At 50.0% G+C, this 142,389-nt stretch overlaps 5 protein-coding genes across 8 annotated transcripts; 3 read left to right on the top strand and 2 right to left on the bottom strand.

Annotated features, from left to right (window-relative positions):
- Positions 1-4,537: 4,537 nt before the first annotated feature.
- TUB (TUB bipartite transcription factor) lies at positions 4,538-80,304 on the bottom strand. Of its 3 annotated transcripts, none has more exons than XM_070425370.1 (12): positions 80,156-80,304; positions 24,642-24,693; positions 24,050-24,212; positions 20,761-20,892; positions 13,318-13,485; positions 11,375-11,496; positions 10,762-10,959; positions 10,318-10,430; positions 9,397-9,514; positions 7,766-7,864; positions 7,374-7,545; positions 4,538-6,959 (listed from the first exon to the last, which is right to left on the bottom strand). In XM_070425370.1, exons 1-12 carry the CDS (start codon positions 80,302-80,304, stop codon positions 6,826-6,828), a joined length of 1,620 nt encoding a protein of 539 aa, XP_070281471.1. In that variant the 3' UTR covers positions 4,538-6,825. The 3 variants fall into 3 exon arrangements, with proteins under 3 accessions (XP_070281471.1, XP_070281472.1, XP_070281474.1); XM_070425371.1 differs by lacking the exon at positions 80,156-80,304 and adding an exon at positions 33,946-34,098; XM_070425373.1 differs by lacking the exons at positions 13,318-13,485; positions 80,156-80,304 and adding an exon at positions 33,946-34,097.
- Positions 80,305-89,905: 9,601 nt separating this feature from the next.
- Positions 89,906-97,292, bottom strand: EIF3F (eukaryotic translation initiation factor 3 subunit F). The gene is made up of 8 exons (XM_070425381.1): positions 96,881-97,292; positions 93,517-93,587; positions 93,201-93,280; positions 92,668-92,805; positions 91,365-91,456; positions 90,812-90,948; positions 90,575-90,688; positions 89,906-90,106 (listed from the first exon to the last, which is right to left on the bottom strand). The coding sequence occupies exons 1-8, from the start codon at positions 97,266-97,268 to the stop codon at positions 90,029-90,031; spliced, it is 1,098 nt and encodes a 365-aa protein (XP_070281482.1). The 5' UTR covers positions 97,269-97,292; the 3' UTR covers positions 89,906-90,028.
- Positions 97,293-101,660: 4,368 nt separating this feature from the next.
- NLRP10 (NLR family pyrin domain containing 10) lies at positions 101,661-108,825 on the top strand. Of its 2 annotated transcripts, XM_070425379.1 has the most exons (3): positions 101,661-101,744; positions 104,996-105,318; positions 106,713-108,825. In XM_070425379.1, exons 2-3 carry the CDS (start codon positions 105,033-105,035, stop codon positions 108,335-108,337), a joined length of 1,911 nt encoding a protein of 636 aa, XP_070281480.1. In that variant the 5' UTR covers positions 101,661-101,744; positions 104,996-105,032; the 3' UTR covers positions 108,338-108,825. The 2 variants fall into 2 exon arrangements, with proteins under 2 accessions (XP_070281480.1, XP_070281481.1); XM_070425380.1 differs by lacking the exon at positions 101,661-101,744 and having other exon boundaries at positions 104,814-105,318.
- A 7,987-nt stretch (positions 108,826-116,812) lies between these two features.
- On the top strand, positions 116,813-117,757 carry LOC139018045 (olfactory receptor 10A3). Its single transcript, XM_070426681.1, has one exon. It carries the CDS (start codon positions 116,813-116,815, stop codon positions 117,755-117,757), a length of 945 nt encoding a protein of 314 aa, XP_070282782.1.
- Positions 117,758-127,753: 9,996 nt separating this feature from the next.
- On the top strand, positions 127,754-128,824 carry LOC139017239 (olfactory receptor 10A3-like). Its single transcript, XM_070425386.1, has one exon. It carries the CDS (start codon positions 127,769-127,771, stop codon positions 128,711-128,713), a length of 945 nt encoding a protein of 314 aa, XP_070281487.1. The 5' UTR covers positions 127,754-127,768; the 3' UTR covers positions 128,714-128,824.
- The last annotated feature ends 13,565 nt before the right edge of the window (positions 128,825-142,389 follow it).

Below are 142,389 nucleotides of genomic sequence, written 5' to 3' on the forward strand. Positions count from 1 at the left end.
ACAAGATGCCAGGAACATATTTAATCACACAGCCTGCTGTCAGAAGGTATGGGGTCATATTAAGATTAAGTTCAGCTACTATTAGACACTTATTGTTAGTTAATGAAGTGCAGTCATTGAAGATTGAGTTTATAGAAAGCATATTGCATCTGTCTTTGGGACATTTGACTCACTTGTAACAGATGCAGTTTAAAATGTACTGAAAACCATCTAGATGTAATGCTCAAGGTAAAAAATAATGTAGGTGCTCTACTGTTTCGATAAATTGTTTTCCATGTTATGTCCCTTCATTCACAGGGGTTGATTTATGACAGTGCTGGGTCCGTTTCAAATTTCTTTTTCTGCCTTAGGCTATGATTCCTGTGTTAGAGATGCATATGTTTCCTTCTAGCTTTCAACTCATTTATTCATCTGGCAGACACTGCTCAGAGGCAGGCAGTGGGAATGGAAGGCTCAATTCCTACATTTTAAAAACTCAGTTTAATGGGGGAAGCCTTATCCAATTTATTTTAATGAACTAACTATAATAATAAAAGGGTAACATGCTAATTAGACTGGACATCCTTCCGGACGAAGCCGGGGTCCCAGGTGCCTGCTAGCGGCTGGAGGGAAGCAGGTGCTGGCAGCCAGGGGAAGGAAGGCCTACTCTTGCGTGAATTTTCGTGCATCGGGCAACTAATACACTATAAAAGGGCTCAAGCTCGTGAATTCTGCAGGCAGAGCAAGGGCAGTCGTGAATCCATCCCCATCTGTTCTGACTGGAATCTTGTCGGCTCCTTAAGCCTTCTGTCTGGGCTCTTGGCTCTAAAGCAAGAGTCTAGGTCTCCCAGGTGGTTCTGAGTATTAAATGGCACCATCAGTGCCTGTAAAACAGCCTCAGTCCTACATGACCACCACTCAGTAAATGGTAGCTGTGGTTTTATGCTGGAACTTAGATATGGGCCCAAATCTATAGGAAAACAGATCGTATTTGCCAAAGTACTTCCAAGAAACTTCACAGAGGGGGCATAGGAAGCACTTCTCCAGTGAACAAGGAAGAGAAGGCATCCTCGGAGAAAGTATGTGGATGTTCAGTACGTGGATGGGGCTGCTGTGGAAGGTGTTACATAACCAAGTCTTTATGTGAATGTTAATCTTTGGGGGAAACTGGCTATGGAAGCAGGTCCTGCCAGGTGTGCGATGACCTCCTGATGCCTCCTGCTTGGTTTATTAGCAGGAATATATTTATAGTCCAGAAATTTTTTGTACTTTCAGTCATTTCAGATTAGGCGGCCGTGGCAGGAGGCATGTTCAGCCTCTAGAAAGGGTGGTGGGGTACTCAAACAAGGTGTGGTCCACATTGGGACACTTAGGAACGGGAGCTCTAATAAAAACTACGCCAGGAAAATAGGTCTCAACCAGGACTGTCCTGACCACTAAACAATAAAAACCTCTTTCCTTTTCCACAGTTCCCCACGTGTGCCGTTTCCTAGAGGCAGAACTAAGGAGACAGGCCCCCGGTTCATACAGGAAATGCTTGTGGCTACAGAAAAACTCTGAGGGTAATAAACCAATCCTCCTCATGACTACATTCTTAAATTCCGTCTCAACCCAGACTATGCTCCAAATGAAAATCTAGTATTTCAGCTATTCAGCAATATTGAGAAAAAAACATGAAGTAGCCATGATGTTCCCTTGACTATACAGATCTTTCTAAAAGGCACCTAAACTTTCCTCATTTTTTTTTTTTTCACAAACAGGACAAACTTATTCTTTCCCTTAGATTATTCCTTCTCTGAGCATTTATGAGTTTGGAGTAATACCCACCTTGCAAGGCTGTCTGTCCCAGGTGTCGCCTGCTGTAGGTGCTCAGGACAGCATCCTCACTGCCATCCCTCGGGCTGTTACACAGGACGCCCTCCAGGGCTGTGGGTGACTTTAGTTTTGACCTCCCTCAGGAGCAGAGCATTACCTTCCTTGTCTGCTTCCAGCCGCCACTGCAGCCTCCCTCGTGCTTGGCTTCAGGCCTGCCACAGGCTGAGGGAAGGCTCCCAAGTATGTCTGCATCCTGTTTAAATAGGGGAGGCACTAGGTAGGGCCAGGCCCTCACAGGTACTCCGGGACCAACAGCCTTCTTCGGCTGGCACAGCTGCCCTGTGGAGGATTGTTCTAATGCACGTACTTCTGTCCTTGCCATTCTTCCAGCCCTTCCCGGCCTCTGCGTGTGGTTCTGCCAGCCAGAACTTGAAGATCCCAGGCCAGAGGAAGGACCGTTTACCAGTGGTTCTCAACCTTCTGGCCCTTTAAATACAGTTCCTCATGCTGTGACTCAACCATAAAATTATTTTCGTTGCTACTTCCTAACTGTAATGTTGCTACTGTTATGAATCGTAATGTAAATATCTGATATGCAGGATGATCTTAGGCGACCCCTGTGAAAGGGTCGTTTGACCACCAAAGGGGTCGCGACCCACAGGTTGAGAACCTCTGGCTTAGACCCACCTGTCGTTGTTAGCACCATCCTCCTCCTCCTCCCTGAGGCTCGTAAGGATTGAATGCTGTAGAAAAAAACTTCTAGGTAAAAAACATGGTTTTTTTCTCCTTTTATAGGAAAAAAATTACAGAGTAGTGTTGAAATAGTTCAAGTTTAATTTGATGATATATGGTCTGTACTTAGACAAACACAAGTTATACAACATAGATAACGTGGGAAAATACCAACTTTGTCATTGCACATACCAATAAATAAATACATTTGCTCCAGAATACCAAAGAGTTTATTCAAAAAGTCAATAAAAGCACAGTTTTGTAAGTTCATCTAAAACTCCAGATAATCTTGAACAAAAATAAATGTCTGACCACTCCAGAATAGGAAAAGACGGTCTTGTGCAAATAGACATACACATTCTAAGCGTTATGAAAACTGGCTAACTGTGTTCTCAGCAAGAGAAGCGTCACCCATCCTGACCAAGACCCCTTCACCACCAAACACAGGAAAGGGCCAGAGTCGGGCTCCCTTTCTGAGCCACTCCAAGTCACTCTAGGACTCTCTCATCAGCCTTGTCTCAGCTCTGCCTGGACCTTGATTAGGGTGGGGGAAGAGGGCAATAGAACAGAAGAGGGAAAGGGGTGTGACATCTTAGGGCAGAACAAAGGCACAATGATGAGCTAGAAACGGTGGTGATGAAAGCAAAGGTCAACCCCCAGCCACCCTGATTCCCACTGCAAGCACTGACAGTCCAGCCTCCTGGTTTGCTCAAAATCACATACCAGTAGCCACAAAGTACAGGAATGCCTTCTGTAAGACCAACTTGCTTCTCAGCGTGGTTGGAAAATTAAAAAACCAAACCTGTCCCAGTACTCCTGCTTGCCTCTGCCCTGTATCCTGAGATGACAGAAAACTTGAAGTGGGAGGACAGGTGACCAATAAACTCAAGCCAGAGCCCATCCTTTGGCCTGTTCCTGGGGCTGCTACAAGTTCAACAAGCCAGAACCCAGGGAGTCAGGCCCAGGCATGCTGGGCACCAGGAGGAAGACTCCCTCCGCACTCCGGAGAGGTGTGCTGGTCACACCACATCCCGGCGCGGGGGAGGACTTCCTGAGGGGAACGCCAGTGTCGCTGCAGTCGGGGAAACCAGGACTCCGCCAGGGAGATGGGATTTGTGCTTGCGTAACAGCCACAGACGTGCAGCCCAGCATCTCCCGTCCCTGCAGACCCCACTGCGAGGGGTGCACGGAGCTTAGTGTGAAATCAGCGCTGTTGCTTGTTCAGTTTAGAGGCAAATGCCCTGCTCTTTATAGACAAAAACTTCTACAGTTTTCTTGCCCTTGTTGGGAGGCGGACTCCAAAGGCCCTCTTCACGCCTGCAGTTACCATACTCCCAACACGTGTCCGCAGCACGGCGGACCTTACGTGCTCCTTCTGAACTAGTGACCAGCCCTGCACTGCCGTCCACGTGTGTTTTCTAAGGCACAGTCACTAGAATATGCTCAGGTTCGTCCAAAAGTGCACACAACACACGGGTGTCCCCAGGTAACGCAGAATGGGAACTGACCACGTTCTCAGACCATGTTTTTCTAATCAGAACCTGGGAGACGCTGGCGCTTCCTAACAGCCTGAATGGCATGAACAGAATCCTTATCTCTTTCCTGCTCATCCTGAGAAACAAACCTCAGTTGATTCTTAGCAGATTGCCCTTTCCCCAAACACCACAGACACAGAGATGCAGACAGACACAGAGCACCTTGGAGCCGGAAAAAAAGAAAAGAGGCGGGAAGTGAATGTCGCCATTCTGCAGAACTGTTCTGGGCAGAGGGCCTGGAGGTTTGGGGTGTGGCCCCAAAAGGAGTCCCAGGAGCAGTCCCAGGAGGGCTGCCTATGGTCCCAGCTGCCCCACGCCCACAGGAACTGCCCATTCTATCCTCGAGTTCCCTGCCCAACCAAGGGCCATCTGGGTAGAGAACAAGAACTCTCACTACGGGAGAGGCTGGGCCCTGGCAGCTTCGAGTCTGTGGGCCCACAGCTCTTGGGCGGCGGGGGGGGGGGGGGGGGGGGGGGGGGGGGGGGGGTGTGGATCCTGGGGCCAGTGGTCAAGGACAGCCAGCGTCACCAGGAATAGGGCCGTAAGAACAGACCTGAGGCTGGGTCTCGAGCAGGTGACAACTGTTCTTGCTTGTCACTCAATGCCCAACAGAGGGTCTTGTTGCTAAGCTACCCTTCTGCACAACCAGCGAGCAGCTCAGCCCACATTCTGGGTCCCACCAAAACCCAGCCGGCCCGGCTCCCGTGCGCTGGAGGAGAAAGCGGGAGTTTGCCATTGTGCTTCTGGTTCCTCCACTCTGCCACCAGGGTCCCCTCTCCCTAGGATACAGCACCAGCTGTTCTGCCTTTAAATCCCATTCAGAGAAACAGCGAGACCAGACATTAGAGATCATCTAGTTTCCATCATCCCAATTGGCAGCCGGTCTCTTCCCCAGGTCAGAAAAGGAAGAGCCGAACGGGACCATGGGAAGGAGGAGGACACCGCAAGGTTCCCTGGGATGTGGACCAGCCCTCCACAGAAAGCCCCAGTGCCCTCAGAATGGTCCCCCTGGAGGGGCCTCTCGGAAACCCCCGGGGGTGGGCGATCGGCTGTGACAGATGACCCGGCTCTCAGTATCCCCGGGAAACCTGTGCTTCAGGGAAGCGAGAGCACACTACCTCCACTCAGGTCAGAACTGCTCCTCCACCTCACGGCAGACCTCGCTGACATGTTTTCAAAGCATCAGTTTCTACACAGCCTTTCCAAGCACATCTACTCTGAAGGGAGGAATTGCCTGCTTCCCACTGACGCCTGCTCTCCATCAGGGTGAACCAGGGAAAAGGACAGAAAGGCAAGAGAGGCGTTCCCATGTCCTCAGAAGAGGATATTGGGGGAGGGGGAGATCAGGCCCCCGCCCGGCACATGGACCGCCCATCACACCCACATGCAGAAATGGGCAGCAGCCTCCCTAGGCCTGCTCTCTGGGGGAGCCAGACACGGGTCAGTCCTGATCAGTCTGACAGGCAAAAAGCCAGACGGCTTTTAGCAGGGAACTGCCAATCTACTGAGATAGTTTCCACTTCAGTCTATAGCCGCACCACCCCGAACGCGCACCATCTCATCTGGGGCGAGGGCATCGGACTGGGCCCCGGGAAGGCCCGAAAGCCATAGATAATGGTTTTCTGGGGGGATGCTGGGAACACAGAAATCCAGGGAGCTGAAGCTCTGACCCTGCCACTCACCAGCCAGGTGACCCCAGGCAAGTACCATATGTTGAGTGATTTGCCTATGGTGGCTGTTGTACTAGTTGATCTCTAAGGGTCCTGCCACCTCTCATGTCTAGTGATTCTGCAGTACTCCCTGCCCTCCTCAGCCTGCCCCATCCTTCCGAGGACCACGCAGTGCAGCCCTCAGCAGCCACGACCTCCATTCACTGCAGCAGGAGCTGAAGCCCAGGCAGAGCACCTGCAGCTCACCAGCCCCAGCCCGGGCACGCCTACCTGTGTGGAGTCCGGGGCTGGTGACCTAGGCCCGTCCACGTTTCCTGCACCGAGGCTGCTGGGCAGAGAGCTGCTGGGGTAGCTGAGGGCTCCCAGGACAGCCTGGTCCAGGACGCCTGTTCCGTGCACCTCCCATATGCTGAGCCTGTGTCCTGCAGGCCATCCTCTAAGACAGCTGGCCTTGATGGCTGGCCTCCTGCTGCCTCTGTGCACAGAGAAAACCTAGAGAAACCAAATGAGCTAGAACCCGAGGCCACCAGGCAGCTCCCACAGCCAGGCCCCTGCAACCCTGACAGGGTCCTGCCGCTGACCCTTCCCCTACCTGCTGGCCTCTCCCAGGCCTGGCTGAGGCCTGAAGTCAGGGGGCTTCCTGCAGTTAAGGGCCAGGCTCGGCTACCAAGCCCTTTGCTGTGTGACGGTGACTGCCTTCCACACACACTCACTGTGCCCCTCCCTGTCGGGATCCGTGCTCATCGACTCCTGGGTTGAGTGGGTGGCTGGGCCACAGCAGCCCGGCATTGTGCTTCCCCTCCCTCTACACCTCTTGCTGCCTTCGCAGCTTGGCAGACACGACTGCAGCAGGATGCTAACCCAAGGTTGGGTGTGTGTGTGTGGATCCTGGGCACAGAAAGAATTCACTGTGGGCCCTTTACACACACCCCACTTCTCTGCCTCAACAGGGGGGCAGAGGAGCCAGTTCCTGGCTGGCTGGGCCAGGGGGCCCACCGAGAGCCACAGGTTCATCTGGCAGGAGGCCTATGTACAGAGGGCAGGCAGGCAGCCCCACTGTGGGCTGGGCCACCCCGACGGACGTGAGGAGGCCTCTATTCACAGGCCAGTTTGCTGTCGAAGCTGGACAGGGCGATGGAGAAGGCCTGCAGCGCACACAGCGGGTAGTTGTAGTCCATGGTGAACACGTCCTCTGCCACGCGGCCGAACTGCATCACGATGTAGTCCGCTGGAGCCGGGCACCGTGCAGACAGGAACAGTCAGGACGGGAGAGACGGGAAAGACAGACAGGCACCCAGATCACAAGAGGGAAGAGAAAGCGAGAGGCAGAGGTACCCAGGGAATCTCATGGGAAATGAAACAGACCAGTGGGGGAAGGGCAGGACAGAGGGGAGCATGCAAACACCAGGAGCTGGGGATGAAGAGAGAGACTCCCACCCCGGACTGCTGAGCACACAGAGCCCACGTCCAGGCTCCGCAGGGCCTTCCCGGCCTCCCAGGCACACGATCTCTACAGCGAATCTAAGCTGTGCGACCAGGTCCTCAGCACTGGCCGCACGGCAGGGCCGGCGAGCGGAGTCCTGAGCTGAGCCTGGCGAGCGTGCGGGCGTGCGGGCAGCCACGCGTCGGGGCAGACACTCACGGTCGTTGCCATGGATGATCTGGAAATTCTTCACGGAGGCCTGCGTGACGCGCCCGTGGAAGTTGAGTACGTAAGACTGCGTGTCATCGTTCCAGACAGGCGTCTTGTTTTGTAGCTCAATGATACTCTCCGTGTTCTTATTCTGCCAGCGTGCTAGCAGCGTCTCGTGCTCCTGAGAGAGCAACGTTGCTGAGCCCGGCCCGGCCTTGGCTCCGTGACCAACCCAGGGCCATGGGATCGGGCCCAGGGCTGGGGGTCCCCAGCTTTCACCAGACCCCCCAGGCTGCTCACACTTTGCCTCCCATGCAGACACACGAGCTGGCGCTCTGCCCTTAGGAGCTCATGCAGAGGCTGGGATGAGGGGGGCAGGGTGTGGTGGGGGAGGAACTCACGTTGCGGGGCCGGATACAGACTCTCTCGTGAACCATGTTCATGCCTGGGACAATCACAGTCATCTTCCGCGGCCCCTTAAAACCTAAGACGTTAGTCTCCTGTGAAACAGAGAACAGTGGCCACCTGAGGACTCGACTTACTGGGGAGGCTGGAGGGAGGGAAGAGAGATGATGAGCTAGTTCTCACCATCTCCACCTGAACATCTAACAGGTGTCTAAATTTTGCACGTCCAGACGCGAACTCCTGAGTCCCTGCCCTAACTAGCTCCCTGTAGAGTCCTCTCTGCTTCACTCAACAGCAAGTCAGCAAACTACCTGGGGTCATACCTGACTCCTCTCTCACACCCCACCTTCTAATCCATCAGCTAATGCTGCCAGCTCTACCTTCAAATTACATCAAGAATCTGGTCACTCTCACCACCGTCTCACTGAGCTCCCAGTAAAACCTCAGTGGACTCCTCCTTCCCACCCCTGGCCCCTCCCCCTCCGTCACCTGCTCTCCACACAGCAGCCAGTGGTCCTGTTAAGTCATATCATTTTCTTCCTTAGTTCAGAGTAAAAGCTGAAGACGGTTACCCCTCAGCACTTACTCTCCCTGCACTTGCCGCCCTCCTTGCTGTTCCCCATGTGCCAGGCGTCCAGGACTCTTACACTCTGTATGGTGCCCTCCCCAACACCCACATGGCTGGCCTCACTTCCTTCTGGGTTTTACCCCAGTGCTGCCTCGGTGAGGCCCTTCCTGCCGTCCCCCTAAAAGCTCTCTCTCACACACACACACACCTGGACACTTCACAGCCCTCCCCCTTTTATTTTTTCCATCTTAGCATTTATCAGGAACATATATATTTTGCTTTTGTCTATTTTATAGCTTATCTCCTTAAACTAAGGGTTTAAGTCCCATAAGGGTTTAAGGCCATGGATGATCTGGAAGGCATAGACATAGACATACGTTTATGTCTCTTGTTCATTACTATATCCTCAGTGCCTCAAACAGTACCCGGAACAGTATTTAAAGAGATTTGGTATTTGAAGAGATTCGGACTGCATCCCCAAAGCTGACCAGCAGGTGGCACCATAGGATCATACAAAACAGCCAAAGGACTATGGATTCCCAATTAGCCCAAGTTGACGGGGGTACCAAGCCCTCATTTTAAAATGAAGTAAAATCCCCTGTACTTATATTCCCGTTTGGTCTGAGTGTGACACTGGCTAGTGACCCACCCTAAGCTTCAGTTTTCTCATCAATAGTATTTAAAAAATAATAAGACTGAGCTCTTGGACTCTGAGCATCCAGTAAGATAACGTAAGGGCCTTTCGTCCATCAGGATGCTAGAGGGAGGAGGGAAGGGATGCACAGACAAGAACCCAGGCCTGCCTCTCCTTTCCAGGAGGCTCCAGGGCTGGACTGCATAGACCAGGCCTGGTTCCCAGAGCTCTCCCAGGCAGATGGCCCCCTGGGGGCTGCACTCAGAAGAGGAGAGGGCCTGGGCCCCTCTCCCAGGCAGGGCCCCTCCAAGGGGACAGCCCACCTCCCTGCAGCTTGTCTCCCACAGGGACAGCCCACAGATCAGGCCGCCAGTCCTGACCGTCACATCCTACTTGGAGACCAGAGACCAGGGACCAGGACTCACATAGCACACGGCGGCCAGCTCCTGACGCAGGGTCCCACCTTCCAACGTAGAGGAGGAAGCCTTCTGGGGGTTGACTCCATTGTCATAAACGGTGAACTTAGTGCCCATGAGGTTGGATCTGCAGGGCAGGCACCATCAGTACAGGGTCACCCACCCTCTGCCCAGGGCAGCAAACAGCTAACAGTCTGTCCTGTGAGGAGCCTGCAAAGCATTCTGGGCTAAGCCAGGAGCCAGTGTGGGGCACACTGCTCACTGAGTCCCCATCTAAAGGGCAAAAGGCCTGGACTTGCTCTGAACTGAATCAAAGAACATCTTGGTTCAGGGGTAAGTTCAGGGAGGGAAGTCAGGGTGCCACAGTCTTCCTGGAGGAACAGGCGTGAGCAAACTGAATGGCAGCTGGCAAGACCTCAGAGGGGACGCAGCACGCCATGCAGACCGGATAAGCTGACCTCTGTCCCATCCGGCCTGAGTCTTGGTCCAGCCCCATCTCCACAGCTTTGGCTCCTTACCTCTCAGCTTGACTTAACGCTCCCCAAATCTGGCCCTCCGTTCCTCAGCAAACCCTCCTCCCCCGGGGCTGGCTCCAAGCCTTCCTCTCTCCCCAAGGTGGTTCTCTCTCCCATCAAGGCCTCACTCTCAGCCCTGCCCCTCAGCCCTGACCATGGCCAAGGTGACTTGGTGGTGGCCGACATCATCAGTGACATCCTGGGGTTTGGTCCGTCACTCAGGGTGGGCCTGTGCCCACCTGGCTGGGAGCAGCCTAGGGTGGGTGTGTGAGGCCCACCTCCAAGCCTGGCTCTAGGCTGGCAGAGCCCATGGTAGGATCTGAGGGACAGAGGACCTGTGGAGAGGATCTGACTCCTGGCCTAGATCTCCTCCCTCTAGAGAGCCGGCCCACCCCGCCTGGGGGAGTGCTGGTACCGCAGTTTCCCGATGTAGCTGTCCCCGCCTCGAGACAAGTCTGTAGGGTCCACAGAGATGAGGTAATTGGATGTTTTACTCTTCTTTCTTTTCCTTCCCGCCAGGAGGAACACCTTGGGGAAGCAGAGGAAGTTACACTCCAGACCCAGCCTCTGATCCGCACACAATCACGGGTGCCACTCACACACTCACTCACACAAGGGACTCTCCCTCGCTTCAGTTCCAGAACACGGTGTGCTCACACAGATGCGCACAAACTGGCAGCACAAAGGTGTGCACACAGGTACACACACTGGCAGACACAAAGGTGCGCACTGACCAGGCACGAGGGCCTCAGTCTCTGGGGGAGCTGAGAGGTGGCTGTTGGATCTGAGGCTGCCGGTCACATCCCAGCCCCCAGGCCCTCAAGCCTGCAGGTGAAACGCACGTCCAGGCGTCCCTCACCTTCTTCCCGTCCTCTCGGTCCAGGTGCAGAAAGTAGGTGGGGTACATCCCCCGGTCCATCCCCTTCTTGTCCCTTGAGATGCGGCACTTGATGGTGATGCCCTGGGGAGCTGGCCTCTGTGCAAACTCCTCGAGATCCTGGACCTCAACTTCTGCCGAGGGCTCTGGGGCTGTTGGGCTGAGGGCTGAGGCTGCCTCCTACAGGGAAGAGTGGGACCCCGAGCAGCTGGAATTGGGGGCCTGGGGTCCAGAGCTGACCCTTCATGTGGTGGTGGTGGTGGTGGTGGGAGATGAGACACAGTCCCGGGATGCAGGCCGGCCAGCCTGGCCCTGGGGTCATCAGCTAGCTTCCCAGCCCTTCCCTCCCTCAGCCATCCCTGGGGGTAGGTTCTTAGGTCATCCTGTCCAACTCCAGTTCCCCCATCCTCCTGGCCTGGCAAAGAGACCTGACTGGGGGGAGGGGGGACAGGAGAGCCCAGGCCTGAGCAGCTCTCAATAGGTAGGCATCTGGGCCCAGCCCAGCGAGCCACTCACCATCATTTCTCCACACCATTTCCCCTGCAGCCTGGGTGAGTGACCAGCCCTGCACTGCCGTTCACCCTTCCCTACTCACCCTGATGGACTTCTTGCTAGTGGCGGAGCTGGGGCGGGTATTGCTGTTTAGCTGGGAGGAACTGGAGCTGTATTCGTCCTCATCCTCCTCTTCCTCCTCAAAGCTCATGCTACTGGAGATGCCTGGGCCAGGTAGGAGCAGGTGGGAGGCGTGGTCACATACACACACCCAGGCGGAGCAGGTGGGAGGCGTGGTCACATACACACACCCAGGCAGGAGCAGGTGGGAGGCGTGGTCACATACACACACCCAGGCAGGAGCAGGTGGGAGGCGTGGTCACATACACACACCCAGGCAGGAGCAGGTGGGAGGCGTGGTCACATACACACACCCAGGCAGGAGCAGGTGGGAGGCGTGGTCACATACACACACCCAGGCAGGAGCAGGTGGGAGGCGTGGTCACATACACACACCCAGGCAGGAGCAGATGGGAGGCGTGGTCACATACACACACCCAGGCAGGAGCAGGATGGGAGGCATGGTCACATACACACACCCAGGCAGGAGCAGGTGGGAGGTGTGGTCACATACACACCCAGGCAGGAGCAGGATGGGAGGCATGGTCACATACACACACCCAGGCAGGAGCAGGTGGGAGGCGTGGTCACATACACACACCCAGGCAGGAGCAGGATGGGAGGCGTGGTCACATACACACACCCAGGCAGGAGCAGGTGGGAGGCGTGGTCACATACACACACCCAGGCAGGAGCAGGTGGGAGGTGTGGTCACATACACACCCAGGCAGGAGCAGGATGGGAGGCATGGTCACATACACACACCCAGGCAGGAGCAGGTGGGAGGCGTGGTCACATACACACACCCAGGCAGGAGCAGGATGGGAGGCGTGGTCACATACACACACCCAGGCAGGAGCAGGTGGGAGGCGTGGTCACATACACACACCCAGGCGGAGCAGGTAGGAGGCGTGGTCACATACACACCCAGGCAGGAGCAGGTGGGAGGCGTGGTCACATACACACCCAGGCAGGAGCAGGTGGGAGGCGTGATCACACACACACCCACACACACCTGTTCACAGGCACCGAGTCATCATACTGCATGCACACACCCCAGGCCTTAGGTGCACACACAATCACACACATGCCCACAGATGTCCCGATATACACAAGGGCACACTCTCAGGTACATGCTGGGACTAGTCACGATCCTTGGGGTCTGTGCCCCCTACTCCAAGCTTCAGGTCAGTCCCTCTGACCCCCTCCTCTCCAGCACTCGCCATGCCTGCCTCCTGTGTAGCAAGGCCTGACGGGTTGATCCTGTGCTGGGAGCCTCCTGGCCTCAGGCTTCCCAGAGACCTTGGCAAACACAGACCATGGAATGTGCCTGGGAGAGGCCAGCTTCTTAGCCCGAAGTGCAGGGTTGACTCCTCCCCACCCAGCCTGCGGTAGGTCCTGTCTGTGTGCTTCTCCCCACTGAACGCCCTCTCCAGCCTCTGATTCCCTGAATGTGGGGTGCTGCTGGGCTTCCCTCGGCCGCCCCCCACCAGGGGCTCCCTGGGGCAGGGCTCCCAGTGGGGAAGCTATCCTAGCAGATTTCCTGGATCTGCCCTGCCTCTCAGCACCCTGGCCCTGCTCCTCTGGCTCAGTAGACGGGGGACATTTTACAAAAGCAGCTCTTTCAAAGGAACCAAAGGGAGCGGAAATCTGTCCCCAGAGCTAGGGCCTCCTTGGGGGCAGGTGATAGGAGTGGGGGAGACAGGGCTGGGCTACGGGCTGGCTGGTTACCCTGGCTCATACGTCTTTCCCTTGACTTGGCCTTATTAGGGCCCCTGCCCGCGTTTTCCACTGGTCTCCCGGGCCCCGCACCAGGGTTTGGAAGGGGCTGGAAGAGACACAGGAGGGTCGTGCTCCCCAAGAAGGGTGCATCTGAGAACCTGGGACTGAGCTTTGGGGGTGTCGCTGGACCCCTACGGGGCTCACCCTTCCTCTGCATCGCGGCATGGAGGTCCTGCCCGCTGGGCTGTGTGCCCCCACCAGCTGCCGTCTCCCCTGCGTCCTGGGCGTGGTCCAACCGGCCCACAGTCAGGATCTGCACTGGGCCTCGAGCCTCAGACTCGTCTTCTGCCAGAGCCGCTGGCCCGCCGGCGCCTGCAGGCCAGGGACACTTCTGAGTCCCGGAGGGCATGGGAAGGGGAGGAGAGCTGGATCCACAGACAGCCACGAAGTGGGTGAGGGCTGAGTGGGGGGGCCCTCTGCAGAACTTTACTTGCAAAACTGACTTTTAAAAAACGAATGATTTGCCGAAACTGGTTTGGCTCAGTGGATAGAGCATCGTCCTGTGGACTGAAGGGTCCCAGGTTCGATTCCGGTCAAGGGCATGTACCTGGGTTGCGGGCACATCCCCAGTGGGAGATGTGCAGGAGGCAGCTGATCGATGTTTCTCTATCATCGATGTTTCTAACTCTCTATCTCTCTCCCTTCCTCTCTGTAAAAAAATCAATAAAATATATTTTTTTAAAAAAACACACGAGGCGGTTGGAAGATGGCGGCGATATAGGCAGACGCGTCCCAGGTCTTGTCCCGGAGCAAACGGAGTAAGCAGCTGAAACTAATAACACCCACCCCGAATTGGCAAATTTACTCAGCTGGTGAGACGGCTTGCAGCCTGGAAGGGCAGACCTCCCCTGGAAAGGTTAAAAACCAGGGATCTGGGCAGGAAAGTTTGCCAGACCTGAGCCCAGAGGGTCGGAGGGAGACCGCATGGCAGACAGCCGCGTCTCTTGGGACAGACACAGACCCTGACCAGGGTAAGGAGTTCCGCGGGTTTGCTGGCGCCAGGAGATTTGAGATTTGGATTTTGTGATTGCGGAGAACTGAGACTAAAGGGGGCATCCTGAGGAACTGATCAGACCATGCAGTGCCCATAAGAGAGGAGCGTTTCCCAGACCGCAGATCCAAGCAACAGCAGCCCCCTGAGCACCGCAGCCTCCTGATCACCACAGCCTCCTGATCACCACACCCTCTGTCTGTGGAACAGCAACTGTACTTGAAGCCTCCCCCTACCAGCCAGAAGAGCCAACACAGCTGTGAACAACACCCACCAGAGGAGCTGCTGCCAACTGGAAAGCAGCTGCTACCGCAACCATCTGAGCAGCAACCACAACCCAAGGAGCCCCTGCCACCCAGGGAGCAGCCACTGAACATCTCAACATCTACATATGTCAGCGAGATCAAACATGGGTAGGCAAAGAAACCCCCAAAGGAAAGAAAAGGAGGACTCCCCAGAAAAGCAGCTAAGTGAGACAGAGATATGCAACATGACGGAAAAAGAATTCAGAATAAGGTTCCTAGAGTACATGCACCACATGTTCAAGAAGCAAGAAGAAACAGATGAAAAACTCAACTACTTATGCAAGAAGCTAGAAGAAACAGATGAAAAAATCAACAACTTAAGTAAGTCCCAAGAAGAAATGAAGAGTGACATAGCTTCAATAAAAAACTCCATTGAAAGTATCAACAGTAGACTGGGAGAAGCGGAGGACCGAATTAGTGAATTAGAAGACAAGGAAGCAAAACACACTCAAACTGTACGGCAAATGGAGAAAAAAATTAAAAGACAGGAGGAGAGCCTAAGGGAGCTTTGGGACAACATGAAACGAAACAACATACGAATAATAGGGGTGCCAGAGCAACAGAAAGACGAACATGGATTAGAAAACCTATTCGAAGAAATAATATCAGAAAACTTCCCTGAGGTGGGGAAGAAAAAAGTCACACAAGCCCAGAGAGTTCCAAACAAGGTGAACCCGAAAAGACCCACACCAAGACACATCATAATTACCATGGCAAATGTTCAGGATAAAGAGAGAATCTTACAGGCTGCAAGAGAGAGACGGAAAGTAACATACAAGGGATCTCCCATTAGATTATCAAATGATTTCTCAACAGAAACACATCAGGCCAGAAAAGAATGGACGGAAATCTACAAAGTGATGCAAAGCAAAGGACTGAATCCAAGAATACTCTATCCAGCAAGGCTATCATTCAAAATTGAAGGGGAAATAAGAAGCTTCACAGACAAAAAAGGGCTAAGGGAGTTTATCACCACCAAGCCAGCCATGCAAGAAATGCTAAAGGGACTGGTGTAAAAAGAAGAAATATCAAGCTCAGAAAGAAAACAGCCACATACACACACACAAAAAAGAAATGGCTACAAACAAATACCTTTCAATAATAACTTTAAATGTAAATGGACTAAATGCTCCAACCAAAAGACATCGAGTGGCTGAATGGATAAAAAAACATGACCCATACATCTGCTGTCTACAAGAGACCCACCTCATTAGAAGGGACTCACACAGACTGAAAGTGAAGGGATGGAAAAATATCTTTCACGCAAATGGAAAGGAAAAGAAAGCTGGGGTAGCAATACTTATATCTGACAAAATACATCTCAAAGTGAAGGCCATAACCAGAGATAAGGAAGGCCACTTCATAATACTAAAGGGATCAATACAACAAGAAGATATAACCCTGGTAAACATATATGCACCCAATGCAGGAGCACCCACATACATAAGAAAACTTCTGGAAGATATCAGGGGAGAGATCGACAACAATACAATCATAGTAGGGGACTTTAATACACCACTGACATCACTGGATAAATCCACTAGACAAAAACTCAGCAAAGAAACAGCAATCCTAAATGACTCACTAGATCAGATGGACTTAATTGACATCTTCAGAACACTTCACCCCACAGCTGCGGAATATACATTCCTCTCAGGTGCTCATGGGACATATTCAAAAATAGACCACATATTGGGTCACAAGCAAAGTCTCCACAAATTCAAGAAGATTGAAATCATAAAAAGCTTCTTCTCAGACCACGATGGCATAATGTTAGAAATAAACTACAATAAAAACAACCCAAAATACTCAAACACTTGGAAGCTGAATAGCATGTTATTAAATATTGATTGGGTTACCGATGACATCAAAGAAGAAATTAAAAACATCCTGGACACTAATGACAATGAAAACACAACAATCCAAAACCTCTGGGACACAATGAAAGCAGTCCTGAGAGGAAAGTTTATAGCTCTACAGGCCTATCTCAAAAAACAAGAAAAAATGGTAGTCAATCATCTAACTCTACAACTCAAAGAATTAGAAAGAGAGCAACAAGAAAACCCCAGAGTGAGCAGAAGGAAGGAGATAATAAAGATTAGAGCAGAAATCAATGAAATAGAGACCAAAAAAACAATACAGAAAATCAATGAAACCAAGAGCTGGTTCTTTGAAAGGATAAACAAGATTGACAAACCCCTAGCCAGGCTCACCAAGAAGCAAAGAGAGAGGTCCCAAATAAACCAAATCAGAAATGATAGAGGCGAAATAACAACAGACCCCACAGAAATACAAATGATTGTTAAACAATACTACGAGCAACTCTACTCCAACAAACTGGACAACCTGGAGGAAATGGACAAATTCCTAGAAAAATACAACATTCCAAAACTCAATCAGGAAGAATCTAAAAACCTCAATAGGCCAATAACTATGGAAGAAATTGAAGCAGTCATCAGAAAGCTTCCAGCAAACAAAAGCCCAGGGCCAGACGGCTTCACAGGGGAGTTCTACCAAACATTCAAGGAAGAACTAAAACCTACCCTCCTCAGACTACTACAAAAAATTCAAGAGGAAGGAACGCTTCCAAGCTCATTCTATGAAGCCAGCATCACCCTAATACCAAAACCAGGTAAAGACATCACAATGAAAGAGAATTACAGGCCAATATCCCTCATGAACATAGATGCCAAAATCCTCAACAAAATCTTAGCAAATCGGATCCAGCAGTACATCAGAAGGATCATACACCATGACCAAGTAGGATTCATCCCAGAGATGCAAGGATGGTACAACATCCGTAAATCAATAAATGTGATACATCACATAAACAAATTGAAAGAAAAAAACCACATGGTCATATCAATTGATGCAGAAAAAGCATTCGACAAAATCCAACACCCATTTTTGATAAAAACTCTCAGAAAGGTGGGAATAGAAGGATCATACCTCAACATAATAAAAGCCATATATGACAGGCCCACAGCCAACATCATACTCAATGGACAAAAACTAACACCATTTCCCCTAAGAACAGGAACAAGACAGGGATGCCCACTCTCACCACTCCTGTTCAACATAGTACTGGAAGTATTAGCCATTGCAATTCGGCAAGAAGAAGGAATAAAAGGCATCCAAATTGGAAAAGAGGAAGTAAAACTGTCCTTATTTGCAGATGACATGATATTATACATACAAAACCCTAGAGACTCCATCAAAAAGCTACTAGACTTAATACATGAATTTGGCAATGTAGCAGGATACAAAATTAACCCCAAGAAATCTGAGGCATTTCTATACACCAATAGTGAACTTTCAGAAAGGGAGATCAGAAAAACAATCCCATTTACCATCACACCAAAAAAATTAAGATACCTAGGAATAAACTTAACTAAAGAGGTTAAAAACCTCTACTCAGAAAACTACAGGACGTTGAAAAAAGAGATAGAGGAAGACATAAACAGATGGAAGAACATACCATGTTCTTGGATTGGTAGAATCAACATCATTAAAATGTCCATACTACCCAAAGCAATCTATACATTCAACGCACTTCCCATTAAAATACCAATGGCCTTCTTCACAGATCTAGAACGAACTCTCCAAAAATTCATCTGGAATAAAAAAAGACCCAGAATAGCTGCAACGATCCTGAGAAAGAACAAAGTAGGTGGGATCTCAATGCCAGATATCAAGCTGTATTACAAAGCCACTGTTCTCAAAACTGCCTGGTACTGGCACAAGAACAGGCATATAGATCAGTGGAATAGAATAGAGAGTCCAGAAATTAGCCCGAACCAATATGCTCAATTAATTTTTGACAAAGGAGGCATGAACATACAATGGAGCCAAGATAGTCTCTTCAATAAATGGTGTTGGGAAAATTGGACAGACATATGCAAGAAAATGAAACTAGACCACCAACTTACACCATACACAAGAATAAACTCAAAATGGATAAAGGACTTAAATGTACGACAGGAAACCATAAAAATTCTAGAAGAATACAAAGGCAGCAAAATCTCAGACATATGCCAAAACAATTTCTTCACTGATACAGCTCCTAGGGCAGTTGAAACTAAAGAGAAACTGAACAAATGGGACTACATCAAAATAAAAAGCTTCTGCACAGCAAAAGAAACCATCAACAAAACAACAAGAAAACCCACCTCGTGGGAAAACATATTTGCCAACGTCATATCTGATAAGGGCTTAATCTCCAAAATTTATAGGGAACTCATGCAACTTAACAAAAAGAAGATAAACAATCCAATCAAAAAATGGGCAAAGGATCTAAATAGACACCTTTCAAAAGAGGACATTCAGAAAGCCAAGAGACATATGAAAACATGCTCAAAGTCACTAATCATCCGAGAGATGCAAATCAAAACAACAATGAGGTACCATCTCACACCTGTCAGAATGGCCATCATCAACAAATCAACAAACGACAAGTGCTGGAGAGGATGTGGAGAAAAAGGAACACTTGTGCACTGCTGGTGGGAATGCAGACTGGTGCAGCCACTATGGAAGGCAGTATGGAGGTTCCTCAAAAAATTGGAAATGGAACTCCCATTTGACCCTGTGATCCCACTCCTAGGAATATATCCCAAGAAACCAGAAACACCAATCAGAAAGGATATATGCACCCAGATGTTCATAGCAGCACAATTCACCATAGCTAAGATCTGGAAACAGCCTAAGTGCCCATCAGTAGATGAATGGATTAGAAAGCTGTGGTACATCTACACGATGGAATACTATGCTGCTGTTAAAAAGAAGGAACTCCTACCATTTGCAACATCATGGATGGAACTGGAGAGCATTATGCTAAGTGAAACAAGCCAGTCAATGAAGGAAAAATACCACATGATCTCACTCATTCATGGATAATAAAGACCATTACAAACTTTTGAACAATAATAGATACAGAGGCAGAGCTGCCTCAAACTGATTGTCAAACTGCAGTGGGAAGGCCAGAGAGAGTTGGGGGACAGGAGGGAGGGGAGTAAGAGATCAACCGAAGGACTTGTATGCATGCATATAAGCATAACTAATGGACATAAGACACTGGGGGGTAAGGGAGGGTAGGGGTTTGTCAAGGGGGGGGGGGGGAAGGATACTTATGTAATACCCTTTGTAATACTTTAAGCGAAAAATTAAAAAAAAAAAATAAATAAAAAAATAAAAAAATAAAAAAAAAAAAAAAAAAAAAAAAAAAAAAAAAAAAAAAAAAAAAAACACACGAATGATTGCTGTCAGCCTCTTAATGATTGGTCAGCTCTGAAGGGGCATGGGTTCTGTCACTTCCGCTGTCCCCAGAATTAGTTGCCGAGGGTTGGTTTGAAACGCCTCACATCCCTAGGCAGACGGCAGCCACCTATAAAGCCAGCTCACAGTGAAAAGACTCAACGGAGAACCAGAACCATCCACACCACACGGGGCCACCACGCGCTCACGGAGGTGGCCGGCTGTGAGCCATCAGTGCTGACGTTCCTTCTCAGACACACACAGTCAACTCACACATTGTCAAAAACACACGGGCCCTTCGAAAAGGCCGAGGTTGGCACACGTGCGCCTTCCCACACGGAGGCTCTCCCATCCCATGTCCGCCTTCCTCCCCAGCTGCCACAACTTCGGTGACTGAATTGAGGAGGCCTGGCCCACACGGTGGCAGCCACCCTGTCCGGGTGGGCTATGTCCAAAAGACAGCCGTGAGCCCCGGAAGCCTGTGGCCAGCACCCCGCTCCCCCCCCCCCCCCCCCACGCCGTCCCAACACACCCGAGGCCTGGAAACCACTGGGCACACATGTGGACATGTGGTTGAGGAGACGAGGTGTCCAGCCCACAGAAACAGGACTCGGGGCAGGGGCCACTGTACCTGTCCCTGGGGACCTTTTGGGGAGAGAGGAGCAGGGAGACTGGTCTGCGGGCCGAGGGTGGCGCTGAGGCTAGGGAGTGGCGGAGGCCCCCAGGGTGACTGGAGGCTGCAAGCCCCACGGGACAGTGTCCTGGCTCAGGATGGAGGCAGAGGGCTCTCAGGCTGGGCAGGGGAGGGGCTTCGTGGGCCGTAGCTGCGCTGGACTTCCCTTCTTGGCAGTATGGAGGGCCTGCCCCTCACCCACAGGCCAGCCCAGGTGCCCGTGAGCTAGATGAGGCCTGTGAGCCAGCTGGGCGGGGCCCTGAGTGCCATTTGGTGCCTTCCCCCGGGGCCTCCCACCTGTCCCTGGCCTCCAGGTTGGGAAGATGAGCCTCCCAACCCTCCTGTGGGGGGTCAGGGGGCAAGCCAACCTTTGTGCTTCCCCTTCTTCCCCTTCTTCGAGGCCCCTGCGGCGGCCGCTGCCTTGCTTCTCTTGGCTGAGGCTGGTGCTGTTGGGCGGGCAGCTCCCAGCTGCACACTGGCAAGTGGGTCGGTCTCTTGAACTGCTTAGGAGAGAGCCCGAGACAGAGAGAGACAGACAGGCCCTGGGTGAGACCAGAGCGCCAGCTCACACCCTTCCCAGCACATTCTCCAGCCACCCCAACCCCAGCAGGGCCTCCCACCACCCATCTGTACCAGGCAGAGGTGCCCGGACAGGGAGGTGGCACCCAGCCTGCCCACACCATGACCAACCAAAGCTCCGGGCCAGCCAACTGTTTGAGCTGGGGCAGGGGGGAGGGGGGGAGGGAGCATGACTGGGATATGGTGGATGAAGACAGAAAAGGCTGCATCTCCTGGAAGAGACCACAACGAGGGCCACAATCCAGGGGCCCTGCACTGCCCTGGGGGGACGAGCCCATGGTGGCCGGGGGTGCAGAGCGCCCCGAGGGAGGAGAGACATCCGGACACCAGGAGCGGCACAGAGGCCTCGGGCGGGTCCCAGGTGGTGGCCTCCACGTCCTCCACATAGAACCCTAGTTGCTCCAAGTCCCAGAACCGCTTCTCACTGCTCTTCAGATGAAGACCGACATTGCCCTGCAAGTCTGGCTCCTCCCTCTCCCTCGCCTTGGCCTTGGCCGAACCGCACCTGCCTCACTTCCCAGGCCCAAGTCCCAGCCACACCGTGCTCGTTGTGCACACTGGACTCCCGCCGGCCACAGGGGCCTCGCTCTCACTGTCCCGCTGCCTCCCGATGCCACCCGTCCGCTAACTCCCACTCCTCCTGCAGATTCCAGCTCCTCGGAGGGGGGTCTGCCATTCACGCACAGAGCTTCCCACAAAGCACACCTGTGACCACCTGCTCAACTCTCCTCCCTCTCAGACCATCAGGTCCACGAGGGAACAGTGGCCACACCTGCTTGTGCTCACCCTGGATTGCCAGCCTCTAATCTGGAAGCTGACACACAGTAGGTCCTCAAAATAAATACTTAAGAACCGGATGAATACATCACAGCTCTAGGGACAGAGGCCCTGGGCATGGAGCAGCCAGGTCCAAGTGAAGCTGGGCCTGGGCCAGGAGGGCTGCAAGAGACCTGGGATCTGTAATCAGGTCCCGGGCCCTCATTTTGGTCAAATTCCCCTTGTATTTAACACCAAGAGCCAGCAGGGGGCAGAGCAGGAGAAAGCTAGTGCTGCGGGGAGGGCTGGGGTGCTCCAGGGAATACCAATCCCAGGCCAGCCAGCCCCTCTGGGGCTGCGTCTACCTCAGAGCCCAGCAGAAGCAGCAGGACCCAGCCTGGTCTGGACTCTCACGATGGACCTCGAAGCACGATGGCTGCTTCAATGTTCAAAGTCTGGAGAGAATTTTTCTCCCTTACAGGAGACAAACCCAGAGAGGGCCAGTGACGTGCTCAGTCACAGGTGAGCAGGTGGTGGCATGACCAGAAACTGCCTTCTGAGTTTGGTCCCTCCTGCGGGCCTGGCACACAGTTCAGAGCTCGAGAGGCACCTGCCAACATGCCTCGCATCGGTGACTTGTAAGACTCTCTCAAAGCCTCAAGGTGTTGGCCTGCGGCCCAAACTGGCAGGGCCTGAAGTCCCAGGAGCAGGCTCCCATCCCACGTGCAGCCTCGAACAGTCAGATGCCAGGCCTGGCAGAGCTGGGCTGGGATGCCCACCCAGCAGCAGGTGCCTTCCCTGCAGGGCACCACCGCCCCTCGGGACCATGCTCCCGGAGAAAGTGTGAGGAGGGGGATGCCAGGAGAGGGTGGGGCCGGGCCAGGTCTGCGTGGAGCCGCCGGAGCTGGCTGTCCAAGGCAGCAGCGTGGGGCTGAGGTCCCTGTCCCCGTCCTGTGCAGGGCCTCTCCGGTGGAGTACCGCCATACCAGCCTGGCCCTGGTGCTGAATGGCAGCCCACACAGGGAAATCACTGTGACACACCTCCCTGTCAGGGAGGCGACAAAACATGGTGGCAAGGCCATTTGGAGTCCGACAGGCCTGGGTGCAAAGCCTCGTCCCCATGCTCATTAGCAACGTACCACAGGCAAGTCAGTGACCCCCTGGGAGTCCAAATGCTTATCGATCCTGTGGGGATAACGAGTTACTGTCAAGAATAAAGGAGGTAACGCAGGTAGAGCGCCCAGCACCATGCTTAGCCACTGGCAGGTGCCTTTATTATCAGGTATGAATGGGTTTCCTCAGTGGGACGAGGGCAAACAGAGGGCACGGAGCTTGTCCAGGGTGCTGTGCCAAGACTGGGCACTAGGTGCTGTCCTCCAAGACACAGAGAAGGGGACCCCGTGTGCTCAGGGCTGCGTTAGCGGAACCTGAGACACTGTGCGCCGGGCTGTGGGGAGGGCCCGGCAGTCAGATGAGAAAGGTTAGCCCTGAGCTGAGGCAACTGCAGGAGCTGGAAGTGGCTGGTGCTACAGGACCTGAGGAAGCCACAGAGGAGGGGAGCGCCATGGTTGCTACGGTTCCTTCCAACTGCAAAAGCCAGATGCCACCTTCTTGGAGCCACCACCTGACAGAGAAGGCACTGGGATTACCTGCACCAGCAGGGGGCAGTGGGACTGCATCTGAGTCCCTCCTTAGCGATCAGAGAGACCAACCCTCTGTTCAGTCTGAGGTACTCTTCCCCTAACCTACAGGTGGGTCCTGAGCTCAGGGAGGCAACGGAGCCACCCCTCCTCAACCCCAGGACGAGCTCTGCTGACAAGCAGAGTGCAAAGATGGGAGAGCTGGAGGCTGCTGGTCACCATGGCCTTGTGCAAGGACCTGCGGTCAGAAGCCAGGAAGACGGAGGCGTGGGGAGCCAAGGGAGGGGAGGCAATAGGTGTCTCGCAGGAGACACTGGCTGGTGTGGGATGTTGAGGTGCATTCCTCCAGGAGGAAGAACACCAGCAGGGAGCAGACCCTTCTGCTCCTAGGAACTGCCTCCTCCTCTCGGTGAAACTCTCCTGATCAGAAACCTGGACATTTGAACTCCCAGATCAATAAAGTTTTAGCTTCTGGCTCCAGCACCCGACCCAGAAGCCCAAGGTTCCAGGTCCCAGCCTCCCTTCACCGGCCCCACTCAGCTGTCTGCTCCCGCTGGGAGCCACGCGCAGCCTGGACACACCCTGACAGAGGGCCCTTGCCTGCTCAGGTTAGCAGGAGTCCCTGAGGGGTGTGGAGCCTCCTGGGCTGGCTGTCCCAGGCTGTCCCAAGGGCAGGGTGTACCTTGGTAGCTGGTGCTGCCACTGCTGCTGAGGTAGGACTCTACCAGGGGGGCCTGCTCCTCCGACTGCCGGGCCCGCCGGCTTCGGGGCCGCCCGTCGGCATTGGCCTGCACCATCAGCGGCTCCTGGCGCTTCTTCTTCTGCTTCTGCTCCAGCAGGGCCCGCTGCAGAGGCACCGGACAGGCATGGGGGTCACCGGGCTGGAGGGGGCAGCCCGCCGCCTCCACCCGAGGGAGGGCTCCCAGCCTGGGAGCAGAGAGAAGGCCCTGCTAGCTCAGCTTGCTTCTAGAGACCCCAATGGGGGCCAACGTCCACTCTGGGCCAAGGCCTCATGTCCTTTGTGCCCCGAGACTTGGGGTCCAGGAAAAGGAGGCAAAACTCAGCCCAGGGAGCTGTCCTGGCAGGACCACGGCTCCTCAGTGGCCTGCGTGGCAGAAGCCCCGTGTACTGGTCAGTGCTGAGCTGGTAAAGGAGAGAGCTGCTCTGTGTCGGGGGGGAGGGGGGGCGCTCTCCCCCCCAGTCAGGATCACCCAGGAAGGGGGCAGCCAGGATGGCGAGTGCCCACCCTTCCACCCGGCCCCAGGCTCACTCACCTGCCGGTCAAGCTTCTGCTGCCTCAGGTTGCTGCCCTCATCATCTAAGACACTGCAGAGGGAGAGAGGGGCGTTCAGGGCCTGCCCACGAGGTGCCAGGGTTCGGCCCAGAGCCCACCCAGCACATCTGGGTTCTTTAAACCCCTCCCATCATGGCTGAGAGAGAGGAAGGGTGAGCTACTATCTGGAAACCAGCTCGAGACAAAAAGGCCTGCACTATATTCCTGTGGCTCTGGGAGCTTATCTCCTGCTGGGATCTGTGGACCCAGTAGCTACAGGAGGCTTCTCCTTTGGGCCCATGAGCAGGGCCTGACTGCATTCCAAGGGGACCTGTCCAGAGGCATCGGGCACAAGCCAGGCCCAAGGCCAGGCTTCCAACCAGGGACCTGCCCACTTGGGCTCCCTCTCAGATCTCCCCACCCCTCCCCCTGCCTCTTGGTCCTTTCTGGGGAAACCTGGGCCCTTGGGGCAGACCCTCTCCTCATCTGTTTTAAGCAAGTGTCTGGCTCTCCCGGTGGCAGAGTGGTGCTGACACTGCCCACTGAGGCCAAGGGAGAGTGCGGCCAAGTGGCCAACCAGTCCCTCAGGGTAGGGCTGGGGCTGGGTGGGCACATCAACACACGATCCACCAACCAGCCACTGGGCCCTTCCCTGGCCACAGACGTGGCGCCAGGCAGCACCAGGGCATCGAACCCTTGAGGTGTCAGGACAGGCAGCGTCATCTCACACAGACTGGCCCTGCCTCCCAGGAAGGCAGAGCACAGCAGCAAGCTGGTGATCCAAACCACTTAATTTTCTTTCTAGTCCAAGGCACATACCTGGGACCTAGGCCCCCAATTCTGTAAGGTCAGGCCAGCTGCATGGGGTGGGGTTGGAGCCTGAGGGGCTGAGCTCTGGGAAGCCCCTATGCCATCCTGGCCCAGTTATGTGCCCGAGTGCATGAGGTTTGCGTGTGTGTGGCTATAAGTATGTCTCGCGAATGTGCACAAACGTACGAGTGCATCTACCTGTGTAAGAGACGGGCGTGCTTGTGTGTGGGTGAGTGCAGTGTGCATGGACGGGGGAAAGATGAGGTCCAATCACCCCAAAGACAAGTGAAGCCATTTCCACTCCTCCTGACAGCAGTAGCAGCCCTTCTGGCGGAAATACTCATTCACCTGAACTGTCCCTTCCGCTCATCCAAACTATTTGTGTCTCTGCGGGCTGGGGAGCCCGCCAGAGAGCAGCAGGAAGTCCATGACCACAGCCAGCCCACCACCCTCCTCCCTGGCCACACTGATGAGGGCTCTGCATACCTTAACCGGCGGCATCCTACCTACTAGCCAATGGGAAGGCCTTTCCTGACACGCACGGCAGCTCTGCACTCGGCGGAGCCCTGACTGTGATCTGGGGCTGTGCACAGACCAGCCTTCTTCTCCGAAACCTCAGCTGCCACAGCCCAGGAGAAAACCCAACAGACGTGCTTCTAAGTCAGACCTGTCTTCCTGAAACTGCCCACCTGCCCAACAGCACACAGCTGCACAGGGACCGCCGAGAGCAGCGCCAGGACCGAGGACGGCGACCAGCTCCTAATCTCAAACGGGTGGGATGATGGGCGTCCCCTCGGAAAAGGCATGCACCACCGCGGAGGACAGCAGGGGTCCTGGAGAAAGGGGGCCAGGCCCTGCTGGGCCTGAGGTCCAGCTCTCTACCTGCCTCTCCACCTGCAGTCACCACCCTGTCTGAGGAACACCAGCGCCAGGCGCCTGTGTCCACACACTACTTCCCCATGTCTGCCGCAGGCACCATTTCTAGTGTACCAGGGAACTGCAGGCTGAGTCTGCATGACACCTGGCTGACAGGAGCCACGGGCCTGACAGCCAACTGGGCTCTGCTTGCCAAGCTCTGGGCCGGGCACGCCCCGGGCAGCCTGCAATCCCTGTCCCGTGCTAGCGGCCTGGCCACAGGAGCCCCGGTCACCTGCACACAGCGCTGGCTCTCTTCCTGTAGCAGGAGGGTCATGGCTTCCCGGATGACGCAAGCCACATGCCCTTTCACAGGGCAGGGCCAGGCGTATTCCCCCGGGACATTCCGGGCCCTGGGTTTGGCTGAGCAGGAAAAAGATGACTTCCATGGTGCTGGGCCATTTGGAGAAGGTGTGACGTCCAGCTGAGAGGTAAGCTCACGTTAGCAAAGCCACCTCCTGAACAGCTGGGTCACGACACGGGGCTGCCCGGCTGACAATAGAAGGTTCCAGCCCTTGTGCCCCCCTTGCCCAGTGCCCCCTCCCGTGTCCTTATCTGTGCCTGGGGGTGTTTTCCTACCACAGGTTGCTGCCCCACCGCCATGAACTTTCCACACGTTCCACTCAGGGAAGGGGGCTGCTTCCCATGAAAACTACTCCTCTTCCTCTGCCCCCACCCGATTCCCTGATGGGGGATGATGACAAAGAGCCGCAGCCACTAATAACACGGTCCCAGGTCGGGCTACAGACAAAACAGACTTAACCACCGGCCTTCAGAGAAAGATGGATGCATACAAGGGCTCGGCTTGTAAAGAATTCCAGAAACTCCGATGTCCTGGAAGTGCCAGAGAGCTGCCCGCCCGCCACTTTCCACCAGGCGGTGGGGCGGCGGGGAGGAGGGAGCGCAGGGTGGGCGGCAGCTGGGGGAGCAGCATGCGCTGGAGGATAAGAGTGAGCCTGGCTGAGCAAGGCCACCCAGGCCGAAGGACACACACCTGCATGAGGAGGCTCCGGGAGTGGGCACACGGGGGAGGGAAGTGGGCCCGGGTGCAGCAGTGATCCCAGGAGGGCCGAAAAGTCGCCCGGCAGGGACCAGCTTGTCCTGGCTGCCTTGCTGCCTGGCACCCATGTGTCTGGAGCACACACCTGCCCTGGTGCACAGCCATGTGTTGTTGGGAACAATGACAACAACGATGCTGTCTCCAGGGAGAGCGGAACCCCAGCTGCAGTCACCTCCTCCGCAGCCCAGCCTCCCCGCCCCCCCAACACACACATAGGGGGAGGCCCTGCCTGCTCATCGCCCACTGCAACACCTCTCCTAGGCACCTTCCTTTCCCACCAACACGCCCAGCCGCCCTTTTTCCGACAGGCGCTGCTCTAGGCCGCACTGAGAGATAACCATGAGAGGAGACGTAATGGCTTTTTAATGACTCAGGCTCCAATTATGGAATCACTGCCAAGCCCAGGCTGCCAGCTGCAGCCCCGCCAGGAGACTCTGACGGGAGGCGGGGCCCTGGTGGATGGTCTTCCAGCTGACCCTGGTGGCTCCCTCATTCCGGTCACCTCCTGCTGGGGGCCAGACCGGGGAGCCCAGGAAAGCACCAGCCGCTGAGGTGGCCCCTTCGCCACCGAGGGAGACAGCCTCTGTGCATCCCTTGCCTGCCCTGAGGTCAGACAGATATCTGAGGGTAAACCCGGCTGGACAACAAGTGAGTGCGGGGGCACGTCTCCTGTGGGCTGGAAAAGCCAGACAGGCCAACATAGTTAGGAAGCCGGTTCCCGCCCCTTCTTAGACTCACCCCACAGGCTCCAGCTAATCCACCTAAGCTGACAGGGGCCTGGGGGCCAGGCCAACCCAGGGACAGACCCACTCTCCATGCCCCCTTCACCCTCCCCTTCCTGTCCTCATTCTTCCCCCTTAGGCACAGTGGACTGGGAAAAGGTGAAGTGGGCTGTCAGGGAAGAAAAGACCACCCAGGTGCCCGGCTACAACCCCTGTGCCCAATGCTTGACACCCTCCCAGCCCCCCAGCACATCCAGGCATCCAGTGCCCAGGGGAGCGACTTTCAACCCTTTTCATCTCATGGCACACATAAGCTAATTACTAAAATTCTGTGACACAGCAAAAAATACATTTTTTGCCAATTTAACAAAAGAAATGGGCATAATTTTTATTCATTCACACCGATGGCTATTGTTGCGTTGGCTGTTGTCATTTTTTACTTGACAATCTAAGGCAGGGGTGGGGAACCTTTCTCTGCCAAGGGCCATTTGGATATTTATAGTATCATTCGAGGGCCATACAAAATTATCAACTTAAAAATTAGCCTGCTATATTTGGTCAAGCATTGATTTAACTCGCCCCATTAGCCTTGGCAGGGCCAGACCAAATGATTTCACCGGCCTTGTACTGTCAGCAGGCCAGACATTCCCCACCCCTGATCTAAGGGAAGAGAGGTCAGTGCCTCTGACTAAACAGTCAGGTATTGCATGTTTTAAAAATCCTTGTGGCACACCGACTGAAAATCACGGGCCTAGAGCTGCTTGGAACATTGTGGAAACAGTGGGGATGGGAACTGGGGGTGGATATGGAGGGGGGGGGTGGGCAGCTCAAGAAGGGAGAGAACCATGCTGCTCACAAGCCTTCCAGCCTCCAGCCATGAGGCACCTCCATTCCGGCCACTGGCGTCCTAACTTACCAGGTACATTAAAACTACTAGGGCATCGGCCCTGACTTGGTAATTTGGAACTGCTGGGGAAGATGCCCAGCCTCAATACCCCGCCTCACTCTCTTGTAAAGCAAGTCTCCCAGGTGGTTCCAGTGCTCGGCATGCAAATGAGGACCATCAGGAACCAACAAGAATGTGGGGAGCTGCTATGAGGCTGGAAGCCTTCGAATGCAGCCTGATGCTCGGCTGGGGTAAGAAACTGTAGTCTGCAGATCAGCGGCCAGCCCAGGCCTCAGGGAAGACTGTGGAAGGGATTAACTGAACAGCTGGACGGTGGTTTGAGTAGCAGAAGACAAGCGACCACTCAGAGCAAGCCCAAGTTCCCAAGTCAGGGCGCGGGTCCTCGGGGCTACTGGGAAAACGGGAAGACAGACAGCCAGGCATCCACATGGAATCGCAGGGACCAGCAACCGACGATAACTTGTGGGCGAGAAGAGGCAATGCAAGCGGCACGCTAGTCCCATTAGACAAACATTCAAAGGTTTCTGGGTCACAAGAGTCAGAGGAGGTTTCTAGCATCTTGCTTCTCTTGGTTAGCATGCTGACCAATGATGACAAGGCAGGCCTCACAGGTGACACTCACCAGGACGGTAGGAATTCAGAAGACTCCGATAAGCTAGCAGAGAGAAAGACAAGCAGACACCTAACAGGAGGAGGTCAAGTCGCAGATGTGGGTGCCAACACCCAGGCCTTGCCCACACAGGCAGCACGGGGCTTGACATCAGCCAGGAACAGACTTTGGGGTTCTGTTTACAGAGGCCTCGAGGTGACTGGTCAGGGAGTCAAGGCCATCCCATGGGGCAAGGAGGGCTCAAGGGCTGCAACAGAAGCAGGGGTCCAGAGGGAGGAATTAATGGCCTCACTGTGCCTGTGCTGACAGGCCACACCGGGAACCGCCTGCGGCTGAAGGTCCCGTACAGGAAGAGGGCAGAGACCAGGCTGAGGGGTCCACAGGGTCCCTGCCCCTTGGTCAGCTCCATCTGCCTTGTGTCTCCTCTGCTCCTTCCTCCCCAGGCGCAGCAAGAAGGCACCCCGACTGGGCCTGAGGAAGGAGTAGAGAGAGAATCACCGTGGACCCAAGAGCACGCGTCCTGCTCCTCCTGCCTCACCAGGGGAGGCCATGGGCCATAGCGTCTGGGGACTGGGGCTCCACCAGAGGCAGAAGCGCAAGAGCCAGGAGTCTGGCTTCACCAGGAGTCACTCTGCTCCCTGGAAAGCGGAGTGAGGAAGTAGTAGAGCAGCGGTTCTCAACCCTTTGGGGGTCGAACGACCCTTTCACAGGGGTCGCCTAAGACCATCAGAAAACACATATATAATTACATATTGTTTTTGTGATTAATCACTATGCTTTAATTATGTTCAACTTGTAACAATGAAAATACATCCTGCATATCAGATATTTACATTACGATTCATAACAGTAGCAAAATTACAGTTATGAAATAGCAACGAAAATAATTTTATGGTTGGGGGTCACCACAACATGAGGAACTGTATTAAAGGGTCACCACATTAGGAAGGTTGAGAACCACTGTAGTAGAGGATCCTAACAAGGGCACGTGGAGGGGAACCAGAGACACACGTAAGCTCACCCCCAGGAAGACCGTTCTGATGGTCACAGCCGGCCTCTGGTGGAAGGCGTCCCTGGGGAGGCACAGGGAGCACCCACACAGGACTCCATGGCCTGGAAGGACCCTGAGAGCCTCGTTCTGTGACCTAGAGACTCCGGGGAGCCCCACTGTGGAGGGAGAGTGCCGTGTCCCTCGGTGAGCAGAGAATCAGGTGGGGCCAGGAAAGTCCTAAAAGCTACCTGTGGGTGCCACTCTGATTCAAAGTCATGGGCATCTTGTCTGTGCTGGGTCATGCCAGGCATACAGCCAAGCACCAGCTGAGGTCCCTGCTCTCCAGGAGCTCACTGCCTGATGAGAGGAACACCAGGCAACAGCCGCGGGGCAGCACTGAGGACAGGCTCTCTCACTCCCACCCCTCAAGGTCCTTCCTGACTCTCACCCACAACTCACAGAAGGTCGTGAACTAGGAGCATTTAACTCCTCAAGAACAGAGATGAAGAGAATATGGCAGAAATAGAATTAGTTGTAATAGAAAAAAATGAAAGGCAAACCATTCCAATTGTTAAACTTGACCAACTAAATGGCTTCCTTCTAAGTCCGAATGTGAGATTAACTCGTGAGCATTATAAACCGAGCCACAATTGCCCTGAAGAAGATTACCAGCGATTATCATTGCTTCAGAGAAACTGAGCCAGACCAGGGAGCACAGGTGCGACCATCACCAGCAGCGTTAACAAGAAATCAATGGGCCTCTCGGCCCCAAACCCCATGACACATTCCAGCTGACATGCTGCGACGATAGGGAAACCTCACGCCAAAGCACAGCACACGCGCCCATCCCCCACACCTGCAAGTACACTGCCCTGCCTGTCTCCTGCCCCCGTTTTCTCTGTGACCACACAGGCACGTGGCTGTGACTGCAATCAGCAGCCCATTAAGGCAAGAGGCAAGGTGCATCTCCTCCTCTCGGCCCAGGTCTCCCGTTCCGGAAGCCTGCACCCCAAGGCCAACGCTTTCTCGGGCTCAGTGCATGCTCAAAAAGACCCCGGTGGGACAGACGAGATTCTGGCAGCTTCTAAGTACAGCCTGCCCCCAGCTCTACACCTACCCTCCCGGTTGCAGAGCAAAAAGGCAGGGGTGACAGAGCAATGGGACAGCAAGCAGGGCAAGGCCACGTGGGTGTCCAGTTGTTCTTCAGGGTTAGGTCCCCAGGGGGACAGGACTTTGTACTCAAGGTGGAGTGTGGGCCCAAGAAAGGAATGGGGGCAGGGGTTGGGCGTGGGCTGGGCAAGTGTCAAATCACTCCTTGCATGATGCCAGTGCCCTGGACACTCGATGGGCAGAGTCATTCCCAGAGACAACCCCACATTCCCAGGTCCCACTTTTCCAGAGGCAGGCTCTTTCTAAGACCCGTGCAACCACTTGCTTTGGTCCTTGGCTCCTGGGAGAGCTTCCTTAAACCTTGAGCAGGCCTGGTCCCATTTGCCAGATGCTAAACACATCACCATATCCACAGCCACAAGTGCTGCCCCTTGCCTCCCTCCTAAGTGCCTGTGGCCAACACCCCGCCACGTTCACTCCATACAGGTACGTCCACAACACCAGAGGCCACTCAGCTGTGGCAAGAAAAGGTTAATGGTTCTTTGTGGGGCTGCGCTGTCTTCTAAAAGGTCAGCCCATACATGTCAAGACAGCCAGGATGCTCCAGGAACTACCTGTGCCCCCAGCCTAGATGCCCTGTACGCAGTAGCCACTCTTTTGAATCAGCCCAGCCCCAGTCCCCTGATAGGACTATCTCCCTGGCCTATGAGACTCTGAGGTGTGATCACATGTGTCTGCAGGAAGCACTATGGGTGACTTGTGTGTGCACATGTGTGTTGGTGAGAGGGGCACCCACAAATTCTAACCTGGAAAGCCATGAAGCCCCCAAACGGGTCGAGATCAGAGACAACAGCAAGTTCTCAAAAGCAGCCCTGAGTCCCCAAACCAGTGACAGGTGCTCGTTTGCAGAAGGATCTGCTTTAACAAAACCCGGGGCGGTTTCAGCTGGTTTCCATGTTGCATGCGGTCTGGACAGACGCACAGAAGAGCTGTCAGAGTTCTTTTCTATCGGTTACTGGAATCAGGTCCCTTCCTGAGAGCAGGCTGTTACCAGGCGGACCCTGAAGGCCTGTTTCTACCACCCATTGGCATATGCACCTGAGTGGACAAGAACACAGTGGACCCTAGCAGTCTGGGACCCTTTTTACACGCATGCCTCTCTGGGAGGCCTAGAGACAGCCCTGTAGCCCTTGGCAACCGAGGAGCCAATGGGTGGCCAAGGATCTGGCGCTACCATGGCAATGAGCTGCTTTACAGTGGTAATGGAATTGGGTAGAGTGGATGGGAGAAAGGCCTGCACCTGTGCGAAGCCCCAGAGCCCTTCCCTTACCCCAACCTCCACACAGGTGGGAACGGCCAGCTGTTACTGGGCAGGCCCCGTGCCTGGCTGTGCTATCTGAGTGTGCCTGGACTCTCGAGTGCTCTTTCGCATGTAAACGCAGCTGTGTATTGTGAGTTGGTGTGTGTCCAGGAATAGACCTGTTAGCAAGTGGACTTGTGAGCCTCTGAAAGATATGAGTACTTGTGAGTGAGTAGTCGGTGTCAGGTACTCTCCAAATACAGCATATGTACGTGTGCAGGTATGTAGCACTGCACGTGTGTGTGTGTGTGTGTGTGTGTGTGTGTGTGGAGAGCTGCATGGTGCATGCGTATATGAGCCGCCTGTGCTCTTGGTTCAGAATAACTGTCTCCAGGAATTCACGCCTTGAGTGTGTGAATGGACCAGCAGGAGGGACCGTGACCCGGCGCGGACTCCCGCGGGGGCCATGCCTGCAGACGGCCGGCCGGGAGTGCGCGCAGGGCTCTGCGGGCTCTGCTGGCCTAGGAGGGGGCTCACAGCACCGCGCTCCCTCCCCAGGCGGCCACATGGACCAGTGAGGCCCACGCAGGCCCAGAGCACTGGCCCGTTCCAGCAACCCTGGAGGATAAGGGGCGGAGCAAGACAGGCGGGTTCGGTCCGCCGGGGCCCCCAAAGTTGGGGTGGGAAGGACCAGCACCTCCAACCCGCGCTCCTAGTTCTGGGCTAGATGGGGAGGGTGCCCGGTGCCCCGCGCCCCGCCCGGTGACCCCACCAGCCAGCCCCGGCCCGGCGCCCTCGACCCTGCCCGGTACCCTCAGGGGTGGAGGGTGGTGGGCCGCGCCCCCGAGTTAAAGAAAAGGTGGGACCGGCGCCCGCGTACCTGTAGGGAATCCAGTCGGAATGCGGCTTGGAAGTCATGTCTGTCGGGGGCGGGGCGGAGGCGGCGGCTCCGGAGGCCCGGGCCCCGGAGGGTCGGCGCGGGGGCCCTGCTCAGCTCCCGGGCCGCCCGGGGCCGCATCCTCCCGGGCCGGGGCGCTGGGCCCCGCCGAGGCCCGCGCCGCACGCCAGGGCCCCGGCCGCAGGCTCCGAGCGGCTGCGGGCGCGGTGCGGCGGGAGGAACAGCCCAGAGCGCGGGGCAACCGTGGGAGGGCGGGCGGCGCGCGCGCGCGTGGAAGTGGGAGAGGCGGGCCGCCCGCCCCGCGCCTCCGGAGGGGCTCCCGGCGCCGAGGGTCCGAGCTCCGGTGGCTGCGGCGCCCGCCCCTCCTCCCTCGCCCCGCCCTGCCCGGCGGAGACCCCACCCCTAGGCCGGCCACGCGTCCTCAACGTCCCAGCCCCCCCCCCCCCCCGCCCCTTCCAGAAACCCGGGACCGGGCTCCGCTCCACACACGTGACCGCCCCGGCGCCCGTGCCCAGTGCCCACCCGCTGGGCGGGTCCCCCGACCTCCGAGCCTCGGTTCCTTCCTCCGTGACACCGGGATAATTCTAACACCTGCCTACCGATCTCCGACAGGGATGGGCAACTGCAGCTCAGATGGGGGAGGGGGGAGGTGAAGGGTGGGGATGGGGTGGTGGGGTGGGGGGAGCCGGTTGTGCAGGTCGGGGATGATGCCAGCAGACACCGAAAGAGGTCCCGGGGCACCTTCAGGTCCTAAGCTTGGAGGCTGGCCCTCTCCCAGTCGCTTCACCGCCCACCACCACCCCCCACCCTGAGTTCTCACTTCCCCCAGGACGGCTTCTTTCTTCGGTTTTAGTAAAGGAGGTGTTTCCTCGCGGGGGGGAGGAATCCTTCCTGTCTAAGGGGCACGGTCAAGGAAAGGGTAACATGCATTCCTGGCCCTTAAAAGTTATATTATTTAATCCCCACCATAGCCTTGAGCAGCAAGTACTTCTAATTCCCAGAAAAGCCTCAAGAATTCTGTGATGCCCAGGACATAAAGCTAGGGGGCGATGGAGTGGAAATGCCACCAGGGTCTCTGTCCTCCAGAGCACGTTTTAAAGGGGCACGTTTAAAAGGAGCAAAAACCTCCAGATAAAGATAACTTCAAAGTCTCCGAGTGCCGAGGGGGTCCTGGCTGTGATTGGTACCAACTTTAAAGTAAGGTGTGTGCCGAAGCCGGTTTGGCTCAGTGGATGGAGCGTCGGCCTGCGGACTGAAGGGTCCCAGGTTCCATTCCGGTCAGGGGCATGTACCTGGGTTGCGGGCACATCCCCAGTGGGAGATGTGCAGGAGGCAGCTGATCGGTGTTTCTATCTCATCGATGTTTCTAACTCTCTATCCCTCTCCCTTCCTCTCTGTAAAAAATCAATAAAATATAAAATAAATAAATAAATAAATAAAGTAAGGTGTGGGTGTTGAGGTGGAGGGCAAAGAACCCACAGCGGGCTGGCCGGAAGCCTGGGGATTGGGGAGGGGCCTGCTCACACTACCTGTGAGCGTCACCACCACGACCACGACCACCCCAGAGCAGTGTCCCTGTGGGGATCCAGTGGTGCGAACCAGGCTGCCCTGACTGTGTGACTCTGGGGAGAAAGTGCGAGAACTGCCAGCTTGGCTGAGGGAGGGCCCCGTCCTTCTGCCCGAGTCCACAGCCAGGACTCTCCACCCAAAACGCTCCCAGCCTTTCAGCCTTGCCTCTACAAAAACAATAACCAAGATATTGGGAGCATTTGCTGAGCATCAGGAGCTGTGTGAGGTGTATGATATATTGTACGCGTTTCATCCTCACAACCACCCGAGGAGAAAGGGGCTATCATCATGCCCATTTCACAGCAGAAGAAACTGAGGCACAGAGAAGGCAAAGGTCTTGCCCAGAGTCACACAGCTGGTCAGAGTGTGAAGCTAGGATTCCCACACCAATGATCTGGGTCCAGAGCCCTCGCCCTTAGCCTCCTTCCTGCCTACTCAGTTCATGCACTGACTGCACGTGCACGCTCGCGCGCACACACAGCCTGCCTCTGGAGCAGGTCCCTCAGATCCATCTCTGTCTGGCACAGCATCAACGCTCTCTGAAGGCTGTGGCCTCTGTTTATTTATCAACCTCCAAGAGCTATCACTGTCCCTGAGCACACAGAGCAGACAAAATGAATCACTCCGGAGTGGGGGTGCAGGGGCAGGAAGCTGGGTCGTGCCTGACTGCTGGGACACTTGACCTGGGCCTCTGTTTTCACCCCTGGAAGGGCAGCAGAAAGGGACTGGTCCCTGCCCTAGAGGTCAAGGCAGCACTACCTAAGGGCTCTGTCCTCCAAGAGCCAGGATCCTTGGATGAGACCGGCAGAGACAAGAGGCCAGCCCGCCCTCCAGAAGAACCCTCCCAACGTGCAATCTGCAGCTCACTGGAGCTTACACTTCCCATTCAGGAACTTGAGGCTGCTTTTCCCCTTTATTCCCAAATTATCTGACACCTTAAAGCAATCAGAATCACGCTGGAAGGTCTCAGGAGCCCGAAGTAATTGAATCTATTAAATAGACACTTTCTGTTCTGCCCTAAGGGAGCAAAATCTGGAGGCAGAGCGAGGTGCAGAAATGAGACAGCTCTCCGTGTGTCTCCTCCTGTGGAGGCTGTGGGCATGGGACGTGTGGGAGCCAGAGGGGCTGTGTGCCAGGGTATGCATGAGTGTGTGTATGTGTGTGAGGTGGCCCTGCAGGTTGAGCAGGTCTGCACAGGAGCATTTGTTGGGTAGTGTGTTCATGTGTGTGCATGGGAGGATAGAAGTGTGTGCTTCTGTGAATTCTAAGGTGTATGTGAGATGGGCCTCGGAAGTTTTGGTAGGGCCAGAGCACATGGCACTCAGAACTGGCAATGGGTTTTCCTGGTCAAATGGCTTCCCGGGTTGACATTTGAAGTGTATGCCCTTGGCTTCCATCAGAAAGCCACTTCAGAAGCCATGTGAGAACTACTGTACTAGGCTATGGTTAGAACAATCATGCTATGGAGTGGTCCTTGAGGAAGGGCCTAAGCTTTTCAAATTTAGCCCTAGGAACAAGGTTATCTCTATTGAAATGTGGCTACACAGCAGAACCAAACTCCCACCTGTCCAAATCCTGCAAGGATGAGGTATTTGCCATGAATTTAAATTCTCCTGTAGCATCTTAGGCATTTTCAACATGGCCATGGTTGGGTGGGGGTGTGGGAGTGTGTGTTGGGGGGGGGAATGAAGGAATGCCTGTGGACTGAAGCGGCCCCAAGGAGACCTCACATCTGCCATCCCAGCCGGAGGAACCCAGTGCAAGCTCTAGTTCACCCAAGGAAGAAGGTTAGCATTTTGGCAACTGGCTATTTCCATGTGGAGTCTTATATTTTCTATTTCTAATTGAACAGTTTTATTGAGTCTGGGCCACCTCTAGTCCACTTTGGAAGCAAACGGATATGAATAATAAATGAAGTTCTATTCAGATTAGGCACCAAGTCCCAAGGTGCCTTGCCTAGTAGCTTGGTGCTGTACACTTGCAATCTGAGGAGGGCAATTCCAATCAATCAAACATTGACTAGACCCAGCTGGGCTCAAAAGTCCATGCAAGGCTTTGGCAGGGTCAGGCTCAGTCCTGCAAGTCTCGGGGCGCTATCTGCCAAGGTGCTGGTGTTCCAATACAGCCGTACACAGCGCTGGGGGCCAGGGACACAGAGGACGGGCAGACAATGGTACCAAAGGCAGAGGAGTCAGGTTAGAACAAGCCCTTCCTTAGGATGAAAAAGGATGACTAGGATTTTGATAGATAAGAAAGGAAGAAGGAAGCTTAACAGTTACCAAGACTGGCCAGCGGCTGTGCTGGGCTTCTTGCCCAGAGGGCATTCTAGACTGAGCGGGTGACATGAGCAAAGCCATGGGGATATGAGTCCATGTGACCAACACACTTGAAAACCAAGGTGCAGACCAGTGTGGTGGCAGGTAGGTGAGTGCGGCAGGAGAGGGGCCTTGGAAATTTCGGTGGGGCCAGATCACATGGCACCCTGAACACCAGCCAGGCCGGGAGTTTGGATTTTATCCTCTAGCCGACTGGGGACCACTAAAGGGTTTTAAGTCAAGAGTAACCTGCTCAGATGTCCCTTTTAGAAAGGTATTATTAGCAGCAAAATGGAAGCTAGAGGAGACAAGACCAGAAGTATTGAAAACTGCTAGCCAGCTCTGGGGGAAGTGCAGGACAGAGATAAGCCAGCTCTTAGATGGGCCCTAAGCCGAGCCCAGTCAGAGCCTTTTCAAAGCTGTTGGGCAGACATCATGGCAATATGGCAGCATGTGTGTGGGCGGCCAGACAATGTGAATAATTGTAGGACATACAAAGACCATTGCCCTTTTACACATGATTAAAGTGTGATAACACAGACTCACCAATGTCTCTGAAAATGTAGGGTAAGCACTAGTAGAATGAAAAACATATATCTATGTTCCAAATCACTGCAGAAGATAATAGCAAATAAAAACCTCCGCATCTCAAAAAAATGAACCGTGGTCTGAAGGAAACATAAAACTCAGAAAGCTTAACACAAGGTACCAGGGATCAAGCCGGATGGAATGGTGCTGACGTGAATGCAAACGCAGAGCCTATGAGACTGGATCACCCATGACTGTCATTTGTTGGGCACATGCTCCTGCTGGGCACTCCTCGACGGTTCCTAAGAGCAGGTACGGGCATGGGACGATGCAGTGCGACTCTCCAGTGCGGCTCTGAGTTCATAGACATCACATTCCAAAATGAGGTGGGATAACACCGTATGGGACTTGGAAAGGAGGCGTGGAAACCCAGGTCTATACCGCTAGCCAGCACCCACCTCTAGGACATAAAAGATGGAAGAGGCTGAAGAAAGGGTTGTTGGAGGTTTAAGAGGAATTTTAGAGAGAGCCTCAGGACCAGTGAGCCCCAAGGGGCGATGGTGCTTGAAAGAGACCCCCCCTAAGAAAGCTTACTATGTGGCCACAACGGTCTTAGGGTCACAGTGCATGGGCATCTGATTCATACCTGGCAAATCCAAAAAGTGGGTGGCAGCTGGCTGCCCTGATGGCCAAGAGGGTGCTGCTGCTTCAGGGTCAGCCTGTGCCCCGAGGCGTGTGGGGCAAAGGATATTGGGTCTTGTCCTGGGGACCAATGGAGGTTCCAGCATGAGGCCCAGATGTGACTGTCTTAGATCCCTGCCAGGAGGGCCTTGGTGGGGGGAGGTGACACTGGGGGAGGGGATGAGCCCCCGTTTCCCAGGGCCTGAGAAAGGAGCGATAGCATCATATGAAGCTAAGGGGGAGAGAGGGTCACCCAGGTCAAGGAAGCTGTACTGGGGGGGACACCCCAGTGATGGAATGGTCTCCAAGGAACCACAGAAGCACCCCAATGAGAGAGAGAGCCAGAGTGTGACACCAGCTCATCAGTCAGGGAAGGACTTTCCTGCCCTCTCCTCCCCTCTTTCCCTCCCCGCCTGCACCTTGGGAAGGGTCAGAGCTGCAAGCTCAACCCTTTCCTGCGGGCAGCGGGCCTGCAGCATGTGATGGGCGAGAGGCGTTTCTGTTGCTGAAGTCTAAAGGTTTTTTAATGACAATGGACAGAATGGCCTTTGGTTACCTGAAAATGCCCAAGAAAGCCTTGGGACTTACCAGCAATTTCATCTAGATTTAGGAGGGGGGGAAAGGCCCATAGAATAAAATTAGAGAGACTGGGAGACAAAAATAAGGTTTGCTTTGATGATGACATCTCATGAGTCACATCTCTCCAACCCAGCAGTTCCATGCGGTTTCTCTCACTTAATCCCCGCAACAACACTGTGAGGTAGGTACTATTATTATCCCCATTCCACAGAAGAAGAACAGGAAGTTACATAACCTTCGAAGTCACACAAATAATAAACGAAGGAGTTCAAATGGAAACCCAGCAGAGGGGCGTTCTGGGGCCCACAAGCTTCACTGCTGTCCTCTAGAGATAGCTGCCCGCGATGGTGGCCTCAGCCCTTTGACTCAGTAATTCCCGTTCTGGAAATCTAGCCACGGCAAATAGCCAATGGAATAGAAAGTTTATGCACAGAGACAGTCATCACAGCTTTACTTCTAATGGGGAAATGGGCAGGAGGGGGGCTGCACAATGTCTATCGGGTGGGACTTGGTGGAGTCAGTAATTCCGTGTTCACAGGGTGGATCACTTAGCATCCTTTACGGGGAATTTAATGACAGGGAACAGGTTTATGAGACGGGACACGAAATCGTAGGGAAGTGTAAAGTCCCTACAATAAAGAAGCTCCTCGCGCTGGCACATACGTGAACGGCCTCATAAAAAGTTGCTGAGGGCGAGAAAGACACAGACCACTCTGTGTGAGCTGTTACATAATGATCAGCTAGGCCATCCTAGGGACCACACCCCCCTTTCCAGCTGGTTCCTCCCTCCAGTGCTCAGGCCTCTTCTTAACTCCAGCTTTTGGCTCCTGAGATCTGCCAGTGACCCCTAAAGAGTGCCCCCAACACCCCCAACACCATAGTCAGGGGAGACAGACGGTAAATACTATTGGTACACAATGATTTGGTAAACAAATAAACACGATTTTAAAAGCCAGGCAGTTGAAATACACCCTTAGTCACCAAGTGTGGTGTGATATATTACCACGATGACAACCAGCTGGCCACACTCTAATGCATGTGGGCACAGAAAACGTCTTCGGTGTCCAGCCAGGTTATTTATCTTGGAGAAAGGCAGGGAAGTGTGGGAAGGAAGCGGAACCTTCGTACCTGCCCCTCTCTCACTTCGACAGCTGCACTCTGGGGATCTGCTCAGAGGGCCCAGGCTGGGGACTGGGAGTCCCAGAGCTGAAGCACAGTGGCCCAGTCCTGGGGAAGCTTCCACTGGCCCCAGCCAGGTCCGCCTGCCCCTTCCCCACAGGGCCTCTAAGCCTAGCCCGCCTGCTGTGGGCTCTGAGGTTATAAATTGGCAAGGCCTCTGGGGAGGAGCGCCCAGGGCCTGTGCACAGCCTGCAGGAGGGGTTTGTTCACCAGCTTTATTGGATTTGCAGATAAGCAACGAGGAATTAAGCTGATCAGGAAGAGGGGCAGAGAGCTCTCATTTGTTCCTAATGCAGGTTTATCTAGCAGAGCCCTCTCCTTTGTCAGACGGAGCCACTGCCTTTGTGTCCTCCAGCAAAGAACATTGTATTCTGCAACCTTTCTGAAAAGCCTATGAGTGTGCACTTTCGACCTGTTTCCCCACCCCATCGTCTAAGAAAACCATGGTTCTTTAAAATGGAAAATGCATTTTGAAACAATCCTACTCTGAATTCACAAACCAAGCTTTCTAGCAAGAGGAATCAGATGCGGAAGAACATTTTAAACTATTGGCAACGTTTACGATCCCCAAACATCATCTTTTCACCCCATGGTCCTTCCTTTTGTTGTGACTGGGTCATAAAGATCAAGCTCTAAGGCCACCAGATCACCAAAGAAGCAATGTCCTGAAAGGAGGTGCTATGGGGTTCGAGTGAAACTTGTACTCCTCTGGCTTCATTTTCCCATCTCTGAAGTGGGGATAAAAGTTCAAAGACCTATACAGGCAGCAGGTAGAGAGGAAAGAACACCAGACCCAGATTCCAGTCCTGACTCTACTACTAACGTGCTGTGCGGCCTTGAGTAAGCGTGCTGCCTCTCTGTGCCCCATGAAAATCAGCAGGCGGGACGGTCCCAAAGGCGACCTTCCAGCACTAAATTTCTCTGACATTTTGACTCTTTACAGCAGGGCTGTGAGGAGACAGGAGAAGATGATTCATTATAGTTTGCACAATCCTGAAACAGGGGTAAACGTCTTGCATTTTATAGAAGAAACACAGAGCAGTGAGAACACGCTGGACTTAGGAGAGCTGAATTCCCGTCCTCTCTGTGATGCTAATTCACTGGGTGGCCAGGGACCCTCACCGGGCTGGCCTCGGTTTCCTCACCTGTTAAGTGGGAATGATGCATGTGTTGCTCCACTGCACAGGGCGTGTGAGGCTGAACTGAGAAAACGAGCGTGAACTTGCGATGCTGTGTCAAAAGTCCACAGGACCGCAGAGATGTGACAACATTCGGCAATTAGAGCTCCCACTTACTAAGCCCTCGAGCAGGGCCGGCGCTGTGCTAAGCGTTACATGTCTTATCGCATTGACTGCTCACAGTGACCCGGAGGAGCTATTACCCAGTAGGAAGCGTAAGCGCTGCGGGTGGCCACAACAGCAAGGATTTACTCAGCCTCCGCCAAGGCCTGTGCCCAGGGGCCTGGGCCCAGCTCAGCTGAGAACGAGAACAGGCAGTCCTGGGGGCTGCCCTGCCTGGGCTCCAGGAGGAGGGAGAGGGCCCCGAGCACCTCCCACTCTGCACAGGGAGTAGGCCATGTGCAGCCCCTTTTAGGCTCCTTTGGGCGAGATCACACCCAGGGCTGCTGGGGCTGGGGCAGGGGCAGTATCTACCTCTGCCTTTCTCCAACTCCCAGCTGCTTTGGACCTCTCTACCCGATTCCCAGCCCGCATCACAGCCCACCTTCCTGCCATGTCTCCTCTGCAGGCACCACCCCCTGTCCCTTCCTGATCCTGCCACCCCGAGGCTAGCAGGGAGTCGGTGCCCTAGGGACGGGGGCTCTGTTCAGTGAGAGGTGGCCCCGAATTCAGACCTGGACATCGCAGGCCAGATGGCCCTGACCCAGCCTTCATGTTCATCGGGACTTCTGAGGTCTCCATGGAGACGGGCAAGCTGCACCATCCTCAGAATGGACTTTTGAGGTCGCTATTCCCCAGCAGGCAGGGCCCTGGGAGGTGCTGTGCGTTCCTCTAGCTCAGGACACCCTCCACTCTGCCCCAGTCTCAAGAGAGAGAGAGAGAGAGAGAGAGAGAGAGAGAGAGAGAGAGGAAGGGATGGGGAGAGACAGAGAGAAACATCTATGTGAGAGAGACACATGGATTGGCTGCCTCCTATAGGCACCCAGACCAGAGCCAGGGATTGAGCCTACAACAGAGGTACGTGCCCTTGACCAGAATCAAACCCGGGACCCTTCAGTCCACAGGCCAATGCTCTAGCCACTGAGCCAAACCAGCGAAGGCTGCCCCAGTCTCTTGACCACATGCTCCAAAATGGCCCAGGTCCCTGTACTGGGTCCCAGCTCCCTGTACTCACATCTCAGCTGGTCGGTTTTTTGTGAGCTATCGGTACCCATTTCTCTGGCTCAACCCAACCTATTTTTAACTTTGCCCCACCCCACCTCTTAGCTCTGACACAGTATAACATCCACCCCGGTCCCCCACCAGGGCAGGTGGCCAGAAACTTGCCAATGTCACCGGCTAACAATCTCACTTGATCCGAAGATGCGTTCATGTCCTGGACGTCCGGAAACCTGGGTTCCAGGCCCAAGTCCCTGGCCTCCTACATGGCCACAGGCAAATCTCTTCTCAGTTCTCTTGGCCTCAATACCTCTGTCTACAAGATGAGGGAGTTGGGTTCATGCCTAAGGCCCCCAATATCACTAGATTCCATTATCAAGGGCCCCCCATCTGACAATTTCCATAAAGGGACACCCATGTCTCACCTCCCACCCCAACTGCCCAAGAGGGCTGAGTACAGAACACCCGGACCAGGCTTACCTGGCTCTCACACCCCCAAGCAAAAGGCATGATGAGCAGAGACCCGCCCCTTACCCAGCCACACAGCAGAAGACAGATGGGACGGACTGGGAGGTGGGTCTGAATTCCCTCCCTCCCTCCCTCCCACAAAAAAGGGTAGAGGTGATAAGCATAAATGAACCACCCAATGGAAAAGTGCACAGACACGTCCCAGAGAAACTCCAAACGGCCACAGACACATGGAAAACTGGCACCTTGAGGTCCCCTCCTCCCTCCCCTCCATTTTTAATCCATCACCAGGCACAGTTGCTGTAAATCCTGTGTATCTCTTCCACCAGTCCCCTTCTCACCCTCTCCAACGCCACCACCCTCATCCAAGCTACTTCCCTGGCGTGCTAGCGTGCTTCAGAGTGCACACCCTGGACCCAGGTCTGGGGCTTCAAACCAGGCTCTGCCACGGATTCCTTGTGGAGCTGGGGACTCAATCCTATATAATAAAAGCATAGTATGCAAATTGTCCCCTTGATCCCCCCTTGACCGGGAGTTCTTCCGGGAGTTTGACCAGGGGGCAGGGCTGGCCAGGAGAAGGGAGAGAGGCCCCAGTGGCAGCAGGCAGCAGGGGGAAGGGAGGGAGTTCTAGCTGCTGCCAGATGCTAGGTACCCTACCAGTGCATGAATTTCATGCACTGGGCCTCTAGTAGTTAATATAAATGTAAACCACTTCTGGCAGTGCCCGGCCCACAGTAAGGCGATGTGAGCGAGCTGTTACATAACGATCTGTGCCCCCTTTCCCTCCTGCCTCCCTGCAGTCTGTTCTCACATGGCAGCGAGTGATTCTTCCCATAATGCAAACCAACCAGTGCACCTGCTGCCTAAATTCCTTCACTGCCTTCCCTTGTTCACAGACCCCACATTTTTAAGTGTCTTTTCCATGTTCAGAGCCGTGAGTTAAGTGTCCAATTGACCTGTGTCAAAGCCCAAGATTAGGGCAGCCTGGGACAAACTATTTCTCGGCCCTTCATTCCTCTAGAATCTAGATACCCAAGAAAAGATTATCTGGGGGAGGGGGTGGGAGAGAGACTAGGTAAGAGAAGTGAAGAAAATTCTCATAATGATGGTTAATGAGAAGAGGACCAGTCCCACTAGACCAGCGGTTCTCAACCTTCTGGCCCTTTAAATACAGTTCCTCACGTTGTGACCCAACCATAAAACTATTCTCGTTGCTACTTCATAACTGTAATGTTGCTACTGTTGTGACTCGTAATGTAAATATCTGACATGCAGGATGGTCTTAGGCAACCCCTATGAAAGGGTCGTTCGACCGCCAAAGGGGCAGCAACCCACAGGCTGAGAACCGCTGCCCTAGATATTAAACTATATCATAAGGGGACAACTGGAACAGTGCCGGACACAGGTCTCACACGAGCTTCAATGGAAGGAAATAAGCAACCCGGGAATATGCCCTGTTCTCCAGAAGAGCTCAGTTTAGATGTTAATTACAAAAAGTACCAAATAAGAAAAAGAGCGGGCAAAATTGCGATGACAAATGTGGGCACTAAAGTGCCCCTGTGGTTACCTGTACGGGAGAAGGGAACATTCCAGAGCGGAGACTGCGGCTGCTTTTCAGTCTAAGTAACCATGGTTACTACAGGAGGTGTCTTATGTAGAAAAGGAGCAAAGAAAAAACAGTCAGGTCAGCAAAGCAGAAAGTACCCTGAGCTAGAAGCCAGGGCTCGGCATTCTAGTCACTTCTTCCTGCTGAGGGACCTTGGGCTGGGTCACCCTCTTCTGGGCTCAGTCTGTTTCAGAGATAAAGAATTCCTGCGGACGACCTCCCGGGGCCCTCCCACTCAGGCCTCCTGGGGTGCGACGACCTGGGACCGGTCCCCATTGCTGGTTTCAGCAGAGTTAGGTGGGAGAACTGAAAGATCACTCTGACCTTTCCTGCCCCAATTGCCAAGTGACAGCGTAGGCTGGCGCGAGTCATTGCAGTGGCAAGGCGTGTCTGCTCCCAGCCCTGGCGGTCACTGGGACCCGGAGATGACAGGGCCCGGCCTGTGAAGATCAGGGGGCAGTGGAGGACACGGACGATGCAGACATAACAACCCACAATGGCAGGTGAGCCAGCCCAGCCAGAGAGAAGGTGCGGGGCTGCGGGGCTGCGGGGCACCGGGCAGAGGGCAGCAGAGCCTGGCTCGGGTCAGCAGGGCTCTGCAGCAAACACTGCATCTGAGGCTGGACAGAAGGTTAAGGAATGCTCCGCAGGGGAAAGGCTGCCCCGTGTGTGCCCAGTGAGACCTCAGCCCAGTGCCTGAGCCCACCTGCTGGCACTTGCCACTCTCGGAACACCCTGTGAGAGAGAGAGAGAACTGCTATGTGCCCATTCTGCTGCTGGCAGTGCTCCAAAGGGGCCTCGGGCAGCCTCGTGCGGGGCACCCCCTCCGCAGCCAGCTCTAGGATGACACGATTAGCCACACATGGAAGCAGTCAGAGCTCTGTTCCATGTCCATCATGCCCGGGTCACAGAGAGAAACCCCTCACAGTGAGATGATTCCAAGGTTTACAGGGGTGTCAGCAGCCACACAGACCACAGTCACATATGCATGGACCTCCTACTATGTGCATGAGCAGTGGTAGTGCTCTCCACGACTTATCGCTAGTCCTCACACACTCTGGAAGTGAGGTGGTAATATATCCATTTTTCAGGTAAGGAAACTGAGGCTCAGAAATTTGCTAGGATTAGCCATCCACTTGCTGCTTCCCATGTTGTACATGCACCTGGCCAAGTTCACCACAACCCCCAGTCAGATTAACCAGAAGCTGAGGTCCAGCTCTGCTCCTGGATTTACCAAAGAGCACATGGCCCCCTCTCCACCTCCACCGCCTTCCCCACTCCCTGCCCAAGGTCTAGGGTGAAAGCCCACCTTGTCCTAGAGACACCGACCTGCTCTAGGTACAAGGGGAGGCGTTTGCTGCACAACAGCTATCTGTGCTGAGCACGTTCAGGCACTCTTTTCCATTTAATCTTCTCAACCACCCTATAATGAATATTCCCATTTTATAGAGGAGAAAGCTGAGGCTCAGAGGTGTTAAACTGAGGTTGCATGGTAACATATCGTGCCAGGACCAGGCCAGGTTACCTGAGCCTAAAGTCCACACTTCTGCACCAAACCACTTCTCCGTGTAGTTGCCATTTGAGTGGTTCTGGGGCACCTGCCAGGCCTCCTCTGTCCGTGACCACCTGCCACGGCCCTGCTCAAGCCCTGGCCCCGAGAGCAGCAGGCCAGGGATGAAAGGGAAAGGGGATTTGCTTCCTGCCCAAAGCCCAGAGGACCTTGCTGAGCCAGGGCAGCTCTCTGCTGCCACGAGAGGCTGAGGGGACAGAAGTCCTGCCCGAATCCAGTCCTAGGCTGCAATGCTGAGGCCCTGGCCAGCCTTGCCGATTCCCCTCCAAGAGATGGGGCCCTGCTGTCTCTCCCATATTCTGATCCTGGGTCCTCCCCTCCCCAGTTCCTGCTTCAACTGGACAGGCCCTTGCTATGGGGACTCCAAGACCCCCTTGTTACACCAATGTCCCCATTGCTTCATCCTACCCAGGACACCTTGAAAACCTGTCTCTTTGTCCTCAAGTTTTCTGAGTCCTTTGATATTGACTTTGGCTGCTGACCTCAGACCCTATACTCGTTCCCAGTGCCCACCAGCCACGTCTGTCCGGACTTATCCACTGCCTTCATCTGGCCTGTCATGTTCTGAGACCCCAAGATGCCTGTGGCCCCCAGGTTCCATCACCGGGTTTCATGCCCCCGAACCTCACTGCCTCTGTCTTGAGTCCCTGACATCACCATTGAGCCCTCCTGACGTGATGTGCAGGCCACAATCTTGGGCTCTGATGTGGGTCAATGTTCCCCAACACACTCCTTGTCCCAAACTCCCCACGCTTGAACCTCAGCCAAGATACTCGGGCCCAGACTTCCTGGCCTTCACCCAGCCACCGCCAAAGTCCCGGTTGGACATACAGTGGACAGACTCTTGGCGCAGCTTTCCACTCCATCACCCCCACCCCCATCATCCAGATAAGATAACAGGCAAGTATCCTACCAAGCCCCATGCCACGGCCATAGCACAGCATGGTGATCCGTGCACCGAGAGGCCCACAGCCTGGCAGGTGGCCGTGCAGCCCCCCAGCAGAGCCCATCCCTCTCCCCTTCATTTCAGTCTCCAACCAGGACATGCGTTGCTACTGTCAAACACACTGACCACTCAGACTCAGAGCACTTGGAACTGTGCCCCTGGGTGCACGCTGCCCTCACATTCCCTGCAGGACAAATGATGCCCATCAGGACCTCAGGGTCCTCAGAGAGCAACACCCCACTCCACCAGTCACGACAGTAATGCGCAGTGAAGACCACTCACAGCACCGCTCCTGACCAACGTGGCCAGACGAGAAAACTCAAAGCAAAATGAACCTTCAAAATGAACCGGAGGGGACAGACAGACATGATCGGTGTCGTGGTAAATGGATTCATTATTTCTGGAGACCTGTCTCATAATGTGTGACAAAAAGCATAACACGGCTCATGCCCTTTGACCTAGTAATTCCACTTGGGGAAGGCTTCCCAGTAAAATACTAAGCAAGTAATTTGTACAGAGATATTCATAGCAGTGATATTTATAATAGCGAGAAATAGGAAAGAGCCCAAAGGCTCAGCACTTGGGGATTAACCGAGCAAACTGGGTCATGTGAGCACCTTGATGCTCTGCTCCAGGAGGTGTGGGTGTGTGCAGGGTCTGGAGGAGTGTGCACCCCTGGGAGGCGTGGGTGTGTGCAGGGTCTGGAGGAATGAGCACCCCCTGGGAGGCGTGGGTGTGTGCAGGGTCTGGAGGAATGAGCACCCCCTGGGAGGCGTGGGTGTGTGCAGGGTCCCGAGGAGTGTGCACCCCTGGGAGGCGTGGGTGTGTGCAGGGTCCAGAGGAATGAGCACCCTTGGGAGGCGTGGGTGTGTGCAGGGTCCGGAGGAGTGTGCACCCTTGGGAGGCGTGGGTGTGTGCAGGGTCCCGAGGAGTGTGCACCCCTGGGAGGCGTGGGTGTGTGCAGGGTCCGGAGGAGTGTGCACCCCTGGGAGGCGTGGGTGTGTGCAGGGTCCGGAGGAGTGTGCACCCCTGGGAGGCGTGAGTGTGTGCAGGGTCCGGAGGAGTGTGCACCCTTGGGAGGCGTGGGTGTGTGCAGGGTCCCGAGGAGTGTGCACCCCTGGGAGGCGTGGGTGTGTGCAGGGTCCGGAGGAGTGTGGACCCCTGGGAGGCGTGGGTGTGTGCAGGGTCCGGAGGAGTGTGCACCCTTGGGAGGCGTGGGTGTGTGCAGGGTCCGGAAGAGTGTGCACCCCTGGGAGGCGTGAGTGTGTGCAGGGTCCTGAGGAATGTGCATCCCTGGGAGGCCAGACGGGGACATAAACCAGCTCAGACCAGCTCAGACTCCAGCTTCACCAGAGCAACGTTCAGTCGGTTATTTTATGTTGATTCAGTGAAGTCCATAATCTTCCTGGTAATTAGGAGGGCTTTCGAGGTCATTTTAAATTAAGTGGTTTCTTTTTTTAAAAGGCATTGGCAATGTTAAAGAGGAACGGTGTTGATGAAATTTCATAACTGCCCTTGGGCATGCTCACCTTCCAAGAAGCTCTCTCTCTAACCTCTATTCTCCTTATGTCTGAGCAAAAAGAGCCAGGCTCACCCACAGGACTGAAAGAGGGCGGTGCCCAGGCTGGTATTGACCCAGGTGCCCAGGACTCCGAGAGCCACGGGCCTGGTGTGAGGCCCCCAGACACTGGGATGCAGGAACCCCTCCTCCTCAGGCTCTGGCCCCTCCTTCCTGTGTCTTTCTCCCTCCAGGGCTGCCTGTGCACCATGCACTCTCCTATGGGCTCAGGAAGCAGTTACTGAGGGCATGCTGGGTATTCCCTCCCATAAAATTCTGGACGACCAGACATCTTCAGGAACCAACGTATGGGTGTCCAACGCGAGCAGAAGCCTGGGCTCCCACAGGCCCACAGTAAGACTGGCCCAGGCCGGTGTTCCCTAGAGAGATGGTTTCCTCATTCCACTACAGCTTTCCATCAAAATCACCTGGGGGCTTGAAAAAATAGAGACTCCTGGGCTCCGTCCCAGACTCTACAGGGGCAGGGCCCAGGAATGTGCATGTTAGGGCTCTCCTAGAGGTTCCCATGAGGCAATCACTGCTCTAGAGGCTTTGCTGCCTCAAAAAGAAATCAAGCCTCCCTTCCTGGTTCCTGAACTCGGAGGGCTCTTATTTGGGGCCAAACACCAGCTTGCAGTTAGCGGTCATGGCAGAGACCCCAGCCCCTATTGTGTGTACCCACCCACATGCGACCCTCAAGGGAAGGCCCCAGCCCCGGGGCCTAGAACATGAGGCCAGGCCCTCTGACGGCCCTCTGATGGTTCCCCAGAAGCCCAGAGCCAGCCTCTGCCTGGGCCCAAGCACTCCTGTCTCCCTGACATCGCTAGCCTCCCAGCTCTCCGGGTCCCCCACTGAGAGCTGCAGGTCACCTGCGGCAGGTGCTCCTGGGCTGTGCCTGGGTCCCGGGTGGAGCAGAGGGGCCTGCGGCCCCGCCTGCCGAGGGCATACTTACGGAGTCATTTTATAGAGCTGCGTCCTCCTCTCAAACAGCGACCCTCCCCAGGCCCAGGGCCACAGCCCAGCCACGGGCGTGGCCGGGGCAGACTTGGTCTCACAGCCCCCTGTCTCCACGATACTCTTCAGCTTCACATTGGTGCTCGAGTCCCCCAGCCTGTTGTCAGGAAACACCGAGAGTCGTCATCCCGCCCCGATCCAGCCACCCTGCCGAGGAAGCACTGGATGAAGTGGCCTCCATGGTCCTAGGGACGGAGACAGCAGGGGGGCACGGGGAGGAGGGGCCCTCCTAGGGGTCCTGGAGGGCTGTTCTGAGCCCCATCTACACAGGCCACTTCTGAGAACTTCCTCCAAACTGCCCCAGGCAGCAGAGACCTGGGGGACCCCAGGGCTCCCAAAGGCCCTGTCTTTTCGCCTGGAGTCCTGGGGCTCAGGGGGACCTGATCTGGGAGCCGGGATCTCTTAGGGGGTGGGGCAGGGGCAGGACCACCCCCTGGGAGGGTAGTGCATCTGAGACACAAGCTGGAATGGAAGGGGCACGGGGCAAACAAGCATGACCTTTGGCCCCTCTGAGCAGAGTCCCAGAGCGAGCGTGTGGGCCTCTCAGAGGCCTGCCTTGAGGGAGGGGAGCCACACATGGGCTTCTTGGCTGAGAGGCCACTAGACCTGAAGGGTCCCCATGTTTTGTGTCGGGGCCCTGGAAGGGCGTTTCTGTCCCCTCGTGGGGCCTCCCCTCCCCGCCCTCCCACTCGCTGGTCTGGGCCCAGCCTCGCCTCCGGCTGACTGATAATGCCCCACTGTCTGGGGTGTTTGGGGGAACCTGGGTGAGGGAGGAGGTGGGGGCAGCCAGGGCACCGGTTGAGGCCTCCAGCACACGATGGGCGCTGTCATGGAGACCAGGCTATGGGAAGAACCCGATGTTTATGTCCTGTTCGGAGAACCCTTGCTCTGTGTTTGTGGAAACAATGGCAGAGAACATCAAGGAGCAGGGAGGCACCTGCGGCTTCACCCTCACACTGTGTGTCCTGGGAGCCACAGGGAAGGGTCAGCGTCACATGGTCCCACTCAGGGTGCACTGATGGCTGAGGCTGGTGACCCCCCCCCCCCCCCCCCGCCTCCCAGGAGGAGGGAGCAAGCTGAGCTGCACCAACTGCTAAAATCGCCCCAGCTAGGCAGAGCCGAGTCTGATGTGACCGCGGGTATAACCACGGCTGGACTACATGGGAAATGGGCAGCGAGGCTCAGACTGTATCTGCATGGGGATGTTCGGTTTCCTCCTTGTGTTTCATTACTCTTTAGGCTCCATCAGGGTCTGTGTTGTCAAGGCTTCACAGACTTGGGATCCTCGGACCCCAACACAGGAAAAGCGAGCAGCCGTGGATGAAGCTGAGGTAGGGCAGGGCTGGAGGGTCACCCCCTCAGCCTCTTCCCTTCTCTCCCCAAGCTTCCCTGGAGTATTTCTGGGTGACCCTGGGGCTCCACATGTCATTGAAAGTCACTGGTCTGGTACAACCTTCCCATTTGCAGAAGATGAAGCTGAGGCCCAGAGTGGGCAGTCATTTGCCAAAGGTCACACAGCAAGTTGTTAGCAGAGCCAGGACTGGAGCTAGAACTAAGGCCCCATGACTCCTAATCATTATGGCCTCCAGCTCCTGGCAGAAGGCAGCCAGCCACCCTGCCCATGGTTCTGAACTCCTCCAACCTTCTCCCGCCCACTCCCTGGCTCTCCTGCAAGGAGGGACCTCACGGTTGGGCCACCCTTTCCAGAAATGAGGCCAAGACAGACACGGAGTTCCTGGACCTTCATGGCTGGATCCAGACACCTGTCCTGACACTTTTCTCATGCTGTGTTCTCCCAGGCAACCTCTCCACTCCCATGCTCCCCCACCTGTCCTCAGGGGCTCTCAGATCCACTTCCTGGTGGTTCTCCTGAGCCCCAAAGGCCTCTGGGCCCCTCCAGAAGCACCCCTAACTCACCAGGTCCAAACGCGAACTTATCTCACTCCAGACATGCTCTTCCTCCTGTTTCCTGGCAACACAAATGGCCTCACCATCCACTCGATTGCCCCGGAAGTCCAGATGCCAAAACCAAACAAAACCAAAACAAACAAAAAAGGAAACCCAGATGCCACCCTAACTCCTCCCTCTTGCATCTAGCCCTGTGAAGCCCTCGATCAGCCCCCTCCTCTCTGCCCTCAATCCCTCTATCCAGGTTCAGGTCTCATGTGTCTCCAGCCTCCTCCCAGTCTCTCTGCTCCACAAGCATCACACTTTTCTTTCTTTTTTTAAATATATTTTTTATTGATTTCAGAGAGGAAGAGAGAGGGAGAGAGAGAGAGAAACATCAATGATGAGAGAGAATCATTGATTGGCTGCCTCCTGCATGCCCCCCATTGGGGATCGAGCCCACAACCCTGGGCATGTGCTCTTGACTGGAATTGAACCTGGGACCCTTTGATCTGCAGACCGACGCTCTATCCACTGAGCCAAACCAGCTGGGGCAAGCATCACACTTTTCAACACCAATCTGAACAGATCACTTGTCTGCTAACAAGAATCCTTCCACGGCTCCTCCTTCCACAGGACAGAATTCAAACCCCTGGCGAGGCTTTCGAGGCTGCAGGAGCTGCCCTCCCTGCAGGCTGGCCCGCCTCTGCCTTGCTCCAGCCACCCTGAAAGTCTCCTTGCAGATCTCCCAACAGAACTTCATCTTCCTCATCTCTCTGCCCCTGCACACACCCTCTTCTCTCCCCAGGTCGATGTTTCCCCACGTGTGTCCTGAGGGTCACCTGCTTCACCACCCCCAGGCATACTGCAGACTCCCGGTCACTGCCCTGCCCAGACCTACCGAAAGAGAGCCTGCATTTTCCACAGAGACCCAGGGGTGCTATGCACTGAATGCTGAGAAGCACTGTTCTGGATGAAACACCTGTATCAGGCCAACTTCCCCTGTCCCCACCCTCCTCCTCCTCCCGGTGCCTTCCTCCGGGACAAGGTGCCTCCTTTCTGCCCCACACGTTCAAGGGAGTGGTTGGCTGTGACTGGGTGTGGCCTCCTCTTGGCTGGGAGCTCCATGCAGGCAGGGACCATGTCTCCCTCTTCCCTGTGAATCCTCAGCCCCTGAGGTAGCAAGTGCTGAATGAATGGGGGCAGCAGGTGAGTCCCAATGCTTAGGCCCAGGACCGGGAGGACTCGCTTATCTGGAAATCTGGGAGGCTGTTCCTAGTGCCTCTCCCCCCGCCCGCAACCTCATGGACAATGAGGGAGACACCCTGGGGTGTGGGTAACATGGGGCCGCCCGGGACCTTTAAATAGTGATGTTTAACACCCGGCTCTCCATAAACCGTCTGCATGTATATATACATACGTTTATTGGAGATTTTGCTGATATAAAGGATGTATGGGACACGATTTACAATTAAAAATTCCACGGAGCCAGATGATTGTCCCAGAAATCAATGCACTCATCGATTTTTCTCTTACTCTTTATCTGGAGCCAACCTATGGCTACCGTGACAAACGAGTGTAGCTCTCATCTGAATGCTGGCGGGTATTTTCATTTAACAGGTAAGATGATGAAACAACCAAGACAGGTCAGAACTCCCCCCTCACCCATCCGTGGTGTGAGTGGCTTCTTGGCTGAGCTGGCTAGTAGATTTTGAATAGTGGAGGATGGTTCTTTAATACTTTGTTCTATTCACCCGAAGCAGCTATAGACATGACAAACTTTAAAATTAATCTGCAGCTAGTAACATTTTCCCATCACTTCTTAAGTCTAGACAAGCAACAACATAGCAATTTAATTCTTACTAATGGCTGTTTAACAACTGGCTTACAACCATGTTCCTTCATTGTGCAGTTGATTCTCAGGAGCCTATGACAGCTAGCTCCCGAGCAGGAGCCCTAAGGAACTGAGCCTGACCCACCATGACCTGCCGGGCACCAGAGGGGCAGTCCCCCCGCCCCCCCCCACACACACACACATACACCCTCCAGCATCTGGGCTGTGAGCTGCCGGAAATGAGGGGGTGCTTGTCTCCCCCGTGAGCCCCAGGTTCCTCAATGTGGAGGGGAAAAGTCATGACCACCGACTCCTAAGTGTAGGGAGGATTCTATGCCCACTTATCCCTTCTCCCCCCACGCTCTGTACACTCATGCGCTGCTTCACGTCCATCATTCCACCAGTGTGCTCACACACACACTACCTCACACACACCGTGCACATATTTTGACCTGCACATAGCCCTCCACCTCCCAAACCACATACAATCAGCCCCTTCTAGACCATGCATAGACAAGCTCACATGCATTCACACACATATTTAGCCTCCAGCTATATCTCATACACAACAATTATCCACATACCTAACCACCATACCATCATGTTCACACATGCATACATGCCCAAAACTCCTTCACATATTTCATGCATGCATTCTCCCCACCAAGTACCTATTACCCCCCTCAAAGCATTTCACACTTTATGTCAACAGACACTTTATTCTACTCATCATACATCCCATCCAATATAACACACATTCCACTCTAGCCACACCACACGCACCTCCTCCCCTCCCCGCACATACACATGCTCACCACGCATGTCATCTACCTCTGTTTCTCTCCACACCCACATACCACAGGTGCTCACACATACACAGAGCTCACATGCTCCCACGTTCCAAGACAAAGGACACTCCCCAGCCCCCTAGGCCCACGCCCTAGATCAGGAGCATGAGGGGGTCCTGGCAGCACGAGGCAGGAAAGCTGCAGTGAGCTCCCCTGCGTGACAGCTCACTTCCTTGGAGCTCAGGGCCGGGCCTGAGGCACAGAGAGCACAACCAAGGCCTGGGAGGGGATGGGTCAGGGCTGTGGCTAAACACCTTTGAAGTTTCCCTCAGATCAGCCTTAGGCACAGGTGACTCCAGCAGCCCACCTCCTCCCTGCTCTCCCCAGCACCCCACCTCCAAACCCAGATGCCCGCCTGCTTTGGGACACTCCATGGGCCTGCGGGCCTCGCTCGGGCTGCAGTGAATGCTGTCAGGCTCTCCTGGCTCCCAGGGAGGGTCAGAGGGCACAGGATCCCGGAGGAGAGGGCTCTCAACTGCTCACAGGACTTCAGGGAGGCGGGGGGTCCTTTGCCTGTGTCTTGCCAGACTGAGGCTGGGGCAGAGGCCCACCCTGTCCTTGGCTGTCCCAACCCTCAGTTCCCCCCTGAAGGTCAGCCCTGTCCTGTCTCCCAGACCCCATCCTACACTCCTGCACGGTCCCTGCCTCCCGGCCCATCAGCAAGAGAAGTGAGTCCTGGAGTGGGGCATCTGTCTCTGCTCCCATCACACCCCAAGGTCTGTGTGGCCACCCCATCCTCTGAGGGCGGGGAGTCAGGGTCCAGCAGATGCCCGTGGCCTCCAGGGCCCATGGTGGGCAGATGCCAGCACTTCTGCCCAGAGCACTTCTGTCCAAGTACGGGAGCAGCTTTGGAACGGCCCCGATGGACACAGGAAAGTCAACTCAGTGGCACACCATCCCTTCTTAACACCACCCACAGTAATCCAGAGGGATGGACCAGGCGTCCTTAGAGGTGAGCATCTCCTTGTCCAGAAAGCATCCTCTCTCCCTCTCCCCCGCACCTGCCTCTCCTCCCCCTGCCCCATCTCTCTCTCTCTCTCTCTCTCTCTCTCTCTCTCTCTCTCACACACACACACACACACACACACACACGTGTGCAGAGACAAGCCAAACTAGACTGGCCCCACTCTAGTGTAGCCAGTTCTCCCCGGACTCTGTACCCTGGTCCTCCCAGAAGACGCTGCCTTCAGGCTTCCAAGGCAACAGAAGTTGGCTTCCTGGATGGTGAGCTATAACAAGCCCTTCTCTCTGTCTAGCTTGGGGGGCGGAGGGGGGGGGGCGGTTCCAGTGGATACAGGCTGGGCATTTAGGCCTGAGCTCCAGACTCTGCTTGGCCATGGCTCACCTTGACCCTGGGGCAAACCCCCAACCCTCTGGCCTCAGTGTCCCCAGGGCTCAGCGAGGGTGACACGACATCCTGACCTTTTCAGTTCTGACACACTGACTCCAGCTCTGCCACACCAACTCTGAGTCATTTTCCTACATATCAGAAACATCTAGTTAAAATATAACAAGAATCTTATTCACCAGGGCAACAGAAAAAATAACATATCTATGAAATGTCCCAGACATACATAAAAACACATTAAAACTCTACTAAAGCAAACAAGAAAGCTTAACTATACAAATACCCTTCCTTTCTGTATGGCATTGTCATTTTGTCAAATTAAGTTAGAGATTTGATACTATTCTAATCACAAGTACAGTCAGATTTTTTTTTCAACTGGACAAACTTAATCTAAAATCCATCTGGAAAAATCAGCCCATTTTCCAAGATAGCCAAGAAAATTTTATGACAGAAAAAAAATGAGGCACTTGCCACATCAGCTATCAACCTGACAGTGTATCTGAAATAACCAATAAACAGTGGCGCTGGCACGGAATAATCAAACCGACCAATGCGATGCGGGGGCAGACCCGTGCCTGCAGAGGGAACTGGCTTATGGTAAAGAGAGCAAAACAGTGAAGAAATGTTGTGCTGTCTCCTACACGGTTTGGAGACCAGCTTGCTACCCATTAGGGGTAAAGGTTAAATGCCTGCCTCAGATCACATACACAGGTCCAAGTAACAAATGGATTACGGATTTATTAGGAAAAGGGAAACAAGAAAACTGCAAGTAGAAAGTATTAGAGACTGTTTTTCCAGTCATGTGTAGGGAGTAGGGGAGCGTTTCTATGTCTGTAAATCCAGGAACCATACAGATTTTATCAGGTCAAAAACAACGGTCTTATCTCTATGGCAAGAGACGCTGCACTGAAGTGAATGCGAAGCTGGCAAACATGCACTGAGGAAGCGTTTCATAAACGCTGGGGAGAGAGCTGACTGACAGTTTTTCTGGGAGGAAATATGGGCATATAAATGTATCAAAGACCTTTAATGAATACCTTTATGATAGTCATTCTTTTTGAGCCATTTATTTCACTCCTCTGAAGCTATTCTAAGGAAGTAATCAGGTGAGCATGGAGATTCATGTACAAAGATGTCCATCACTGAGAACTTAAAAATTATGGAAATAAAACCGAATGTATAAATCAGTTTCAATAAGTCCATAAAAGAACTATTTATACAGCCATTAAAAACAATATCTGTGTAATAACATTTGATGATGTGGGGAACTGTGTTGCATGAACACTTTCGGTGACAAAACATGCTACGTGACTTTGTGAAAAGGATGTATGCACACACCCACAACATACCATCACCACTTGTGAACAAACTCAGACTCCATACTGTTCTCCAGATAACGCCTGAGATATTTCCCCCCGAAATAGCACCTAAACAGAGTTTAAACCCATTTTTTTCAATCCACAGTTTTCTGCAGCAACAACACAGCACAATACAACCTAACTTTTAGAAGTTACTCAGCCACGCTCACGACTCCATCCGCTCTCCTCTGCGCCGCTCCCTGCTCCCAGAAGAGCAACAGGAACCAGCTGTGGGCATTAGCTCCCGAGGCTTCCTGCCTCACCCTGAGGCCAAGCTTTTCCTTTGTCAAAACAGCTTTTTTTCTAAGGATGTTAGTGCAAAGTTTGTAAAAATACATCCCCAAATGGACACAAGTGCTGTTGGTGGAACAAGTGAAAATTAAATGGTTGAGAAAAGCATAGGAAGAAAGAGTTAAAGGACAGAACAGAACGTATTTTTTCTTTAAGGTCTTATTTTTAAGATGACAGACTTCACTGGAGGGAAAAGTAAACAGTGCTTACCAGAATTTTGTTTTCTCTTTATCGCATGGTTTTTGCTTTGTGGTTTGGCCTTACTTGTTTCTTCTTTTCTTTTCTTTCCTTTTCTTTTTCTTTTAATAAATTAAGTTACCAACAGTGGGCTCTTAAGAAAAGATTATAGAGAAATGTATGAAGGAAAAGGTGCTCAACTTCATTACTCACCAGGGAAATGCAAAGTAAAACCACAAAAACATACACTACACGCTCACCAGAGGGGCCAAGATGAAAAGAGAGGAAAGACCAAGTTTTGGGAGGATATGGAGCAACCAGGACTCCTATTTCCGGTAACGTGCATGGGGAGAACCCTTTGGAAAACTTTGGTAGCATCTACGGGGGCTGAACATAAAACTCAGCAATTGCACTCCTGGGCACATGCCCCACAGAAATGTATACACACGTACAACAATGTGCACAGCAGCCCTGGTCGTAACTGCCAAGTGCTTTCAACTTCCCAAAAGCCCATCAACAGTAGGATAGATACACAAATTGTGCTGCCGCAGTCACACAATTAAACACCACACAGTAACAATGAACGACAGGACTACATGCCTAACACAGATGAACCTCACAAATATAACACTGAGTAAAAGAAGCCAAACTTGAAAAGTAAATGATGAATTATCCCATTTATATAAAAGCCAAACAAAGGCAAACTTCATCTATGATGTTAGGAGTCAGGAGAACGTCTTTAGGAGGGAGAAGGGGCTCCAAGGGTGTTGGCAATATCTGTCTCTCAGTCTGGGTTTTGTTACCATGACTGTGTTCCGCTATGAAAACTCATTATTTGCTGTGCACTTGAAATTTGTGCGTTTTTGGCTGCTCTGTCTGTGGAGTAGCCGCTCTCAAGTCTCACTGCTTCTTTCACTTAAAAAAAGAATGTGCAAAAAAATTTTGTGCATATTTACGTACACTATACATACTTCAAAAACTGAAAAATAAATCGAAATGTTAATAGGAGTAACCCCTGGGTGTTGGAATTATAGGTAATCGTATTTTTCCTATATTATTCCATGTATTCCAAATTGACTACAGTAAACATGTGGCCATAAATTTCTGTGACTTTATTTTACAATATATGTTCGCACACAGGAGGCCACCGTGCTTCCAACAGGTGCAGTGAAACTGGCCTGGGCAGGAGGCCACCACTTCTCTTCCTGAGGATCCATTTCTGCTCTCCTGAGCCTGAGCCAGTGACTCCCAAATCGGTCTGGACGTTAGAGTCACTGGGGAGCTATTTACCACTTCAGACACTTGGGCCACACTCCCAGAGATTCTGACTTTCTTGATCTAGAATGGTGTCCAACATGGTACCCCTCAAGTTTAAAGTACTGAGACTACGAACCACAGTGTCTCAACTGGCAAAGCTTCCACTTTCCCCAGGGGAAAGCTGCCTGAGGCACGGGGAGTCCCCACTAGAGAAGGTTGTGAAGTGAGGACCATGCCCTAGGATTTGGGAGCTTCCTGGGAAAACAAGAGCTTAGAAAGCCCAAGGTAGCTCTGCTCCAGCCGGACAACAGGAGAGGGAGGGCAAAGCCTTTAAGAAAGAGCACAGATGGCCCAGCCAGCGTGGCTCAGGGGTTGAGCATAGACCTATGAACCAGGAGGTCACAGGTTTAATTCCTGGTCAGGGCACATGCCCGGGTTGCATTGTGGGGCTTGTAGGATACAGCCAATCAATAATTCTCTCTCATCATTGATGTTTCTATCTCTCTCTTCTCTGAAATCAATAAAAATATATTTAAAGAAGAAGAAGAAGGAGGAGGAGGAGGAGGAAGAGGAGGAGGAGGAGGAGGAGGAGGAGGAAGAGCACAGCTGTGGAATCAAACAGAAGATGGGATCAGATCCTGCTGTGTAAAAGCTCTTTGACCTTGGGTTTGCCCTCCCTGAGGCTCCACTACATCACAGCAATTCACAGGGAAGCTAACATCTACCTTCACAGAATTACAAATCTGAAATAAGACACTATGTAAAACATTTAATTCAAAGCCCACACTGGCCAGGGAAGGAATACATGTTTTAAAAATAAGCGTAAGATAGCTCATTGAAAACTACAAACTTCTTTGAAAGATATTAAAGAAAACCTAAATAATAAACAAATAAATATCCTGTGTTTAATGAATCAGAAGATTAAATTCTGTTAAAGTGACAATACCTCCAAAATTGATATACAGATTCAATGCAATCCCCATCAGAACACCAGCTGGTTTCTTTGCAGAAATTGACAAGCTGGTCCTAAAATTCGTATGGAAATTCAAGGGAGCCAGCATAGCCAAAACAATCTTGAAAAGCAGAAATTTGGAGTGCTCACATTTCCTGGCTTCGAAACTGTCAACAAAGCTACAGTAATCAGTAATCAAGGCAGTGTGGTGTTGGTGTAAGGACAGACACAAATCGATGTAGAATTGAGAATCCAGAAATAAACTCACATTTACAGTCATCTGAATTTTGGCAAGGATGCCAAGACTGCTTGATAGGGGAAAAACAGTTTTCTCAGCAAATGGTGCTGGGACAACAGAATATCCAAAATGAAGATGACCTGGGACCTACTACCTCACAGTACAGATACATACAGAAATTAACTCAGAATTAATTACAGACCTAAATGTAAGAGCTAAAGTGATAAAACTCTTAGAAGAAAATACAGGCATAAATCTTTGTGACCTTAGATTAAGGAAGGATTTCTTAGTACAAAAGCACAAAGCAACAACAGAAAAAAACAGATACATTAAACTTCATTAAATTTAAAACTTTTGTGTTTCACCATCAAGAAAATGAAAAGACAACCCAAAGAATGGGATAAAGTATTTGCGAATCATTACCTAATAAAGGACTTGTACTTAAGATATATAATGTTTACAAGTCAATAATAAAAAGACAAATAACCCATATTTTTTTAATGCGCAAAGGATCTGAATAGACTTTTTCCCAAAGAAGATATACAAATGGCCTATAGGCACATCATTAGTCATTATATCAGAAGAATATAAGTCAAAACCACAATAAGACACCAGTTCACACTCACTAAATGGCTACAATCAAAATCACAGATGAAACAGGTATTGGCAAGGAAGTGGAGAAATTGGAATCCTCAAACATCGCTAGGAACTGAGTGTGCACTGGTGCAGCCACTCTGGAGGGCAGTGTGGCAGTCCCTCAAAAGGTGGAGCATAGAGTTTCCCGGAAGTTCTACTCCTCTATGCCTAAGAAAAATGAAAACATGTCCACAAATGTTCACAGCAGCATCCTTTATAATAGCTAAAAAGTGGAAACAACCTAAATATCCATCAACTGACGGATGAATAAATAAAATTTTTACAGCCATAGAGTAGAATAGAATCTGGCAATGAAAAGAAATGATATAGGCTACAACACAGTCCAGGGAGCAGCTCCAGCCATCGGCTTAGAGATGGAAGCTGACGCCATGGTAACGAATGAGACCACCAGAGACGAGTGGAAGGGAGAAAAAGAGACCAGGCAGAATCCCGAGACACATCGGCCTGTCCGGGGTGAAGAGGAGGAAATCTCATGAAGGAAACAGACATAATGATCAGCGTGGGAGGCGGAGAGGAGAGCGTGGGGTCTTGGAGCACACGAGAAGAGCGTGCCCAGAGGCAGGGGCACTGGGCTACGCTGAATGCTCCTGAGGAGTGAACTAGGAACCGAAAGGCTTCCGCTGGGTTTGGTAAGAATCATTGGAGACCTGGGCATGAGAAGGGAGATGGGGACGTGAAGGCAGAAGCCAGGCTGCAGTGCATTGAGGACTCAGCAGGATGTGAGGACGTGGAGATAATCGCTGACTGGATGTCAGTAGGTCGGGCTGAGAGAGAGGAGCTGTAAAGTCTAGGTATTTTGGTTTGGTTCTTCACTGGGTTGCAATGGAAAGAGCCAGTGGGGCCAATGAGTATACAGAGGAGGGAAGGAATGCTGTGTCCCTTCACAGCTGTGGCTGAACCATCTGACTTCACCGTTAATTATGGCCATTCCCAGCCTGTGGAGATCTGCCCAGGGCCTCGATGAAGCCAGGCTGCAATCAAAGAACCGCTCACTCCCAGGAAGGCTCGACTCCCCCCCGACACAGCAAGGCTGGCTCTCTGGCCTGCAGTGCAGAGAACGAGCCTGGGGCCAGGGGCCTATTTTCTAGTCCTGACTCTGCCATGAACTTGCAGTGTGACCCTGCCCTTAGGCCTCGGTTTTCCTGTTAGACAAGGGGTTGCATGTGAGATCTCAAAGACTCTTGCAACCTTGACCATGTATGGGTGGTGGGTGCACCAGCTGCAGAAGACAGATGCGCTGCAGTCTCCCAGCCTCGTTGGAGCCAGACAGCGGAGGAGCTGTCCACCTGGCCTCCCACTTGCACTCCTCCTCCTCCCCCTGCTCTTTCCCAAGAGTCTCTGAAGTTGCTCAAGTGATACACCACACTTCCCATGAGGCTGTGTGTAGAAAGGAGAACACAGGAGGCCGTGGCCATGGGGCCATACCTGAGACCACGGCTCTGCACACAGCTTCCCTTTCAGGACACCTCATCACAGACCCCACCAGACCCCCAGGACCAACACAGCATCCCTGAGGGGGCAAACCAGAGCCCGAGATGCCCCCCTATTTCTCTGGCCTGGTCCCTGGAAAGGCAAATAGATCCCACAGGCGCTGGGGACCCTCAGCAGCCATGCTGCAGTGGAGAGGGGACCCCGTCATCTTGTCTCATTTGTACACAGGGCCGAGCCCCCTCCCTCACAGGGCAGCTGTTTCTGCCCATTCTTTGGGCCAAAACTACATCGTAGGGACCCTGCCATCAGTAGAATGCAAATGAGGTCCCCGCCAGGAGTCCTGGGTGAGACCCATCTCCTGACTGTAGAATGCAGGCCTGGGATGCTGGTGGGGAGAATGGGACACAGGTCTGGGTATCCAGACAGTGGGAAGGAATTCCCTCCGTGGTCCAGGGAAGGCCTGGCTGAGAGTCCCAGGACTGGAGCCCAGGGCTCTGGGCCTTCGCTTGAGCATCACCTGGCTGAAGTCAGGGCCAAAGGGCCAACGGAGCATCCAGCAGCAGCAAACCAAGGCCACAACAGCCACAGTGAGTGCAGGCTCCGGTTAGGGGTCACACCCTCCCTTGGGCCCCATTCCACACACACCCCAGCACACATGGTGTTCACGGCCACCACGACGCCCACGTCCTGCCCACCACCTCCCTGCACAGCGTCCTGCCGATGGCCTTTCCCAGCCAGCGCTCCCCTCTCCCCAGCCAGCTCACCGAGCGATCTCCCTTCCTTCCTTCCAGTACTTCCTCCTGGTTGTTCTCCTGAGGAGGAAAAGCAGGGGTGACTCCACGCCCGTGTTGCCTCACCTCAGCATTCCTGCCCCTTGCCTGGCCAGACCGTGGTCACTCAAGGCCTCCTGCAGGGCCCCGGTCTCAGCCGCTTCAGATGGGAGTTAAGTGGGATCAGGGTGGAGGGACTTCCGTCGGGTGCTCCCTCTGTGGGGCCCAGGACAGCAGGCAGGCGGCCCAGAATGAGGGCGGTAATGACCAGAGCTGTGGGAATGAAGCAGGGGCGGGTGGAGGCTGGGAGGAGGAGCCCACCGAGAGGCAGAGGGCAGGAGCCGGAGCTGCCACGGGCAGAGGCCTCACTCCGTGTGGAGGAAGCCCCCGAGGTCCGGGGCAGGCGGAGGAGCGAAGCCTCCTCGTTCACCTGTCCACAGCCGAGGCTTCGGAAGGTGTGCGAGGTGGGACCCCATGTGGTGATGGAGAAGGGGAGGCCTTGGAACTGCTCAGGGGTGGGGTCACTAGGGGTAGGGGTGGAGTGGACGTGAGGTGGGGTCCATGGGCTAAAGGTGGGGTGTTGAGTGCTTACCGATCTCTTCGGTGGCCCCGTTTCAGGGGCCCAGGTTTCCTTTGTTGCTTTGAATGCTGAGATCCCATGGGCCGGGGAGTGCCTCCTGGGAACAAAATCCCTGTCTTGGCAAAAGGGCGCAAACCCAGAAAGAAAGCACAGGGAACCTAGGCCCCATGGCAGAAAGAGGATGAACAGAGTTTGGGGGCCGGTCCTGTCTGGGCTACACACACAGCCTGGAGCCTGGTGCAGTTCCTTGTCTCACTGGGCTCAGTCCTGAAGCCAGCACAAGCCACTGGGTGTCTTCCTCCATCACCGTGGCAATTGTCAGACCAACACCGATTCATTAGGACATGGAAACCCTCTCTGCTGGTCACAGTCTCCCTCCTAGGCCCTTCAGGACCAGACTAAATCCCCAAGGCCTAAGCAGCCATGCTACTCAGGGACACCCAGCTGCTAATTTCCACAGCAACACACAGAGGGTATATCCCTGCATCTGTGGTTACCATAGCAACCCAGGCAAAGCCAGATGCACTGAGGATAAAGGCCCCATCTGGAGGACCACAGCCAGAGGACCACATTCACGGACACTCTGTGGCCAGCCCTGGGCTAGGTAGGGCTCTGCAGCAGCCTCTATGCTGAGGGACACACACATTGTCTGAGGGACAACGGGAGATCTAGGGTTTCCTCGTTTGTGTCCTCAGTTTCTTGTCCTCTCTCCACCTAAAGACTATCTGAGTGATCTTATCCCCTCACAGGGCTTCAACTCCCACTCCCTTATGTCAAGGACCTCCATGCTACATCATGGGCCCATCCCGCTCCTAAAATCTAAAGCCCTCCATCTACGTGCTCTCTGGACACATGGACCTGGATGTCCACAGCACTTCACACTGAAGTGCGCAGCTTGGGCCTCCGAGAGTCTGAGCACTGATCTTGTACATTCTGTCTCTGTGAGTGACAACCAGCCCCCCAGGCACCACCATAGCTTCCCGCTTTTCTTGTCCACCTTCTCTGCCAGCGCAGACAGCCATCAAATAAATCCTTCTGACGTCACCTACTAAGCACCTCTCAACTGCACCACCACCTCGCTAGTCCCACATCCATGCTAGGGCTGCCCTGTCTGCTGTCTAGATCTTGGGCATCAGGATGGTGTCTGCCTCCAACGTGCTCCTCTAAATCCGTCCTCCGCTGGCACCAGAGCGAGCTGCGTTCTAAATGCCAATCTGATTATGTCTCTGACCAGACCCTGCCTAAACCCTCCAGACGCTCCCGCCGCCTCAGGGCAGAAGCTAAGCTGCGTGCTCTGCCCAAGTCCTGCCCGCCCTCCAGCCTCACCTGCCACCAGGCGCTCACTCTACGTCTGGGTCACGTCCCCTCCACCTGTCTCTCCCCTACATCCAGTCCACTTCTTCCCCTTCTTGTCCACCCTTGGCCACACTCTTCAGTGGGTGCTTAGAAGAATAATCAGGACTCTGGGATTCGATTTCAAATTTCTGAGGGGAAAGTGATGCCTAGATGCAAACCCAGACATTGCTGACCCCACTCTGACTACACCCTGGAGGCCTTGGCCCTTTGGTCTTGCCAAGCAGACCGGAAAGACTTGTGGGGAGACTGTGAGCGGCTGGGGAGGAGGGTGCACAGCCGAGCCCGTTCCGGTAACGCCCATGGCCTCCAGAAGACAGAGAACCGCAGGCTGTCGGCTGAGACTGAGCTGAGAGGGCATCTCACCCCCACCCTTCATGACACAGGTGGGAACGTCAGAGGGAGGAAGGGTCAGACAGGCCTCCCAGCCTCAGTCCTCTCTACTGTGACACAGTCTTCCGAGTGGGGCAGCTTCTGGGTGGGGAGCCGTGTGCGTGTGCCTGCCTGGGACTGGAGACCTCACGCCTCTGTCTCTCATAAACTCTCAGGTGTCTTCTGTCCTGCTGCGGGCTGCATGGGACTTTCCAGTCAGGGTCAAAGGGCATCTCAAAGCCAATACTCAGACCACCACCTTCCCAAGCACAGTGTACTCCATGGTCCCCTTCCTGCCCGAGACCTCAGGTTTGCACACTGGTCCACACATCAAGTCAGGGGATGCGAACCAGGAAAAAGCCCTACCGACTGCAGGTGACGCCGGCTGCCTCCGAGGAGGCCCATCCTCACCTTGAGGCTGGGTGGGGCTCAGCTACATGACACCCTGGGGGAAGGATGGACAAAGAGAACCAGGGGACCTCAGCACCAAATCAAGTGCATCCCTCAAGGGTCACCCCTCCCTGGCAGGAGGCCCTGTGAAGCGGAGCTGATGGGCAGGTGACTCGGCAGCCTCTGTGCGCACACTGGCAGCATCAGGGCTCTCTCTCCTGGGCGGTCCCTCCGCCTCTGCGGTGGGCAATTTCTTCACCTCAAATCAAGCCCAAGCACACTGCCCTTTGGTTCTAGTTCTGTGCTCCAGAGCCCTGCAGACATGACTGGCCAGCTGGCCGGCGCTTGGCCGTGTTAGGGCACCTGTAAACGTTGGCTGCTGTCATGGTGAGCACGGCCTTCGAGGGAGGGCGCTACTGTTGATATTTCCCAGAAGAGGACACTGAGGCTCAGGGGAGGGACCCCCTCATCAGTGGCCGAGCAGGCACTGGGTGCCCTGCTGCCAGGCTGGGCGACTGGAGTGTGGGCTCTCAGGTGCTAGGGAGGCCTCAGAGGGAGACGGTGGGGGCAGAGCGCTCCCAACACATCTCACCTGAGAAGCCCGGCCTCCCACTGTGATGGCTTCTGGGCCCAGCAACCTAGGCCCGGGCCTTGACATGACAAAGCCGCAAGTTCCAGGTAGGATTTGGCATCCCGGGCACCCCCTTCAATATGGATCTTTCTGAAATATTTAACCCTTAGCATAGCTAAGGGAGGGGGTAGAACACAAGGGAGGGGGGGGCATTCTCCAATGACCCGTGTGCCTCAGCTGTCAGGCCCTGCTCCGCAAAGCAAAAGCCCTTCAGCGAGTCCGACCCACCCTCTGCAGAGGCTGCTTAGCCAGCATCCATGTCTACGTCAGCGATTCGCCTCCCTGTCACACAGATCATCACAGTCTTCCATTAGCCACATGCTGTCCTCTCCCCGGGAGGGAGTCAGGTACATGTCACTTCCTCCATCCCCATCCACGTCCAGCAATGTCTCAGCTTCCTCTGAGATTCGTGCATCAGGGACTCTATCGGGCCTGCCTGTACTTATCCTGCCCTGGCCCGGCATGATTATAGGAGCGCAGCAAGCCCAGCGTGTTCTGTCCTCAATTACCAGAGTAGTTACCATGGCAACCTGCAGGCCCTCTCGGAGGTGTCTGAGGATGAAGCAGGTCCAGGGGGGTGGGGTGGAGAACGGGCATTCAGGGAGGACAGCCTATGGTGGGGCCCCAGCTCAGACAGAAGCTGAGCCCCAACCTGAGGCAGTAGACAGTGAGAACTGAAGGGAACAGGGGTGCAGGGCCAAGCAGGAAGTGGGGAGCAGGGCCAAGACTAGAGTGAGTTGAATGAGGCATTCACCTGGGGTATAAAATTTAAGAAAGTGCCAAAAAACTTAGTGACCAAGATAAATGATATTTAAATCAAAATGAATGTAAAATTATCTTCAATAAAATATCAATTTTTAAAACACAGACAGGGTCCTCCAGGGCTGGAATGCGGGTGAAGCGAGGGAGGCCACGTCCTGCACCGTCTTTACTAAATTTTGGGTTTTGTTCACTCACTAGGGATGTTTTTACATCCATTTTTCTTATTAAAAATTATTGTATGAAAATGTTACTTTCCTGGGTGACTGAGCTTTTTGGCGGTTCCTTAAATTGTGTACCTGCCTCATTACCCTAGTCTCAGGCCTGGAGGGGAAGACAGGCTGAGTCAGGGGCAGGAGGGAGCCTGAGGCAGCTGAAAAGGCGTCATGTGACAGGGAGCCAGGAGAAAGGAGTTCCTGCCAGTTCTGACAGAATCCAATTCAGGTTTTACAAGACTGTGCAACTTGAAGGTTGCTGTTGGGGAGCACAGGTGCCTAGTATGCACATGCCCCCCCCCCCAAACTACGGGGATGACAGTAACTCAGAGAGGGGCTCCCGCCTCCTGCCCTCCCTCAGGCTGGCTGTGGAGGGGAGGGCAGGGGAGGGAACGGAGGGCGGAGGGGCGGCAGGGGAGAGGCTGGCAGCTTTGCGCCACTGGGAGCAGGGATGGCAGATCAGCTGTAATTGCCTGAAGCTGAGAGGCTGTTGATAAGTGTTACTAATAATCAACCTTCAGATCTGACACCAGCTCAGGCTGGGATTACTGTTTTGAATGGAAATCGAACCCAAACCAGTAATTACCCGGTGAGTGATGCCAGTCTTCCCTGGAGCCTGCTCTAGGCAGGGAAATGGCACCTGCATGTCGGTGTCAGCCCTCAGGGAGGGGCTTCCTCCAGTCGCCTCTTCCCGAGGGCACCGGCTGGCCTGGCCTGCCTCCCTCAGTGGGACAGTCAACAGAAGCCCCCACCCTTCTCCCCAGGCACTGCAGTGGGAGGGACACCCACCCATAGCCCACCCATCGCCCCTGCCTCCTGGCAGAATCCCGACCTCAGACCTCACTCACGCCCAGACTTGGCTGGTGGAGGGCCCTTGTGGACATTGTCCCGAGCTGTCAAAAGCAGTTTCTGGGTTCATGGAGGGGGAGGGTGGTGGCTGTATTCCCCGATACACATGCAGCCCTTGAAGCCTCTGGCAGGGACCCTTGGACAGCCACACAGTTATCCCCCGTTAGACCAGGAGACTCCTGGATCGGCCTGAGCTGGGGCCAGGTGAAGGGGCGAGGCCACCGCAGGCGTAGAGCCCACCCGGCCCGTCTCCACCCCGATGAGCAGCGTGTGCTTGCTCTCCGTGCCAGACCAGACCAGGTATGCCTGGGGACTCCCCGGAAACAAGCGGCATTTTCCGGCCCTAGCCTGTGACTCCTTGGTGCCTCTCACCCTGTCTGGGGAGCCCTAAAATGCTGGCCCCACCCACAACCAGGCTGGACAGGAAAGGCTGCCCCGCCCCTGCCCCAGCTCCCTCCCACCACACTGGTGCAGTGCTGGCATATCATTCACCACACACACCTTCTGCCCTCTCCGCTGTGCCAGGCCCTGTGGCCCGGAGGAGAATGAGACAGTCCCTGCTCTCAAGGAGCCCTGGGGAGGAGGAGGATGAGCAGGCTGGTCATGGCTGATCAGTACAAGTGCAGTTAGTCCCGAGTAAAAACGTCCTGAAATGCAGTCTGGAGGTGTTGCTAAGCTGCCTCAGCAAGGAGACGGGGCCTGGAGGGATTCAGAGTGTATGTGTCCACAACCTTTCAGGTTGGAAGTGGACAGCGAAACACGGGCAGTGCTGGAACACTCAGCACCCTACGCAGAGAGCCGACGCCTCGAGGGCGCCACCTAGTGACGGTGCAGCAGGAATGCAGCTCTGTCTTTGGGCACTGGGATACCCCTCTACCCTGAGACAGATCCCAGAACTCAGCTGTGCGAATGGAAACTGGAAAGTGTCCGGCTTTCACAGCAGCTGGAACTTGGGAGAAAGAGGCACGAGAAGCCCCAGGATCTGGAAGCTCTTGGGCCGCAGGCAGGGGAGGGGCTGTGCCCTTGGAGCTCCCGGGACCCTCCAGGGCACACTGGTACCCTGTAATTCTCTGCTCCCTCAGCAGCGTCTCCCCACTGCTTCACTGGGACCTCAGCTCTGTCTGCTGATCCTGGCCTGGCCCACCGGGAGAGCTGACAGGAAGCCCACACCCAGAACTGGCCAGCTCAGCCTCAGGTGCTGGATAGATGCGGGGCCCAGAGAAGCTGTGCTCACCATCCGCTCACTCACCTGTACAGCTAACTCAACGTGCAGTGCCCAGGCCTGAAGAGCACGCAGCCTGGGGCGAGCCAGGTGTGTGCGGGTGCAGGGGGAGGAGCGAGGGAATGTGCCCAGGAGTAGGGGGGAGAGGAAGAGAACAGACAAGTGTAGGGTAAAGGGGAACATGCACTGGGGGATATCTGAGAGGGGTGAGCAAACATTTCCTTAAAGGGCCAGACAGTAAATACTGAGGCTCGCAGGCTGTGCTCAACTCTGAAGCTGTGGTGTCACAGCAGCCAGAGACCACATGTAAACAAACAGGCGAGCATGTGTTCCATGCAGCTGCTCACAAAACAGGCTGCCAGCCCACCTGGCCCCAGTTTGCCTATTTGATCCAAACTCACTACCCACCGCAGTGGCCATCCACGCTCCACCCCCGAGGCCACAGCCCAGTCATAACTTCATCCCAAAACTGCCAACAAGTACCAGAGGCTCAGGGACTAGGAGCTCACCGCTGCCCCCTAGAGCAAGGTTGGAGGTGGTGCCACAGGGGCGGTGGTGAGAAGCTTGGCCAGGGGACCCCCAGATCGCAGTCCTGCCCTCTCTCCATTTCCCCCACACACTCACCTGCAGAGGGAGGCTCTGCGCAGCCGCAGCAACTCCCCGTCCTTCCCCACTGGGATCTCTCACCGTCCAGCTGATGTTCCTCCAGCCCCTTCCCAAACAGGAAACCCTCAAAGGCGGGTGGGGGATGGGACTGAACTGCCCCAAGGACACGCCACGGGACAGATGACACCCCGGGGAGGACGAGGTGGCCGGAGGGGGGAGGAGGTGTAACCCAGCACCGGGACCCAGGGGCCGAGGAGAGGCCAGGCTGGAACCGACCCCCGCCCCGCCAGGCGGGGCCCAGCCCGCGCCCACCGGGTCCTGGGACACACCACCGGAGCCCGCCCGCGCCAGCCTGCCCACCCCAGCTCCGTCCCCGTAGGTGGCGTCTTTGCGAGAAGATCACCAGTCCCAGGCTCAGGCTGGTCCCTGGCCTCTCCGGTTACACTAAAAGTGAGACAGGGGAAGATGCTATCTGGGCGCACGGAGGCAGCGCGGGCTCATCCAACATTGATGCGGCCCGGACTGCCCCAGAGCCCCTCGTGGGGGGCGTAGGGTCCCAGCTCCCAAGTCCTTGAGAAGGATCAGCATGGAAACGCATCGCCAACGCCACACAGGTACCTTCCAGCCCCTCCTTCCAAGGACCCCTCCAGTGCCGCTTTCCCAATCATGCCTAGTCCTGGGCAACGTGCCCCTTCTCCCCCCTTTCCCCATCCTCTCCCACCTGTCTCGGGGGCAAAAGAGGGAGGGAGGGTGGGAGCTGGCTAGTCTCCACATAGAGTCGGTTCCCTCCAGCACATCTGCCTCCACTCAAATGCACACCACTTGCACACACCCACATAGCCACTGGGTGGCGCACACGCCCCTCCAGCAAAGGTGCTCAAACTCATCAATGTACATTCAATTGTGCACACATGCCCTGGCATAACATGCACATACCCAGATATACGCTCACTGGCACACAGAGTTGCACACCCAGGGATACACACCAATGAAGCCTTATCCCAGAGGAGCCCAACCCATCACTGCCTTTGCTCTTGATACTTGGGATGGAGAGGGAGCACCGCCCAGAATGCCCCACCCAGGGCACACTGGACTTTGGAAGGAGAGTCGGTGCAAGGCAATGCCCTCTTGGTGCCCGTGGCATTCCTGGTGTGGTGTTTAGTTGGTCTGCAGTGCCGAGAGGGAGGGCCTGGAGGCAGAGCCAGGTTGGGATTAAGTCTTTGCTGAGGAAAGTGACCTGTGAGATGATAATCCTGGGTTCCAGTTACCCTCGTGTAGACCCTCCCTGGCTCCCAAGGTTCCCAGATGCTGGGCCCTCGTCCCCCTGACTCAACTCTGTGCCCCTCATTCTTACACTAGGTTCCAGTCGGCTGGTGCGGTTCTCTAGCATCACACACCTGTGGGAAGCTGCCTCCTGGCAACAGCAAGGCCAGGCGGTTCCCTAAAGCCTTAAGCTGCTGACTTCCCCACAACCTGGCCTGCCACTCACCAACAGACCCCGCCCCTCCCCAACACGCATATACTACACATCTAGGTTGTTCTTCATTCAGAATACAGAAATTTATGCATGTTTTTTGGTAATGGTTGTCATTGAAACTCACTTTCTCTGCATATACAGCTACTGTTGTGTCATGCACGGTATTAGAGGGAGGAGAGAGGCTTTTATTCTTTTGAAAAGCACACTCCATGTCTAAAATAGTCTTTTCTATGAGCCTCATGGTTGAAAGCATACTCTTCCAGTGCTGGTAAAATGAACTTGTGGGATCCAGAGAATAATATATATGTACTAGTGCCCTGGTGCATGGATTCATGCACATTGAAAGGAAATTAATTAGAAGGTGGCCAGCAGGGCTGGACTGGGTGAGACGGGCTGGACACATCCTGGAGCCAACCTCCCAAGGTCCCTCCCCAGCCAGCTGGCAGCACCTGGGGCAGTGTGCAGCTCCAAGGGCATCTGTGGAGTGAGCGGGGTCCCTAGGCCTGGCCTGGGGGGATCAGGCTAAAACTGGTGCTCTGACATCCCCCAAAGGGGTCCCAGATTGCTAGAGGGCTGTTCTCGGGTAGTGCACCCCAGAATTGGACTCCCTCCTCTCTGGTTCCGAGGTGTGTTACCCGAGAACCGCCACTGCCCAGTCACCTCAGCTCAGCAGCTCTTGTGTTAAGCATCTGCCCCCTGATGGTCAGTGCATGTCATACCTACTGGCCAGTCAAATGGTTGCTTAGCCTTTTATATATATAGACTAGAGGCCCAATGCACGAAATTCATGCAAGTGGCCCCGGCTTCATCCGGAAGGTCTTCCAGATGGTTGTTCTGCTGTTTGATCTAATTAGCGTATTAGCTCTTTATTATATAGAACTAGAGGCCCGTTGCAGGAAGATTCCTGCAAGAATAGGGGTTCCTCGGGCCTATTCCTGCAAGAATAGGGCTTCCTGAGACCGCAGCGGAGCAGAGAAAGGAGCGAAGCCCACTGAGGCAGGCTTCGCTCCCTTCTCTGCTGCCTCGCTCCCTCCCTTCGCCGCTTAGCCCTCGGCTCCCTCCCTTCCTGCCACTGGGCTCTCTCCCTTCTCCGCCGCTTTGCTCTCGCCAGGTCACGGATCCAAGGTCCAGATCCCCCGGGCAGCGTCGCGCGCTGCCGGCCCCACCTTGCCAGGTCAGGGGTCCAGGGCTGGGGCCCGCAGGCAGCGTCGTGCACTGCTGGCCCTGCCTGCAGTATGCAAATTAGCCGCCATCTTTGTTGGCGGTTAATTTGCATATTGCGCTGATTAGCCAATGGGAGGCATAGCGAAGGTACGGTCAATTACCATGTTTGTCTATTATTAGATAGGATGTTAGAGTTATGATTTGGGAAAACGTATGTTACTGATGATGGCTATATTTTCAAACTTACTTGCTTATCATTCCAGTCTGTTACTTTAAGATAATGTGCTTCTAAGAATGTTCCCAGCTTTGAATGGCAAAGCCTAAGTAGATTAGTTTCTACTCTTGATTAAAGAGAACCATAGATATTAAGAAATGCAATAAAAAATACAATAAATATTGCAAACTGAAAAAAAATTAAAAAGGAGAAACAAGACCAGATCCTCTGCCCAAGGCCTCAGAGGGGGCCTGACTGGGAACACACACCTGAACCAGATCTACCTGCTCAGCTTCAGGACAGCCCGCTGCTCGGGGTGCTCGGGATGGACAGAAAGGAGTGCTCCCCTCCCAAGCGCATGCTGGGCCAGGATCCTGGATGGGACCCAGGCTCCGCTGGCATTACCTGTCACCCAGCCACAGACTTTTCCAGAGAAAAGGAATTAGGTGTCTCCGGGTGCCCATGAGCCCTGCTTATCAATTATTCTCCACACTATGGCTGTAGCTGGCCCTTCCTTTTACCTTTGGTCACAGGTATGATGTCCCCGCCCCAGGTATTCTGCTTGAATACCTCCAGTGACCCTACTTGGGAAACCGCAGAGCCTGATGACTTCAAACCTCAATGTGGGCAAGAACCAAAGGGCTTGAGAAGTCCTTGCCTCGCCTCCATGACTGACTTCTCTCCCTTTCCCTCATCACCCTGAGCCCCAATCACACCCGCTGCATGGGAGACAGACCAACCCCCACCCACCGCCTCCTCCAGAGCTATTCCTCCAATGACCATGGCACCACCATTCCCATTTTCCCACCCAGGCTAGGCCCCATACTGCTAAAAATTCACCAAGAGCTGCAGAGAGCTCGGAACAAAGCAGGACCTCCAATCACCTGCCCCTGGTGGCTACCTCAGCTGCCCCTGCCAACAACCCCTAAGTTGGCACTACCATGGCCAAGGCCTCCAATCCCGACCTTCCCTGGCCTTTCCAATCATAGAACACACTCTGAGGTGACCTTCCCTGGCCTTTCCAATCATAGAACACACTCTGAGGTCATAGGTCACATACGTACTGAACCCCAGAACTACAGGAGTGCTTCGTCAACCAGTCCAGCCCCTTCAACTGCAGGGGAAACAGGCCCAGAGAGCCGGTGACTTGCCCAGGTCAGGATGGGAATTAAAGAGCTGTTAGAATCAAATCCTGGACCCCTGACTCCCTTCACAGAGCTCTTTCTAATACATTGTCCTGCTTCATAAACACAGTAACGGACAGTAACAGCATCACCTCCTTATTTCAGGACAAGCTGCTAATGAACCTACATGTCACAGTGGTCAGCCCGGCTGCCTCCCCTTCGCCCCCGCCCCCCTGGTCGGCCCTGCTGCTGCCCAGTCCCTGCCACCTTCTCTGCTGATTCTGAGCCCAGCAGTCAGGACTGGAGTTGGCTGGTGGGTCCAAGTCCTAAGAGAGGGCTCCATTTCAGTTCCTGATCTACCTGTGACTTCTCCACTGGGGCTAAAGGCCCAGTCCCTCTTGGAGAAGTTGAATCTTGTCACCCATGCCTCAGGCATTGGCTAAAGTCCCCAGCCCTGGAGTCCCCATCTGGCCCTGCTTCTCATCCCTGTAACTGTGTCCCTCTCAATTGGTTCCTACCAGGTCTTTATTAGTCATGCCTCTCCAATCCCTGGACTGCCTCCCTAGACATGGTCCTGACCCATCTCAGCCTCCCCTGCTTTCCTGCCCACTCACCTCACAGAACTCCTGATTACAAAGGCAGAGCCTACCTGAGTCACCACGCTTATCTTTGTATCTAGGAATGGCCTAACTTTCAGTCAATCCAACAGAAAAGTTCTGATGTTAGTGGAGGAGCCCTGGTATGGGCCAGGAAGAAATAACAATAGCTACCAATTACATGGCACTTACTATGTGCCTGTCACTGTCCCAGGCACTCTGCATCTATTCAGCCTTACACACATTAGCACGTTTAATCCTCACAACAGCCCTACGAGATACATACGCGTATTACATCCAACTTAAAGATGAGGAAATAGAGGCTCGCAGCAGCTCAGTAGTTTTCCTAAGGTCAACAGTGTGCTGTGCAGGTGATCAGAATACTGTAAGGGAACAAGGAACCACTTTCTGAAACACTAGAAAGCGGAAGCTAGAGCCACTGTTCAGAGTTCCTGTGTGAGTGATGAAAAAGGTTTTAATAGTGGAGATGCTAACACAACGTTGTGAAGGTAATTGATGCCACTGAGTTGTACACTTAGTGAAATGGCTAATTTTATGTTATACATATTTTACCACAAAAACCTCCACTGTATTGTTATACACTAGTCATGAACAATTGAACAATAAAAAAATTAAAATACCATTTACAATATTATTGAAAAATATGCAATAGTTAGGGATAAGTCTTACAAGAGGTGAAAAACTTATACACTGAAACTATCAAATATGCCTGAGAAAAATCTAAGGTGATCTAAATAAACAGAGATATACCATGTTCATAGATTCAATATTATTAAGAGTCAACTCTCCCCAAATTGATCTATAATCAAAATCCCAGCAGGTTGGATTTGTTCTTTTTCTGTAGAATTGGAAAATTTCATTTAAAATTAATGTGAAGTTGAAAATGACCTAAAATAGCCAAAACAATTTTGAGAAAGAAGAACATCCTGGTTTCTCCAGGACTTGGGTAAAAGAGTCTCTCCAAATCACTCCTCTCTTGTTCTGACTTCACACTCACCAAGCAACTTCTGTTTTTTTTAATCCTCACCAGAGGATATTTTTCCCATTGATTTTTAGAGAGGGTGGAAAGGTGAGGGGGAGGGGAGAGAGAGAAACATTATTGTGAGAGAAATACATTGATTGGTTGCCTCCTGAACAGGCCCCAAGCTGGGACTGAGAACCTGCAACCCAGGCATATGACCAGGAATTGAACCTGTGACTCTTTGGTGTTTGGGCCGATGCTCTACCACCAAGACACACTGGGCAGGGCACCAAGCAACCTTTTGATTTTACTTGCCAAGTAGCTTGATTCGAGGTTGGGGATGGGCCCTGGGCATAACTACAAAGGGATCTTCACAACTGTGGAGTAATAAATAGGCATTCTGGTTTGAAAAAAAAGAAAAAAGAAAGTTGAAAGTCCTGAACAATCTGATTTCAAGACTTATTACAAAACTATAGCAATCAAGACAGAGTGGTATTGGTGTCATGAAAGGCAAACAGATCAGTGAGGCAGAATGCATAGCACAGAAATAAAAGGACAGCTGATTTTCAATAAAGGTGAAAAAATGGGAAAGTCCTCTCAACAAATGGTGCTGGAACAATAGGATATCTTCTCTCTCCTTTTTATTTTTAAAAATGTATTTTATTGATTTTTTACAGAGAGGAAGGGAGAGGGATAGAGAGTTAGAAACATCGATGAGAGAGAAACATCGATCAGCTGCCTCGTGCACACTCCCCACTGGGGATGTGCCCGCAACCAAGGTACGTGCCCTTGACTGGAATTGAACCTGGGACCCTTGAGTTCGCAGGCCACTCTCTATCTGCTGAGCCAAATCAGTTAGGGCTCTTTCTTTTTTAAATGAACCTCATACCATACACAAAACTTAACTAAAAATAGAGCACAGACCTAAAATATTAAATCTAAAATTAGATGATTCCTTCCTAGGAGAAACATCTGTCAGCTTGAGGTAGGCAATGATTTCTTAAATATGACTCCAGGAGCACAATTCATAAAAGAATAAATTGATAAATTGGACTGTATTAAAAGTAAAAATTTCTGCTCTTCCAAAAACATAAGAGAATGAAAAGAAAGACACAGATTTGGAGAAAATACCTGCAAGTCATAAATCTGACAAAGGACATGTATCCAGAATATACAAAGAACTCTCCAAACTACAAGAATAAGGAAAAAAAATAACCCAATTAAAATATGAAAAAGGTTTTACCAGATACTTCCCATATGGATGGTAAATAAGCACATGAAAAGATGCTCAGTATCATTAGTCATTAGGGAAAGGCAAATTAAAATCACAATGATATTCCACTACATGCCTATTAGAATGGCGGAAATGAAAAAGACTAGTTATCACAAGGATGTGGAGGAATTGGAATTCTATACAGTGCTTTCAGGAATGTCAAATGGTATGATCACTTTGGAAAGTTACAGTTTCTTAAAAAGTTAAATGTACACCTACTACATGACCTCGTTAGTCTACTCCTAGGTATTTACTCAAGAAAAAATAAAAACATATGTCCATACAAAGACTTTCGCATGAAGTCACAAAGCTTTATTTGTAACTAGAGGCCTGATGCATGAAATTCATGCACTGGGTGGTGGGTGTCCCTCAGCCCAGCCTGCACCCTCTCCAATCTGGGACTGCTTGGGGATGTCTGACTGCTGGTTTAGGCCTGATCCCCTCTCACAATCCAGGACTGCTGGCTCCCAACTGCTCACCTGCCTGCCAGCCTGATCACCCCCTAACCACTCCCCTGCCAGCCTGACCAACGTCTAACTGCTCCCCTGCTGGCCCGATTGCCCCCAACTCCCTCCTCTGCTGGCCTGGTCCCCCCAACTGCCCTCCCCTGCAGGCCTGGTCCCCCCTAACTGCCCTCCCCTGCAGGCCTGGTCACCCCCAACTACCCTCCCCTGCTGACCATCTTGTGGTGGCCATCTTGTGACCACATGGGAGTGGCCATCTTGTGACCACACAGGGGCAGCCATCTTGTGCAAGGGCATGATGGTCAATTTGCATATTTCCTCTTTATTATATAGGATAGCCAAAAAATGGAAACTACCCAAGTGTCTACCAACAGGTGAACCTATAAACAAACAAAGGTATCTCCATATAATGGAAGATGACTCAGCAATAAAAAGAAATGAACTACCAATTCACGCCACCACATGGAAGAAAATCAAATTGCTCTGCTGCGCGAAAGAAGCCAGACTACAAAGAGAGTACATACTGAATGACTGAATTTATACAAACTTCTAGGAAATGCAAACAAATCAGGCCCCTACTTCCCTGAGAATCAGGAGGCAGAGAGGCCCACTTCAGTGAAGGAAGGAAGGAGAGCCGTTTCCAGGTCCAAGATGTGATGGGAGCGAAGCCAGAGAACAGGGTTGGAAAGTGACGGTTAACTATTAACAGCTGCTTTATTTGTTTCTTTTTGCAGGAAAAAGTTTAGTAATTATGTAGAATTACCTCAATTTAAAAGTCTCCTCCCATATATGTATTTTGGCATATGCTACCAATTATGTCTCCTAGAACCTAGACCAGTGATGGCGAACCTTTTGAGCTTGGCGTGTTAGCATTTTGAAAAACCCTAACTTAACTCTGGTGCCGTGTCACATATAGAAATTTTTTGATATTTGCAACCATAGTAAAACAAAGATTTATATTTTTGATATTTATTTTAGATATTTAAATGCCATTTAACAAAGAAAAATCAACCCAAAAAAATGAGTTTGCACGTCACCTCTGACATGCATGTCATAGGTTCGCCATCACTGACCTAGACTCTGAGCTCACCTGGGGGAAGAATTTATGTCTTTTTAGCTCTTTATCTCCAAGGCGCCGCACATAGTTTGCACTTAACACATTGTTGAGTAAGTGAATGAATGTGATTTGGGATCGGAACACAAGCTTGAAGGTTTCGTTATTTTAAGTTTACTATTCCCATCATTTCAGAGTTCCTGTCCAGAGAGCACTGCTTTTCAAAAGGGCAAGCTCCCTGGGATTGTGAGGGACGGCAAGCTGATTGCTAGGATTGTGCAATGAAGGGTTGACCAGGTAACAGGATCAATCTGGGCATGTGCCCTGACAGGGAATGAGCCACCACCTCGTTTCATAGGTTGCCGCTCAACTACTGAGCCATGTGGGCTGGGCGGGCGTCCTTGCACCCGTCCTGAGGAGCGGCAGGGCAAACTTGAGTAGGTTTCCAGGCTGAGGACAGATCTCCAATAAAGAGAGGGAGGGGAGATGGAGAAGGGAGATGGGATGGGATCAAGGGGAGAGTAATGCGGGGGGGGGGGGGTGGTGGTTAAGGGGAATTGTCCTGCTTTCGGAATATCAGAACATCGGAGGAAAACAAGGGCTGCCAGAGAGATGCGAGAAGGTTTTGGCAGAGTGAAGGGAAAGGCAGCAGCAGGGAGCAGGTCTTCAGGGCGGTGAGGGCAGTGAGTTAATGAAGTTTCTCCTCCAGTTCTCACCTTTTAGGGCCATGGATCAAAAAACTTAACTCCAGAATTCTGGAGAGCGACATGGAATTACGAACTTTAAAAACAACACAACAAAAAATCTATCAACTATGATCCTGGTTTAATTTTTAAAGGGGGTAGCGTCTAACACACCAGAAAATAGTAGAAAGGACAAAAACCTTGGAGTAAATCTACCCCGCTTTATGACCAACTCACTCCAACGTCCTCATTTTTCCCATTTCACCCGGAAGGATGAGTCCTTCCTCCAAGCCGCCCACGCGCGCAGCAGCTCTCGGTCCCCGCGGGGCGGGCGGGCCGCACTCCGCCCGGTGCCTGCCAGGTCCCCACCGAGGGTCCCTCGGGGCGCAGACCCGGGAGGCGGGCCTGGAGCCCAGCGGCGCCCCACCCCTCGCCCCGCCCGCCCCTCCGCGCTCTTCTACGCGGCTCCAGCGCCCACCGACGCCACGGGTGGGGGGGGGGGGACGGGTGGCAGCTCGCTGGTCTCTATGCCCCGTGCCCCACTCGGACAGCTCTGCCCCGCCGGAGTGAGGACGCCCTCGCTCGGCTCGGCTCTGGGACATCCGAGGCTCTTGGTACCGACGTTGCGGATGCTCGAGGGTCCGAGTCCACCGTGGGGTCTGGGCGCTCTCGCCGGCTCTCATGCCCCGGAACCCGGCTTCTCCCGCAGGAGGCGAGCGTCGAGGGCGCCCACGCAGGGCCACCCGGAGGGGCCCGGCGAAGTCCATCCTCCAGGCGCCCGCCCTACCTGTCGTAGCTCCAGCGGCTGTAGGACAGTGTCCGGTGGCTGTTGACTCCCTCCATCGCCGCCTCCGGGCTCCGCGGGCCGAGGGCGAGGCTGCGCGGGGCTCCGAGCTCGCTTGCTGCGGGCCAGGCGCGGGCGGAGGACGGTACCATTCCCCCCCTGGGGGGCGGACCCCCTCCGGCTCCGCCAATGGCGCCGACGCGTGGGCTGCGGGGACCCGGGCCCAAGGGGCACCCTCCCCCGCGTGGAGTCCCGCGGGGGCGCGGCTACTGCAGCCTGGACTGCTTATTTATTTCTGATGTGTGCGCCACGTCGCCATGGCAACCGTTCCATCTTTCCTGGCGTCACTACGGCACTGCGCTTTCAAACCTTCCCGGGACGGAGTGCTAAGAGGCTGTCCTTTCTCCGGCAGTCCCGGGTACAGGCCCCGTACCCCGACCCCCTCTAAAGAGATGGCCCCTCCTTCCCGGCGTCGGGGGGCGGGGGGACAGCGTCTTCATCCGTTAAAGTACCCCCAGCTTTATACCTCAATCGTCCCCTTCTCAGGAATAGGAAGATCCATCCCCAGAATTTCGGAGATCTCGCCTCCCTCTCCCTGCCTTTTCCTTCCAAGCTTGCAAGCAAGACATTTAACCACCAAAATCCCTCTCCTAAAACTGTAGGGACTCAGCACCCTCGTTACCCGAATGGAAATCCACTTCTCCCTTCCCCTCCCCCACGGGATTCCCTCGGCCCCGCGCTTCAGCATATTGTGGCCCCTTGGGGTCCGACGACCAAGCTCTGTAAACAATCCCATTTCTAGGCCACCCTTTCTGTTTATTTTCCTTGGTGTTTTCATTAAATCCAGCTGTGTTGTCTCAACAAGCGGAGACACTTTGTCTACACTTGGCTAAGGCTGGCCCAAAGGAAGGAGAACCGGGTAGCTGTGTGGGGTGGGGTGGGGAGAGGAGAGCGGGCCCCCGCCCCCCCCCCCCCCCCCCCCCCCCGCCGCCCCTCACAACACCTCAGCTGCGGGGATTTGCAGGTATAATCTCCTCGCAAGGTCATGGAAGCCTAAGAAGGACCTTTCAGTGGGTTGTGGAGAGGCTGCGCTTAGGCGCTGGGAGGCAGGCGGTGGAGGCACCTAAATTCCCTGGAGGTGGAGTGCAGGGCAGCAGGGGTTGAGCTACACTAATCCAAGGATCAGGGGCATCTCCTGTGAAACTAGACTTGCTTGTTAACCCTTAGCTACAGGGCTTGCAACTGGCAGTGCACCTGTTGCATCCAGCCCACAAGTGTTTTTGCTTGTCTGGCACAGGCGTTCCCATGGACTAAGTTGACAACACTTAAAAAGTGGGATTTAATAGATCAGGCTTTTTGTCTTCCCTTGAAAATCTGGTGCCCTTGGCCTGCCTTCAGCATAGCAGGCATAGAGCAGAGCAGTGGGAGCACGTCTTCTCCTGTGGGCCTCAGCCCCCAGCCACCCAGCTTCTCTCCCTCACATAACTTGCTGGTCTCAACAGCTTTAGTTTGCCACCATGTAGAATACAGCCGTCTCTGTAATCATTGGTTTCCATGGCCCCCAGAGCTGCCTAAATGCCGCATTAACCAGGCTTCACCAAGGGCCAGGTCCTCAGCAAAATGCTGCATGTAGCAAGGGGCTTACAGACATGCATGGACTCCTGTTCCTCATGGCATCTTGATGGTGAGGCTCAGGGTGCTGGATTGGGACTCCAGAAACAACATGTTGCAAGTATGTGAAGCCTTATTCATTGTTTGGATGGGGGTGAGGAGAACCTCCCTGTCTGGAGAATGTATGGACTTTGTTGCCCCTCCCACAGACACTGCAGAACCAGAAGCCACTGCTCCTGAGCCCTATGTTGTAAGACAAGCCTCCAAGGATGTTCTCTCTCTGAAGGATTGATGGACGGCCAGTAGGACCTAAGAAGGGACTCCCTCAAGATAGGTCCTGCTCCTGCAGCATCACCCCACTCCATAGGAAGAGCCCTTTCTCCCCTGATGTTTGCATGTATATTAAGCAGTATTTTCCCTTATCACCCAAAGATAGACCAAGGACTCCATCTACTTTGAGAGGGTTCTGCTGCTCTGCTTGAACCCTGTCTGATACAACGCAGTGGCAGGAGTAGGGAGAACAAGCGTAGGAGCAGATCTTAAAGACGTTCAAGTGGAAGTGGGCTGGGAGATGGAACGTAAGGTTGGGTAGAGGAGAGCTTACTGACCTGGAGCAGCCTCCTGTGACTTGGGATCCAGTGCTCTGGGAGGGCACCGGGAGCTAGTCTGATGCATTTGCTGCGGTGGCCCCTGAAGCTTGGGTGTGGTGAGGGCCTGCAGTGAGATGTGCAGTAGACAACACTGCTGCTTCACTCAGATTCCTTTGGACTCCTTTTTACTGTTTTCACATGTGTCCTGCCCACCTTCCACTTCCGCCAACAGCTTCGATGTACTTTTGCTTCTAAAACCCAACACCTGCACCTCTTCTTCCAATGACTGCCTTCACATTGCGGGAGCCACTCTGCTCACCCACACAGAGTGGTAGGCACCTAGGAATTTACTGCCACCCTGATAGCCCTTGTCCAACACCTGACAGGTACAGGATTATGGAAGTGCAGCATCCTTGCCATGGGCATGGGCAACACTGAGGGGTAACTTGTACTCCGGAGTGTCCCCGTAGGATCAGGTTGATTGTAACTTCTGTGGGACTTTGGGATCATATCGTTTCCCTTCCTCCTACTTCTTGTCCTCCTGCACCCGCTCCTTTCCGTGTCTCCCGTAGCAGCATGTCAGGGGTGCGCTACAGCTGGCTAGTGCCCAGAGCCTATTGTTAGCATCTCTTCCCAACGCCATGCTCAGAAATTGGCCACAGTGGGAGCATTCACCATAGAGTATTCATGGAAATTGGCAAATGCTATGAATCAAGGCTTTTTTCTTTTTTTCCCCCAGAGAGCCAGTTGTTAATTATTTATGATCACACCATGGAGTCACTTTCTTAACCACTTGTGCAAGAGTATTCGTTTGAGTCTGCTCAACCTGCACTCGCAGAGGCTGGGTCCTTGTTATGGTGTCATTCCAGTCACCCAGAGGAGACTGCCCTAGCACTTACCTCAGACTCCTCCCACCTGGACAGGGTAGCACGTGTCCTTACTGGAACTGTCACCTTCTCTGAATACGGATTTATCTTCTTTGCTGCCTGTAGTGCTTTTCCAATGGCTTATAGACAAATTATCAACCTGAGATCCTGCTAGGAAAGTCTCAGCTGAAGGGTCTCTCTATGGAAAAGGATGTCTGGCAACGGTTTTGTAAAACAAGGGGTCTTACCATATGTACTTCATTACCTGGGGATGGGTAGAAAGTGAGAGTGACCCACTAAAGCCTCAGCTAAAGACCCAGCTCTGGGATGAAACTGGACTGGGCCACTGCTCTCCAGAGTGTAGAACATGCATTAAACTGTCCGCTGATATATAGTGCGGTGTCCCCTGTACTTAGAATACACCTTGATTTCAGACTTCCAGTCTCCAGAACTATGAGATAATACCTTCTGTTGTTTTAAGCCTCCAGGTCTGTGGTACTCTGTGGCCACCCTAGGAATCTAACAGATGACTTACACATAAACCACGTTCTCCCAAGTCCTTGTACATGTTCTGCTTTCAAGGAATCCAATTAAGCACATTCCCCCTCCAGCTGAATTTTTAGGTCTAAGTTTGGAGTTTCCATTCTCAGGTGACCCTTACCTCTCCCATCTCCTGCTTCCCCAGTGAGCTGAGCAGTCTTACCTGGGACAAGACATGATCCTGCCCTATACCATCTCCTTCTTCCAACCTCATTTGGTGAGTGGCCTCATCCACCTGCTCCAACTCTACTACCATGTGGAGAGGCCAGGCTCTTTTATACTAGCTCTGGCACCACCCCCTCCCTGGACAGGAAGCACAGAAACCTCATTTTGGTCATCAGGGCCTTGGCTAGGGTGTCTCCTGGGAAATGATGGCTCCAGGACTTTTGATAGAGGAGCTTTTAGATTACAATCTGACCGGAAGGGGAGTGAGCCCTAGATTTACTTAAAAGTGTCTCCAAATCACATTTTGAAATGTATTATTTGGAGTGATTTTGGGTGGGTATAGAGGAAGGTGCTTTGTAATCATCACTGTGGCCCTAAGATGGCCACGGAAGCATTTCCAGGAGCTCTGGTCACTCTTTCTGCACTGCCCTGGCCTCCCCAAAGCCAAAGGTGCTTTTTCTAAACCAGGCCTGTAGAAAACTGCTCAGGAACTGAAGGAAGGGGACTAGGCAATCAGCAGTCTTAAGTGGCGCAAGGGAGCCCTCTAGTGGCCATTGCTCAGAAAACCTCGGGGATAGAGCAGTGCTGCTTCTGGGACTAGAAGTCCACTACTTTGGACAGAAGGACCAATACTTGGAGGCAGAGAGTCCATTCCAAGACTCACAACCATCATCCTGGGACAGAATCATAAGCACAGGCTGGCAACCCCAATGAGACAGAAGATAGATCAGGACGGATCAGATCGATCACAGAACAGAGACCAGATCACCAAACCCAGTTTGCCCCTCTGGGAGACATCACTGGGGAAAAGGGGACAACCGGAATTTTGTTAGCTCCGTAAGGACTTTTGTTACTGGCACAATGATTATTTTGTTCAGTTAAAAATTATTTTATAAAACTTAAAATGTCAAATTTTAAAACTGACTCCAGGTTCAGAGAACTTGAGAGACACCCTGGACCACTTTTGGGAGAAGCTGAGGAGGCCGGTGTCCCCAGAGAAGGCGGAGATACTGTGTGTGGCTGTTATTGCAGCCCTACCTTTACCGCTGAGCTGCTGTATCCTTGGAAACACAATTCTATATATGGGCCACTAGGAAACTGAAAGTAACATTTTGATCTTCATTCCTTTCTTCAAAGCTCTTCCTCCTTTGCGCCAATTTTAATGTCTTTAAAGATTGCATTCCCTTCTCTGCAGATTTCAGCATGTTCTGTACTGTCTTCCTAAGACTTGTTCCTACCCTATAATTTACAGCTTTCTGTCATAATTGCTTTTGTGCATCTACCCCATAATACTGAGACCCACAGAGGGCAGAGAACATGGTTCATCTACTTCTGTAGCCCCAGTACCTGCCTCTATGGCTGGTGCATACTAAGCGTCACTAAGTATTTGGAGAATAAATGAGTAAAACAAGGAACACTGTCTGGTGTGCTCCCTCCCTCCAGCCCCTCTCCAGGTACTGATGACTCCTAATGAACCTATTATGTCCATAGCACCTCATGGTAATTATCCTGCAAGCCACCCATTCATTTATTCATGTAGCAAATGTCTAAGAATTATTCTGGGTCTGGGTCGGCTCTGGGACCTGGGAATGTTAAGTCTACAGGAGACTTTGCCCTCACAGAGCTTGTGCTCTAATAGGAAATAAACACACAAGTTCAAAATGGTGAGATAAATGCTAAGCTAGAAGAGTATCATGGGATCCTGGTCTAGGAGCACCTTCCAAGAGGAGGCACATTTGGACTAAAACCTAAGGGATGAGCAGTAGGATGAGCCAAAGGGGCACAGATTCTAGCAGAGCAGAAAGCAAGTGCAAGGGAGCCCAGGCTGGGAGTAAAGGATAGAGCTGGAGAGCCATGCAATCTGATGAGCCATGAAGGTTGTGTTAAGAAGTATGGAGTTGACCCTGGGCTATGGGACTCCACTGAAGAGATTTCAACTGAGGTGTGTCCTGGTCAGATTTGCAAAGAGCAGTGTGGCTGCTGTGAGAATGGACCAGAGAGGTGAACAGGAAAACCGTTTTTCTCTAAACTGACTACTCACACCAAACATTTCCGTGATCAGACGTGCAGGTGACTTTCCACACCATGCAACTCTGACACCGGCTGAGTGTCCCACAGTTTAGCATAGTTTTGACACTATTTACCTGGAGACAGTGTCAGATCCTAAGGTTAAGAGCTCAGTCCCACAAGACGGCCCCCTCAGATGCCAGTTGCAAGTCCAGGCTGACACCTGTGCACTAACCGACCCACCACAAATTGGAGCTTCCCACGGCCCCCTCCCTGGGTTGGATTAGTTTGCTGGAGCACTTCACAGAACTGAAGATCACCAGCCATTACCGATTTACTACAAAGGATACCAATGAACAGCCAGGTGAAGAGGCAGAGTGCAGTCTGAAGGGGTCTGTCTGGCGCCCAGGAGCTTCGGGCCCTGTCTGGCTGCGCCACCGTCCTGGCACGCACTGGGTTCCTGGCTGCATTCTTGTTCACCGTCCCAGGAGCTCTCCGAACTGTCCTTGTGGGGTTTGTGGAGGCCTCCTATGTAGGTGAGTTTGATGAACTCACTGGCATTAAGTCCAGCTGAAAGTTCCAACCTCCAATCACGCAGGTCAGTTCTCCTGGCAACCAGTCCCCAACTTATGGTTATCTAGAGGCTTTCCAAAATCACTTCATTAACATAAACTTAGATGCTGTTGACAGGGGCTTGTTAGGAATAACAAGACTCGATCTTTATAGCTCCCATCACTTAGGAAATTCCCAAGGTTTTACAAGCTGCCTGCCAGGAACATGGATGAAGACCAACATATATATATATATATATATATATATATATATATATACACATATGAATATCATAGAGGGCAAGACTGAAGGCAGAGTAGTAATTAACTAGTTGAGGCATGATGGTGGAAAGGGCGGGGAGAATCAAGAATTTACCCAAGGTTTAGGGCAGGGGTCCTCAAACTATGGCCCGCGGGCCACATGCAAATACAAATATTGTATTTGTTCCCGTTTTGTTTTTTTACTTCAAAATAAGATATGTGCAGTGTGCATAGGAATTTGTTCATAGTTTTTTTTTAAACTATAGTCCGGCCCTCCAACGGTCTGAGGGTCAGTGAACTGGCCCCCTGTTTAAAAAGTTTGAGGACCCTTGGTTTAGGGTTTGGATAACTAGGTACATAGTTGAGTTATCACCTGAGGAAGGAAATTCAGGTGATTTGTGGGGGAGGAAGAGACAATCAGTTCAATATGGAACTGAATTTCAGATGCTTTTGAGACATCCAGGTGAGGTATCTTGTGTCAGTTTAACTAGTCCAGAATCAGGAAACTAGTTCTGAATGTGGCCAGAGCTAGAGCTAGAGCATGGGCATCCTGAACATACAGGCAGTCATAACTGTCACAGGCTTCGTGAGGTCTTCCAGGCAGAGGGTGCAGAGGAGGTGCAGAGGGCCCAGGATGCAGCCCTGGGGAATGAAACATTAGGGAGGGTCAGAGGAGGAAGGGCCAAGAAAAAGCACTGAAAAGCAGTGGTTAAGGCAGTTGAGAGAAAATCCGTGGAGTGTGGTGTGTCACAGAAGTCAAGCCACATTGTTTTTAGCATAAGCACAACCACATAACAAAGAGAACATGTACACACATTGACAGTAAAAACAGACTTGTGCGTACATAAGCAAAGGGTATAAAAATAAAATCCAGCCCTGGCCAGTGCATTGTCCTGTGAACCGAAAGGTTTCAGGTTCGATTCCCAGTCAAGGCACAGGCTTGTGTTGCAGGATTGATCCCCAGTAGGGGGTGTGCTGGAGGCAGCCAATTGATGTTTCTCTCTCCCCACCAACCCCCACCCTCTCTCTCTAAAAATCAATTTTTAAAAATATTTTTTAAAAAAATCCAGTCATTTTTCAGTCAGCCTAGGTACAGAGCGTTCCTTTCCTCACAAACAGCTCCCGAGCCAGGAGTCAGCACCCAGGAGTCAGCAAGGCTGGAGCCACATGGCTGACGCTGCCTTTCTCTGAGCCTTTGCACCTATTCTTTTCTGTGCCTAGAATGCTGCTTTCTCCTGTCTTCTTTTTCAGTCTGCCCTCATTCAAGTCCAGCTTAGATTTAACTTCCTAATGAGATGCCTTCCATAACCCCCGACACCTGTGACTCCCAAGGTAATGATTACTTGGTCCTCTCTGGTACATCTTAAGCAGGTAACGTGGCTTTTTGCTTAGCACAGTTTGGCATTTAAGTATCACGTGAGCAAATGGCTAACTTGAATTCTTCAGCCTTTCCCAAAAGACCTGGTGCAGTTCAGTTCACCAAAGTCACAATTCTTTTGTTTTGCACTGAAGACCTCACCGTGTGATCCCTCTAACCTTAACTCTGGTCCCAGCTCTCTGCATCCTCTAAGCTTCCAGCACTTTGGAGTAGCCAGCTTCCATATATGACCATCGCTTCACCCACCACTATCAGAAACAGGCAACCCTGGACTCCTCCCACCTCTCACCATCCATGTTCCAACCCGTCTCAGGTCCTCCTTAGTCTACCTCGTAACATCCTCTAGAATCTGAGTCTTCTTCACCCTCCCCACCACTACTGCCTCCGTTTGGGCACTCATCTCTCCTCTGAACCAACAGTGGCCCTCAAACTCATCTCCCTGCTTTCTATTTCTACCCTTCCTACACTACCAGGTGATCTTCCTGAAACCCACTTCTGACTAAATCCGTTTAAAATTATCCACTGGCTTCCCACAGCTTCCGGAATACAGAGCTCACCCCACAGACGGAGGGCCCTATGCTCGGCCCCTGCATATGTCCCCTCAGGTTCTGAACAGGGTACGTTTTTGTGTTTTTTGCAGTCAAGCTTGAAGCTTTATCAGTGATCCATGATCCAATCCTTATAAACACTTCCTTTAGCTCGTAGTAGGTGAAGCTTTTTTATGTTTCTTCTGCCTTTCATGATTTCCTGGTTGAAAAACAAAAACCAGCTCAGATATCACGTCCTGGGTAGAATCCTCCCAGATGCCCTCTGAGAGTTGGTCAATCCTTATCATGTGCTCCTGTCGTGTTGTATTTTTGCCCTATTAATTATTTCATCGGGCCACTAAACTGTGAAGCAGAGGGCTACACACAAAAATGAAATTCAGACTTGAATTCAAATCTTGTTTCATCATTTAATTGTATAACTTCAAGTAACGTACTAAACTCCTCTGAAAATAACAACTACCCCCAAACATAACAGGTGCTCAGTAAGTATTAGATCAGCACTCACTTTTCACTGTTTTGCAAATGATTATTTGCTTTTCTGTTTTCCCCACTAAAATGGGTAAACACTTGACCTAAAGATGGTAATTCTGCCCCTCTGAACCAGTGTCAAACAGCTCGTTCCTACTATTTACGTATTTTAAAACACTGAGCACACCCTCTACTCTTTCAGTTTAGATTAAGTATCCAATTCTCAATTATTTCCCCTGAATATATTCTCATTTTTATTTCCTGTGGAAACCACGTGACCCTTTCAAGAAGTGGCTCACAGTACTGTGGGAAACTTCTCCAGGCTGAAAGCCAAGAGGAAATATTCGATAAAGCAATGTTTTCTCACCATGGAGAAGCTGTCTTCCTACCAGGACTCATGGGTCCCAGGACTGATATCTGTATCCACATCCTTCTCTCCCTCGCCAGCACATTCTCTAGGGACTTCAAATTGTGCACAACACAACCCTTTATACTGCCATCCACATAAGATGCTATGGAAGAAAAGTGACAAAAAACTTTCTACGTGCTCCGATCATAAGCAAGAAGAGTGGGGAGACAGTGTCCCTGTGACCAGTATGCTAAGGCTATCTGATTCGGGGACAGGTGAAGCTACAGCAGCGTGGGCTATGGGTACAACTGATGACAAGCACACAACTAACTTCTACCCAAAGTACTCACCCGTGGTTTCTGCATGAGCTCTAGAACGGTTTTCTCCCTTCCCCAGCAGTAAATGCACATAAGATGGAATTCATTTACAAAAGATAGGCTATGTTTATTTAGAGTCACAAGCAGCTGACTCACTCAGTGTGACTCAAACCACAAGAAGCCATTCCCACTTCACTCCACTCTGAGTCCTACTGCTGGGGCCATTCACAGGTTGACAAGTTTCTCATTGAGGGCAATCTGTGACTGGGTGAGATTGGCCAGGTAGGTCACCATCAGTAGGTCCTGGAAGAGAAAGAAGTCATGATGAGTGAGGAGCTGGGTGGAAGGGGAGCAGAAAGGCTGGTCTGGGCAGCTCGCCAGCAGACACTGGGTGTGAGGACCATCCTGGATAAATGACAGCTGGGAGAGGGTAAGTGAGAGGTAGAAGACGGGAAGGAAATGCTTGAGAACACTTTCCCATCTCTGAGCTCAATGAGAAAAATAAGAAATTGCATTTTTATTAACCTTTGAATTTAAGCATTTCTTTCAACTATGAATTTAGATAACAAGTCACAGTATCAGCAGGACCTGGGCCAATGCAATCAAGGAAGGAGAAGGGGTCTCTGAGCATGTGTACTATCTCTTCCTTCCTCCCAAACTGGAGAGTAAGGGTGGCAAAGGTGAAGCCCAGTCTCCTGTCCCCCAATTCCCTTCACATCCGTGGTGAGGTAGGAAGGCAGAGGCTTCCAGAAGCCCAGAAGTGGCACTCACATTGATGTTGCTGTTGAGCATGGTCTCGAAGTCCTCGGGAACGATCTTGGGTACTTGGTTAACCAGACTCATCAAGAAGCGGCCCACAGTATTGTCAGCGGACACCTTTCCAGACTGAGCACCAAACAGATTGAATGGGCACAGTTAAGTCTCACCGCTGAGGGCTGTCATTTCAGCAGACCCCCCAGCAAGCTAGGGTGGACCTATGCCCTCCTTCCTCTCCCCTCCCCTCCTCACCAGCACGTCCTCCGCATACTGCAACACTGTGCTGAGGGCATCCTGGATGCGAGCCGAGGACCCTGCTACTTGCTGCAAGTCACTTGAGAGTCCAATCACCCGGTTGGTGCTAAAACAGGTCTTCATGATCAGGTCAACTGTGGGGTTGGGTTGGGAGGTAGAAGAAACAGAAAACTCAGTGGTCCCATCAGGAAAGAGATGATTTCTAACCATCCTGCTAACTCTCCCACCTCCCTCTGGACTCGGTCTACTTCTTCCAACTCCCCTGCTCTGCCCTTATTAGTGTTTCTCATGACAGCGGCCAACTCCTGCACCTAGAATGCTATCACTGGTGTTGGTCTCATATGAACAGCCATGTAGCCTGTGGTACTGATAATTTCCCACCTTTAACAATTTCACACATAATTCCTTGAATCCCATTTATGTAGGAGAATGACTGACTTCAATGGTTCCTCTTTAATCAACCCAAGGCCCTCCATCCTTGTCAGAAAGCAGCAACTCCTCCTATGCAAATGCCAAAGGCCTTGAAAAAGGGCATGGGAAGGTGACTCACCGCCAATGCGCTCAGTGTCATAGTACGCGTATTTCACTGTCAGAGGTGTGAACATCACCCCCATGGTCTTCCCCGGGACACCCATTAAAGTGCTGGGGAGAGAGAAGTCAAGGTTAACAAGACGGCCTTGAGAGGGCTTCCACATCAGGTCCAGGCCAGGAAAGCAGCCACACCAAGAGTACGGCTCCCAAGTTTCTGACATAAGAAGGCTCGAACCCCAGAGGGCTCACTTTCTTCCCTTAGCTCATTCCACACACCAACCCCTTGGCCTGTGGGAGGGGACTCAGCTTTCGGACCTGTGGTACCTGTGCAATCTCAGTGATGAGAGGACAGGACACTAATTTTCCTTGGAGCTGGCTGCCTAGACATCCACCACCACAGAAAGAAGAGACAGGACAGGTCTTTTCTGGGACTGAGCCCTCCATCTGCATCTGACAAATTCACTCCAGCCCACCAGATTAGGTCGGGTACCACAAGTCATCGCACTAAGGGAGACTGCCTTTACTATGTCAGCTAAACACTTCCAACTGCATGAAATATCTGGGAAGGCTAAGAAAGCAGGCAGCGCTAGAGCTTAGTGGTACCCCAACTGGCCATAAGGACTTGGTACCCACCATCTGTCTTACTGCTTAATGGTTAACTAGTTACGTCACTGTCAGACACAGAAACAGCACAAAGTTAATCAGCATATAAACCTAACGAATGCCTTCATTAAAAACAGAAAGTAGAATCCTTCCAACTCCAAGAGCAGCCCCTGCTTCAGCATGCCACTGCAGCCTTTCCCAATACCCCCCACTAACCGCCACTTTCACCAGTTTAATACTGTAACATTACGGTCATCAACCTGTACTAAGCCCTGGACAGCCATTCTCAATGTGCACTACCCCTATCCCTGCTCAGTCCCAGGGAGAAGGACACACTACAGAGGGCAGCTCAGACAAGCAGTGAACATGGTGAAGGACCATGACCAGAACACCATGGAAGGATCGACCATAGGAACTGTACAGAATTAGCTCCCCCTCGCCCCCCAAAAAAAGTGAGATGAAGAACATGATAGCTTGCTCAAATATCTAAAGGGCTTCCCCTTGAAACTGGTTAAGAGCAAGGAGAAATCTGGGGTACAGCTAGGATCAGCGAGTGGAAATTTCCAGGATGGATTTGTTTCAGGGCAAATAAAACTTTTCTGAGGGGCTTCCTTAGGAGGCAGGGAGTTATACCTGCCGGGGCTGGAGGTGGGGTGTCATCTGGCCATGGTATGAACTAGATAGCCTTTTATGCCCTTGTGGCCCAAGACCCTGGTCACCTGACATAAGCCTTGATGCTCATGCGACCATTCTGGAGGCTCGTGTCCACGGTGAGGTGAATGGGGTTGGGGGCCTCCCGGCTGTAGTACTCATGGATCAGCACAGAGTGCTCTGTGATGTCATGGCCTGTAGCGTACCTGGAAAATGAAACACGGTTGTGGACACATGCCTACATGTGACATCAATACCGACCACGATGGTGGCATGGGTAGGGACATCCGGTGACACTCCAAATAATAAAACAGTAGACACATAGAAAACTATATCAAATCAAATCAAAAGCTGACTTAGAGCTCTTGAAAAATCCCAAATCATTAGCAAAGCAAAAGACTTGTTGAGTAAAAGCTGCAACTGAAAAGATATTTCTGGCCTCAAAGGATCAGAATAGCCAGCAACACACACTGAATTCACAGCCCCTCGAGGTCACACACCTTCAATGCTGTCTCCTGAAGAGGGAGCACACCATCTAGTCTGGTGGCAAAAGGCCTTGGCAATCGTTGAGACTTTCCAACCCCCCTGTATCCCAACTTACCAGCCCAGGATGAGCTCATTTGGAGAGACTTTCTTGTGCAATTCATACATGTTCTTAGCAAATTCCATGTCAACAGCCACCTAAGAAGGCAGGAAAGGAAGCTCAGAAGCCAGAAGTTCATAGAAAAAAATGGCTAAGAACGAGAGGCCACCCACCAGACAGAAAAGGCACATGCAGTCTGTCCGAAAGGAGCGAAGCTCTGTGAACTGGAGGATTCTAGTTGTGAGCACAGCATACAGTGTGGGGGAGGGCCCGAAGGGGAGCCCAGCAAAGGAGCAGCTACCGACTGCACAGGGGCAGCTCGAGTCCCACTCACCTCATCTTCTGACTCGTTGTGCGGCACTGAAAAGCAGTTGGTGACTTCCACTGAGTGCTTGTCAATGGTTCCTGTGAGAGAGGATTGTCCGTGTTATGTGACACGAAGGCTCCTAACCACCCCCGACCCCCTTCCTCATGCTTTCAGATATTCAGCCGCCTGGTCCAGGATCAGCACCTTAACCCTATGATCACCCAGGACCTACCTGTGAACCTCCAACACCAATGTCAGCTTTTACCACAAACTTCTCTTCTAGTTCTGACACGTTATTCCCACTGTGCACACCTGTTTCTCAACCCCAACAAAACTGCTAGCCCCTTCACTTCTGCTTTTCCCTACTCCCATCCCAGGCTTCACGTGCTTCCCTCTCCACCAGGGACCACAATGTTGCTTATACCTGTTAGTGTCTAATTCCACTTTACCATGGTTTCGTTCCTTAGCTGAAACTATGCCCCCAAACCCAATGGATATACCTTCTAACTTATTTGACCTCTCAGCAGCATCTAAGACTTGACCACGTCAAGTTTTTGAGATAGTTAAGCCTTCTATATTTTCTATGCCTCTAGGACACCTTTCTATTGGAGTGTTTACCACATTACATTCTAAACTATTTGCATATAAGAATATGGCTTCATCTCCAACTTAAGGTTAGAGTAGAGCTCATTTATTAAGCTTTTACTTCTTTTTTTTTTTTACAGTAAGTTTATTGGGGTGACATTGGTCAACATGAACATACTAGAGGCCTGGTGCACGAAATTCATGCACTGGGGGGCGGGGAGGGCCCTCGGCCCGGCCTGTGCCCTCTCATAGTCTGGGAGCTCTCGGAGGATGTCTGTCAGACATCCTTAGCACAGCCACGAAGGTGGGAGAAGCTCCTGCCACCACTGCTGCGCTTGCCAGCTGTGAGCCCGGCTTCTGGCTGAATGGCGCTCCGCCTATGGGAGTGCACTGACCACCAGGAAGCAGCTCCTGCATTGAGCATCTGCCCCCTGGTGGTCAGTGCACATCATAGTGACCAGTCATTCCACTGTTTGGTCAATTAGCATATTAGCTTTTTATTATATAGGATAGGATAGGTTTCGGGTGTGGGTTTATGTTACAAGACCTATCTATTGTACCAGGTACCCACCACCCAGTCAAATCTTCTCCTGTCACCAATATATTAGGGCCCCTTTGTTCCCCCCACCCCCTTACGTTCAGCAACCACCACACTGCTGTTTGTGTTCACAAGTTCCAGTTTTATATTTCACATGAGTGAAATCATATGGTACTTCGCTTTTTCTGACTGAACTGTTTCACTTAATCAAGCTTTGACTTCCAAGTGCCCAACAGTCTTATGATACATAAAAAAACACCAGTAACTTCATTTAACCAAATGAAATATGTTTCCTAAATTAAAGTCTGAGGAAACTTGTCCCTAACAAGCAGACTCCATGTGTCATTCCTAAGTAAACACGGCCTCTATACACCTCGCACTGCACCATGATGCCTGTCTGGACGAGGAGCTGAAGATCTAGGTTACAGCTGCTCTAACGAGAGCCACTGCAGTTTTCTTTAGTTAAGTAGCTCCAGCGAGTGTGGAAAATCTGACAGAGCAGCTAAAAGAGTAAGTATTTGTTGAGTGCCAAGTCAGTGATGCAAAAGCCATTTATTATGAGTACAAGGTCAGAGCAGGGCATAGTCACAGCACGCTGTCATGTTCTGGGAAGTTAAGAAAGGGGATGGGGGGGAAGTAGGGGAAGAAGGATCGGCACAGCTCACTTTCCGGGGAACCTGGAGATGAGTGAAACTTAAACAAGTAAGGGAGAGTAGGGGAGGTGCTCGTGGCAAAGAGAACACAGAGCTTGGTGTGAGGAAAACCGTGGCACTGTTGGAGGAGAATGGATTAGGTGACGTTTCTGTAAGATGCTATGCCCCCAAAGGAAAAGAGAGAGAATGTGCGTGTCTTAGGCGTGGGACAGGCCTGGTGTGGAGGGGAGGGCGACCAGCAGCTGTTCCGTGCCAGCAGCTGGAGGCTTTCCCCAGTACTTTACGTCTCCCGGAGCCTAAGCCCGAGCGAGGTAGCCCCTGAAGGAACTCTGTCCCCAAGGCGAGGGGACAAACTGGGGAGTCGGCCTACAGAGCACGTCCTCTTTCAGTACTCGGTCTTCTGTGGGACGGCTACCACAAGGGCAAGAGGAAGGAGGAGAGGTGAGGCATGCGACTGGAGTGGGCTCACAAGGTGCCCAAACATGTGACTAAGATGGGGTGGAAATGAATCTGGTGGGACCAGCAGTCCCCAGAGGAAGGGGTATGTTAAGAGTAAGTCCTCATTAGTGTGTCTCCGTTTTACAAGTTACTTTAACATAAAAAATACCTGACCCCCAAATTGGGAACGTGGGTGGGTAAAGGGCTATTCTCTGCTGCGAAGGTTAAACAAACAATGTCACAAACAGACAATACAACTGTGAGTGTCCACATGGAGGCTCAGGCCGCGCTGGGGGACCCGGGTCCTTAGGGACGAGCATTGGGCAGGCTGAGGGATGGGGCACTGAGCACCGGGCAGGCTGAGGATGGGGCATCGGGCACCGAGTGGCTGAGGGATGGGGCATCAGGGAGGCTGATGGATGGGGCATCAGGCACCGGGGAGGCTGAGGGATAGGGCATCGGGCACCGAGAGGCTGAGGGATGGGGCATCGGGCACCGGGGAAGCTGAAGGATGGGGCATCGGGCATCGGGGAGGCTGAGGGATGGGGCATCGAGCACCGGGAGGCTGAGGGATGGGGCACCGGGGAGGCTGAGGGATGGGGCATCGGGGAGGCTGAGGGAGGGGGCATCGGGGAGGCTGAGGGATGGGGCATCGGGGAGGCTGAGGGATGGGGCATCGGGCTCACACATCTAGGAAAGCACATTATCGCTGAAACACTAAATGGGCTCCTGCCAAACTGGTTTGATGTTGACAAGGGTATCTTTTAACAGCTGTCCCACCGGTTTGCGACTTCTCTGCAAACACAGGCCTTTAGTCAGTAAAAAAGGGAGGAAAAACGTGGTCACGAGGCTTCGGGAGTCCCGGGTTTCTGGCTTCCTAGCCGGCGTTTTAACTCGTTGTTGTAGACTGGGACTAACCATCCTTGACGTGACATGCGACCGAGAAGCGTAAAATGTAAACCACTCGGCACGCGGCATCGAATACACAGCTACTCCCATACGCCGTACGTCGCCCATAATGACAGCAGCCAGGCGGCCAGTTCACGGGGCAGCTGAGTCGCAGCGGGAAGGTGGGATGGAGGAACAGGCGGGAGACCAACGCGGGTGGGAGGAAAGGGCAGCAAGAGGAAGGGGCGGGGGAGGTACAGGGGGACGTCGCCCTCCTCCGACCACTCACCCAGCAGAGTCCCGATGACTCGGGCGGCACCCTCGTTGCGTCGCTCGTAGCTGTCCACGATGGAGGCCAAAATGACCGGGTGCAGCCGGACCACACGGCCGCCGGGGAAGGGGCCCGGGAGAGCCGGAGCGGCCAGCGACTGCGCCGGGGTCTGCGCCGGAGCCGGCGCGGAGGCTGGGGTCTGGCCCGGAGCCGCGCTCGCAGCCGCCGCCGCCGCCGGGTCTGGGGAGGAGGCGGGCGCCGGAGTTGGAGCTGGAACCGGTGCCGGAGCAGGAGGCGGAGAAAGCGGTGGAGCTGGGGTTGGGGCCGGGTCTGGGGCTGAGGCCGGGGCCGCAGCCGGGGATGTGGCGGGCGGAGGAACGCTCGCCGGGACTGCCGGTGTGGCCATCTTGTAGAGAGAGAAGGAGCGTGGAGCGGAAGGGAGGAAGCGGGCCGGCATTGACAGCCTCATAGGCTGAGCGCGCACCGCGTGACCAAGACCGCTGTTCCTATTGGTTACTGATGATGGTTCTCACGGCACCGCAATTTCCTGCTCGGAGCTCGTGCTCTTGGATCTCTGTCCGATGCGCACTAGTGAGAGCCGAGTCGAATAGTTCCGAACAAACTTGTGACTGCGCTGGAAGAGAAACAATTCAGCCTGACAGTTGCCGCCAGAGGGAGGCAGAGAGCTGCGCAAGGCTCGCAAATCCTGTTTCAGACTTCAATGGGATAAGGGCTGTCAAAGTGCCTTTTATTACAAAGGGCGTTGTTTTTGACAGAGTCATAAGGTGTAAATCTGTCATCAGGTTTATTCATTCAACAAATTGACTATGTGCCAGACTTTTTTTTAAAGGCAGTTGTCATATATCAGTGAACAAAACAAAGATCGTTTTCTCTGAGAAGTTTACATTCTGGAGGTAGTGAACAATAAGTACATTAAAAAAATATAATTATCCAATATTGGGATTTCAATAAATATATTATGATAGTCTATGTGAATAATTATGATGCTGATATTAAATTATATTTTTGAATAAGACATAATCAAAAGGATAAATGCTTATAACAAAAAGTTAAGTTTAAAAAGCAGTATATAAAATTTTATAAATATGGAACTAATTTGTCTTATATATATAAAGAGAGAATATATAAATATATATTGCATATATGCTCTCTAAATATAGCCTCCATTACATAAATACATATATATAGATAAAGATATATAGAGAGACCGTTCTGTTGGTAGTAGTTACCTTTGAACAATGAAATTTTAGGTGATTTTCATTTTCTTTCACACTTTTTATTATTTACAAATGTTCAATAATGTGCGTTTATTTACATATAATCGGAAAAACAAATAAAAATCATCAAAAAAAAAAAAAAAAAAAGAAACTGATGCGCTGCCTTAGCAGGTTTGGTTCAGTGGATAGAGTGTCGGCCAGAGAACTGAAGGGTTCGATTCGGTCAAGGTCATGTACCTCCGTTGTGTCTCTCTCACATTGATGTTTCTCTCTCTCACATTGATCTTTTTCTCTCTCTGTCCCTCCCCCTCCCTTCCACTCTCTCTAAAAATCAATGGAAAAATATCCTTGGGAGAGGATTTTAAAAAAAAGTAATGTGCTAAAAAAGAAGAAAGTAGCAGAGAGTAAGGGGGAATCAGGAGTTGTGAAAAGTTAGGTCACAATGAGAATGTGAGATTTGAGTGAACTTGAAAAAGGCGAGGGAGGTGCCCATGGGGGGCAGGGGTGGGGAGGAAGAGCCTCCAGGTAGAGGGGACGGCTGATGCAAAGGCCTTCAGGCAAGAGCAGGCCTGGTGCATATGAGGAGTCGATTTCATGGCTGGAGTGTTAAGGTGAAGGCAGGGAGTAGCAGGAGAGGCACCTCTAAAGAGGGGTTGGGCCCAGATCCGTGAGGACCTCCTAGTCAGTGATGGCGAACCTATGACACGCGTATCAGAGGCGACACGCGAACTCATTTTTTTGGTTGATTTTTCTTTGTTAAATGGCATTTAAATATATAAAATAAATATCAAAAATATAAGTGTTGCCGAAACCGGTTTGGCTCAGTGGATAGAGCGTCGACCTGCGGACTGAAAGGTCCCAGGTTCGATTCCAGTCAAGGGCATGTACCTTGGTTGCGGGCACATCCCCAGTAGGAGATGTGCAGGAGGCAGCTGATTGGTGTTTCTCTCTCATCGATGTTTCTGACTATCTCTCTCCCTTTCTCGCTGTAAAAAATCAATAAAAAAATACTTAAAAAAATATATATATAAGTCTTTGTTTTACTATGGTTGCAAATATCAAAAAATTTCTATATGTGACATGGCACCAGAGTTAAGTTAGGGTTTTTCAAAATGCTGACACGCCGAGCTCAAAAGGTTCGCCATCACTGTTAGGCCGTGGTGAGGCTCTGACTTTTCGTCTGAGTGAGTTTTGAGCAGGGGAGGGTCATGATCTGCCTTGTTTTAAAAGGATCACTCTGGCTGTGTTGAGAAGAATATGATGGGGGAGAGGCAGGTGAGAGAGAAAGAGCAGAGAGATGTGGTAGGAGCATACCAGGTAATCTAAGTGAGGGATGATGGTGGTTGGCACCAAACTAGTAGCAGTACAAGTGGTGAGAGGTGGGCAGATTTCGGGTATATTTTGAGGGTGGAGACAAGAGGATTTTCTCTTTTTTCTTTCTTTCTTCCTTTTGTTTTTTCTAAGAGGATTTTCTGAGACACTGTATAAGTGTGAAAAAGATGACTCCAGCTTTTGTGTGCTGAGCAACTAGTAACGAAGTTGTCTGACTGATAGTGAAAGCTACAAGTGGAGCAGGTTTCTGGGAAAAGACCATTTTTGGATGTGTCACCACTGAAATGTCCATTAGACATCCCAGCAGCATTGTGGAGTGGTCAGTGGAGATTCTAGTCTGTACTTTGGGAGAGGATTAAATGAATAATGCTCTTTAAATCTCTTAGCATGTGCCTAATTACAGCAGTTATTATTAAGTGGTAGCTATTACCATTACTATGTGATGAAAAGAGCTCTGATGCTAACGCGCACTGTGTAACTCTGGGCAATCTATATATAGGTAACTCTTTTCTGAGCCTCGCCTTTTTTCTTGGTATAATGGGGGTGATAACACCTGGATGACAGGAAATCTGTCATCTCCCTTAATTAGGTCAAGTCCCAGCATTCAGCTGTCAAGTTGGGCGAATGAGTTTGGGCTTCTTATGCCCAAGAACTGCTTCCTCCTTGGAGCGCCTACTATAATGAGAATCAACACAATCCTGCTCCCCTGTCAGTGCTCTGTGTAGACATGCATTATTTTTTAAATTTCTCCAAACACAGGTATGCAGTCTATTAGAGAAGAATTGGATTTGATGACCTGGATCTTCAGCAACCCTAGTACAGCACTGTCAATGGAATTGGAGTATGGGGAGGAGCACACGGAAATCAGAATTCAGATGTGAAAGAATGGTCAGTTTGAATTGCTGGTAGTGAGTGTTGGCTACTCTCAAGGAAGTTGCTGGGAAGGAGAACAGACATTTAAGGCAGTAGCTAGGGGACATCAGGACTGAGAGGGGGACAATTTAGGCTGGAAGAGCTTTGAGTATATTTTAAACTAAGGGTCAGGGTCTAGAGGAGAAAAATAGAATATACAAGTGTGAGTAAGGGGAGCTATGTAATTAAACAAGGTAGGAATGGAGAAGCCTAGCTGAGAGGATGGTCATGGGCAGGATGAGGAAGATGCTGGAGAGGCTGCCCTGGGCTGTGGCCTCCCTTATGGGTTCCTGGTGGGGGTCTGCCTCAGCCCAGCTGGCGCCCTGAGATCCTTCCATAGCGAGAAGTCCAGAGGAGAGAACCACCCTCAATGAAGAGGTGTTGCTGCCCCTAATGACCATGCACAACCCTTGGGACCTCCTACTCATATGCTGATTTGAGTTGGATGTGGACCCTTCATCACCAAGAACTAAAGATATTTATCTTTGGTAAGAAAGGCTAAAGGGAAGGATGAAGAATCGGAGACACTTTGGAGAGAGAAGGGAAGTTGAAGGAGCTCCTGTCAAGTGATGTTTTTCTGAGGGAATTGAAGGCGAGGTGATCTGCAGAGAATAGCAATGCAAAGCTGGGGTTCAGCCTTGGGGCAATGGAAGAAGGGCAGAGAGCGAGCTATCAAAGGCATTGATTGATCAATTATGGGAGGACCCAGGGGAGCCCGGAGACTTCAAGGATCTGGTCAAGTTTTACAATTTTCTCCAGCCACATAGTTCAGGGGCAGGAGGAGAGAGGGCGTTGGCATGGCCTTCCCAGGGATACTGACTGGCCAGAACAAAGGGGTGCACATATCCAGGATGTTGGCTTTTCAGTGGCTGACTGAGGTATCCAGGTAGGCTGAACTCTCTTTATAGAATGATGAGAGGGAGAAAGGGAGGAAAGGGCAAGGGGGGTCTGGAAGAAGGAGAAGGAGAAGGAAGAGGAGGAGGAGGAGGAGGAGGAGGAGGAGGAGGAGGAGAAAGAGCGAGAGCGCTGTACCCATCAGCTAATTTTATGTTTCTCTCTCTGTTTCGTCTGCTTTGACTTTCTGTTTCTTCTGCTCATTTCTCTCTTGTGCCTCTTTGTCTCTCTTCTGACTGTTTCCACCCTTGGTCTCTGTCTCTGTTGTCTCCATCCCTTCCCTTTTTGGGCTTCAACTGTACCAGTTGTCAGTTCTGCCCACAGCCAGGCCAGGGTTAACAGGGAGGGAGATCTCATTTCATTTCCTGCCTCCACCCTCCAATTAAAATGGGTCCTTTTGCATCTCATTTCTACTTCAGGTGTGTCTCTCAGTCCCCAGACCAGTGATCTCCAGGCCTGGAGCCTTCTAGGGGGGCGAACCCGGACCGGACCCGAGAGCCTTCACAGTAAGTGGCCTCACTCCTCTCTTCTGTCACAGGATCCATGAGGCTGTGTTTCACTCTATTTTCCCATCTTGGTTTCTTGGGCTTGGTTCTTTGCTGTAATGTTTCTGTCTTTAGCCTCAGCTTGGGTAAGGCTCTGGGAGAGACCAACTCCTATTCCTACCTGTTCTTCCGGACTCTGAGAGGACTTCCCGAGCAATGGGCATGGGAAGCTCGGAGGGAGAGGAAAGGTGCACGGAAGAGAGGCTCCCAGCAGTCACCTCCTTACCTAGCCCTCTCATGCTCAGGGGATGCTCTTACTCATCTTTTATGGAGAATACAGGAACCGCCAGACATGATTACCCTTCCAGTGTGGTTATAGTATACAGTGTGGTTATATTAGTTAGATCAGTGTTCAGTGGCTATGTTATTATTTCTATGCAAATGTTATTTACACTTGAGTGTTGTAATTTACTATTATGTAAAATCTGACTTCCTCTTTTGTTTTTCCTTTGTTGTTTTTTTTTTCTAGAGCTAGTAGTCTCCTTGTTTCACCTTTGTGTAAATCTCCTGGTATTTGTGGTTAGCTTTTCTCATACCTTCTAATGGCCCCTCAGTAGGATGCTTTTGAAGGCCAGTGGCACCAGTAAACCTCTCCATCCATCCTTTTCCTTTTGGAGAGTATTTATCAGAACCCCTCCTGCTCGGTCAGGGCTTCCTGGGCCATCAGCTGCCCAGGCCCTCGGACCAGCTGCCTTCCAGACCTTGGTTTTTGCTCCTTGTTTGGGTTTCTGCTTCATGAAGCTCCAGGCTTCTGCCTTTTTCACTTTGGTGGATGTGAGCATGTCATCCAGTGGTTTCAACAACTGAAAGAGAGGGTGCCGCGGCCAAGGAGATGGTGGTGACGGCACACTGATTCCTTTGTTTCTCTGTCAGACTGCCCCAGCCTGGCCTGGAGTCACGTTACAGAGGAGGGTTGGGGTTCAGAGGGAGATGGGGCATCATTTTCTGTTGCTGACAGAAGTTTTCTTCAGCCCCTGCCTTGTTTCTCAACTGTAATATATTGAAGAATGAGGGCAAGTTCTCTGCTGGTGAGGTCAGGTGGAATGTGTAGGTGTTTGTCTTTCTTCACCTGGTCCAGCCCACAGGGCCTGGTGAGTTTCATAGGCTAGGTGTCCGGGGGTTCACACCCAGCCCTTTAACACCAGCCTCACCAGGCAGAAGTGAACCAGTGAGCTTGGGCTAGTGGACCAGGCCTGGCGTGGGAAGCTGTCTGATCAGAAAGGGGATCTGTTTCAGTCAGTTCCCAGGACCTTGCTTGGAGCTCACGGTCTGGCGGGGGGGGGGGCTCACCTCTCGCTCTCCCAGCCTCCAGTGACTGAACAGCCTGGAGGGGTCCAGTGTTGTCTTTTGTTCTTTCCGGGCTGCCCACTGCAGAGATTTGCAGGGGAGCCTGAGGCTTAATTGCAAATTGCTCCTGCGTTTCCCAATTGCCCTGTGACTTGCAGCCAAAGTTGTATCCTAACAGATTCCTACAATTTTCTCTCTTCTTTTGGTATGTACTCAAAATGCTGATATTGGAAGCTAAACCACTCTCCTGGTTTCCAAATACCTTTTGCTCACTCTCAGACATTGTACTACCGAGATGGCTTCCCCACTGGCTTTAGATCACAGACATAATTCTGAACTCAGAAAGTTTTCTATCGATGGTTGGTTTTCTTCTTCTGAGGGCTGGCACCCTGCCCACATTTTCGTTCTCTGTGTCAAATACAATGTAAGACCCCACTCTCCTTTCTCTGATGCTTTCATCTCTACATCTCCCTCCAGGTTCGGGTAGCAGTTAGCCTAACTACCTGGTTTCTGTGCCTGTCTACTGTGTCTTTGTGTTTTTATCTCTTTCTCTATCTGCCCAGGTCATGGACCAGAACTTAAATTTCGCCTCTATACCCACTGGTCTAGCTCCAGAAAATTCTGAAAATTTCTCATCTGGGGGGATCCCCAAGACAGTTTACATGATGGTCAAAGGGATAATATATGTTCATCACCCAGCACAAAGTGGGCCCTCAAAGCAGCCATTTCTTTTATATCATGGTTTAAACTTGTCTCCTTATCTGAATGACAAGACTTCCTGCTTTGAAATCCTGTGTTACTGAGTCCATGAGGATGATGTGTAAGGCCAATGGGTTGATGAGTATAGATTTTTTTTTTTAAATTTGTACTTTAAAAAAATATTTTTTAATCTATTTCAGAGAGGAAGGGAGAGGGAGAGAGAGATAGAAACATCAATAATGAGAGAGAATCATAGATTGGTTGCCTCCTGCACACCCCCAACTGAAGATCAAGCTTGAAACCTGGGCATGTGCCCCTGACTGGACTTGAACCTGGGACCCTTCCATCTGCAGGCTGACGCTCTATCTACTAAGCCAAACCAGCTAGGACAGTACAGTTTTTTTGTTTTTGTTTTTTACCTTTTACCTTCTTGCCATATCTCTGCAGTCCCAGAAAAATGAAATTGTTTTCTTAACCCTGACTGTCTAAGGAGGCATACAGGGCCTGATAAACACTGTGTGTGAGAGGGAGGAGAAGGGAGGGGAGAGATAGAGAGACAGATAGAGATCCACATGTCAGGGCCAGCCTGACAGGTTGAGCCGGGCTGAGGCAGGGAGGTGGGAATAGAGAAAAGAAAGAAAGACAGGAAAGCGGGGTCGGGAGGACTACAGCTCTCGAGGAACTGAAGCAAGTTTATTAGCCACACAATCCTATTTATACACAAGACACTGAATAGGAGGTCTGTCAAGAGGAATGTATTCTTTGTTCCTCTTAATCTCTAAGGGAGGGACAGAACAGAAGGACAAGTTCTTGGTACAGCAAATCTCAGCAAATAGTTACAGACTTCTTGGTAAGCCATGAAAGGCTGTTCTCATTCTACAAAGGTTGCTCTTATTCTACTGATAACCGCCATCCAAACAAGTCTGGGAAAACTGTGTGGGTAAGGGTCCCAGCCTTGCTAGCCCCTTCAGGTGCAAGGACCTTGCCAGCTTACATCTGGCCCCCAACCTCCGCACACCTACACACCTTACTTCTACTTGCCACACAATGACGAAGAGGCATGCAGGGAATCGCCCTGCCTTTCTTGGAACTTGGTATGCCTCTCCGTCTCCCTGGCTGTGCTCCGGGGCTTGCCGAGCACCCAGAAAGCAGGGCAGACTGAGGCGCCTTCGGCTGCTCTTTCCTCAGCAGTGCACTCCCCTTTTTTTCTCTCCCCTCTTCTCCAGGTCACAGGTCTGAACTTGACCCTTCACACCAAGTACCATGGCCCTGGCCCTGACCAGCAACCCACAGGAGGCATTGCTTTTGGCCTTGAGTGACCTTGATGAAAATGACTTCAAGATATTAAAGTTCCACTTGCGGGACAGAACCCTGCTTGGGGGCCAGGGGCTGGCCCGAGGGGAGCTGGAGGGCCTGAGTCGGGTGGACCTGGCTTCTCGGCTGGTTTTGAGGTACGGAGCGCAGGAGGCTGTGAAAATGGTGTGCAAGGTGCTGCAGGTCATGAACCTGTTAGAACTTGTGGACCAGCTCAGCCACATCTGTCTAAATGGTGAGTACAGCAGAGGACAACGGGAGGTCAGGGTGGCACTGGACTCCCCCTCCCCCATGACATTTCTAAAACATTTCTTAGGTCTTCTTTCACTCTTGCCCTGTGATGCCTGGGAGCCCCTGTGCCTGAGGGTCCTAGTGGCCCTAGTGGTCTCCAGCTAAAGACTCATGACTGTGGGGTGAAGGGTGGTAGCCGAGGGTGGGGTTCATTTATAGAAAGATTAGGGGATCTTACAGCCACTATCTCCAGTTGTGGTGCCAGAGAGGGAGAGAATAGAGAAAGGGGCTTGGAGATTGGGGGAAGTGTTGGCGAAGGGTTTCCCGCTAACCAGAGTAATGGCATCTGGGCATGGGTCAGTCCTCTCCCTGCTGCTCTCCCGCAGGCAGCAGAGAGGACAGCCTGCTCCTGTGCCTGGCTCTTCCAGGGAACTGGTGGGCGACGGTGCCCTGGAGAGTGGGGTGGCATGGAGCCCAAGTGCCCTCCTGTCCCTTCTCCTGGAGACAACGGAGTGTCTGTGGTGCCAGTGCTCCCTCCACAGGCTCCTTTCATGCCCGAGAGCACCTGTGCCCAGACATGGGAGTTTCCAGAGACTCAGAGCCATGCTCCTGCTCAGCAGCTGGTTTCTCTGCAGCCACTGACCGACCTTTACCTAGAACAGCCTCCTGTGGCTTCACCATCCTGCAGCTCCCCTTCCCTTTGTCCTCTCTCTTCTCACCACTTCAAATGCACATGCATTCACATACACACAGACTTTTGCATGTACACATATTCTTACAAACACATACTTGCTGATGCCCACTGACATGCCTTCTCTACACAAAAATACACAAACTTCCATAAGCATGCTTCCATGAGCACGTGTGGATACAAGTGTTCACTACTTCCCTCACATATTCACACACTAAACAATTGTTGCACACTTACACAGATGTGCATGCGAACACCACACACATTAATATGCACATATGTGCATGCACACACTCATCCTATTTAATAAAAGAGTAATATGTAAATTAACCATCACTCTGTGACAAAGATGGTGGTGCCCATAGAGGCCTGAGCGGGATGCTGGCGGCATCACCCTGGCAATGCGAGCCCAGCATCCATGCCCCGGCTGTGCAGGGAGGGAAGGGGTGAGAGACTCTGGCATCATTGCAGGCTGGGCTGAGGAACCTCCCCCCGGCCCCACTGTGCACGAATTTCATGCACCAGGCCTCTAGTACATACATATGTACAGTGGTCCCTCCCCACGAAGCCAGATGTATAACCTTCATGGGGATACAAGTTAGAAAGCATAGAAGATGAGCGTAAAGAGCAGTGTCCAGAGTTTGCAGGGCCATTTTGTCTTTTTTTGTTCCCATCTCACTACCTGATGCACCATGTGTCTGGCTCAGATTACAGAGAAACATACCGAGAGTACATACGCTGCCTGGAGGAGAGACAAGAAGAGGGAGTCAGCAGCACCTACAACCAGCTGCTCCTGGTGGCCATTGCCAGCCCGGGAAGCCCTGAGCCTGGGCAGGAGCAGGGCTCTGTCACAGTGAAGGCTCTGTTTGATCCGGGGGAGATGCCCACCCCAGGCCCAGCCACAGTGGTGCTGCAGGGACCCGCTGGCACAGGCAAGACAACACTGGCAAGAAAAATAGTGCTGGACTGGGCCACTGGCACGCTGTACAAAGACCGGTTTGATTATGTCTTTTACGTGAGCTGCAGAGAAGTGTTCCTGCTGCCGGAGGGCACGCTGGACCAGCTCCTCCTCTGGTGCTGCGGGGACAGTAAGGCGCCCGTCACCGAGATCCGGAGGCAGCCAGAGCGGCTCCTATTCATCCTGGACGGCTACGACGAGCTGCAGAGGCCCTTTGCCAAGAGGCTGAAGAGGCCGGGGCCCAGCCCCGCGCAGGACACGCTGCGCCGGCTCATCCGGAGAGAGGTACTTCCCACGTGCTCCCTGCTCATCACCACGCGGCCCCTGGCTCTGCGGAACCTGCAGACCTTGCTCAGACAACCGCGCCATGTCCAAGTCCGAGGCTTCTCTGAGAAAGAGAGGGAGAAGTATGTCCAGTCCTATTTCACAGATGGGGAGCAAGCCCAGAAGGCCTTTGACTTCATACGTGGAAATGACGTTCTCTACCAAGCATGTCTGGTTCCAGGCATCTGCTGGGTGGTCTGCTCCTGGCTGAAGGGGCGGATGGAGAGAGGCGGGGAGGTCTCGGAGACTCCCAGTAGTGGCACCGACATCTTCATGGCCTACGTTTCCACCTTCCTGCCTCCCAGTGACAACGAGGATCCCTCCGAGCTCACCCGAGACAGGGTCCTGAGGGGTCTGTGCTCCTTGGCAGCCGAGGGGATCCAGCACCAGAGGTTCCTGTTTGAAGAAGCTGACCTCAGGAAGCACAGTTTAGATGGGCCCAGCCTGGCTGCTTTCCTGAGCAGCCACGATTACCAAGAGGGGCTTGACATCAAGAAGTTCTACAGCTTCCGCCACATCAGCTTCCAGGAGTTTTTTCACGCCATGTCCTACCTGGTGAAAGAGGACCAGAGCCAGCTAGGGGAGGAATCCCTCAAGGAGGTGAACAGGCTGCTGGGTGACAGGGAGCAGGCGGCGGGGGAGGAGATGACCCTCAGCATGCAGTTTCTATTGGACATATCAAAAAAAGAGAGCTCCTCCAACTTGGAGCTCACATTCTGCTTCAAAATCTCCCCCTCGATAAAGCAAGATCTGAAGAATTTCAAAGAGCAGATGAGCTCTCTAAAGCATAACAGGACCTGGGAGTGGGACTTCTTCCTGAATGAGGCTAAAATGAAGAATCTGGCAAACTGTGTTCAGATGAGCAAAGTGGCGATTAGGATGGAACATTCAAATGAAAAGAAATCCGACAGCAGGAGCTCATTTTCTGTCAAAACCAGCTTGAGTGATGCCAAGAAAGAGGAGCGAAAATGTCTAGTTGTGAACGAAGGGAATGTAGCAGGGACACAGAAGCAGGCTGCTAATGGGAAAAGCAGAGGGAAGAGGAACTAGAGACAGGATGGTAGAGGTAGGAGTAGGACAGGAAGCACACAAATGGAGACACTAGAGCTGATGGTGAGGTGGAGAGACAGAGGGAGAGGGAAGACCGTAGAAAGGAATGGAGAGATGTGAGATTGAGTTAATGGGCACAAGGAGTGGAAGGACAGAATAACAAATAGAAAAAAGAAATAGATAGAGGGTCAAGAGATTTGGAACATAGGACGTGGGGAGAGCCATGTGGAATGAGTCCTTAGGAACAACCCCGTGTCAATAGTGGCTCAGGGCTAGTTGTTTAGCACCACCCACCCCCCCAAGGCTGTTTGTAAATTCTCCAAATGTAATCTTATGAGGGTCTGACATTTGACTTTTCTATAAAAATAAATTCCTTAATATAAGAAAATGTGGATTGTGCTCACTCTATAAGATAATGTAAAGCATATCAATGTCAGCATTTAAAGGAAATGTACTGTGATATAATGCAATGTCCCTTTGACTCTGTATTTGTGATCAATTGCTGCTTAAATAAATAGTATCTTTCCATCTTTCTAGAAACTTCTAGAATTTCCATGCTGGAAATGAGCGATGGCTTGTCACAGACATTTGGTCTTAGAAGCTACACTGTAACTTGACTTACCTCTATGCTAATAACATGCCACTGTTGTCTCCAGCTGTACCATTAACTGACTCCTTTTTGGAAAGAGCAGTCATTTCTAAGCACTAATCAAAGCATTTTCCTGTTTTGGTTCCCTCTGTATATAAAAGAAGAAGAAGAAAAGGGATTATAGATGTAGGCGTGGTCAGGTCCCAACCCTCATTTCACAGATGAGGAAACTGAAATTCAGTCAGGAGCCCCATTCATTTCTGGGGTTTGTAGACGCCCTCAGAGACCCTGTGCAGGCATGTGAACCTCCCCCCATCCTGCTGTTGCTCCCTCCGAGAGCGATGCTGCCTCAGACTCCCCGTACCCCACAGAAAGTACAGATGCTCCTCACACATTTTTACTGCTGTCATGACTCTTCATGAGCTGATTCCACGTGTGCCAACTGCAGCAATCTGCTGCACGTGCCCAGACATCTGAATCTAGGAAACTCAGCCCTGACCGGTCAGCTTCCTATGCCATGAGAACAATTATTATTAAGTCTTCTTCCCACAGGAAGCTTGGTGGCTCTACATTTGGTAATAATATTCATAGCATGTTGAACACAGATTGCTTGTACATACAGAATGTGTAAGAAACAATATGTGGCCCACGAGGTCTATTTTATAAAAACATGGTTCTAACTCCAACTGGGGTTTAGAGAAGTTATTTCACTTAGGATTCACATTCAATTCAAACCGACTTCAACAAAAATAAATGACTTACTGTATTCATTTATATAAAAAACCTGACTTCCAGTTTTAGGCACGTCTTGCTCATTCTAACAGTACCATCAAGGCGTTCACTCTCTCTCCTCTCCGTCCTGGTTAGAGTTGCCTTTCTTTGGCTCTCGTTTCAGAAAGTAATCTTCACCTGGAACCGCCTTTACAGTCAATAATCCCAAAGGAAGAGAAGACTTTTTACTAATGGCTGTAGCAAGGAGTTGGGGGAGGGTCTGACTGACCCTGGTATGTGCCACACCTTGAACAGTCCCCGTGGTCTGGAAGATGAACTCTGATGGGCTAGACCTGAGTCTCGTGGCTTAGGTCACATGGCTATACTTTCTAGGTCACTCTGCCACACCCCTAGGGCTGAGTACGAAAGGATCAACACCTCCAGAAATGCATGGAATGGGAGAGTGGCTCCTAAAGGAAAGGAGTTTGAACAGAAAAAAATAATATGTCACACAGCTATGTACACAGATACAGTGTGTCTGATGAACTGGGGTTCCCCTGTGCAGAAATGCAATCCCTTCCTTATCTACTGATCCCACTGCCTGCTGATGGGACTCACTCTTGCTTTTCTTCTTATTTCTCTAAGAGACTCGGGAAGATGATAAGCTCTGTGTGCCATACTTCCAGGTCCCAATGATTTTACTAACATGACAGAGGGGACTGAAGCGTCCACGTAGGGCTCTTAGCAATGCCTTTAAAGCCAGACTCTCAGCCTGTTCAATGAAGGGAGAGTCAATCCAGAGAATATCCCTTCATTAGTAGAATATGTGGCTATTCATCCCTTGGATCCTTTTATACCCTTTCCCCCATGATTTCTGGACTTGGGAACCAGGCCTCAAACTGTGCAGAGTCCTTGAAGTGATTCATTTATGGACTTCTCCTTGGCCTGGTTTCTGTTTATTCTCCATTCTTTCTTTTACCAAGACTTGAAATCCTCTCTTCTTCATGCACCACATCCATGTCCTCCAGCACTATCAATGCACCCCCTAAAGTATTTCTTGTTTTGTTCATCCTTTCCACCCTCTCTATCCGTCCTTCCAGTCTGTCTTGCCAAAACAACTAATAAAATTTGACTGGGTTTCAGCTCTCATCTCCCTCCCTGTATTTACACAATAATTTAAAGTGAACAATGTGCTTTCTCATATGAATAGGGAGGGGCATTTGAGTGTTGACTCACCCTCATTCATTGGCCTCCTTCCCCTCCCAACAGTACCTTCATTTCTCTTGGGGATTTTTTTCATTAAACCGTTTTAGGTATGTATAGTTGGGACTGATGCTATTATCAGTTATGGGGTAGGGACCATGAAAAGTGCATATTAAGCAGCATTTCCCAGCCTTGTCATAGTCACAGTGTCCGGTGTATGATTTCACAGTGAGAAATAAGGGAGGGGTCCTTGGATTGGTTTTTGTGAGTGAGAATCTTTTTTTTTTTTTGCAGGATAACTGGTATGTTTCCACAAGACACAGATTAGAGAAGATGTATCCCAAAGTGGTGTTGGCAGACTTAGTGCCTCTAGGAGGGGAGAGCTTCCTTGAGACTAGAATCTAATCTAAGAAAACAGAGATAAAAAAAATAGAGAAAGAAAACCCATGCAGGTCCTGGTTACATCATCAGAGTTCTGGATAAAGCCATGCCTGCAACTTCATTCATCCCTGCATTCTGCTGGGACTGAGCCAATGGTCTCAATGATTATTCAGGACAGAATAGTCCTGGCTAGATAGATTATTTGGTTAGAGCATTGTCCCAATATGACAAGGTTTCGGGTTTGAGTCCCAGTCAGGGCACATATAAGAATTAATGAAGGCATACATAAAGTGGAACAACAAATCTGGAAAAAACGTACAGATGGCCAATAAACATATGAAAAAATGTTCAACATACTAATCACCAGAGAGATGAAAATGAAAATTAAAACTACAATGAGGTCACCTCACACCTGCCAGAATGGCTACCATCAATAAATCAACAACATGTGCTGGCGAGGATGTGGAGAAAAGGGAACCCTAGTACACTGTTTGTGGGAATGCAAGCTGGTGCAGCCACTGTGAAACATGGTATGGAATTTCCTCAAAAAATTAAAAATGGAACTGCCTTTTGACCCAGCAATATATTCTGGGAGTATATCCTAAGAATCCCCAAACACAAATCAGAAAGAATATATACACCCCTATGTTCATAGCTGCATACAATAGCCAAGAGCTTGAAACAGCCCAAGTGCCCATCAGCAAAGGAGTAGGCAAAAAAGCTGCACAATGGAACACTATGCAGCTGTATGAAAGAAGGAACTCTTACCATTTGCAACACCATGAATATTATTATGCTAAACGCAATAAGCCAGTCAGAGAAAGACAAAATATCATATGATCTCACTTATATGTGGAATCTAATGAACAAAATCCCATATAATAAAGAGGTAATATGCAAATTGACCCTTACACCCTCGCATCACAAGATGGCCACCCCCACGTTGTCACAAATGGCTGCCCCATGTCATCACAAGATGGCCGCCCCCCCATCATCACAAGATGGCCGGCAGGGGAGGGCAGTTAGGGGAACTAGGCCAGCAGAGGAGGTCAGTTGGGGGGGACCAGGCCTGCAGGGGAGGGCAGTTGGGGGTGATTAGGCCTGCAGGGGAGGGCAGTTGGGGGCAATCGGGCCGGCAGGGGAGCAGTTAGGTGTCAATCAGGCCGGCAGGGGAGTGGTTTGGGGTGATCAGGCAGGCAGAAGTGGTTAGGGGCAATCAGGGAGGCAGGCGAGTGGTTAGGAGCCAGCAGTCCCGGATTGTGAGAGGGATGTCTGACTGCCTGTGGGATTTGGCCTATCAGGCCTAAACCAGCAGTCAGACATCCCCCAAGGGGTTCCAGATTGGAGAGGGTGCAGGCTGGGCTGAGGGACACCGCCCCCCCCCCCCACCCCAGTGCACAAATTTCATGCACTGGGCCTCTAGTAAAATGATAAACAAAATAGAACCAGAGGCATAGATACAAAGAACAGACTGACAGAGGTCAGATGGGATGAGATTGGGCAGGACTGTATAAAAGAGGGTGAAGAGAGTAGCCAAAGAGCATATATATGTAATCCATAGACATAGGCAACAGAGTGTGATGGCCAGGGGAAGGGTGGCTGGGGCTGAGTGGAGGTGGGCAAAAGGGGGAGGAAATAGGGGACTTTTGTAATAGTGTCAACAACAACAAAAAAAAAGACAGTATCGACTGGACTTTGAGTCCTTTGGTTCTTACACATACTCTGTGCGATTAATAACATTATTTTTATCTTTATATTTTTTATTTGATATACTTTTATTTTGACATTTCATAAAATAATTAAATTAGTAATTTAATATTATTTTACCATTTTAGAAGGAGATTGTGATAGTTGCAGTCATTGTATAGAGGGCAGTTTGAGATTTGCAATACTAGGTAATTATTTCCTCTTCTGCACTTATGTGTGTTTTTTAAATCTTTATTGTTGAAGTATTACATATGCCCCTCTTTTTTCCCCATCAATCCCTTCTAGCCCACCCACCACCAACCCCACTCTCAGCCTTCACCACGTTATTGTCTGTGTCCATGGCCCGGCCTTCTTGGTTCAGTGGTTGAGCGTTGACCTATGAACCAGGAGGTCACAGTTAGATTCCCAGTCACTGGGCTCGATCCCCAGTAGAGGGTGTAAAAGAGGCAGCTCACCAATGATTCTCATCACTTATATTTCTCTCTCTCCCTTCCTCTCTGAAGTCAATAAAAATATATTAAAAAAACCAAAAAACTTTATTTTAGCAGAAAAGCAAGAGCTAAAGAAGTTGTGAATTTGCTCGACGTTATGTAGCTGGTTCAGATTTTTGGGGTTTTTTTAAAGTATGTTTTTATAGATTTTTAGACCGAGAGGAAAGAAGAGGGATAGATAGAAACATCAATGTGTCATGGATCAGCTGCCTCCTGCATGCCCCTACTGAGGATCAAGCATGAAACCTGGGCATGTGCCCTGCTTGGGAATTGAACCTGGGACCTCTTGGTCTATGGGACGACGTTTAATCTACTGAGCCACACCAGCTGGGCCCCATGTTTTGATTTCAAATTAAAAAACCTCCAACTATAAAATCATCTGAATGACTGCTTCCCTCTCCCCCAATTTTCAGTGTTTCTTTCTACTAGAAGACATAAAACATTTTGGTAACAACATCTAGGTTTTCCACAAAGTAACTTTAATCTACTTGCCTTCATGTGCTTCCTATCAATGCAGAAACTGCCTACCCCAGGCAATAAGACCTTCCATCTCGATTACCCTGCCTTTGCTCATACCCTCACCCCTTTCTCCCTTCTTCACTCTGCCTGTTTACTAACTTTCACTCAGCCTCTGCTTTCATTTCCTAAGGGGGAGGCCATGGTGGAATTGAGTCTCTTGAGCTGTTTATTCCCTGTAGAAACCTAAAAAAGTGTTGCTCCAATTTTGTGCATTGAGCTTTCTCAAGTCCGTATGGGAAAGTCTACATCAATTGAGTGTTAGTTCTCCAGAGAAGGATTCTCTCAGGTCAACAAGTCAATGCCATATAATGTCATTAAATTGGTCCAGTGAATCACTGAGTTGTATTTATGGGAGAGGTGGGTTTTTTTGTTTGTTTTTGTTCGAAATTAAAGAGGTGAAACCTGCTTAATTGGGATGAAAACCAGAGGCAGGTTAGGTTCTGCTTATGTAACTATTACTGGGTTTACCATTTATAGCTCTTCTCATTGATAACTGGACATGTCCATCAAGTGATAGCTCAGTGCTCAGGTAAGAATGTCAACTACTCTGCCTTTTGTATTCATATATCCAACCATCTGGTTAATAATTAGAGCTATATGTGGTCTGCTTGCATGAATAATCAATTCATAGAGGTTTGTAGCTGGGGTTGGAGGTGTTCAGAAATAAGGCTGATCATGCAGAAAGGTGACACCCAGAAAGGGAGTGATTTGCCCACTCACACAGAGTTAACACTGGAGCCAGAGCACATGTCAGTGGGTTAGGTCAGCAGAGGGTAGCTCATGTTAAAGGGAGAAGATGGAGCATTCAGGTTTAGTTGTTGCTTTTAATCACTCATGAAGGCAGTGATTTGGATTGGTTCTGTGACTTTATCAGTCCCCTGAAGCCTGTTTATTTTTAAACAGGATGCTCTAAATTATCTTATTCTTTAATGTCATTTTTATACACTTGGAACTCAATATATACTTTTGTCTATCAGAAATGGCACTTAGGTGCTTTTTCCTGCAGAGTCTACTTTATTAATTTTAGAAGACTTTTTTTGAAATCCAAAATATAATTATTAAAGTTAATACAGATATTTGATTTTAATATATCACTATGGTCAAACTCAGTAAATCAACTTGCCTTTTCCCCTGAGCTAATATCCTAATGATCTGAGCTCAAGACAACATTACAATGTTACACGTCTTCAGCTTGCTTGTCCTTCTGTCCTGGCTTCCTCATATCCCACAATAAAATCTTACTGGCTTTCAGGGAGGCATCACATAAAGACCAGCAGGCCTCTGTTCTAGTGCTAAGGTGTCATTGAACATCTTTGATTGGAGCAAGTCAGCCTTCTTCCTTATGCCTTCCTTCTTCCCCTTCATGGCTCTTCTATCCATGACATCCTGCGATTATAACTGCTCACTCTCCCTCTCCATTCAGAAGCAAGTCTTCCCTCTGTAAATTTCTATGGCACTTGTTCCCACTCTGGCTTCCCTTAAATGCCAGCCTGAGAAGTGGGCATTTTATTTCGTGGATAAGAGGAGACCTTGAAGGTTCTGGGAGAGGGGATGATGCTATTTTGGCAAAGGTATGAGGGGTAGATTGGAGAAGTTACAGAATGTGGAGAAGCCAATTAGGAGACCATTTAGTAATGGGGGAGGTCGGGGGGAGGGGCACTGAAGGGGAGGAAAGGAGGCAGTGAGCTGGAATGGTCAGTGGGGATGGACTTACTACGGCCAGAAGGACTCCAAATTTTAAAGATCCTTGAGCCTGACAGTGATGGGATCCTGGGGACCAGGGAGAGTTGGTCTGGGTGACTAGGGAGGAGAAGGGGGAGAAGTGAGGTGCACTGTTCAGAGAGGGGCTGGGAAGGGCAGGGACTGGGAGGCAATGATCAGCTCTGCTTGGAATTGGCTGGCCCACAGGACTCAGGCAGCATGTGTGTCTCCTACAAGCCGGCCCACCACTACTCCAGGGTCTCTTCAGCCTGGCTGTCATATGAATGGAAAGGAAGCCCTGCAGCTTGAAGATTTCTATGAAAAAAAAATCAGAGAAACACCCACGTCAGAGCCAGAGGGATGTCCAGCGTTGTTTTCCTGTTCCCAAACACACAGGGGGCACCTGAATGTGGGGAGAGGGAGACACTCTTTTTGAAGGGTAGTGGCAGAGTCAGGATGAGAGCTGAAGGCAAGGGTATTTCCAATCCCATAAGGGCCTCAAAATTCTACAAAGCCATAGTTAATTCTGGGGCCTCCTATTTTTTGTGTGTTTATTTTTTCTTCAGATGCTATATTCCTTAATGACAGAGTCTGGGTTTTCCTAATTTTAATATTTATTCTTCCATCTATTCAGTAATCATTGGTTTAGCACCTATTGTGTCATTTATTATCTGTTTTAGGCACCGAGAACACAGCAGAGAACAGAACAAAGCTCAGAGGGGGAAGTGAGATAACAAGCATCTCCTTTACAGCAAATTTCCGGATCTCTTTGAGTGCCCGGGGGGCACACTTCTTGAAACTCACTCCATGGATGCATTTGTGAATGTTGATGGTGTATTCTCTGGTCACTACCTCGCTGATGGCAGAATAGTCTTGCATCTTCTCACCCTCTTCTTTGTGGGAGACATTATGCCAGGCCCAAGTTGGAAAGCCATCTGCTGTTACTTGGTACTTTTAAAACAAGATTTCTGAGTTAAAAATTCTTCAATTCTTTGTATTTGAAAGATATACTGTTCTAATATATTGGCCATTCTCAAAATTGCCAATTTGAAGATCTGTCAAAGTGAGCTCATCATTTCATCTTCTGGCAAGAATTTCAGACTCAGTTCTTGGGCAGTGACTTCATAATTAACATTCAATGTTGATAAAAACAGTATATACTCCCCTACCAAAATGAAAAGGCAGAATCAAAGCTCTGTGGTTGAATTCATCCTCTTGGGCTTTTCTAACTTTCCTGAGCTCCAAGAGCAGCTCTTTGGGGTTTTCTTGGTTGTTTACCTGGTGACTCTGATGGGAAATGCCATCATCATAGTCATCATCTCCCTGGAACAGAGCCTCCACGTTCCCATGTACCTGTTCCTCCTGAACTTGTCTGTGGTGGATGTGAGTTTCAGTGCCGTCATTATGCCTCAAATGTTGGTGGTTCTCTCCACTGAGAAAACGTCAATTTCATTTGTGAGTTGTTTTGCACAGATGTATTTCCTTCTTCTTTTTGGTGGGACTGAATGCTTTCTCCTGGGGGCAATGGCTTATGACAGATTTGCTGCAATCTGCCATCCTCTGAGCTACCCAATGCTTATGAACCAAAGGGTTTTCATGAAATTAGTAATGTTCTCATGGGTCTCAGGGGTCATGGTGGCTATTGTGCAGACTACGTGGGTTTTTAGTTTTCCCTTTTGTGGCCCCAATAAACTCAATCATCTCTTCTGTGAGACACCCCCAGTGCTGGAGCTTGCATGTGCAGACACCTTTTTGTTTGAAATCTATGCATTCACTGGCACCATCTTGATCGTCATGGTTCCTTTCTTGTTGATACTCTTGTCTTACATCCGAATCCTCTTTGCCATCCTGAAGATGCCATCAACCACTGGGAGGCAAAAGGCCTTTTCCACCTGTGCCTCCCATCTCACGTCTGTCACCCTCTTCTATGGCACAGCCAGTCTGACTTACTTACAGCCCAAATCTGGCTACTCCCCAGAAACCAAGAAACTGATGTCATTGGCTTACACATTGCTTACACCTCTGCTGAATCCACTGATCTACACCTTGCGAAACAGTGAGATGAAAAGAGCTTTGATGAAATTCTGGCGAAGAAAAGTAGATTCGCACACATTCTGACTGTGCTGGGAAGCCACGCAATATTTGGTGATTGCTTGACTAAAATCTATTTTAATTCAATAAATGGCCAAACAATCTGCATTTCTTGGTATGAATATGCTTATTTGGTTGAGTTTTTGAAATTCAATTACATATTAGGGCTACTTCCTTAATATTATTAATAGTGTACAGCTGTCATTCATTTTTCTAGATATAAAAGTTTTCATAATATATAATACAACTGATAAATTTGTTTATTAGTTCCTCCATTGTAATTATCCAAATCATTACTGAATTACTAAAATGAAGCTTCAATGGAACTTCTTTCTTATGTTCTTATGTACTGATGTTTTATTTTTGTACTAGAGGCCTGGTGCATGAAATTTGTGCACGGGGTTGTGTGTCCCTCAGTCCAGCCTGCACCCTCTCCAATCTGGGACCCCTTGAGGGATGTCTAACTGCCTGTTTAGGCCCGATCCCACCTAAACGGGCAGTCGGACATCCCTCTCACAATCCCCTGCTGGCTCCCAACCGCTCGCCTGCCTGCCTGCCTGATTGCCCCTAACTGTTTCTGCCTGCCAGCCTGATCACCCCCCCTAACCACTCCCCTGCCAGTCTAATCGACACCTAGCTGCTCCCCTGTTGGCCCAATTGCCCCTAACTGCCCTTCCATGCAGGCCTTGTCACCCCCAACTGCCCTCCCCTGGTGGCCCAGTCACCCCCAACTGCCCCTCCCTGCTGGCCCGATTGCCCCCAACTGCCCACCCCTGCAGGCCTGGTTCCCCCAAACTGCCCTCCCTTGCAAGCATGGTCCCTCCCAACTGCCCTCCCCTGCAGGCCTGATCGCCCACAACTGCCCTCCGCTGCTGGCCATCTTGTGGTGGCCATCTTGTGTCCACATGGGGGTGGCCACCTTGTGTGTTGTAGTGATGGTCAATTTGCATATTACTCTTTTATTAGATAGGATGATAGAATCCCCAAATTTGCCTGATGGGATAGAATATACATGTTTATAAATTTTAAGAGCTATTGTAGAATTACTTTTCAAAATGATTGTAACTCCGTCAGGTGGACCCAAAGGCCCACTCTGCTGCACTCATAGGGTTAAATTTCAAGAGACCAATAAACAGATGAGATGTTTAACTCTGGAGTGAAAACTTGTTCCATGAATGACTAAACAAAGTGCAGTTATTTGGGGAAGACCAAACTGGTTCTTCTTCCTGGACCTACACAGATTATTATTCACAACAGGATTTCTCTTGGTATTTTTCCAGGTGTTCATCAGGATGTTGGTGGCCAGAGAACTACATGGGAACTCCCCTGAAGTCTCACTCGATAGTTTTAGTAGCTTTTTCAGTTACAGACCACTGTTTTTAAACATAGGGTGATTCATTTTTTAAATTGTGGAAAACTAAGTGATTAACTATTTGTGCATATCTTCCATGCTCCTTGAATCACATCATTAACTATCACATGGAGAGAAAGAAGTAATAATTTCTCATCTAGCAACATTTGAAACATTTAATGTTTGCTTCCTATTTTAATGTTGCTAATGTTCATAAACAGAGAGGGGCTCCTTTATTGAATCTATAACATATGAGCTCCTATTGCTCTTAGTTTCTGCTTCAGGGGTGATAACAAAGGTGTAAAATACTATTCTCACTGTCATTCAGCTGTGGGAAAAGCAACCTTTTAATTATGCACTACTGCCTCTGCCAAAGATGAGAAGTAAAGATACAAAACCGATTAGATTTTCACAAAAGGAAATTTCATCATCAAATGGTTGAAACCAGTTTGAATAATATTTGAATATTGTATAATCTTTTCAATAGGGCACTAAATAGGCATTTAGAAATCCTTTAATCAGATTATGTATCTTAGTGTTCTGACATTTCCTTCTCATGCCCGTTAGAGTTCAATTACAGGGGAAAAAAAACCCACACAAACCTCCCAAGCCCTAAATCCCAAGACAAATATTCAACTTTCATTTATTTATTCATTGATTAAACAAGTTTTTGTTAGGGGTGACTTAATGTGACTGTCCCTGGGGAAATACAGCCTCTGTCCTTTTGCAATTCAAGGTTTTTTGGAAGATCACTGATTTGGGGAGGTCACAGGAGCCAGTCACACCATACCTATGTCTCCACCCCAGCAGAGGAATGAAGTTGAGCAGATAAGATTCAAGTTTGGTTGCATACGTGATGATTTCAAAGTCATGATGATTCTCCATGTAGTTATGGCTTTGACAAAACGGCCTGTTCAAAAGGATCCTGTTGTGATTTTACTCTAAATAACAATTCTGGCAACACCAGCTTTAATCTCAGGGCAGCTAACAGGACTAACACTTGAAATCATGCTTTCCTGGCTTTGAAGTTGACACCAAGATTTCCAATCACAATCAATGTGGACAAGAACAAAGTAAACTTTTAAAATGTAAAACTTGCTTGAAGCAGGTCAAAACATGCCTTTCTCTCCAGCTGATATGTTTTTCACTCCATTTTTTCAGCTGATTAATCCCTTTTGTCTTTATTTATTTAAAAAAAATTTTTAATTGAATTTATTGAGGTGACATTGGTTCCTCAAACCATTCAGGTTTAAAATATACAACTCAACAAAACATCATCTGCACACTGCATCGTGTTCTTTCTTTCCACCTTAAATTGTCCTTTCCTTAAGGCAACCATTCTTGACCCCCGACACCCCATCTTCTCTTCCCAAATTAGTCTATCTGAACACTCTTTTTTCTTTTCTTTTTCTTTCCCTCCCTCCCTCCCTCCCTCCCACTTCCTTCCTTCCTTCCTTCCTTCCTTCCTTCCTTCCTTCCTTCCTTTCTTCTCCTTTCTTTTTCTTTCCCTCCCCTCCCCTCCCCTCCCCTCCCCTCCCCTCCCCTCCCCTCCCTCCCTCCCTCCCTCCCTCCCTCCCTTCCTTCCTTCCTTCCTTCCTTCCTTCCTTCCTTCCTTCCTTCCTTCTTTCCTTCCCTCCTTCCTTTCTCTTTGCCAGGAATCAGCCAGCCCATGGCTATTTTTTAAGAGATATGTTTTTATTGATTTCAGAGAGAGGAAGGGAGAGGGAGAGAGATAGAAACATCGATTGGCTGCCTCCTGCACCCCCCCCCCCCCCAACTGGGGATCGAGCCCACAACCTGGGCATATGCTACTGACCAGGAATTGCACTGTGCTCCCCTGGTCCATGGGTCGACACTCAACCACTGAGCCACACTGGCCAGGCCTCTTTGCTCTTTCTTCATAACCCTTTACTAAATTGTATTTCTTGCAGCAGCTGCCTGGTTGATATTTGGCAGCTCCAGGCTGCTTCATGATACAGTCCCTATTTTCCTTATCAGGCTCAGTATGTCCCTGGGTGGGTTTTATTGTGACTTAACTATGTACAGGACTGATATTTAGGAGTGGAGGTGAAGGTTCTTAATGTGGAAACTTTTATATAGTTTTCCTGCTATTAATGGGAGAGATTGGCCACTTCTGCAGTTTCAGAAGGTTTAGAGATGTCTTGGGACATCATCCATCCAGATTTCCCATTCCATGTGTCTAGTCTTTAAATTTTTTCAACTCTGGTTTCAATTTGGCATGATGGAAGTTCCTTGATTAAGCACTGAACTATCTTTGAAGTTCAGCCATCCTGATGATTCAACCCTGGATTTGACCTTCAGCTTTCTCTGCTTGGCCATTGCAAGAGATGAGGGTGTTGTGAACTACTGACATGGTCTTTGGCTCTCACATTTCATTTTTGGTGGTTTGTTGATTGCACTCGGCTCTTTGGTTATCCATCTGCAGGGATCAACGCAATATAGTAACAACTATATAATTATATTATCCTTTGATTTATCAACTTTCATCCCCTCCAGTGTTGGATGCCTCAATCACTGTACAGGCCAGTACATTTCCTGCCACAGTTACATAATTCCAAGTTACCATTCCTGAAAGCTTTTATTGGTAAACTTGGTGGCCTAGTATATCGTCAGATTTTTGAAAATGTTCTGTATATGATTAAAAAAGATGTGCTTTCTTCTGACTTTTTGATATAATGTTCTCCACATGTGTACCAGACTAAGTTGTATTGTGAATATTTTCTTTATCCTTACTCAACTATTTATTTCTTCTATCAATTACTTAAAGAGGCATGTTACAGTATCCCACTATGACTTACATTCTTAAGTTCCCTTATGATGTGGTCAATAATTGATGGATATATTTTGCAGCTATATTATTGGATGCTCGTGGGTTTAGAATTATTATATTCTAAACTCTCTTTGTCTGCAGCAATGCTTTTTTTTCTGATAATAATACAGTTACATAAATTTCCTTTTATGTAACTGTATTATTTTGTAATATCTTTTTATATTTAACCTTTCCATATCCTTATGATTTAGATGTGTCTATGCTGAGGTGTGCTGTGGAGAAAAAATAAACCAGGATAGTAGTGTTGCTGTTGAAGTTCAATTTTTTTCTTTTTAAAATATGTTTTATTGATTTTTTATAGAGAGGAAGGGAGAGGGACAGAGAGTCAGAAACATCCATGAGAGAGAAACGTGGATCAGCTGCCTCCTGCACATGCCCCACTGGGGATGTGCCCGCAATCGAGGTACATGCCCTTGACGGGAATCGAAACTGGGACCCTTCGGTCCGCAGGCCAATGCTCCATCCACTGAGCCAAATCAGTCAGGACTGGAGTTCAATTTTAAAAAGGTTGATTTGGGACGATCTCATGGAGAAGATGCCACTTGGGCAAAGTGACATAAGGGAGTTAGCATTTTTGAGAGCAATAGTGTATATTCAGGGAAAAACAGAGGCAGCAGCTGGGAGATGAAAACATGGCTGGTGGATCAGAGAAATAGCAAGGAAGCTGCATGGCTGAATAGGAGTGGCTAAGGGGATGTGCCAAGGATGAGCCCAGAGAACCCAGGTGGGAAACAGATCTTTAATCCATATTCTTGAGTTTGGCTACTATACTGAATGGGATAGGGTGCTACTGAAATATTTTGAGGAGAAGAAAAGGAGGAAGAAAGGAGAAGTTTGGAGACTATAGCAGTTATCCAACGAAGAGAAGAAAGTAGGTTGGGGCAGAGTGTTAGCTTTAGGAAAAGTGAGAATTTTTAACACTGTATTTTGAAGACAGAGCCACAGATAGGTGATGGGTTTGATATGGTTTGGAAGAAAAAAATGGATTCAAGGATGACTCATAGGCTTCTGGCCTGTGTAACTAGAAACTTTAAGCTGTTATTTACCTAAGATGAGGAATGCAGAAGGTGGAGATTTTAGGAAAACACCAGATGTTCAGTTATAGACACAATAATAAATGAATATGCGTTTACTTAATTTAAAAATGAATTTATTAGTAGTCGCCGAAACCGGTTTGGCTCAGTGGAGAGAGCGTCGGCCTGCGGACTGAAAGGTCCCAGGTTCGATTCCGGTCAAGGGCATGTACCTGGGTTGCGGGCACATCCCCAGTAGGAGATGTGCAGGAGGCAGCTGATCAATGTTTCTCTCTCATCGATGTTTCTAACTCTCTATCTCTCTCCCTTCCTCTCTGTAAAAAAATCAATAAAATATATTTAAAAAAATAATAATAAAAATAAAAATGAATTTATTAGTAGTCTATAGTTCATTGCTGACTTCCTGTTAACATGAGATACTTTTAGAATATTTAAAAATTTCCAAGACTTTAATTTTCTTTTTCTCTATTTGGTTGTTGTTTTGCAGTTTTATTGCAAAGTATGTTATGTGTATGACTGCCAAGTATTTGAATTTATACTATTTTCTCTCTGACATATAATCAATTTTTATAAATATTTTGGGAAGTATAGCGTTAGCAGCATAACAAGTGTTGTTTCTGCCTTATATTTACTCTCATTATCTGTTAAATCAACATTTCGTTATTAAAATCTTCCCATTTCCATCTCTTTTTTGGTCTATTTTGTTTGTCAATCATTGAGGAAGATGTGTTATAGTTTCCACATTTTGATTTCTGTTTTATCAGTTTAGTACTATTGGCTATGAATTATAGTTTGTTGTTAATAAAAGTCACTTCCTTTTTATCCCTGTTAGCACGTATCTGAAATGTTTGTATACACTTTTCACTGACATCTAATACACACATAGGAAAGTGTAAAAATCATGCCTCAACATCCTGATGACTTCTTACAAAGTACATTTCACCTGCATTCCCATCACTGACACCAATAAATTGAACATATCAGTATGAAGAAAGCCCACAGGGGATGTTATGGGTCATGAATCATGGAAATTACATACAAGGCAGCCTTTCTCACACCTAGTGCAGGTGACTGGGTCGTGCATGGGGTGTTACCCCACCTTGGAGAATGATATTGGAAGGGCCCTTGGATTAGAATTTGTGAATGAAAACCCCTTTTTCTCAGGATAACTGACACATTTCCCACTGGATACAGATTACACAGAGTGAACCCTTCTTGCTGCCAGGAGGGGTGAGCTCCCTTGAGAATGAAGCCTGCTCCCGGAAAAGAGAGAGGAGAAACAGACGATGGTAGCCTGCATTCTGGCCACATCCAGTTCTGACAAAGCCGAGCCCGCGGAAAGCCCAGGGCCTATTAATTGTTCCAGCCAGTTTGGACTGATCCCTGAGTCCCTGGTTCTCACCTGTATTCCATGAGATTAATGACATGATGCTGATTTTACAGGGAAAGTAATAGAATCAGAGGAGCTAAGTGACTGACTCAAATCACACAAACTAGCCCAGAGTTTTTGACTCCTCATTTAAAATTTCTATCTATGGAAACAATTGTAATGACATTTTTCTCGAAAATTTTCAGTGACTCTATTTGGACTAGAAATGATGGAAAGTTCTTGGAGGGAGGAGGGCACCCAGGCTTTCTACAAAGCTCCCATAGACTTGCCTCAGCTTGTTTCCAATCCCTGCCCAAACTGTGCACCCCTCTACTCAGATCCTCTACCTCTAGCTCACACTCCCACCCCTCACCCCACCGCTCTCTTTCCCCGTTTACAACCTTTATTCAGCCTCTGCTTTCCCCTCCTATTGGGAGATGTCACCGTGAAATTGTCTCTTGTGAGGAGAGGCATTTCCCCTCTAGGAACAGGAAGGAGTGGTGGCTCCAGGTGCGTGCTCTTGAGCTTTCTCGCCCGAGGGGCCAAGTTCAAGCCTCTTTAGTTATCACTTGAGAACATGGGAAAGTGTTTGTGAAGTGATTCCACGTTCTCCAGGGAGGGATTCTCCAGGGCACGTAATTCAATGTCATATAATGTTCTAGAATCAGTACAGTAAATCTCTGACTGGTATTTCTGAGAAGGTGGCTTTGGCCAGGGGTAAAACATCAGACACAGAAGTGTGAAATTAAAGAGACAGAGTCAATAGGTAAGGAGGTGAAGCTTCCGCTTGTGCACCTGATGGTGGGTTTTCCATGTACATTTCTTCTCCCTGAGAGCTGGAGCTGCTGTTGAAGGATTTCTCTGTGCTCAGGAATCACCAGACACAGCTGAAACGTTTGAATCGGTAGACTCTTGGTTTTGATGCTATTCAATTTGTTTTTCTCTTTTTTAAGAGAAGAGTTTAGGTAATAATTAGGGGTAGAAGTACTTTGCATGAACTAATCGTCAAATCTTAGAAGTTTGGAACTGGAAGGGAACTTGGTAAATAAGTCTAATTCTTACCATTTTTCAATTGCAAGGATGAAACCTACAGTAGGGAGTGATTGGTGAGTTAGGTCTAAGATAGCGTAAGGGTCTTCTAAGTTAAAGAGAACTAGAGCGTCTGTGGTCAGCTGCTCTTCACCACTCATGAACATTCTGTTCCATAGCATGCCTACAGTCAGTTCTAGAAGGTTTTCTATTTTGTTTATATGATACCCTAAATTTTCTAATTTAAAAAACCTATTCACTTTTATATTTATTTTTTAAATCCTCAGCTGATGATACACTTTTATTGATCTTAGAGAGAAAAGGTGGGGGGAGAGAAACATTTGCCTCCTGTATGTGCCCCCACCGGGAATTGAACCCACAACCTTTTGGTGTATGGAACAACACTCCAACCAACTGAGCCACCTGGCAGGGGATAAAAATCTATGCACTTTTAAATATTTGCAGCTGAAAACATGTTATTCTTTTTTCCCCACTAGAAATGGGGTTTAACTGTTTGATCCTGTGACTACATTTTACTAATTTTAGATAATTTTTATATCCAAATATAATTATTATGGCTAATACAGACATTTAATTTTAATGGATGATTATGGTCAAACACAGAAATAAATCAACTTATCTTCTGTCTGCTAATGTCCTACTCATCTGCACGCAAGACAATGCTAAATGACTTCAGCTTTCTTTGTCCTCACTGTGTTCTCCTGGGTTTCTTGTCTCCCATGGTGTATTTGCTGGCTTTCAAAACATCACATAAGGGACATAGGCCTCTATTGTAATAATAAGGTGTCATCAAATACCTCTGGCCTGATCAAGTCACCCCTCCTTTCACATTTCTCCTTCCACCAAATGTCACTTCCACCAGTGACATCCTATGATTGTGTTGTTCACTCTTCCTCCCCATTCAGAATTAATCTGACCCTCACTGAAATGTGTAAGCACTTGTTATTACTTCTGCTTCCCAAAGTTTGTGTGCTGGTTTCACTTTTTAAAAGACACTCTATTCCTTAAAGGTATAGTGGATTAAAAAAAAAACTCATTGAAGGATATTTGTCCATTGATTTTCAGAGAGAGTGGAAGGGAGAGACCGGGGGGGGGGGGGGGGGGGGGGGAGGGAGGCGGGGGAGAAACATCGATGAGAGAGACACAACGATTGGTTGGTTGCCTCCCATATGAACCCTGACTGGGGCCTGGTATCCAACCTGCAATCCAGGTATGAGCCCTTGAATGGGAATTGAACCTGAGACCCTTCGGTGAGGGCAGATGCTCTAACCATTGAGTGAGACCAGTCAGGGCAAAATATAGTGGATTTTCCTCATTTTTATTCCTTATTCTTCAAATGTTGGTTTAGCATTTATTATGGGCTAGGGATTGTTTTAGACACTGTGAGTAAGGCAAAGAACAAAAGAAAATACTTAAATCCTGGACTTTATATTATAGTGATTAGATTTACATATGTTTATGAAATTTACCTATATTTACTAGTATGTGTATAATGTCAGTTGGTAATAATGAAGAAAAATAGAGCAAGGTATAATGGGAGGAGTTAGAGAGTACGGAAGTCAGGGTAGAATGCTAATTTATGTAGGGTTTCCAGCTCTTTGTGGAGTTGTGGGATGAAATGTGTACCTGAGATTACTGAGCCTAGAAAATGTTAGCTGCTAAATCAGTGTTTGTTGAATAATTAATGATTAAATGGAGTTCTCGATGAGAAGGTAAATAGGAGGAGAGAGAAAAGAGAGGGAGAGAATGGAAACATTTAAATTAGTTTCAGAATGACCAAAATTGGACTTTTCTTACAACCCCGCTTTGTGTGTTCTTGTTTTGCCTTTATATGTAATCAAATCATGTACATGATTGATATTTGAACATGATACATATTTGTTATAAATATAAAATAACTTTGCTGTAACTTTGAATTATTAAGTTGTAATAAACATTTTGTGGGTATCTTTTCCCACTTGTCTACTTTTTAATACTTTAAAAAATTTCATATTATTTAAAATTGAGAAAAATAAATGATACTGATAGCAATGTCATGGAAGTGGAACCCAAATTATAAAACATTTGTTTGTTTTAAGGTTGTGTTTAATTTTCAAACTAAATAATGTAAAAGTTGCAAAAGACCTTTGATATGTTTTGTACTTTACAGACAAGGTTTCTGAGCCAGAATTCTTCACTTCCTCCTTTTTATTTGAAAGATGTATTAATCTGAGTAATTGGCCATTCTCCAAAATTGCCAAAATGAATGCCTTCAAGATGGATTCCTCTTTACACCATCTGCCAAGAATATCTGGGTGAATGCAGACACAGACACAGCTATCGGATGGCAACTTCATAACTCATACACCATGTCCATAAAAACAAGGTATGCTACCCTACTGACATGAAAAGGCAGAATCAAAGCTCTGTGGTTGAATTCATCCTCTTGGGCTTTTCTAACTTTCCTGAGCTCCAAGAGCAGCTCTTTGGGGTTTTCTTGGTTGTTTACCTGGCGACCCTGATAGGAAATGCCATCATCATAGTCATCATCTCCCTGGAACAGAGCCTCCACATCCCCATGTACCTGTTCCTCCTGAACTTGTCTGTGGTGGATGTGAGTTTCAGTGCCGTCATTATGCCTCAAATGCTGGTGGTTCTCTCCACTGAGAAAATGTCAATTTCATTTGCGAGTTGTTTTGCACAGATGTATTTCATTCTTTTCTTTGGTGGGACTGAATGCTTTCTCCTGGGGGCAATGGCTTATGACAGATTTGCTGCAATCTGCCATCCTCTGAGCTACCCAATGCTTATGAACAAAAAGGTTTTCATGAAATTACTAATGTTCTCATGGGTCTCAGGGGTCATCGTGGCTACTGTGCAGACTACGTGGGTTTTTAGTTTTCCCTTTTGTGGCCCCAGTGAAATCAACCATATCTCTTGTGAGACACCCCCAGTGCTGGAGCTTGCATGTGCAGACACCTTTTTGTTTGAAATCTATGCATTCACTGGCACCATCTTGATCATCATGGTTCCTTTCTTGTTGATACTCTTGTCTTACATCCGAATCCTCTTTGCCATCCTGAAGATGCCATCAACCACTGGGAGGCAAAAGGCCTTTTCCACCTGTGCCTCCCATCTCACGTCTGTCACCCTCTTCTATGGCACAGCCAGTCTGACTTACTTACAGCCCAAATCTGGCTACTCCCCAGAAACCAAGAAACTGATGTCATTGGCTTACTCACTTCTCACGCCTCTGCTAAATCCACTGATCTACACCTTGCGAAACAGTGAGATGAAAAGAGCTTTGATGAAATTCTGGCGAAGAAAAGTAGATTTGCACACATTCTGACTGTGCTGGGAAGCCCCATGATATTTGGTCATTGCTCGACTGAACTCTTAAATTTAATAAATGCTGGAAATAATTTGCATTTCTTGGTATGAGTATGCTTACCTTTTTGAGTTCTACAAATATGCTAATACATTAGGGTTATCTATATACATATTATTTTCATAGATGCATTTATTCCTTGATATTCAGTATAATACAGTTTCTTCAAAAAATTGTTTATTGGAGGCCATATCAGTGTTTGTTAGATTTTTGTTCCTTTAGAGAAAGCTAAATAAAAATCCCAGTTTTATACATTAATAAATATTGGTGCTTTAATTTCTGCAGAATACGTTTTCCAACTTGAGTTTTGTGGGTTAAAAGAATTGTGAGTTTGCAAACATTCATAAATATTACCAAATTATGTTTTAAAATTTCATTAGCAGATTGCTAAAACTGTGGGTAATATCTGAATGTTGTATACTACTGTTGTCAGTCAAACATCAAAGAAGCATCAGCAAAAAAGTTTCATTGAATTCTATTCCTTGATAGCATGCAATTTCCTTCTCATAATTTTTAAAAAAAACCAATAAGATAAGGCTTATCTAAAACAAACAAGCAAACAAAAAGGAAGCTAAATACAGGGTTTCCTTCTAATCATTCTTTAGTCATTTGTTCATTCACTGATTGTATAAATGGTTTTTTTCTTTTTTAATACCCTAATTTATATATTTTCTCATCTTTAATGAGATATAATCAACAATAAAAATTGTATATATTTAGTTGGCTGGTGTGGCTCTGTACTTGAGCTTTGACCAAAGAACCAGGAGGTCAAGGTTCAATTCCTGATCATGGCACATGCCTTCAGTTTGGGACTCAATCCCCAGTAGCTAGCGAGCGGGAGGAAGCTGATCGATGATGTTTCTCTGTCATCATTGATATTTCTTTTTCTTTTAAATATATTTTTTTATTGATTTTTTACAGAGAGGAAGGGAGAGAGACAGAGAGTTAGAAACATGGATGAGAGAGAAACATCAATCAGCTGCCTCCTGCACATCTCCTACTGGGGATGTGCCCGCAACCAAGGTACATGCCCCTGACTGGAATCGAACCTGGGACCCTTCAGTCCGCAGGCTGACGCTCTCTCCACTGAGCCAAACAGGTTTCGGCGATATTTCTATCTCTCTTTCTCCCTTTCTCTCCCTCTCTGAAATCCATAAAAGTATAAAAAAGTAATTGTATATAGAGTACAATGTGATGGTTTGATATGCATACTTGTGAAATGGTTATCACAATCAAGTTAATTAACACATCCAAAATCTCATAAAGTTACCTTTTTGTGTTTTTTAGTTGAAAACACTTGAGTTCTATTAGCAACTTTCAAGTATACATACGTTATTAGCTATAGTCACCATAATGTACATTAATTAGATCCTCAGAACTTACCTCGTAACTAAAAGTTTATATCCTTTGATCAATATCTCCTTATTTCTCCTACCCCAGCCCCTGGAAACCACCACTCTACAGTCTGTTTGTATGAGTTAAACTTAAATTTTTACTTATTTAAAATTTCACATATAAGTGATACCATACAGTATTTGTCTTTTTCTGTCTGGCTTATTTCACTTAGCACAATGCCCTCCAGGTTAATTCATATTGTCATAAATGGCAGGATTTCCTTCTTCTGTATGGCTGAAGAATATTCTATTGTATACATATCACTTTTTTATTCATTCCTCCATTGACAGACATGTAGATTGTTTTCATATCTTGACTATTGTGAATAATGTTGTAATAAACATGGGAGTGCAGATATCTCTTCAAAATCCCCTTTTCATTTTCTTTGGCTATATACCTAGAAGTGAGATTGCTGGATCATATGGTAGTTCTATTTTCAACTTTTTGGGGACTCTCTTTTCTGTTTTCCATAGTGGCTGCACCAATTTGTATTTCCACCAACAGTGCACAAGAGTTCCATTTTCTCCACATCCTTGCCAACAATTGTTATCTCTTATCTTCTTGATGATAAACATTCTAACAATAAGATGAGAGGTGACATCTTATTGTGGTTTTGATTTGCATTTCCTTGATGATTAATGGTGTTGAGCATCATTTCATGTACCTGTTGGCCATTTGTAGGTTTTATTTGGAAAAATGTCTATTCAGTTCCCCTGCCCACTTTTTAATGAGGTTGTTCTATTTTTCTGTTACTGAGTTGTGTGAATTCTTCATATATTTTGGATATTAACCCCTTAAATATATGACTTGCAAATATTTTCTCTCATTCTGTAAGATGCCTTTTCATTTGGTTACTTCTCTTGCTGTGCAGTAGTGTTTTAGTTTGATGTCATCTCACATGTTGAATTTTGCTGCTGTTGCTTGTGCTTTTGTTCTCATGGCTAAAAAGTCATTGCCATGACCAATGTCAAGGAGATTTCCCCCTATGTTTTCTTCTAGGAGTTTTATTGTATCAGGTCTTAGGTTTAAGTTTTTAATCTAGTTAGAGTTAATTTTCATGAGTGTTGTAAGGATGGGGTCCTAATTATATTTTTCTGTATGTGGCTCTCAATATTTTTATTGATTTTCAGAGAGAGGAAGGGAGAGGGAGGGAGAGATAGAAACATTAGTGATGACAGAGAAACATCGATCAGATCAGCTGCCTCCTACATGTCCCCACACTGGGGATTGAGCCTGCAGCCCAGGCATGTGCCCTGACCAGGAATCGAGCCAGTGACCCCTTGGTTCATGGGTCAATGCTCAACCACTGAACCACACTGGCCAGGCCCCAACACCATTTATTGAAGAGCCTTTCCCCACTGAGTCTTCTTGACTCTGCCAGTTGGCTGATTTCCAAGAACTGTCCCTGCGGGACTCCCCTCACTGACTTATAAAAAGATGTCACTTTCATTTCCTTGCGGTGTAGAGAGGACGGGTTTTTCCGTGCATGAAATGCCAAGATTGCCTGGCATTGTTTAATGAGGTCGTGCAGGGCTGCACCCATCGCCTCTTCACACGTATGTCTAGTTCCAGAGAAAGGAAAGGAAAACAACCCCTCCAAGCTGCCATTTGGGAGAGCACAGGAGCCAGCAAAAAAGGGCAGGCAGTGCAAGGCTCACCTCCCTGTGACCTCCAGGACTCCACATGCCAATGAGGTCTGAGAAATGCCCCCTGCTGTGCTCTCTGTCTGGGACTGGTGTTATGGTAAGTGTTCAGTATCTTTGCCAAAGCAAGTAAACTGAAACAACAAGGAAGAACAGAACCCAGCAGAGTTCCAGGAACAGGCCTATTATGTGTCTAATCAACAACATATGTCAGCATAGCCTAAGTAAGTTACCCTGCAGCCATGGAGCAGAGCAGCTGGGAGGGACCAGGGACCGGGAGAGCCAGCTCTCTGAATGAGCCACGGGGCCAGAGGCTGTCCTGTGGTGCCAGAGTCCTGAGGGAATAGATAGATGACTGTTTCTTAATCCTGTGTCCTCGTTAATTAGGACTACTGAATTTCGTAGAACCTGAAGTACATGAATATCTTGTGAGTTTCTACAGTTATTACTAAATAGGATTGTTTAGGACATGATGGAGTCCGAACCCCCAGTGCCTGAGAATGTGACCTTCTTTGGGGAGAGGGTCATCACAGACATAACCAAGTTAAAGTGACATCACTAGGGTGAGCCATCATCCAACATGACTGGTGTCCTTATTAAGAGTGGAAATTTGGATACAGATACACGCAGAGAGAGAAGACATCGTGAAGCGACACTGGGAAAAGATGCCCACCTCAGCCAAGGAGAGAGGCCTGGGACAGATCCCTCCCTCACAGCCTCAGGAGGAACTGAACTTGCTGACAACTTGGTTTTGGAGTTCTAGCCTCCAGAACTGTGAGATGATAAGTTTCTGTTGTTGAGTCATCCAGTGTGTGATACCGTGTTACAGCAGCTCTAGCAAACTAATACATACACAGATATTTTGGAGGGAGAGTTAAGTCTCTTTTTCATTGAAAGGGAAAATTTGTTCACTAGAGAAAATCTGTAGAAATTTCATGACTCGAAATCAACAAAACAATATTCTGGTATCTATAAATATATATTTAAGATGTACCGTAACAATTGTACAATCCAGATTATGTCTGCCTGAATGATTCTTTGAAAGGAATTTCTTTCACGTGATTAAAGGATTATTTTTATAATGAAGGATAACACAAGAGTTTCATTTTCTCCACATCCTTGCCAACAATTGTTATCTCTTGTCTTCTTGATGATAAACATTCTAATAAGATGTGAGGTGACATCTTATTGTGGTTTGGATTTGCATTTCCTTGATGATTAGTGATGTTGAGCATTATTTCATGTACCTGTTGTTAAATATTTTGCTTTAAGCTTCATATATATTTCATCATGAGCCCGGCTGCAGTGACTCAGTGGTTGAGTGTCGACCTATGAACCAGGAGGTCATGGTTTGATTCCCTGTCAGGACATATGCCTGTGATGCAGGTTTGATCCCCGTTAGGAGGCGTGCAGGTGGCAGCCAATCAATGATTCTCTCTCATCAGTGATGTTTCTATCTCTCTCTCCCTCTCCTTTCCTCTCTGAAATCAATAAAAATATATTTAAAAATATAAATAAATTCCATCATGAACATTAAAACACTCCACTCACACTGTTAAAGGTTCATTTCTTTAGGATTTTAAGCAGGTTTGGTTTGCTGCAGTACTATTTCCCCTGGAGATTCTTATTATGAGCTGGAAGCTGGGTCAGTACAAAGCTCTGATGGTCCCGTTAGAGTCCATCACTTTTTTTTTTAACTGACTATCAAGAATGATTTCATAATTTTAATGGCTGACCAGAGTAATCATTTTAAGAAGAACAAAAGTGTGGAATATTTTTAGAAGTAATTGCAGAACAGAATGTGGTTCTGTTGCTTTCACATATATATGTCAACATGTCTTAGTGACACAACTTTGGATCACAATCAGTTTTCCTTAAAAGTTGAAAAATATTGTAACTGTGTTCTAAGGTTCAGTGTTAAAAAGACTGAGGCCAGCCTCACTATTTACTCATTTATTTCTGCAATAGATATTTTATTGGAGATGATCCTAACATTCAAACCAAAATAAGCACAAATTTTGTTTAGAGATTTCATTTTCCCCACACACTCAGCTCAAAGGCTTGCAGCTCATGATTTCTACTTGCCTACAACTACGATTGGCTCAAGTGTGGATATGATGCAGTCAGAGCCAATGAAATAGAAGGGCCAATCCTGCCCCCTGCACGACTGCCCACCCCCTCCCCCCACAGGAATTCTAGAAAAGAGAGTCTTGTTCTCTGATGAACTCCATTGAGAAACTAAAGCCTAATGTTGCTGGAGCCATTTTTAAAACCACTAGGATAAAACATGCAGAATGAAATAAGCACACCATGAGTTAGAGCTGGTAATTATAAATAGAGAAACTGAATATATAATGGCCACATATGACAACAGAGTTCTGACATACAACCTCTATAGCGATCAGCCCAGAACAGTCAGAACTTGATCAATACGGCCATTTCCTTACTTATCACTCCCCCCTCCAACTCAGGAAAACCAGAGAAAGCCGAATATGATCCCAAGACCAATCCCGTAAGATGCCCAACTCCAGCTCTGCATTCTATCAACCTCCAAACAACATATTTGAAGTCTTCCTTTTTCCACTACAAAGCTTTTCCACTCTTCTGCCTGCCTTGGAACTAAACCCAAGTGAGGGTGACTGATGCCCTTTCCATAACCAACTCTGAATAAACAGTCTCTGTTCTCATTGGATAGTATCTGTTTCTTTCAGAAAAATCAAGCCCTGGTTCCAAGCCTTGCACTTGGAACCATTATCAACCTTAAGGCCTTTGTTTATATGATTTTATATTATTTTTGTGTAAGTCAATGTGGGTGAGTTCCCTGCCATTTTCAACTAAAAAACCCTAACTGCTACAATAGATATGTTTTTATTTGTTGTGAACTTAAAAGAATGTTTCAATACAAAAGAAAGGAACCAATATTTTTAGTACCACCCACTGTACCAGATTATAATTTACCTCCTTTAAATCATATAGTATTGCTATGCAGTAAATTCCTACTTCATTGAACAGATTAGCAAATTTAGTTTTAGAAGAAATAAGCAATATTCTGAATGTTAAGCTACTAGCAAATAAATATAATTGATGTTGAAAAACAATAAAATCAAATAATGTGTTTGCACAATGTAGGATGTTTTTTCTTTTATTATTCACCTTCTCCCTTCTGAGGATATATGTAGGTTTTGATCTATAGTCACTGATTTTGCCTAGAATGTGAGTTTTTTCAATGGAAAAGTCAGTTCTTTTTCTACTACATAAAAAGTCTATTCAGCCCTAGCTGGTTCGCTCGGCAGATAGAGCTTTGGCCTGCAGACCAAAGGGTCCTGAATTCGACTTTGGTCAAGGGCATGTACCTTAGTTGCAGGCTCCTCTCAGGCTGGGGCCCTGGTCAGGGCTCGTGCAGGAGGCAACCAACGGATGTGTTTCTCTCACATTGATGTTTCTCTCTCTTTCCCTCTCTGTTCCACTCTCCCTAAAAATCAATGGGAAAATATCCTGGGGTGAGGATTAACAATAAATAAATCAATAAATAAATAGTCTATTCAAACATGTTTGTCATTGTTTCTGTTGCAATTATTCCAACATCATGAAATGCCTGTAATTCTTAAGGCGCAGCTTCATTGCTGCCTCACTGAAACAACTCCCTGTGCTACTGTCACCCCTTCTTTGGGAAAGAGCCCCAACACATACTGGTACATGAGTGGGTCTTGCTACCAATATACTCACTTCCTCACCCCCACTGTCCCTTATAATGGTCTGATCCAGAAGAAGACACCTGTAGTAATCAGGATCTTGGCAGTGCCTGGAAAAAACCTCCACAAGTTCCTTTTCTAAATATCATTCAGCTTTCACTCAGTGGGCTTAACGGGGAAGTCTCTGATCAAACAGGGTGTCCCTCTGAAGGGAAGGTATCCAACCAGGATCAGGGTAATCCTGCCCTCACCTTCCAGAGGGCATGCTCCCAGTATCTATGAATGCATTTTTATGTCTTTTTGAGACCAAGAGCCTCTGGAACAGGTCAGAATTGAGTGAAGGCGTTACATAAGACATTTCTTCACTAGGCTGCAAATTTACATCTATTTCCCAACTCAAATTGCACACCACGTAGCTCACCAAAAGCTTGTGCAATACGAACAGCACAGGAGAGCCCCGACGATACAGTGCAGAAACAGAAAAATGCCTTCAAGTTAAGTCACATGATGGCCTTCAACCCTCTCCTTAGACGGTGCTCATTAGACGGTGCTCTTCCTGATTTCAGGCCCCTCTCCTCACTTTGCGTAGAGCACTTTAGAAAACCGGGGAGTGCAAATTCTTTCTCTGCCTCCTTTGAAACTACCTCCTGCTATGGAGATATGAGAGAGTTCACTTCTCCTCTGGGTAAGATTGGTTAGCAGACACGCGGCTCATGACTTCCCTCACTCCAGCTCTCAAAATCTCTCCGGCCCTTTGTTGCAGCAGAGTTTGGGTTCAATCTCTCTCCCCTATTACAATAGTCTTGAATAAAGTTTCTTTTGCTTTTTTAACTTTGTCCAGTGCAAGTCTTACTGTGACAGCTCATTTAATATTAGTGTCATAAAGAGCGAGTACTGAGAGAACCCAAACTACCAAACCCCCATGCAGTTTACTGTCTACAGGAACATGGCTGTACTATTTCATTAGCATAACATTACTATTCCAGGGGATACCTGACTGGGCCTCCTGGCAAAGCACTTGATTGTTCATTACAGTACCTTCCCTGAAAAACTATTAAGTCTTTTAAAAAAATAATCTTTATGTACAACCAGTGCGTTTTTGAGTTCCCTTTGATCTAGCATCTAATAACTTCCTAACTGTCTGCAAGCCCTACATCAACAATCTCCTTGAAGCCCATCGAGCTTTCATTAGTATTGCCCTCAAGACACTCATAATTCTGTCCACTTGCCTGATTTCTTTCTTATTACAAATATGGGTGTGTTCCAGGGACTATTTGATGGCTCTATATGTCCCTCTGCTAATTGCTGATCAATTAATTGTCGGGCTGCTGTTATTTTCTCAGATGTTAAGGGCCATTGCTCGACCCATACTGGTTGTGATGATTTCCAGACTATGGGATCAGCAGTCCTATGGGCAATGGCCCCAATTATAAATCCTGTCGAGGAGTGTGAGGTATTATTTTCTTTTCCTAATCCCTTTTCTGGATTAAATCCCATGTCTAGCATCTGTGATGTTACTCTATCACTGGGGCTATATAATAGAACTCCCATTTGAGACAAGATATCTCTTCCCCATAATGTAAAGGGGATAGTCGTAATTACATAGGGACAGAATGTTCCTGAATGTTGATCTTCATCAGCCCAAGTTAAAATCTGAGAACTCTTTTTTACATTAGATGCCTTGCCTAGTCCTACTAGGGAAGTGGAGGTGGTGTGCTTGGGCCATGAAGAGGGCCAATCCTTCCCTGCTATGCAGGAAACATCTGCTCCTGTATCCAATATACCTTCAATTGGTTTTCCCTGAATTTGTAAAATTTTTGTAGGTCTAGTAGCATGGATTTCTTGTATCCAAAATGCTGCATCACTAGATCCAAAGCCTCCGGCCCCTCTAGCTTCCTGGGTAACAGCTGTCCCTATTTTATGTATTGGTAACAGGAGTAATTGGGCAATTCTCTGGTTGGGCTGAATCTGTATAGTTGTGGTGGGTGGGGAAAGTAAAATCTGTATTTCTCCTGTGTAGTCTGCATCAACAACTCCTGGGATGACTAAGATCCCCTGTAACGAGGTGGAGCTCCGCCCTAATATTAATCCTACAGTTCCCTCAGGCAGCGGCCCAGACACTCCTGTAGGAATGGCTGCTACTGGCGAGTCTGGGGTTAGTATTGCATGGGTGGTTGAATGGAGGTCCAATCCTGCACTGCCTGGGGTTGCTCTGAAGAGGTCACTGACGGATTGAAATTTGCAGCAGAGGGGTTGAGGGTCGATGCCCCTATTATTGCAGGGGCCTGAGGCCGGCCCCTTCTCAAGTTTCCCAATTGAGGTGATGGGATATAACCTCCTTGGGAGTGGTTTGTAGAATTTAAAGGCCGAGCATTTTTATGGTATTTCAATCTACATTCCTTTGCCCAATGGAATCCTTTCTGACATCGGGGACAAACGGTTTTTGGAGGATTAATATTATTCCCTGATGTATTTCCAGGCTGTCGAGGAGCTTGCCATCTGGCTTGAGTATTATTATTTCTATTTGGGCATTCTCTGCTAAAGTGCCCAGATAAACCACAAGAGTAGCAGTTCATATTTCTTTTATTACCTGTATTATTGCTGGCTTGTCCTATGCCCTGTACATATTGAGGGTATGTCTCCCCTTTGAGAGCTGCAGCTATAGCTACACCCTGTATAAATGCTGGACTTACATCAGCACACTGTTTTATAAAATCATTTATAGTTCCCGTTCTTCGAATCGGCCTTAATAAAGCCTGACAGGTATTATTAGCATTTTCAAAAGCCAGTGGTTTGATTAGGATATCGGCAGCCTCTTCATTATTGATTACTCTCTTGACTGCCTGTATGAGGTGAGAAAGGAAATCCTGATATGGTTCCTCGACCTTCTGTTTAATCTCTGTAAGGGAGGTTGTTTTTCCTGCTGTATAAGGTAGGGATTTCCAGGCATTTACTGCACAACTGTTTACTTTAATAAGTGCCTCTTTGGGCATATACATTTGCTCCTGAGCCGTGTTAAAATCACCTTCTCCTAATATATGTCTAGGATTACTCCTCCTCTGGAATTTTTGCTAGTGGCTACAGCTTTCTTAGCAAGATCATCATATTCAGTTTTCCATAATAAGTAATTGCCTCCTGAGAGACAGGATTTACAAACCTGTGACCAATCATAAGGAGTCATCCATTTATTGGCTAGGGTTTCTACCAAGGTTAGTGTGTAAGGAGCTAGAGGTCCATATTCAGAACAGGCCAATTTTAATTCTTTAAGTATTTTGTAAGGTATAGCCTCCCAGGTGGGGCTTTCGTCCTCATCAAACTCATTCTCATATGCAACTGGGAAGCAGAGTGAGAACTCAAGATCTCCATTAGCTTCAGCTTCTCTTATCACCCTTTGAAATTTAGACATGGAACTCCTAGGAGCCGCAGGACCTGGTTTAGGCTTTCTTTCTAATTTAGGGAGCCTGTTTTGAATGGGAGGGCCTCTCTCCTCTCTACTGACTGGAAAGGAACAATGATCATGTTTATGATATTTATTCTCCTTTCGATCAGTAGGCATAGCTAAATTGCTCTTAGATTGAGCTGGAGACAATAATGATGTGTCTTCTCTAGGTGGATCCGAGGGACTATTTAAAGTTTGAGAACGTTCAATAGTTTCTGCCTCTGGTGCCAAGATGCCACGAATTAAATTCCAGAGGGGAAAAGCATTTTCCGGGACCTTCTGGTCCTGCGGATGGAAGGTGTGATAATTCATAAATTGCTCTCCTATTTTAGTCCAAGTTGTTAAATTAACAGTTCCATCCTCAGGAACCCATTGACATGCATATTCTATAAAACTTTCTATCTGACTGGGAGTAATCTCAACTCCTCTGCTAGCAAGCAGATGCATCAAAAGATTAACACAGAGTCTTTTTTCTTTAGACTCAGTATGACCCATCTTGTCAATCTAAGTTTTGTACTAACTACCCGCTTACCCTACTTATCCTCTATAGGAGGGGTCTGCAGCACTCTACGGTGCAGTCCTATCCGTCCCAAGTATGTCCCAAGTACGGGGGGACTTACCTTCGTGCCCCACGTTGGGCGCCAGTTGCTGGGGTCCAATCCCAGCAGGTCCAGGGGTCCCCAAAGGTGTGGACGGAGTCGGCGAAGAAGGAATGACACGAAGACAGCCTTCAGTTGGTCAGCAGCCTAGTCAGGACCTATAGCCAGGATCTCCAGCCAAAGTTCTGGTCGGAGTTCTGGTTAGGAACTGATGAGGATCTGACGTTTTTTGTCTTATTACATCCGTATTTATACCAGCCGATTTTAATCCTGTCAATTTCTATTACAAGGGTTAAGGTGTTTCTCATCTCCATTCCAGGGAGTAAAGACCATGTAGCTTAACTACCCGCCTGGCACTTAATTAAGGGGTTGTATCCCCTCCCTAACCTCAGGGAAAGATCCCCACCTGGGGAAACAACCTTTCTCGGAGAGGTGACCTTGGTTAAAACACATGGCGCTAAAGGGAGCAAACATATTAAAAACAGTATGCTACATACGCCAGGTCCACTGAAACACATGCTGTGCAGATGCCTCTTTCCTGCAGCGACTGCATCAAGCAGCAAGGATGGACCAGCCTCCGGCAAAAGACCTATCTAACCCGGAGGGTGGAGCAGAGAGAAATGGCCTTGGGAAGAACAGAAAGGCCTCCCTGGGAAAGTGACATTCAAACTGACCCTTAAGGTTGACAAGTTTGCTGGGCCCAACTGTGGAGGGTGGAGCAGTCCAGGAGGAAAGAATGAAGCTTTGAAGGCCTGAATGTAAAGGAGTCTGATGTCATCCCAGGAAAGAGAATGCTGGAGAGGGAGGAGTGAGGTGAAGAGGCAGGTGGAAGCCAGACCATGCAAAGTCTTATAGATCTAGAAAACACTCTGAACTCACCTACTAGCGAAAGGTAGCCAGTGAGGTATAAAACAAAGCAGTGCCATGGACATACTTGTCCTTTTAAAATTTCCTTCTGAGTAGGTCATTGATGGGTGAGGTTTTAGAGTAGAAATAGGCAAGGAAGAGACAATTGCTATAACCCAGGTGAGAGAGGAGTCTTGGACTAGGATGGTGGCAGTGGAAATGGAGCAGCTAGAATGTCTCTACCCATATTTAAGAGATCAAATGGACAGGACCTGGTAATGAATTATATGTGGGAGACGGTAGAAGAGAGAAAGGTGACAAAGGTGAACCCATATTTCTGGTAGGAGTAGGGAGTGGATGAGGGTGCCATTTGCTGAGCCACGGGACACTGGAAGGGAAGTAGTTTTTTGGTGAAATCCAGTTTGGGGTGGGTAAAGTTGTAGATGTCTGTGTGGAATCACAGTCAAGTAGCTAGCTGAGATATGTCGACCAGGCTCAGAAGGAAGGTCTGAACTAAGGGAATAGAGCCGCAGGGCAATAACTAGAAATGCACACTACGGTCTTCTTTTCTTAAATATATTTTATTGATTTCAGAGAGGAAGGGAGAGGGAGAGGGAGAGGGAGAGAGTGAAACATCAATGATGATAAAGAATCATTGAGTGGCTGCCTGCTGCACACCGCCTACTAGGGATCGAGCCAGCATGTGCCCTTAACCAGAATCAAACCTGGGACCCTTCAGTCCACAGGCCGATGCTCTATCCACTAAGCCAAACTGGCTAGGGTGGGAGGGTCTTCTTAAGGTGAAGAGACTGCAGAAGGCTTGAAGTTCCCTGGAAGTTCCAAAGGAGAAGAGATATTGAATTAGTGTGATTCGGGACTTGTGCTGCTGATGTTTTTCTATCTGACGAAGAGATAGACACCAATGGATAGAGAGCTACATGTATAACAGAGAATGGAAGGGAGAGCTGTAAAGTTACAGGAATTCCAGGGGCCAAGGAACTCATATTAGGGGGCTATGGGACAGGGTACCTGGGACAGGAAGTGGATCTGGGAAGGAGCGTTGTCCAGACACTAATTGAATGAATGTTCCAGGAGGGATCTTGTTAACTATCCTAAAGAATGAACTAGATTCTTGCTGCCATCTAGTGGCTCAAGCTTGTAATTGCTATAATCTCACTGCTCAAAGTCCAGGGGAGCTAAACTTGTTATTGGTTCACCAATATCATCCCTGACGAATTCACAGAAAGTATTAGAATGAATCATATCAGCTCTGGGCACAACAAATTTGGGCGGGTGGCAAAGGCAGTGGCAACTTCCATGTCCTTTATAGGTGTAGGTGTATATTTTTGTTAGGCTTAGGATCAGAAGGACAGAGGTACATCCTCCATTCTTACCCCCTTCCATCTCCTTCTCCAATTTTGCTCACTTCTTTTGTCACCACCACCACCATGACTACTAGGCCCAACTGCGGAGGGTGAGAGCAGTCCAGGAGGAAGGAATGTAGTGTTGGAAGGCCATCACCATCATATCATCACCATCATATCATCACCATCAGCATAATCATCATCCTACACACCACACATTACTCCAAGCATGTCAAACTCAAAGGCTAACACGGGCCAAATAAACGAGGCATGCAGACCACAGACTGCGAGTTGGACATGCTTGCATTACACATTCACAATAACAGACTAAGTCTGTTATCTCATTTGACTATCCTTCATACCCATTTATTGGGTATCTGCCATGTGTACCAATTGCTGTGCTAGGTGTTAGGTACACAGATGAGGCCCACAGATCAGACACTGGGCGCTTACAACCAAATACTGAAGCAGATAAACTCTTATAGCACTGCATGGTGAGTGTTATAATTGTGGTTAACAGCTGTGCTGTGAGACTTCACTGTGCGTCTTAAGAGTAGGAGTTGGGGGAGATTTCCCGGAGGAGATGGTTGTGTCACAGTATGTAAGACTAGTAAGAGTTAGTGACATGGCGAAAACCAGAAAGAGGACTTTACATCTAA

This window comes from Myotis yumanensis, unplaced genomic scaffold (assembly GCF_028538775.1).
Source record: "Myotis yumanensis isolate MYYU_CA2020_CCGP unplaced genomic scaffold, mMyoYum1.0.hap1 SCAF_10, whole genome shotgun sequence".
Lineage (NCBI taxonomy): Eukaryota > Metazoa > Chordata > Mammalia > Chiroptera > Vespertilionidae > Myotis > Myotis yumanensis.

Bases quoted from the DNA above. Each gene is read 5' to 3' on its own strand.
- NLRP10 (XM_070425379.1), top strand. From the start codon at position 105,033: ATGGCCCTGGCCCTGACCAGCAACCCACAGGAGGCATTGCTTTTGGCC. The intron at 105,319-106,712 runs GTGAGTACAGCA...TGTCTGGCTCAG, and splicing joins CAGCCACATCTGTCTAAATG to ATTACAGAGAAACATACCGA.
- EIF3F (XM_070425381.1), bottom strand. From the start codon at position 97,268: ATGGCCACACCGGCAGTCCCGGCGAGCGTTCCTCCGCCCGCCACATCC. The intron at 91,457-92,667 runs GTGACCAGGGTC...CTCTCTCCCCAG, and splicing joins AGCATCAAGGCTTATGTCAG to CACTTTAATGGGTGTCCCGG. The intron at 90,949-91,364 runs GTGAGTCACCTT...CCAACCCCACAG, and splicing joins TGACACTGAGCGCATTGGCG to TTGACCTGATCATGAAGACC.
- TUB (XM_070425370.1), bottom strand. From the start codon at position 80,304: ATGGTACCGTCCTCCGCCCGCGCCTGGCCCGCAGCAAGCGAGCTCGGA. The intron at 11,497-13,317 runs GTGAGCCCCGTA...TACCTGGCCCAG, and splicing joins TGCCGCGATGCAGAGGAAGG to GCATCTCCAGTAGCATGAGC. The intron at 10,431-10,761 runs GTGAGGGACGCC...TGCTTCCCCAAG, and splicing joins ACCGAGAGGACGGGAAGAAG to GTGTTCCTCCTGGCGGGAAG.
- LOC139018045 (XM_070426681.1), top strand. From the start codon at position 116,813: ATGAAAAGGCAGAATCAAAGCTCTGTGGTTGAATTCATCCTCTTGGGC.
- LOC139017239 (XM_070425386.1), top strand. From the start codon at position 127,769: ATGAAAAGGCAGAATCAAAGCTCTGTGGTTGAATTCATCCTCTTGGGC.